The 140613-nt window shown below is 40.2% G+C and overlaps 11 protein-coding genes, 2 long non-coding RNA genes and 2 pseudogenes across 24 annotated transcripts; 6 read left to right on the forward strand and 9 right to left on the reverse strand.

The window, feature by feature from the left end:
• Window positions 1-15003: 15003 nt before the first annotated feature.
• Window positions 15004-37259, reverse strand: LOC115751602 (aspartyl protease family protein At5g10770-like). Of its 2 annotated transcripts, none has more exons than XM_048278802.1 (2): window positions 37118-37259; window positions 15004-16535 (listed from the first exon to the last, which is right to left on the reverse strand). In XM_048278802.1, exons 1-2 carry the CDS (start codon window positions 37206-37208, stop codon window positions 15334-15336), a joined length of 1293 nt encoding a protein of 430 aa, XP_048134759.1. In that variant the 5' UTR covers window positions 37209-37259; the 3' UTR covers window positions 15004-15333. The 2 variants fall into 2 exon arrangements, with proteins under 2 accessions (XP_048134759.1, XP_030545401.1); XM_030689541.2 differs by lacking the exon at window positions 37118-37259 and adding an exon at window positions 16670-16876 and having other exon boundaries at window positions 15005-16535.
• LOC115751619 (uncharacterized protein DDB_G0290587-like) lies at window positions 22182-22952 on the forward strand. 2 transcript variants are annotated; one of them, XM_030689569.2, is made up of 2 exons: window positions 22182-22348; window positions 22454-22952. In XM_030689569.2, the coding sequence occupies exons 1-2, from the start codon at window positions 22236-22238 to the stop codon at window positions 22809-22811; spliced, it is 471 nt and encodes a 156-aa protein (XP_030545429.2). In that variant the 5' UTR covers window positions 22182-22235; the 3' UTR covers window positions 22812-22952. The 2 variants fall into 2 exon arrangements, with proteins under 2 accessions (XP_030545429.2, XP_048134763.1); XM_048278806.1 differs by having other exon boundaries at window positions 22184-22350; window positions 22459-22950.
• LOC125312555 (putative protein TPRXL) lies at window positions 34337-41584 on the forward strand. Of its 3 annotated transcripts, none has more exons than XM_048278805.1 (2): window positions 34337-34449; window positions 41013-41584. In XM_048278805.1, exons 1-2 carry the CDS (start codon window positions 34362-34364, stop codon window positions 41363-41365), a joined length of 441 nt encoding a protein of 146 aa, XP_048134762.1. In that variant the 5' UTR covers window positions 34337-34361; the 3' UTR covers window positions 41366-41584. The 3 variants fall into 3 exon arrangements, with proteins under 3 accessions (XP_048134762.1, XP_048134761.1, XP_048134760.1); XM_048278804.1 differs by lacking the exon at window positions 34337-34449 and adding an exon at window positions 40774-40902 and having other exon boundaries at window positions 41010-41584; XM_048278803.1 differs by lacking the exon at window positions 34337-34449 and adding an exon at window positions 40776-40908.
• Window positions 41585-45747: 4163 nt separating this feature from the next.
• LOC125315018 lies at window positions 45748-54574 on the forward strand. Of its 2 annotated transcripts, XR_007198364.1 has the most exons (3): window positions 45748-45904; window positions 46078-46283; window positions 54544-54574. It is a non-coding gene; the product is annotated as an uncharacterized LOC125315018 (long non-coding RNA). The 2 variants fall into 2 exon arrangements; XR_007198363.1 differs by lacking the exon at window positions 54544-54574 and having other exon boundaries at window positions 46078-46496.
• LOC125315019 lies at window positions 46059-51525 on the reverse strand. The gene is made up of 2 exons (XR_007198365.1): window positions 51443-51525; window positions 46059-46183 (listed from the first exon to the last, which is right to left on the reverse strand). It is a non-coding gene; the product is annotated as an uncharacterized LOC125315019 (long non-coding RNA).
• Window positions 46723-48479, reverse strand: LOC115751588 (aspartyl protease family protein At5g10770-like). Its single transcript, XM_030689526.2, has 2 exons — window positions 48269-48479; window positions 46723-48177 (listed from the first exon to the last, which is right to left on the reverse strand). Exons 1-2 carry the CDS (start codon window positions 48435-48437, stop codon window positions 46976-46978), a joined length of 1371 nt encoding a protein of 456 aa, XP_030545386.1. The 5' UTR covers window positions 48438-48479; the 3' UTR covers window positions 46723-46975.
• A 566-nt stretch (window positions 54575-55140) lies between the features above and the next one.
• LOC125315076 lies at window positions 55141-56975 on the reverse strand (annotated as a pseudogene).
• Window positions 56976-61495: 4520 nt separating this feature from the next.
• LOC115751635 lies at window positions 61496-64629 on the reverse strand (annotated as a pseudogene).
• Window positions 64630-67695: 3066 nt separating this feature from the next.
• LOC115754511 (ABC transporter G family member 21) lies at window positions 67696-71710 on the reverse strand. Of its 2 annotated transcripts, XM_048279579.1 has the most exons (6): window positions 71617-71710; window positions 71343-71580; window positions 70428-71226; window positions 69291-69488; window positions 68987-69165; window positions 67696-68686 (listed from the first exon to the last, which is right to left on the reverse strand). In XM_048279579.1, the coding sequence occupies exons 2-6, from the start codon at window positions 71550-71552 to the stop codon at window positions 68036-68038; spliced, it is 2037 nt and encodes a 678-aa protein (XP_048135536.1). In that variant the 5' UTR covers window positions 71553-71580; window positions 71617-71710; the 3' UTR covers window positions 67696-68035. The 2 variants fall into 2 exon arrangements, with proteins under 2 accessions (XP_048135536.1, XP_030549406.1); XM_030693546.2 differs by lacking the exon at window positions 71617-71710 and having other exon boundaries at window positions 71343-71587.
• A 28431-nt stretch (window positions 71711-100141) lies between these two features.
• Window positions 100142-102731, reverse strand: LOC115754722 (piriformospora indica-insensitive protein 2-like). The gene is made up of 2 exons (XM_030693854.2): window positions 101926-102731; window positions 100142-101454 (listed from the first exon to the last, which is right to left on the reverse strand). The coding sequence occupies exons 1-2, from the start codon at window positions 102121-102123 to the stop codon at window positions 100222-100224; spliced, it is 1431 nt and encodes a 476-aa protein (XP_030549714.1). The 5' UTR covers window positions 102124-102731; the 3' UTR covers window positions 100142-100221.
• A 4980-nt stretch (window positions 102732-107711) lies between these two features.
• LOC115754686 (nuclear matrix constituent protein 1) lies at window positions 107712-116556 on the reverse strand. Of its 2 annotated transcripts, XM_030693799.2 has the most exons (8): window positions 115992-116556; window positions 114490-114699; window positions 112325-112578; window positions 111936-112206; window positions 111750-111833; window positions 108687-110791; window positions 108367-108571; window positions 107712-108257 (listed from the first exon to the last, which is right to left on the reverse strand). In XM_030693799.2, exons 1-8 carry the CDS (start codon window positions 116271-116273, stop codon window positions 108054-108056), a joined length of 3615 nt encoding a protein of 1204 aa, XP_030549659.1. In that variant the 5' UTR covers window positions 116274-116556; the 3' UTR covers window positions 107712-108053. The 2 variants fall into 2 exon arrangements, with proteins under 2 accessions (XP_030549659.1, XP_048134480.1); XM_048278523.1 differs by lacking the exons at window positions 114490-114699; window positions 115992-116556 and adding an exon at window positions 113641-113893.
• Window positions 116557-119576: 3020 nt separating this feature from the next.
• Window positions 119577-124885, forward strand: LOC115754710 (protein decapping 5). Of its 2 annotated transcripts, none has more exons than XM_030693836.2 (8): window positions 119577-119901; window positions 120941-121041; window positions 121692-121769; window positions 121846-122817; window positions 123332-123397; window positions 124017-124214; window positions 124315-124425; window positions 124499-124885. In XM_030693836.2, exons 1-8 carry the CDS (start codon window positions 119751-119753, stop codon window positions 124640-124642), a joined length of 1821 nt encoding a protein of 606 aa, XP_030549696.1. In that variant the 5' UTR covers window positions 119577-119750; the 3' UTR covers window positions 124643-124885. The 2 variants fall into 2 exon arrangements, with proteins under 2 accessions (XP_030549696.1, XP_030549703.1); XM_030693843.2 differs by having other exon boundaries at window positions 123335-123397.
• Window positions 124886-125447: 562 nt separating this feature from the next.
• Window positions 125448-127732, forward strand: LOC115754666 (probable transmembrane ascorbate ferrireductase 4). The gene is made up of 4 exons (XM_030693774.2): window positions 125448-125685; window positions 125786-125837; window positions 125988-126184; window positions 127292-127732. Exons 1-4 carry the CDS (start codon window positions 125530-125532, stop codon window positions 127619-127621), a joined length of 735 nt encoding a protein of 244 aa, XP_030549634.1. The 5' UTR covers window positions 125448-125529; the 3' UTR covers window positions 127622-127732.
• Window positions 127733-129951: 2219 nt separating this feature from the next.
• LOC115750615 lies at window positions 129952-134471 on the forward strand. Of its 4 annotated transcripts, none has more exons than XR_004016501.2 (11): window positions 129953-130393; window positions 130483-130569; window positions 130761-130937; window positions 131139-131236; window positions 131734-131822; window positions 131920-132023; window positions 132110-132206; window positions 132285-132360; window positions 132480-132594; window positions 132912-133546; window positions 134084-134471. XR_004016501.2 is itself a non-coding variant. In XM_030688102.2 (11 exons), the coding sequence occupies exons 1-11, from the start codon at window positions 130126-130128 to the stop codon at window positions 134175-134177; spliced, it is 1737 nt and encodes a 578-aa protein (XP_030543962.1). In that variant the 5' UTR covers window positions 129953-130125; the 3' UTR covers window positions 134178-134471. The 4 variants fall into 4 exon arrangements, 3 of the variants coding, with proteins under 3 accessions (XP_048134692.1, XP_030543962.1, XP_048134691.1); XM_030688102.2 differs by having other exon boundaries at window positions 132912-133443; XM_048278735.1 differs by lacking the exon at window positions 132480-132594 and having other exon boundaries at window positions 129952-130393; window positions 132917-133443.
• A 785-nt stretch (window positions 134472-135256) lies between these two features.
• Window positions 135257-138197, reverse strand: LOC115750627 (uncharacterized protein At1g26090, chloroplastic). The gene is made up of 7 exons (XM_030688126.2): window positions 137877-138197; window positions 137195-137338; window positions 137030-137104; window positions 136738-136928; window positions 136490-136661; window positions 135989-136402; window positions 135257-135539 (listed from the first exon to the last, which is right to left on the reverse strand). Exons 1-7 carry the CDS (start codon window positions 138102-138104, stop codon window positions 135408-135410), a joined length of 1356 nt encoding a protein of 451 aa, XP_030543986.1. The 5' UTR covers window positions 138105-138197; the 3' UTR covers window positions 135257-135407.
• Between the last annotated feature and the right edge of the window lie 2416 nt (window positions 138198-140613).

The following is a 140613-nucleotide window of genomic DNA, read 5'->3' on the forward strand; positions in this document are numbered from 1 at the left end:
CCATTGTTCTGTTGCTCGCAGACAAAATTAACACTAGGATTGCTGTGGTCGGGAGCGACCCGGTGAGGGACAAGGGCAAGAAAGCTAGCGGTTCGGACTTGGGGACAGTCCCAGTGCCTCCCCTGGCGACAGAGACAACACCGACGCAAACTGGCCAACCTAACACATCTGCATGCGCCGTCGTCATTGCCCCTAGCGATGCTATCGTCGATGTCTCCACCGCCGTTTCTCCTACCGGTGCCACCCTCGAAGAGCCGCGCCACTAGCACCACTACCAGAACCAGCTGCAGTAGGGCCACCTGGAAAACCAGCGTCAGAATTCCTAGCCATCCTTGATAGTTGTTAAAGGAAAAAACCTTGATGTATTGTCAATTTGTTTCTTCTGAGGAAGTTCACATTCTTGTTCGATTGAGGTAGTGATGTATTCTTTTGTGGAGTTGTGTTTTTAAGTTCAATAAGCATGTCCAATTCGCGAGTAAGGTTGAGTTTTGAAGTGAATGTCTTTTAGTCTGAAAAGTTGCAATTTCTTTTATACGTTATACAAAGAAAATGTAGAGAGATCGCACCAAAATTCAAATGGTTCGGTCCAAATCGACACCTAAGTTCATGAGGAGAGCTGTCGCAAAATTTCCATTGCAAGTATGGAGAATTTGCACACTCAATTTTTCAATCGCTCAATTGTGTTCCAACGCTAGAGAATACCCAAGCAATCTCACAACTTTTTTCTCACAATCTCTCACAGCTATCCCATCCAGAGATATCACGAAAGGAAAACCTTAAACTCCTCTTGGAAGCTTTAATTGTCTCGACCTCCTCCAGGTGAACCCCCAAGGGAAAGTTAATGGATTACCAGGTGAGTACAAACAGTTACTCATTAAAGAGATGGTACTCTCGTCTAACACGGGCTCTTCCAAACACATATCAATTGCAACTTGGAGTCTCAATCTAAATATGCCACTAAACTTACGAGGGCGGCCCTCGCCTGAGGCCGACAGAGGGAAAAACAAAAAAAAAAAAAAAAAAAAAACAAAGAAGGAAAAGAGAGGAAAAGAAAAAAGTAATAAAAATATTTAAAAAATATTAAAATATTATTTAAAATTATCCACGTCAGCCGGGCCTGTGCCATGTCGGACAAGCACGCACAGTGTCCATGTCAACGGTTTGCGGCCAAAATAGATTGGATGGACTCAATTGCAAATACGCAATATGATTCATAACTCAATTGGCAAAATAAAAAGATTTAAGATTGAATTGGCAAAAAAATAGTAAATTTAGGACTTTTTGGACAATCTTCCCTACAGTGACATTTTACGTCATATGGTCATAAAACTGTGTTTTGCACCCACCCGTTTAAAATCGCATACGCTCTACGCTCCCATTGCCCATAGTTTCTCATTCCCCAACGTGTGAAGTGTGGGCTCTTTGATACCTTTGGGTGCAAAGTGTATGTTTTAGTTTCGCTCGGTCAAATATGCAAAAATGGAGGGTAAGAGAAAATTGTGTGGCTCATGTTGTGTTATTTGCCTAGAAAACATTCGTGTCATGCCTAGAAATATAGCTTATCCAATGAAGAGAATTCAATTTACATTGGTTCTTGGTACACCTCAAGTTCCATAAATAGATATAGAGACACACACATACTTGACTCCTCTCCATTAATGATGTCTATTAATCAAAGAAAACTCAGAAAAAAAGGAAAAAAAAAGATATAATTTCCAGAATCCACTAAATTATATATAATTTAGGTGTTTATTTTACAGATACTTGAATCTAAAACATTGACTTCTCCATATTAATGAGGTAGAATTAATTACGAACTCTAATTTTTGTGCTAATCCCTTTTTGTGTAAAGGCTCTCGACATGCTCCGCCAGCCATCTTATATATACGGATAAAAGAGGGTCTTTTGAGGCAAAATGATGTCGGGGTGCCTATAAATGAGCTGATACCATATGTAAGTAAATGTACATGCACATGTACAAGAGGTGGTTTTTTTTTTTTTCGTATTTATGATGTGGTACGCGATTTTTTCATTCTCTACTCTTATTGTTTTTTTCCGGATGAAGGATACTAAAAGTGCCAAAAGTTATGTACGGAACTCACTTTAATGCCAAAAATTTCTTTCGAATCACTCAAGTGCCAAACTTTTCGAAAAATGATCTTTTTAGTGTCAATTCCAATTTGTTTGGCCGGAAATTCGACTTGGCCTTTTTCTATTAATATCATGAGCCGATGTGGCTTACTGGAGGTCCAATCAGCAACGTAAGTTTTAAAAAAAATTAAAAAATTAATTAGAGTAAAAAACAAAAACCTAAAAATAAAAAAAAAAATCTCGCAGCTGGCTATGGCCAACCCCTCGCCGGTGGCCATTGCTACAGGTGTCGGAAGGGCCGACAGAGGTCGCCTAGGCTCTCTCGAAGTCCAGCGACTCTCGCCGGCCCAGGGAGATTCCTTTGGGGCTGGCAACCCTCTCTCGGATCCGGGACAAGGGTCACGCCTAGCCCTAGATTCAGGCCATTAGGCCCTTGTCGAGGCCTTGCATGGGGCCGAAGAGGGTCGCCGGGCTTGGCGAAGTCCTAGGTGACCTTCCCCATCCCTTCTCGGTGGCTGTGTCGGCGGCCACCGACGTGTTTTGTTCAGCTGTGGAACGACAGTCATTTGGTATTGAGTGAAACGACATCGTTTCTTCTTGACCCCATGAAACAACGTCATTTTCAGTCTAAGGTGCCACGCTGGATGAAACGGGGCCATTTTACAAATCCGCTTGGACAATTTTTTGGTTTAAACTATTGCCAGCTCATATAAAAAATTTAATTAAAAATGACATGTATTAATTTTGGCCGGAATTTCTCTCCGGAGGCACTTAAGAGATCATTTTTCTCTAATTTGGTACTTAAGTGACCCGACAAAAGCTTTTGGCACTTCTGGTGACTTTTTCCCGATTTTTCCATATAGTTCGTCTGTAGATGATCATGTAATTACTGGGGCACAGGAAAAAAAAAATTGCACAATAGATTGTCTGCAGAGTCCTTTTCTTTCGTTTTATCTATTTGAGCTTTCATATTCGTCCATTTCATTTACCAATCTGTCCAGCCTATAGTAAAACATTTGGTCATGCTCCCATTTTAGCTAGACACAATGATATGGGCCGCAGTTATTTGACTAGAGAAAGCCCAATATTAACAATAGCAGCAACTCCACCTCTCTCCTTCTTCATTTTGGAGCGCACATATATGAAGACGCAAAATCAAATTTCTAAATATAAGAGCAGTCGCTCACGACCGGTGTGACAGATTGAGAGTATATCTGTAGCCAATTTTAGCATGCTTAATATGCGTAACTCTATATTAACAGTTACAAAGATTGTTAGTGATAATCAATGAGTACTCTTGACACTGTGAATTGTTTCGCTAATACAATTTGATTCATTAAATTAACTTATCATAAGCCATGCTAGCTCGTTTGATTCATGTCTGCTTGATCGTTCTGTTGCGTTTAGTCAATTTCGGCGTTGATGAGGAAGGAAGCGAATAGGTAAGGGCCCATACAGAGTCATGGGAGCCTCCACCTAACAGAGCTCCAAGCATGGTCGTCACTGCCCCTAGCAATGGTAAAGTCGATGTCTCCACTGCCGTCTCTCCTGCCGGTGCCACCCTAAAAAATCCAGCGTCACTGGCACCGCTACCAGAACCAGCCTAAGTACGGCCACCTCGAAGAGGGAAAATTATTCAAAAAGTCCTAAACCTATTGCATTAATGCCAATTTAGTTCTAGATCTTTTTTTGGCGCCAATTCAGTCATAAACTTTTTACATTGATACTAATTCAGTCCTAAAATTTTTGTTGGTGCCAATTGAGTCTTAAATCTTTGGGATCAATGCCAATTTAGTCATAAACATTTCGTGACCGATACCGATTCCTAACATGTTTCAAAAGTTTAGGAACCATATTAGTCAAATTAAAAATTCGGGGGCCACATTACACGTCGGGTTTCAAATTAACAATTCAGAGTTTACATTACATATTAAGTCAAAATTCAGCGACTATTTGCGTCATTGTCCCTGATCTTTATACAAGCCGCAAATAAAGCTCCGTCCTTTTTAACGGAAACACTCTCCCAAAAGTTTCTTTTGTGTCTCTGGCCCGGGAAAAGAACAAAAAGAAGAAGCAGCTATTAAGGTAAGCGGTTCCACTTCCTTGGTTGTATCTATTCAAAGTAATTGGTGAGATAAAATGAGTACTCTAGGCACGGTCAGTTATTCCACTATGATGCAATTCGATCAAATCAACTGGTTATAAGCAATGCTAACTCGTCGATTCAGCTCTGCTGCGATGGGGAGCACCCCGAAACCGGACAATTCATGGTTGCAGATGCCTCCCCGGGTTGGGGCATGGGCCACAATGTCGCAAACGGGCCAACCAAGCGTGGTCGTCACCGCCCCTAGCAATGCTAGAGTCAATGTCTCCACCGCCGTTTCTCCTGCCGGTGCCACCCTTGAAGAGCAGCGTCACTGGCACCACTACCTGAACCAACCTCAGTAGGGCCGCCTCGAAGATCAGCGTTGGAATTCCTAAACATTCTTGATGGTTGTTGCAGGAAAAAACCTCGATCATTGTTGTTTAGCTTCTTCCTTCTGGTGTTGTTCTCGTTCCTGGTCGACTGAAGTGATGATGTATTCGTTTGTAAGGTTGTGCCTCTGAAGTGAATGTCTTTCATAGTCTGAGAAGTAGCAATTTGTTTTATACGTTATCAAGAGCTGTGTGGATCAAGGTTTGTGATAAACAAAGGGGTATCGGAGAAGTCATCTCACGATTTACAGATCACGCGGATGAAGTTTATCTGCAAACTAATCATGTGAGTTTTACTATGGAGACACGTATTGATCAACGGTTGTTACAAAACTTACACTTTTAGCATATTGTGCAATAAATCCAAACAACAATATTTGAGACATTTCCCAAGAAATATAAAAAGAAATTGTAGAGAAATCACAACAAGATTACGCGGTTCGGTTTGAATCGGTACCTATGTTTACAAGGAAAACAGTCGCAAAAGCTCCACTATGGCTCCGTTTGTTTCCTGAAAAATGAATCGTTTCTAGAAAATGCTTTTCAGAAAAAAAGAAAAATGACTATATTTTTCAGTGTTTGCTTGAGACCTGAAAATGAATTGAAAAATATTTTTCTTCATTTGATAAGAAAACTCTAATTTCATTTTCTGCATGGCCTTTTGATAAAAAAAATTGTTGATGTAGACCTAGTCATCCTATGTGGCAATTGGCAAGTTAACTCACTCACTCAGGAAAAGGGGCACGACCGCGCTAATGTGGATCATTTTTCTATTTTTTTTAAAAGAAAATTGAATTTTTATATGTTTTTATTTATTTTTTTTATTAATCTTATTTTTTTTTATTTTTTCTCTTTTATTTTGTTTTTTATTCTTTAATTTATTCATCAGTTGGTCGCTGGCCACGGACCAGTGGAGGAAGTTCAAAAAGAGAGAAAAAATAAAATAAAAATAAAAAATTAAGAAATTCAAAATAATAAAAATAAAAGAAAATTAAAAAAAGGAATGTAAAGGAGTTTTCTCCATGGGTGAAAAATGATTTCCTTAACTAGCTTATTTTCCGCTAAACAAATGTCGGAAAATCCGAAAAATCTTTTCTTGAGAGTTGTTTTCCGCAAAACTCGTCTTTGACCCATTCTCGACTAGTGTTTACGTGTTTAATTATTCAATCGATCTAGTGTTTCCTAGACACCTAAACATATACTTGTGGACTGGGAATGCCTTGCAAAACTCGTCTTTGACCCATTCTCGACTCGATGTTTCAACCCAAACTCCAATTTGGCACAAATTTGAGATATTATAGTTCAACATTTTCTCTGCTTGACGCATCGAGATTTGATTCACATCTTATCTTAATTTGCTAGATTTGGAATGTGATATTTTAGTTCTTTATCTAATTGATTTCGGGGATCATATTGGACTCAGATAATATTGTTTGATGTTTAGTTGTAGTTGACATTAGATTATAGATAAGCTGTTAGAATTTCCTAGTTATGAAACCAAGGACATCTTTCAAGCAAGAGATTTGAAGGGTACTTACGCGATAGGATTTGTGAAGGAAACGAATTTCATATCTAAAACAACGAACGTGTAGAAAAACTTAATAAATATGCCCAATAGAATCACAAACTTATATCACCGATCGGGATATGATTATACTATTGCGGTTATTCCACATCGGTTGTGGAAAAGGTTGGTGGTCGGTTTATAACTGTGAGGGAAAGTCTCATCCTTTGAGCTAACTTTTGGGATGATAGAGGTCCAAAACCACCCAACATTGGTATCAGAGCCCGATGTGTGAGGGGGAGATTGTTAGGGTTGTCCCACATCGGTTGTAGAAGGGGTTGGTGGTCGGTTTATAATTGTGATGAAAAGCCTCACCCTTTGAGTTAGTTTTTGGGATGAAAGAGTCCAAGACCACCCAACACCGGTACTAGAGCCTATGTTACCCACAAGTCTGAATCCAACAGTTACATGGGAGAGCCCGATGTGTGAGGAGGGATTGTTGGGGTTATCCCACATAGGTTGTGGAAGGTGTTGATGGTCGGTTTATAAGTGTGAGAGAAAGCCTCATTCTTTGAACTAACTTTTGGGAGGAGAGAAGCCCGAGATAACTCAACATGCACAAGGGAACATACCCACTATCCACGGATCAAATGCCTCCGAAATGCGGCCTTGCGAGTCCATTCAAGTGCGAGGGATTCTTGGGAGCGTTACTCTTATCAAGAGCGTTTTTGGAGAGAGTATTTTCGGAAGAGAGAAAAACCAACGTAGTTTCTGCTCTTCACTTCTCTTTATTTATCAATAAGCAGTTATCACTAAAAAGAAAACTACCGGTAAGCGCCCTCCGGTAACCACATTGATAACCTTCGATAAGCGCCCTCCAATAACCGTCATAGGTTATCAGCCCATCATGGACATACATTACTTGATCATGGGTAGAATTGATTAAACTCAATTAATCAATTAATTTCAACATCTCCCACTGGCACATTATGGGCTATACACAATACCCTTTTCTCTGCAAGGTTCATACTAGCAAATAATCTGTGTGACCAGCATACACTAAGAGTTCATTGCTATACATATGTTAAGAGTATATAACAACTCAAAAATGGACATAATCAAAAGTAGATTTTCATATGTAGTACTATGATCGGGAAAACAAGTTAAAAAACGAGCTCTGATATCAATGAACGAAACAAATTCCATATCTAAAACAACGAATGCGTGGAAAAACATACGAAACATGCCTAGTAGAATAAAAAAACTTTTGTCACTAAGTGGGGTATGATCACACAAGGGAACGTATCTGGAGTTCATAGATTAAATGCCTCCGAAATGCAGCTTTGGAGAATCGTTATTCGTTCAAGTGCAAGGGAGTCTCGGAGGCATTATTGTTCTTGACAGCGTTTTTGGAGAAAGTGCTCTCGGAAGAGGGAAAAAACCAATGTACATTTATTCTCTTCACTTCTCTCTATTTATCCATGATCGGTTATCACTAAAAAGAAACTTGCCGGTGCCACCCTCCGGTAGCCACCTCATTGGTAACCTCCGGTAACCGCCTTCCAATAACCGCCATAGGTTATCAGCTCGGCTTTTGTGGGCGTACATCACAAGATCATGGGATCATGGGCAAAATTAATTAAACCCAATTAGTCAATTAATCCCAACATCTCCTACTCGCACATTATGGGCTATACATAATACCCTCTTCTTTGCAAGATTAACATAAGCAAATAATTCCTGTGACCAGCATACACCGAGAGTTCATTGCCATACATCCGTTAGGAGTATATAGCAGCTCAAAATTTAACATAATCAAGAGTAATTTTCATATGCAGTACTACAATCATGAAAACAAGCAAAAAACTGACTCTGATACCAATGAAGGAAACGAATTCCATATCTAACACGATGAACATGCGAAAAAACATACTAAACATGCCCAAAGAATCACAAACTTGTATCATTGATTGGGGTATGATCACACAAGGAAATGTATATACTGTCCACGGATTAAATGCCTTTGAAATGCGGCCTTACGAAAATCATTGTCGGTTCAAGTGCGAGGGAGTCTCAAGAGCTGTTCTTGAGAGCGGTTTTGGAGAAGGTGTTCTCGAAAGAGAGAAAAAACCAACGTACATTTATTCTCTTCACTTCTCTCTATTTATCCATAAACAGTTATCACTAAAAAGAAAAGCGTTGGTAACCGCCCTCTGGTAACCACCTCATTGGTAACCTCGGGTAGCCGCCCTCCGATTACCGCCATAGGTTATCAGCCCATCATGGGCGTACATCCATACATAGGAAAGAGTATACAATAATGATGTATTTGACGAATATCATGAGATTATATGCAGAATTAGTTAAACCCAATTAATCGATAAATTCCAACAAGTAGTATTAAAAAAGACTGAGAATTTGACTTGAGAACTCGTGTGGGAAAAATTCAATTAATAATATCAAAGGATAGAATTCGACTTGCAACTTCTGCAAATCTGTGCAACAAGAAATTCCAGGCGTAAAACGTGGAATTCAATTCCAGCGGAAATTTCCATTACATCTCTCCTTTATTTTCTTGATTCTTTTTCTTTCGGGAGAATTCTCATATTCATTCGGACCATAAGAGCTCACTTTATCTTAATAATTAAATATTATGGGTCTCTAGTGATGTCCACATACCCTAACGAAGTAATGACCGAATTAAAATGGAGTCACACGAGTATACAACGGGTGCATGTACAACTTGGTCTTTTTTTAACCTCGACTTGCATGAGTATTGGTCCATCCCATTCGTCTCCATTGACCATATTGACCTTCCATGGTTTGCGAATTGAGGTTTTTTTTTTTTTTTGGTCGAACCTACATGAAGATAATTGAAACTCTTGTATAAATTTCTTTCACATTTCACTATTATCACACTTACATTCTTGAAATAAGTGCATTGGAAGTCCTAACACTTGTCACAAATGTGCAATTGAGTCCTAAAACTTACAAAAAAGTGCAATCAAGTCCTAAAACTTATCAAATTTGGTGCAATCAATTCCTTGTGTTAACTTCATCCAATTTGGCTAAAAGAAAAATACTAATGTGGCTTATTTTATTATTATGTTTGTCTCTTATGTGGCGTAGACGTAACTAAAACCAAGAAGGAATTTTATTCACGTACAATTTTTTTATTTAAATATTTTTCGAATTAGATTAAAAAATAATTAAATTAAAAAAGGGGAAGGAAGTCAAAACGGCAAGGGCCTTCCCACTATTATCCGCAAGGGTCGGTGATGGTGTGACGGAGACGGTGGCAGCCCTCGGCTGGTTTCCTTTTTTCTGCTTTTTGGAAATTTAACTTATTTTCTTATAATTTAATAAAAAAATTGTTAAAAATTAAATTTCGACCGAAACGACGTTGTTTTAGCCACGTCAGTACCATGTAGGAGAGAGGAAATAATAATAATAATTCACGGCAAGGACCGCTAACAAAGGCAAACATAAGAAAAATTGGTAACTTAGTAGAAAATCTGGTAAGCTTAAAGAAAAGAAATTGGTCAGTGATTCAAGGTTAGTTAATACGAAGCGTTTGTGAATTACGCAAGTGGAACTTGGTATGTTAGTTCAAAGATCGTTCATTTCCAAACTATAGAAATAGCTGGTAATTTTATAAAAATGTCGGCAATTATCAACCTAAAAGTCACAAGTCATTTTTCTACCAATATTTTTGCTAAAGCTAATAAACGTTTCTTGAAATTTATCAGCATTGGAAAAGACATTCATACTTTTTGTGCACGGACAATGAAATGTTGCTTTCAACAGCCTATAGCTTACGTGGATTAAACTGGATTGTCATTAAACTTTTGAGAAAGATGACTATGGTAAAAGTTAGATGTGAATGAAACTTATAAAAGAGTTTCAATTTGTCTTCACATAGGTTCGGCCAAAAAAGCTCACCTCGTGAACCATGGGAGGTTAAAATGGTCAATGAAGACGCAATGGCACCGACCGATAATCACGCAAGTCGAGGATAAAAAAAAGATCAAGTTTTACATGCATTTGATGTATGCTCATGTGAATCCATTTCAATTCAGTCATTATGGTATGTTGATAACACAGAAAATCCATAATATTTAATGACCAGAATAAAGTGAGCTCCTATGTTTCGAGAAATTTTTTAGAAGGGAAACAACCAAGCAAATAAAGGAGAGATGTAATGGAAGTTTTCGCTTGAATTGAGTCCCAAGTTTTATGACAAGAATTTGTCTTTGCTTAGATTTCTAGAAGTTGCAAGTCGTATTCTGTCCTTTCATATTAATTATAATTTTCTCACCCAAGACTTTGAGTCAAATTCTCAGTATTTTAATACTAATCATACCACGTAAGTTCCCTTCACGTCTCTTGCAGGGAAGATAGCCTTGCTTTCTGAAAAGAAAAGTTATCCTCCCTTGAAAAGAAAGGCCAATTTCGCGTCGGTTTCGCTAAAAAGTATCGACGAATTACCTTTCGAAATGGACAAAGTATGTGAAGTAGTCAATTTTTTTCTTTTTGGACAGCAAAATTTGACCTCTATCGCTTCTCACCCGATTTATTAAATTATATCTCGAATTTGAACCCATTAGGAAAGTCGATATTTATTGGAGTCTTGCTGTTGCTTTATTATTTCTTTTTGGGTCCACGTTCTTATGCCAATGTTCTGTCAAGAGAGGAAAGAAATTAAAATAAAAACACAGAAATATAGGGTTTTTCTCTTTCTTGTGTCAGGCGGTCCAAGTCCAAGAAGCTGCAAGAGGGTTTTCTTTTTCGCGTGGTAAGAGAGCCGCGTACAGTAGACTTCGAGAAGGACGACCTGCGGAGACAGAAAATGGTCAACGCACCGTGACGTTCACTTGCTAGCGCGAAGGAGCGTCGAGCACGGTAGATTTGTGCGTGAAACACGAACATACAGAGCAATTATAACTCAAATCCTTCTATTATAGTAGATTCAGTTAAATATTTTATTTGTAAATACCATGAATTTGGGTACAATATAATATAAGAAATGTGAGCATATTGAGCGATTGTAACTTAGATTCTCCGACTATAGTTGATTGTTCTGGCTGGCTTTCTCCGTGAATCTATGTATCGACATTCAAATCGAATCACGTAAATCTTCTATGTTATTTGTCGTTTCTTGTTATTTCTCTGCGCTTTCGCATTTACCTAATTTGCAAGATCCTAATTAATTTTTGCGTTATATCACAACACGGCGTTTGTCGATCGAGTCGTTGATCGAGGGCCTTGACATTTTCTTATGTCAACAGTGTCACTTAGTAGTAAAATTATATTTTAATATGAATGTCATTGGTTGTTAAAAAGAAAAAAACAAAAACAAAAACAGAAACAGAGGTACTACTCGGTAGCCACGACCTACGAGATGTTGTGGGGTCGATTATATATCCGCGGCTTCTCTTGGTTCCCTATTAAAGAGAGAGTTTGCATGGCAAAAAATTCGTCCAAGTCATAATTGAGCGACTCAGAAAATGGAGAGCATGAAAACCTTTCGTCTTCTTACACTCGTTTTCTCTCTTCTCGTGATTGCAAAATCATTGGCATATCAAATTCCTGGTACTCTCTCTCCTGTTATTGCAATACGTTTTTTTTTTAGGCTTAAATTTTTTGGTTTTCGGATTTTGGTGGGCACTTTCTTTTGTTGAATTGATTCAAGGTAGTCGGGAAAATTCATATGAGTACTACGTACTCTAGGCAAGATGGATCGTCTCGCTGACGCGATACTATAAAATCGCTGCTTAATTTAAATGAAGCTAACTCGTTAATTCATACATGGGCGATCGATCCTCCGCCCATGCAGACAATGGCCACAGCAAGATGAACGCGAGCGGTGAGACGATGAACCAAGACAATGGTTGGAACGGCAACAGCTCGGACCGAGGGACGCTCCTGGTGCCTCCGCCCACGACAAAGACCACGATGAGCGTCACAACCGCGGTTTCTCCTACAAGCTCCACTACGCAGACCAGCGTCAGCAGCAGCAGCAACACCGCGACCACCAGCGTCACGAGCGGAGGCACCACTTCAAAATCCAGCTCCAGTAGAGCCAGTAAAAGCAGCAGGGTCACTCGTACTAAATATCCTTGATGAGATTGCCAAAGTAAAAAGCCGAAAAATCTCGAGGATTGCTGTTTACTTTTCATTCCTCTAGGGTTGTTCTCACGCTTGTTCGATTGAAGTGATGCATTGTGTCGTAGGGCTGTGTCTCTTAGTATAATTCCTCAGTTCACTTGTAAGGTCGTTCTTAATCTTGAAGCGAGTATGTCCTTTTGTTGGAGAAAGTTGCAGATTTTCTTTATATTTGTCTAGTTATGCATGTTCTACGACACCTTTTCGAATCAGTGTGACAAATCTCACGGCTAAAGGACATACGCGGAAAATGTGTGTTAAATCTAAGATGTGACTTTTGTGAGAGGATTTGATGCACAGCGAAATTGCATCCTTTCTTTCTCTTTCCAAAAATTTCAAAGAACAGTCTCGTTCTCGTATCAAATGCTGTCGCGAAATTTCAAAAGTTACAATTTGCATTTTCGCAAACTAAGAAGACCAGTTTCAACCTCGACTTGAGGCGGCGATCATCACTCGCCTTAACTCTGAGGTCGGCAGCATTTTTCCATGGAGGGGAGAGAGAGCAGATGCAGTGGCTCGATGGCCGTCCCTGGAAAAAGAAAAATCCATGGCACAAAAAAAAAAAAAAAAAAACCAGAACACTCGTTAATCATACATATGGTGCAATTATTTCATGGAAAATACCATGAAAAGGAAAATGATTGCTCAAAAATCATTTTTCAGGAAAAGGTTTGTTTTCCTTGTTTTGTGATAGGTGATTGAAAATGTTTATTGGTATTTAGTTCTCATTTCAAAAATGATTCAATCTCATGAATTCATCTCAAGCAAAAAAAAAAAAAAAAAAAAGGATCGTATTTTTAAATATTTTACTTATTTATTTATTCTTTATTTATTATTATTTTTTTCTTTCTTCTTTCTCTACTAGGCTTGCCTGTGGCTACCGGCGGACGGCAAAGGAGGAAGAAGAAATGAAAGAAAGAAAGAAAACATAAAAGAAAAAATAAAGTAAAATAAAAAATCGTATTAAAATGTTAAAAAATGTCTATAGGAACAGATTCGAAAAGTGTTTTTACCTTTTTAGATTTAAGAATTCGTTTTTCTATTTTTATGCTTGAATTTTACGTTGACCCAAAAAGGATGTTCATTGACTAAGTTATTTTCGGCAAATCAAATGGGTGAAAGTTCAAAAAGCTAATTCCGGAAAAAGACTTTCCCTAAAACAAATGCATACTTGGACTCTGTTGGTTCGTGAAAAATGTGACATTTTTGAAAAAAAAAAATTCGAAAAGTCATTTTCCTAGAAAATGTCAATACTTTTAGGTGTTCGATTAAGACCTAAAAATGAACGTTTGGTAAGGACAATTTGATTTTTCATGCCATCGATTGGTCGGAAATTGCCAACGTGGACGTTGACCGTCCTATGTGGTATTGCCAGCATTAACGTGGACAATTTCTATAATCTTTTTTTTATAAAGAAAACTACTTCTTAATTTTTTCTATTTTACTTTATTTTTCCTTCTTTCTCGGCTACGACCAACCACAGTTGGTGATGGCTAAAACAAGCTCAACCCTCATTGGCCACGAGCAAGCCTCGAGTGCCGGCTTCTCTGTGGTTTGTCACCGTGCTCAGCAACCGACAGAGGAAGAGAAAAAATTAAAAGAAAGAAAAGAGAAAAGAATGGAAGAAAGAAAAATAATAAACAAGAATGAATTAAAATAAATAAAAAATAAATATTTTTTAAAAAATTTGGCCTCGATGGATCCGAGCACAAGCTTTGAGGACACAAGGCTCAGCCTAGATATTACTAGGCCTTGGGTCCTTGGCACCGGAACTAGTGTGCTAGGACCGGCTCAATCAGCCCCAGTGTGGCAGCCAGGGTTTTGGGTGAGGTTTAGATGGATCCGAGCCCGGGCACCAGGAACTTGGCACCATTGCCAAAGGTTTGAAAATGAGTGTTAGGGTTTCCATTCCCAAGAGCAGATTTTCTGGTTCAAACCCAAAAATAATTTTTGGAGTTTTTAAATAGGTAATCATTTTTTTTCTAATTTAAACTTTGGTAGGAAAACATTTTTCGTTAACTCATTTTCCTGAAACGATCTAAAATGCCGAAAAATGAGGAAAATGTTTTCTCTGAAAATATCCTCCACGAAGCAAACGGGACCTTGATAAGGAAGAAAATTTCGATTTTTGACATAGTATGAGAGAGACATTATATTGGAAATAACAAACTTTCTTTATTGAATTATTTAATGAGCATTCGGGGAGGCAGTCCTTAACAAAATCCTTAATAACTAAGAATGGATGTAAAGATGCAGCTTCAAATTTAATAATAGAGTTTAGGATGCAAAATGTAGGATGGTATCATATATGATAGTAAAAAGTAGGATGATATTTGTACTCTTCAATTGAGCTTTTGAATACACTTTCGAAGACAAGCTTTAGAATTCGTCTTTTTCTTTCTCTAGGTATGCTCTCTCGAAAATATTGATGATCTTCCGCGTTCGTATAAAATAAACTCAATAGCAAAATTTAAAAGATTTCAAAATTTTCCTATCCAAGTTGCAAATTAAGACTTCTCGAGATCTTATTGCATCTTAAGAGTGGAGCATGTTATCAATTTTGTTACACATGAAACTGGAAGAGAAAATAGAAAATATATATTCATGAACCTTGCTGGTACTTATCCTTCTTAATTCAAAGTTTTGTGATCTTTTGAAAAATCATATTAATACTGCGAGGAGACTTTATAAGTAAACCCATATCGTTTCATCTCATATGATTTTCCTCTGCCGATTTTATCTCTGTACTCATTTGGTTTTACATCACCAAATTACGTTTGCAATGCAAATGGTCCTGGAGGTTAGGTCCACGTCTGCATCTATGTAGGTACATGATAGGCACAAAATCCTCGTACAACGAGAAAGTTACTTGAATTTGCGCGGAAGTACGAACCGAATCGACCAGTTGACCAAACATAAGGACAGCCACTCCAGCCATCACGATCTTATTAAAAGTACATGGATTACTGTTAAGTAAAAGTAACAACACACATCATATAAGTGGACGCCATGCGCAGTTAAATAATGCTCAAAATAGAAACAGACACTCGTTTAGATATCCACGTCACTTATGTAGTTCTCTTCATCAACTGTAGCTCTCAAGCGTCGCATCCACCATTCCCAAACTCAACCTTGTTATCTTGAATGTTATAAAGTATCTTCAGGTTTCGCTGCTGCACGTTGCCGATTATGACCAGATTACTCGATCTCCGGCTTGGCGCAACGGCCAAGCAAACTTGCGCGTCGCTCTCTCGCCAAACTACGGCGGACGGGTCCAAGCTAACATCGGTATTCTCAAATTGCAGGACCATCTTCGGCAAGATCACATTCTCTTGACCCCGAAGATCATAGCAGGTGTTCACCAGTGTCGATGCAGGCTTTGTCGCGGGATAGCTGGACATGTACCTGACAAACTCCGAGCGAATGGCCGAGTAAATCGGGGGCGGCAACCGGGTGATGGTAGTCCCGGAGTCTATGATGGTCCTAGGAGGTGGAGACTGCGAAGAGAGGCTAAATTTCTGATTCCCAAAGGCAATACCAACCAGGTTGACAAAATAAAAAGATGGGTTGTTTTGGTCAATTATGAGAGGTGTGATGTTGTTTGTTTGGCAATTACTAAGGGCTTCCATCCCAAAAAGTAAGTACCCATTGGAGCTCTCACTGCCAGGGATGCAGTAGCAGAAGATATTGGAAAATTTTGACGCTACGTGCGAGATGAAGGTCGCGCCTCCTTGTCCGAGGCCTAGCATACCGGCCGTGCGACCAAAGTCGCCGCTATTATTTTGGCTGCAACCGAAGATGAAGTCCGGGAACTGGTACTCCGGAGTGAGGGTGAGCAGATCTTGGACGTAGTAACCGTTGGATTGCGATCCGTCGGCGTAGACGATCGAGTAGGGGCAATCCGATTCCTTGCATGGTGGGTTTGAGTATGTGGAGGACTTGGATGGATCAAACATTGGGTCTTGCTGACGATAGCAACTAAGACAAGGTTCACATTGGGTCCATGTGATGTCGCTGCTCGTGTCAAAGATTAGGGTCAGGTCGACTTTTGGGGTCCCAAGGCCGATGGTGACCACGTACTCGCCCGCTCCGGGAGTGGCGCCACGAATCGGCAGCTGGGCGTTCTCACCATAATCCCCAGAGGTCGGCATGCTAGGTTGTCCCAGGATGTTCATGGAACGGACCCGCGATTGGTCTCGGCGAAAGATGACCTTAGAATTGCGGGATTGACGGTTCGCGGCAAGCGGCGAGCAGGGTCCCTGCCTGTGTGCCAATGTCAATCCACGTCCGTTTACTTGACCTGCAAACAATATGAATCATGGTGTAAGTTACAACGATCCAATCTTGAGACCATATCAATCATTAGTATTCAATAATTTGCATTGAGCAATGTCGAAACATCACCCAGAGTGTTAAAACATAGAAATTGGTGACCTTTGCAAATAGTTGCCGGCATCATCGAATTCATTTCGACAACATACTTGTCATCCTCTTCACGATACACCATTTCCCTTCCCCATGCACATCTCTTCTCAACTTCGTGACCAGAGAAAAGCAGGACGAGGAGAAGATGAAGAAGAAGATGGAGAGAAGTGTAGCTGGCCATGGATGGACCGTGATTTGCTCAAGCACTCGGACGGAACTCGAGTCTTTATAAACTGACGATGGCGATTGTTGGATGATCCAACCGCGTAGGTATGAAATGGAAAGACAGAAAAGAATGGTCAAAACAAGACAAAGCGAAAGGCTGGTCTGTTGACTCGGAAGCTTGGCAAGTCGAACACGTTCGACCGTCGACTGTTCCTAGCCTTTCGCCATGACAAGCCAACTGTCGCCATTGCGTCAAGCCGACGTTAGACTCGGACAGTAAAGTCACTGGTGCATTGATTGCTGGTCCTCGTTTTACATGTAGTGATCTTTCTACCCGCAGAGAAAACTATTGGAGAATTAGTACATCAGGTCTTTTGTCATCTGCCTTAACAACATTTCTTCTCCACGGAGATTATGACATAATTCTTAAATTACTTCATCAAAATTTGAGACGTAGAATTAAAGGGTATTTTCAGAAAAAAAAAATATTTTCTCTCAACTTAGGGGATAGCGCTGGAGAAGGTAGACTCTACGTCAACTTCGGTTGGCAACTACTGAGTCGGCGGGTATAATAGCCTTCCGCACCTGGGATGCGTCATCGAAGTTTCGATTTTTATGTAACTAGCCCGTACTATGCACAGTGCTTGTTAGTTAACAGAAAAATTGCCCAAATTCTTTTAAATCTATTTAGTCCTAAACTTTTTAATTTTATCAATTGGGTCTAAAAAAATTCATATTTTGTCAATTGAGTCCATTTGGCTTGAAATTACCGACATCGACGCTGGCCGTCCTACATGGCTCGGCTAACGCCTACGTGGACAAAATTTAATAACATTTGATTTTTTTGGTATTATTTAGTTATACATTTATTCTTTTTATCCTTTTTTTCTTATATTTTCTTATACTTTTTTTTTCTTCCCTTCTTCCCTCCACCGGCCATCGACGAGCTCGGCGAGGGACGCTCGGGCTTGGGCTAGCGAGGGTAACCCTCACCCGATCTAGTCAAGGGCTGCTCTCACCAACCTTGGCAAGGGCAACCCTCACACGACGGCTGCCCTCTTTTTGGGCCATTGAAAAGAACATAAGGGAGGGTCAACATGAGCAAGTTTACTGTTGTATGGACACATTACGTGATTGATACGGCTAACACAGAACTAATTACATAACAGAAATCGCGGGTGGACGTAATTATTTCTTTATATTTCATAGATTAAATCTAATTAATTGGGAGTATTATGCAGGAGTCTTCAAGTGAAAAAGGAAAATGGCGCAGAGCCTCTGCCTCCTCTTTCCCCCAAGAATGGTTCAAGTGGACCTCGTCCATCATGATATCTCGTATAGTGGAGTTAGGCTGGGATTGAATCCGTCAGCTCCAAGTACCTTCTTCACCAGTCTTGACGTTGAGTCCAGACTCAGGAGTGCGTGGTCCGTTGGAGTTGACTAGGGTTTGATGGATCAATATTCTGGTTTATGACTTGAAATGGACTTGGTGACAAATGCTTTTCTGGTTTTTTTTTATGCTTCTTCATGAGGATTTGCACAAATCTCACGTAGCCCATCTGGTAATGAAACGACCAAACCGAGTGTGTTAATTACTTCATGTTCCCACTTCGATTTGTCTCCACTTCCAATTCCTGCAAGGCAATGGGCAACATTCATGCTTATTCAAGGTTTGATAAAGAGTTTAGGTTCATTGAAACTCATCGGAGGAATTGGGAATGCCGACCGATGAGATGAATTGCAATCGGTTCTTTAACTAAGTGGGTCATATTCAATGGGTAATCATGAATAGACAAATTATTTGATAAACCGTTGACATAAGCTGGTGCTAGTAAGTTTAGCATTTGTCTTTATCGAGTAACTATATATTTAGCGTGACATAGAAGCCAACCATATAGTGTAGAGCTCTTATTGTGAATTACTATGCGAAGTTAAAGATAAGCCCTTTTACAACAAAACATATGGCAAAATAGATATAGTGATATTAGCGAAAATTCTCCTTACTTTATGCGCTTACTTCGGTCGGTCTCATCAAATTTCTTATTTTGCATTTTAGGAAAAATTTGCATGGGCGATAGGACTAACAATTTGTCTGTTGCGACTTACTGTGAAATGTCAAAAGTAGCTTCTTTGCTTCCCACCAAAATCTAACGTATTATTTAAGTCTATTAAAACATGATTATATTAAGATTTACGTGTCGGCAGCTATCCATTGCGAAAATTTCCGCTCTTAGGATTAAAAGACTAAGAAAAGTCAAAGTGCGTGTGGTTGCAAGATTTGAAAGTTCAGAAATAGAAATGTCAAAGTCATCCTATTCGTGAAAAAAGGCACCCAAAAAACCTTAAGCCTGAAAGTCACCCTAAAGTCCTACCCAACACCCTAATCTCCTCCCCCGTGCCGGCGCGGTCGGGCGGCCATTTTCCCCATGGCCGCCACAGTTGTCGACCCACCAAAAACATAGCATCACGGTGCCCTTACAAGATGGAGTCCTTTTATGATGACAAAAGTTAAGTCAGGGGCCTCCTTCAGCCATCGCCAAGATCATCGATGGTCAGCCGAGGAAAGAATGGAAGAAGAAAGAGAGGAAAAAAAAAAAAAGAACAACAAAAAAGTAAAGGGAAAGAGAAGAAAAGAAGAAAAAGAAAATAAAATGAAAATAAAAACAAAAATTCAAAAAAAATCATAAATTTTTGTCCATGTTAGCGCAGATCATGCCACCTAAGACGCCAAACATCCACATCAGCATTATTCGGCTAAAATTGACAAAATAGACTTAATGAGCAATTGCTCGTCTATGGCCGGATGGGCTTAATTAGCAAATGCTCATCTTTAGGGTCGACCCAGTCAACGAGTCAACGGGTCGGGTCAATGGTCAATCGGGTCGAGTTAGACCCGGCTATGTGTCACCGACATAGGTGAACCGGGTCGAGTCAGACCCTGCCATGTGTCGCTAATGTCATATGATGACAGTTGATCGAAGTCAACAGTCATGTTGTTTCGTGCCTAAGGCGCATGGCGCCCATGCGCAGCCACCCCTTAAGCGCATGTCAGAAGGGAAGAGAGTAGCCTGGGGCAAGATATCTTATTTACGCAATGCCAAGCCGACCTTCCATTGCTGTCCGGTGGCCTTCGGCGATTGGCAACCATTCAAAATGCTCATCTTGACGAGCCCTATCCAAATATGTATTCAAAGCTAAATTTCACCGAGCGAAAACACATAAAATTGACATGAATAGTAACGTTCATTGGTGATCGTTGCGCACTGCCATCGCCTTGGCTTATGCGGTGGTTTCCAGCATCCCCTAGATGCGTGCGACCACTCATTTTTCTCGTATCGACAAGATGGATATGAATATGAATATGCAATCAAAGATAATTTTCATAGGATGAAACTAACAAAAACACGCCGTAACAAAATGCGTTTTAGCTTTCGATTAGGCGGCTCTGATACCAAATGTAAGGCCACGAAAATGTGACATGCCATGGAACGTCTAACTAGAATTAGAAACACTGCATGTATAAATGAGTAGAATGGCATGCATCTTTATTAGAATCTGTCATGACTTGATGCGGAACGATGACGAATTGAGACTCGATCGCTTCCCCTCTATTCCCTCTCATTAACGCTGACCGATGAGACAACCACCCTTCTAAATGAAGAGGTACATTTTGAAATTCTAAGATTAAGGGCTAGAGGGGAGACTTGAGCCTTTATATAGAGTTTCTGGCACGGACCCTCTCATCACGGTCGGGTCTAACTCTGCCCATACTAAACTAGCTCATTTTAAACCGATTAAGAATCTTTATATCTTATCTTATTAGATGTTAGTTCAAAGATTGTTCATTTGCAAACTATAGAAATCGCTGGTAATTTTGTAAAAGTGTTGGCAAGTCAACCTAAAAGTCACAAGTCATTTTTCTACCAATATTTTTGCTAAAGCTAATAAATGCTTACTGAAATTTATCAGCATTGGAAAAGAAATTCATATTTTTGGACACGGATAATGAAATTTTGCTTTTAAGAGCCTGCAGCTTACATGGATTAAATTGCATTGTCACAAAACTTATAAAAAAGGTAAGTATGATAGAAGTTAGACCTGGATGAAATTTACACGAGAGTTTCAATTATCTTCACGCAGGTTTCGGCCGAAGAAGCTCACTTCGTGAACCATGGGAGGTCAAAATGGTCAACGGAGATGAAATGGGACGGACCGATAATCACGCAGGTCGAGGATTAAAAAAATCAAGTTTTACATGCACTCATATGTATGTTCATGTGAATCTATTTTAATTCAGTCATTAGGGTATGTGGGTAAAACAGAAGACCCGCAATATTTAATGACCGGAAGAAAGTGGGCTCTTATGTTTCGGATGGATATGAGAATTTTTCCAAAATGAAAACAACCAAGCAGATAAATGGGAGATGTAATGGAAGTTTCCGCTTGAATTGAGTCCCAAGTTCTACGCCAAGAATTTGTTCGTCGCTCCGATTTCTAGAAGTTGCAAGTCAAATTCTGTCCTTTGGTATTAATTAAAATTTTCTCACCCGAGACTTCGGGTGAAATTCTCAGTATTTTAAAGCTACTCCTATTGCGTAAGTTCCCTTCAAGTAGCCTTGCTTTCTTAAACGAAAACTTATCTGGGACTTAGAAAAAAAAAAGGCCAATTGCGCGTCAGTTTCGCCAAAAAGTATGGACGAATTACCTTTTGAAATCGACAAAGAATGTTCGATTGAAGTGATTCATTTTGTCGTACGGTTGTGTCTCTTAGTATAACTTCCCAGTTCCACTTGTAAGGTTGTTCTTAATCTTGAAGTGAGTATGTCCTTTTGTTGGAGAAAGTTGCAGGTTTTCTTTATATTTGTCTTGTTATGCATGTTCTGCAACACCTTCTTGAATCAGTGAGACAAATCTCATAGCGAAGGAACAGTCCATCCCTAATTGGCACGTATATAATAACTTCATTAAAAAGAAAAAGAAAGAAACAACCAAGCAAACGTAGGAGAGATATAATGGAAGTTTCCGCTTGCCTTGAGTCCCCACGCGAGTCTTTTCGAGTCAAATCCTCTAGTCTTTTTTTAATATCGATCCAATCAGAAAAGGGCCCGTTCAAGTCTCTTGCTCGGATCCGACCAAAAAAAAAAAAAAAGTCTCTTGCTCGGAAGATAGATAGCCGTTGCTTTGATAACGAAAAGGTCCGTCGCCCTCGGAGTTGAAGAAAAGTCAACGACGTGTCAACCAACAGTGAAACTTAAACAAATAAATAAAAAAACATGTGGTCGGCAGAAGAAGAAGAAACCGGAAAGAAAGAGAGGTCGGCAGCTAACGAGACGCAGGTGTGGCTTGACATCGCTATTAAAGAGAGTTTGCATGGTGAATTCGTCGAAGTCATCATTGAGCGACTAGAGAAATGGAGAGCAACAAGGCCCTTCTTCTTCTTCTTCCACTCATTTTCTCTCTTTTCATCATTGAAAAATCCATGGCATCCCGAATTCTGCCCGAGAATAATTCTCCTCCTCCTCCAGGTGCACACACTCTCTCTCTCTCTCTCTCTCTCCTTTGTGTCCGAGCTTAATGTAAGCCATGCTGAATCATTGGTTTGTGTATGCACGGTCGATCCAATGCACGTACAGACAAGGACGGCAGTAGGATCCGCGTGAACGGGAGCGTGCCAGACAAGGATGGCTCATGGAACGGCGACGGTTCGGACCAGAGGATGGTCCTGGTGCCTCCGCCCGCAACAAAGACCACAATGTCGCAGGCAGGCCAACCGAACATGTCTGCGAGCGCCGTTGTGGTCGCCCCGACCAATGCCAAAGTCGATGTGGCGACTGCCGTTTCTCCCACGAGTGCCACCTCGAAAGCGAGCGTCACTAGCAGTAGCAGAACTTCAAGCACCAGCGCCACTAGCGGAGGCACCGTCTCGAAATCCAGCTTCACTTCCGTCGGTCAAAGCAGCAGCGCCACTCTTACTAAACATCCTTGATGATGATTGTTGTTTTCTTTTCTCTCTTCTGGGGTTGTTCTCTCTCTTGTTTGATTGAAGTAATGCATTCTTTCGTAGAGTCGTGTCAAAATGAGTTCTCATGTAAGGTTGTTCTCAATATTAATGTGAATGTATATGTTTGAGAAAGTTGCAAATTTTCGTTATATGTTCAGATTTGACCTTCTGTTATAAGTCTATAAAAGCAGTGATTTTTTTTTTTGGCTGAAATAAAGATGCATTCAATAATTAAAAAAACTCGGGAGATACACAAAAGACTTTCAAGCCTAGCAAATCTCAAACAACTTCAGGAAAAAAGAAAAAACAAAGCATAATGTGCAGCTAAAAGCATGCTCTCATCCCTCAAGAACAGATCTGCCACAGTAAGGGGTGCATGATACTTTGACTTTCCTTCTAATTCATTCACTCGCCGATCATTCTATTCCCTGAAGCTATTTTTGGCAAGAAATAGATTTTTCTATCTCTATTCCCTATATGAGTTTTTAAGTAGAGAAACACATTTGATAATGATACAAAATTTCTATTCTGAAACAAAAATTCGTCTCATAGTAGCATAAATTTTGTACAAGACCCAGACGCCACCAGCAAGCAACTAGCGACCAGCTTCCGGAGACCGATGGATCGAAGATCAATGGCCAGCCGACAATAACTTGCGGCCGATGGAGAGAGAGAGAGAGAGAGAGAGAGAGAGAGAGAGAAAAGTTCTTTTTTTTTTTTTTTTTTTAGAATAGAAAAGTAGAAAATTTATACTTCTCATTTCTTATTCCAAACCTATTTCTTGGCTAAAAATTTGTCCAAAAATAGAAAAGTGAAATTGTTTCACCAAATGGATTTCTACTTCTAACCTGTTTATGAGAATAGAAGAATAGAAAAATGGGGAAACATAATGGTTATCATTTGCGCCCTAAATAATCGATGGCCGATCAACATATTTAGTGATGAGCACACGCCGAGATCTCTCACTCTATTTGCAACGGCTTGCGGTGGACATCTCGGTTCAACGTCCTCATTACCATGGCCGTGTAGAAATGCCAATATCAATATGTTGAAAAAGCACAAATCAAATACATGTAAGGAGCTCTCAAATCTATATCTAGATCTAATTCGAGAGAGTAAAGCTCCCAGATCTTGACCTAAATTTAGAACAGGAGAGGAGAGTGGCTCCCGCCGTGTAGACGTTAAACCATGAAAAGTTATGCCTGTTATGCAACACTTTATGGAAACGGTGAGACAAAGCTCGCAGCGGAAGGGACGGACTTGGGTAATCTAGTTGTCCAAAACCTTGCCTGAAATTGTGTGTTAACTCTGCAAATTTGACTATCGTGTAAGGATTTGACGCACTTTATGCACCATCTATAGTTTACTCCCCTTCCAAAATGGGATTGCTTGAACACTTGTTAGTTTATGCTAAATGAGAAAGAAATTTCATTTCTGTTGCACTCATCACACACTCTACGAGGAAGGCGTTGTATTGGAAAGGATAAAGATTCCTAAATAAAGTATAAACGAGGGTTTTGCAAAATCCATAATAAATAAGCATGATAGGAAGATGCAGCTTGAAATCTAATAGCAGAGTTTAAGATGCAAAAATGTAGGTTTTAAAAAAATCACGATACGAGACTAAAAAGTGGGATGGTAGTTATAGTTGAGTAAAATGTGGGATGGTATTAGTGCTTTAAAATTCATCTTTTTCTTTCTCTACCCATACTCTCGAAACTATTGGAGATGTTTGTGCTCGCATTAAAACTTAAATGGATTTCCAATTTTCTCTATTTAATTTGCAAATTAAGATAAACTTCTAGAGGTTCCTAGTGCATCTTAAGAGTGGGTAATTTATCAATTATACTACACATGGATGGGATGAAAGTCAACCTTAGAATGAGCGCCGACGACAGTGGCAATCGAGCAGTTATTTGGCTTGTAAATCACCTAATTAATATGTGTAAATTGTAGTACATATGCTCAAGTGTTAGTGCACCAAACTACACCAATCCTCCTACAGAGGGAAAGGTACTTGAATTTGTGTGACGAAAAGAACCGGATCAACCAATGCACAAAACATTAGGACAGTGAATGCAGCTATCTTAATCTTGTAAAATACACGGTTCACTCGAATCTTTCCGCGCATAGTAAAACGATGTATGGGAGAAGTTATCTCACGATTTATAGATCATGCGGATGAAGTTTACCAGCAAACTAATCATGTGAGTTTTACTATGGAGGCGCGTATTTGTCAATGGTTATTACAAAACTTACACTTTTAGCATATTCTGCAATAAATGCAAACAACAACATTCGAGACATTTCCCAAGAAATATAACAAGAAAATGTAGAGAGATCACAACAAGATTATGAGGTTCAATTTGAATCGGTACCTACGTTTACGAGGAAAACTATCGCAAAAGCTCCATTATGGCTCCGTTTGTTTCATGGAAAATGACTCGTTTTTGGAAAATATTTTTCAGGAAAAATAACTTTAGTTTCTGGTGTTTGGTTGAGACGTGAAAATGAATTAGAATATATTTTCCGTCGTTTGATAAGAAAACTCTAATTTCATTTTTTGCGTGGTCTTTTGGTCGAAAATTGCAGACGTGGACCCGATCATCCTATATGACAGTTGGCATGACCACGCTAATGTGGATAGTTTTTCTAACTTTCAAAAATAAAATTAAATTTTTATATATTTTTTATTTATGTTTTTTTATTAATCTTATTTTTTTTCTCTTCTTTTTTTTCTTCCTTAATTTCTTGATCAATCGGCTGCTGGGCACATGTCGCGATCTAAAAATTCAGAAAATTTCCAGGCTAATGGATTATCGGGTTCATTATTTAACCAACCTAACTCGGACTCTCCCAAGTCCATACCAAATCGCAACTTGAGGTTCAATTGATTAACATGCAATGTATTTTAATTTTGGAGCCGCCACTAATCATTTATGGTAGGTTGATTATAAACCTAAATAAAATAGCGGGAGAACTATTTTATTCATACGAACCGGAGATTAAGAGTTTGGGGACTTGATTACGTCGGATTACTCTAACGCCCTTTCGGTACCATTTTATTTCATGAAAAATCGTTAGAGATGGCAACATTAATTGATTTTAACCTAAGTCACTAACAAAGGTTATCATGCGGGTGCACAATCAATTAATGAACATCCAGAAGTCAATATGATCAAGGGAGCGTGCACCACACAACATTGTTCTTTTTTTAAATTTTCGATTTTTATATGAATGCATGAGAGACTACACTATATGCAAGGGCATGAATTAAATGCAAGACTAAACTAGATTACATGCAAACTAAATGAATGCAAAAGTATGACCATGATTAAATTAACTACTTGACACGTGTATTAATTAAAACGAAGACATGCAATTCTAATATGCAATTTAAGCTAAAATGCAACCTAGTATGACATGGCGAGAAATAATGACATGGCAAAGATGAATGATTTTTTTTTATATTTTCGGATGAATTAATTTCCTAAAATAGAATTATGTCAAAACAATTTTTATCTTGTATATTTTAGAGTTTACATTGACCTAAACCCTAATATATTGAAGATATATTATTTTAAACATAAGATTCTATTTAAACATGCAATTTCTATTCTAGTATGCAATATAACCTAAATAAAAATTTAGTTATGCAATATCTACATGATGTTATTTTTTTAAAAGATGCAATTTTCAGATATGCAAAGTGAATGAATGCAAATCTTTTAGAATTTTCGAGATTACATCATACGACGGATATATTCTAAAAGATATGACAATCAAACAATTCAAATCAAATGAGGAAAGTGAATATACCGATCAATGTCAATCAAGAAAGTGGATATATCAATCAAGTTTTGAAATATTTCGCAAATATTTGAGTCAATCTTTAATTCGTAATCCTACGATTAACGATTGAACTCAAGTCCTTGCCTAATCGAGTATTCCATCAATAATCTTAAAGATGGACGTTCTCGATTGTGTGACAAGTTGCGGACTAGGAAAGAAAATTTTCCTAATCAACTGTAGCTCAAAAGATTTTGTCAAATGAAGATATAGCTCAAATAGGTAATGAAATATTTCAAATCAATAAAGATAAGAATATTACCTGATTTGCAGATTAACTTTCCAAAATTCAGATTGTAACAAATTGGCATGAGATTGCAGATCGAATCGACTCGTGGATTGTGGATCAGCTAGGGACTCTCATGCGATGATATTAGACGAGGTGGCCAGTGATGGCCACTTCGGTGGTAACCTGCAAGAACAAAGTCAAAAGTATATCGGCTTTGATTGAGAGCTCGCTGGATCCATTGTTGCATTGCCCATGGGCTGATCAAGAACTAAGACTCATCAAAATTGCAGCCGGTTAGTCAAAGGAGGGTCTGGCGCAACATCAAGAACCCACCCTAAAGTTGACTTTGCTTGTCTACCAACGTACTCAAAAAATTTGATCAGAACCTGCAATTTAGACTCCACCACTTGGGTTTCCTTCAATCTCGTGTTAATTTGTCTAGTGAATCACCAGAACAACTGGTTCATGTTTGACGTTAGTCTCAGCTCCTCCACAATCACGAACATGACCAAATGATGGTACTAGGGGAGTGTGATGTGCTAGAACTAGTCAGTCCATGGCGAGAATTGCGAGCATCACTGGGGAACCTGCCAAAAAATAGCAAGTGATGGAAACACAGCCTGTTACAGTAGATGAGTACCTCGATTGGGTTGGAGCAAATCAGCGAAGGGATCCCCCGTTGAAGCTTACTGCTGGCTTCTTGATCGTCTGAGGGAGAAAACCTAGAAAAAATCAAAAGAGAGTATGGCCGTGTATTACAATGAATTGGCCTCAATGTCGCCTATTGAATTGAGTCGCCCCCTATGGCCGTGTATTACAATGAAGTGGCCTCCCAGATTTGTGAGCATGAAATGTATTTATAGAGCAAAGTTAGGGTTCGCTACTTCCTAAAGAGATTTTTCATTATCAATATAAAATCTTTTGATATCTCTTATATTCTGTGATAATATCTAGCTTAATTTCTCACAAAGTTTCAAGATAAATCAATATTCCACCTTGGCATGCAATTTTCGACCCTATTAATATTCATGGATTTTGGCCAAATTTCCATTCACCGCGAGCTTAGTCCAATCGACTAAATTGAGCTCAAAACCATCACTTTAATTTCATTCACCGCCGGTCCGACAAAATTGCAAGTGTAATGCACTGGACACTAAAAATAAACATGAAAAATGATTGAAAAGGTTGGTCAAAATTTAGGTGTCAACACCACGGACTGGTGGAGGAAGTTAAAAAAGAGAGAAAAATAAAAAATTATAAAAAATAAATTCACAAATAATAAAATTTAAATAAAATTTAAAAAAAAAAAAAGGAATGTAAAGGAGTTTTCTCTGTGGGTGTAAACTGATTTCCATAGCTTATTTTCCGCTAAACAAATGTTGGAAAATCCGAAAAATATTTTCTTGAAAGTTATTTTTCGCGAAACAAATGGGACCTATGAATCTAAAGAATTTACATGCTTAATTATTCAATTGATCAAGTTTTTCCTAGACACCTAAATATGTACTTGTGGACTGGGAATGCCTTGCAAAACTCATCTTCAACTCATGTTCGACTTGATGCTTTGAACCAAACTCCAATTTGGCACAAATTCTAGACATTATAATTCAACATTTTCTATGCCTGACGCATCGAGATTTGATTCACATCTTCTCTTAATTTGATAGATTGGGAATGTGATATTTTAGTTCTTTATTTGATTGATTTTAGGGATCATATTGGACTCAGATAATATTGTTTGATGTTTAGTAGAAGTTGACATTGGATTATAGATTAGTTTTTAGAATTTCCTAGTTATGAAACCAAGGCCATCTTCCGAGCAAGAGATTTGAAGGGGACTTATGCAACAAGATTAGTGAAGGAAACGAATTCCATATCTATAACCACGAAAGTGCAGAAAAACATAATAAACATGCCCAATAGAATCACAAACTTGTATCACTAATCGGGGTATGATCACACAAGTGAACGTATCCACTTTCTATAGATTAAATGCATACAAAGTGCGGTCTTGCGAGAATCGTTGTCCATTCAAGGGCGAGGGAGTCTCGAGAGCGTTATCGTTCTTGAGAGCACTTTTGGAGAAAGTGTTTATGGAAGAGAGAAAAAGCCGACGTACGTTTATTCTCTGCACTTCTCTCTATTTATCCATAAGCAGTTATCACCAAAAAGAAAACTACTGGAAATCGTCCTTTGATAACCACCTCATTGATAACCTTCGATAACTGCCCTCCACTAACAGTCATAGGTTATTAGCCCATCATTTGTTTACATCACTTGATCATGGGATCATGGGCAAAATTCATTAATGTCAACTAATCAATTAATTCCAACATTTTCCATTCGCACATTATGGGCTATACACAATACCCTCTTCTCTGCAAGGTTCATATCAGTAAATAATCCTTGCGACCATCATACACTAAGAGCTTGTTGCCATAATCTGTTAGGAGTATACAGCAGCTCAAAATTGGACATAATCAAAAGTAGATTTTCGTATGCAGTACTACGATCATGACACCAAGTTAAAACGAGCTCTGATACCAATGAACGAAACGAATTCCATAGCTAAAATGACGAATGTGTGGAAAAACATATGAAACATGCCCAATAGAATCACAAACGTATATCACTGAGCGGGGTATGTTCACACAAGGGAACATATTTGCTGTCCACAAATTAAATGCCTCCGAAATGTTGCCTTGCGAGAATCGTTGTCCATTCAAGTGCGAGGGAGTCTCAGCAGCATTATTGGTCTTGAGAGCGTTTTGGAGTAAGTGTTCTAGGAAGAGGGAAAAAACCAATGTACATTTGTTCTCTTCACTTCTCTCTATTTATCGATAAGCAGTTATCACTAAAAAGAAAATTGCAGGCAACCGCCCTCCAATAATCGCCATAGGTTATCAGCCCATCATGAGCATACATCACATGATCATGGGATCACGGGCAGAATTAATTAAGCCCAATTAGTCAATTAATTCCAACATCTCGTACTAATACATTATGGGTTATACACAACACCCTCTTCTTTGCAAGATTAATATAAGCAAATAATTCATACGACCAACATACATTGAGAGCTCATTGTCATCCATCCGTTATGAGTATATAGCAGCTCAAAATCGAACATAATCAGAAGTAGATTTTCATGTGCAGTACAACGATCACGAAAAACAAGTAAAAAGGGCTCTCACACCAATGTAGCAAATGAATTCCATATCTAACACGACGAACATACGAAACATGCCCAATAGAATCACAAACTTGTATCACTGATCGGTGTATGATCACACAAGGGAACGTATCTGCTGTCCATAGATTAAATGCCTCTGAAATACGACCTTACGAAAATCGTTGTCCATTCAAATGCGGGGGAGTCTGAGGAGTGTTACTATGAGAAAGTGTTCTCGGAAGAGAGAAAAAACCAACATAGGTTTGTTCTCTTCACTTCTCTCTATTTATCCATAAGCAGTTATCACTAAAAAGAAAACTGTTGGTGATCGTCCTCCGGTGACCACCTCATTGACAACCTACGGTAATCGTCCTCCAATAACCGCCATAGGTTATCAGCCCATCATAGGCGTATATCACATGATCATGGGATTATGGGCAGAATTAATTAAATCCAATTAATCGATAAATTCCAGCAAGTAGTATTAAAAAAGACTGAGAATTTGACTCGAGATCTCATGTGGGAAAAATTTAATTAATACCAAAGATATAATCGTCACATTTAATGGTAACCATTTACTACTATAATCTACTGACCACAACTCATAATTAGACTCCCTTTTAAATATGAAATATTAACGAAATAAAAGTCTCAATTATAAATATCATTGAAAATAGAAATTCAAATTAGTGATTTCAGATTACACACTCATCACTTGAGGTCATGGAATACCGTAAGAACGCGTGAAAAAATATATCAAGAAAAACACAAAAAACTTATTACATGTCACATTATGGGTTTCAAGTTCCTCAATTTTTGGAACTTAATCTACCTTTCATACTATAGAACCTAAAACCGGACAGATTCCTCACCGATTTGGTTTTAGGTTCTATCTAGAAACCACATTCACTCCTAGCTTTCATCACGATTAATGTGATTTTTTGTTTGTCGAAAGGTTAATGTGGTTCTATGTGCAAACATCGATGTAGTGAGCCACGTCGGAATCTCGCGTGATGATTTTGATGGTGAGAGCGGACGTCACCGGTGACGTTTTTGCACTGGGTGCAAAGATTAATTTGGGCCGAGAAATTCCAGGTGTAAAACTTAGGACTCAGTTCCAGCGGAAACTTCCATTACATCTCTCCATTATTTTCTTGATTCTTTTTCTTTCGGGAGAATTATCATATTCATTCGGAGCATAAGAGCCCACTTTATCTTAGTAATTAAATATTACGGGTCTCCAATGATGTCCACATACCCTAATGAAGTAATGACCGAATTAAAATGGAGTCACAAGAGTATACAACGGGTGCATGTACAACTTGGTCTTTTTTTAACCTCGACTTGCATGAGTATTGGTCCATCCCATTTCGTCTCCATTGACCATATTGACCTTCCATGGTTTGCGAATTGAGTTTTTATTTTATTTTTTTTGGTCGAAACCTACATGAAGATAATTGAAACTCTTGGATAAATTTCTTTCACATTTCACTATTATCGCACTTACTTTCTTCAGATAAGTGCATTGCAAGTTCTAAAACTTGTCACAAATATGCAATTGAGTCATAAAACTTACAAAAAAAGTACAATCAAGTCCTAAAACTTATCAAATTGATGCAATCAATTCCTTCCGTTAACTCCATCCAATTTGGCTAAAAGAAAATACTGATGTAGCTTATTTTATTATTATTTTTGTCTCTTATGTGGCGTAGATGTAGCTCAAACGAAGAATTTTTATTCACATACAATTTTTTTAGGAAAAATTTCAAATAAGGACCCGAAGTCCTCTCGTTTTATCAAATAAGGGCCCCAAGTGAACCTTATTTCAAATAAAGGCTCGAAGTATCATAATATGTTTCAAATAAGGGTTTGAAGTAGCCATAATTTTTCAAAAAAGGGTCTGGCCTAAAGGGCATTTTTGTCATTTTCCATTTTGTTTTTTTGTTCATTTTTTTTCTATTTTTTCCTTTTTTCTATTTTTTAAAAGTAAAAAAATAAAAAATAAGTAAAAGCCACACAAGCGGGAGGGTTGCCCCTCCCGCTTTGTGGCCGCAGCCCACCATTGGTGGGGGGTTGACAAGGGCAGCGAAGGCCAACGGGGTTGCCGGTGCCTCGGTGAAGGCTAGCGACCCCACCAACCAAAGGCAAGGGCCTTTGGCTCTTGTGAAAATAAGGAAAGGGTCAGGCCCTCTCTCGAATGTAGGTGTGGGTTAGCAACCCCTGCCCAAATCGGGGAGAGGGCCCGACCCTCTTCCCATTTTGGCGAGGGCTTACTAGCCCTTGCCTCTAGTTGGCGGGGTCGATGGCCCTCGTCAAGGCGCTGGCGACCCCGCCGGAGTTCTCCACCCCCCTTCCCCAAGCGGTGGGGCGGCGGCTAGCCTCCCGATCGTGTATGTTGTCTTTTTATTTTAAAAAAAATTGTTAATTTTTTAGAAAACAAATATAAAAAGGCCTAATAAAAAAATCAAATAAGTAAAAAGACGAAAATGCCCTTGAAATCGGGCCCTTTCTTGAGATTTTATGGTCATTTCGGACTCTTATTTGAAATAATAGTCATTTCAAACCTTTGTTTGAGAAAATGAGAGCACTTCAGGCCCTTATTTAAAATAGGATTCACTTGGGGCCCTTATTTGAGAAAATGAGAGAACTTCGGGCCTTTTTTTTTTTAAATTTCCCATTTTTTATTTAAATACTATTTGAATTAGATGAAAAATAATTAAATTAAAAAAGGGGAAGGAAGTCAAAATGGCAAGGGCCTCCCCACTATTATTGGGAAGGGTCGGTGATGGTGGGATGGAGACGGCAGCAACCCTGAGCTAGTTTCATTTTTTCTGCTTTTTAGAAATTTAATTTAATTTTATTATAATTTAATAAAAAATTTTGTTAAAAATTAAATTTCGACCAAAACGACCTCGTTTTAACCACATCAATACCACATAATATAAAGAAAATAATAAAAAAATGTCGCGGCAAGGACTGCTAACAAAGGCAAAAATAAGAAAAATTGGTAACTTAGTAGAAAAGCTGGTAAACTTAAAGAAAAAAAAAACTTGGTCAGTGATTCAAGGTTAGTTAATACGAAGCGTTTGTAAATTATGCAAATGGAAGTTGGTATGTTAGTTCAAAAATTGTTCATTGCAACTATAGAAGTAGCTGATAATTTTATAAAAGTGTTGGTAAGCATCAACCCAAAAGTCACAAGTCATTTTTCTACCAATATTTTTGCTAAAGCTAAGAAACTCTTATTGAAATTTATCAGCCTTGGAAAAGAAATTCATATTTTTGGACACAGACAATGAAATTTTGCTTTTAACAGCCTATGGCTTAGGTGGATTAAATTGGATTGTGATAAAACTTTTAAAAAAGATGAGTATGATAGAAGTTAGACGTGAATGAAATTTACACAAGAGTTTCAATTATCTTCACGCAGGTTTCGGCCAAAAAAAACTCACTTCGTGAACCATGGGAGGTCAAAATGGTCAATAGAGACAAAATGGGACGGACCGATAATCCCGCGAGTCAAAGATAAAAAAAAAAAAATTCAAGTTCTACTTGCACTCGATATATGGTCATGTGAACCCATTTCAATTCAGCCATTATGGTATGTGGGTAACACAGAAAACCCATAATATTTAATGACTAGAAGAAAGTGGGCTCTTATGTTTCGAGAAATTTTCTAGAAGAACAACCAAGCAAATGAAGGAGAGAAGTAATGGAAGTTTTCATTTGAATTGAGTCCCAAGTTTTACGCCAAGAATTTCTCGCTCCTCAAATTTCTAGAAGTTGCAAGTCGAATTTTCTCACCTGAGACTTCGAGTGAAATTCCCAGTATTTTAATACTAATCCTATTGCGTATGTTCCCTTCAAGCAGCCTTGCTTTCTCAAACGAAAACTTATCTGGGACTTAAAAAAAAAAGACCAATTTCGCGTCGGTTTCGCCAAAAAGTGTGGACGAATGACCTTTTGAAATCGACAAAGAATGTGAAGCAGTCAATTTTTTTTAATTTTTTTTTTGGGATAGCACGATTTGGTCTTTGTCGACCGAGTCGTCGATCGAGGGCCGTGACATTTTCTGATGCCAGCAGTGTTTATATTTTAATATGAATGTCACTGGTTGTTAAAAAATGGAAAACAAAAACGAGTGGTCGGTACTCGGTAGCTACGACCTACGAGACGTTGCTGTTGAGGGGTCGATCACATATCCGCGGCTTTTCTTGGTTCCCTACTAAAGAGAGAGTTTGCATGGCAAAAAATTCGTCCAAGTCATAATTGAGCGACTCAGAAAATGGAGAGCAAGAAAACCTTCCGTCTTCTTACACTCGTTTTCTCTCTTCTCGTGATTGCAAAATCATTGGCATATCAAATTCCTCCTGGTACTCTCTCTCCTGTTGTTGCGATACGATTTTTTTTAGGCGTAAATTTTTTGGTTTTCAGATTTTGGTAGGCACTTTCTTTTGTTGAATTAATTCAAGGTAGCCAGGAAAATTCATACGAGTACTACGTACTCTAGGCAGGATGGATCGTCTCGCTAACGCAATACGATAAAATTGCTGCTTAATTTAAACCAAGCTAACTCGTTAATTCATGTGTGGGCAATCGATCCTCTGTCCATGCAGACAATGGCCACAGCAAGATCGACGCGCGCAATGACACGATGAGCCAAGACAACGGTTGGAACGGCAACAGCTCGGACCAAGGGACGCTCCTGGTGCCTCCGCCCACGACAACGACCACGATGAGCGTCACAACCGCGGTTTCTCCTACAAGCTCCACTACGCAGACCAGCGTCAGCAGCAGCAGCAACACCGCGACCACCAGCGTCACGAGCGGAGGCACCACTTCAAAATCCAGCTCCACTAGAGTCAGTCAAAGCAGCAGGGTCACTCGTACTAAATATCCTTGATGAGATTGCCAAAGTAAAAAGCCGAAAAATCTCGAGGATTGCTGTTTACTTTTCATTCCTCTAGGGTTGTTCTCACGCTTGTTCGATTGAAGTGATGCATTGTGTCGTAGGGCTGTGTCTCTTAGTATAATTTCTCAGTTCACTTGTAAGGTTGTTCTTAATCTTGAAGCGAGTATGTCCTTTTGTTGGAGAAAGTTGCATATTTTCTTTATATTTGTCTAGTTATGCATGTTCTACAACACCTTTTCGAATCAGTGAGACAAATCTCACAGCGAAGGAACAGATGGCTGCATTACACACCAAAAAAAATAAAATAAGGGGCCGTTCCCTCGACGCATATCAATAAGAATTTGAACAAAAGAGATTCCCGTAGTAGGGGCATGCAAAATAGGAGTGAAATATATTTATCCTAAATCGTGCCTGAAAATGTGACTTATTTGGTGATAGAATTTGATGCACTTTAAAAATTCATATATATACTATTCCATCTCTCATTCATTCTCTTTCGAAAAATCTCAAATAGTATTCTCGTTCTTGTATCAAATACTGTCACGAAATTTCAAAAGTTAGAATTTGCATTTTCGCAATCTAAGAAGACCAGTTTCAACGTCGACTTATGACGGCATTCGTCATGGAGGGGAGCAGAATATTAGGGCCATGGATTTTTCCTTTTCCATGCGCGGCCAATTTAGGAAGGAAAATGAGAACTTAGTAAATGGATCTTGTTGGGGACAGGGGGCAATTTCAAAAGGGAAAAGCCAATTTAACAAATGGGTCTTGTTAATGATGGCTTCCAGAACTCTCGTTAATCATACTTAGTAAGGAAAATTATTGATTTCCGACATGGTACGAGAGAGGAGTCACATTGGAAATAACAATCGTTCTTTGTTGAGGTATTTAACGAGCATGGGAGGCCAACCTTAACAGAATCCTTAATAACTAAGCATGGATGCAAAGATGGAAGCAAAGGTGCAGCTTCAAATCTAATAACAGAGTTTAGGATGCAAATGTATGCTTTAAAAACTCATTGACGGTATTATATATGATATTAAAAAGTAGGATGTCATTTGTAATTTTCACTTGAGCTTTTCAATACCCATTTGAAGGCAAGCTTTAAAATTCATCTTTTTCTTTCTGTACGTATGCTCTCGAAAATATTGATGATTTTATGTGCTCGCGTAAAAGAAAATTAATTTCAAAATTTAAGTGATTTCGAAATTTTCCTATTCAAGTTGCAAATTAAGATAAGCTTCTAGAGCTTCATGTTGCATCTTAAGAGTGGAGCACGTTGTCAATTTTGCTACACATGGAACTGGAGGAGAATATATACATATATACTGGTACTTTTCCTTCTTGATTAAAAGTTTTGTAATCTTTTAAAAACCTCATTGACGCTGCGAGGTGCCTCTTTTAAAAGTAAACTTACTTGAATTTGCGTGAAAGAACCGAATCGACCAATTGACCAAACATAAGGGCAGTCAACATATCATGATCTTGTAAAAATACACGGATTAATGTGAAGTAAAATTAAGAACACATATCAAGCAAGTGTATGCCACGCGTAGTACAACAATGTTCCATTTGGAAAAACACACTCGTCACTTATGTAAGTATTCTTCACCAATTGTAGCTCTCAATCGCGGCAACCACCATTCCCAAATTCAACCTTGTTATCTTGAATGTTGTAAAGTATCTTTAGGTTCCGCTGCTACACGCTATCGATTATGACCAGATTACTCGATCTTCGGTTCGGCGCGATCGCCAAGCAAACTTGTGCATCGCTCTCTCACCAAACTACGGCGGATGGGTCCAAGTTGACATCAGTATTCTCAAATTGCAGGACCATCTTCGGCAAGATCAAATTGTCTTGACCCCAAAGATCATAGTAGGTGTCCAACAGTGTCGATGCGGGCTTCGCGGCGAGATAGCTAGACATGTACTTGACGATTAGAGTCAAGTCAATTTTCGGGGTCCCGAGATTGATGATGAGCACGAACTCGCCCGCTTCGGGAGAGGCGCCATCATAATGTAAGTTATAGCAATCCAATCTCGAGACCATGCCAATTATTAGTATTCAATAATTAGCATTTAGCAATGTCGAAATATGACCCAGAGTGTTAAACATAGAAAATGGAGACCTTTGCAAGTAGTTGGCGGCGTCAGCGACTTTAGTTCGACAACATACTTATCGTCCCCTTCACGATTAACCATTTTCCTTCCCATGCACATGTCTTGTCAACTTCGTGACTGAAGAAAAGCAAGACGACAAGAAGAAGAAGAAGAAGATGGAGGGAAGTGTAGCTGGCCATGGATGGACTATGATTTGCTCAAGGATTCGGACGGAACTCTGGGTCTTTTATAAACTGGCGATGGTGACTGTTGGATGATCCAACCGCGTGGGTATGAAATGGAAGGACAGAAAAGAATGGTCAAAACAAGACAAAGCGAAAGGCTGGTCTGTTGACTTGGAAGCTTGGCAAGTCAAACACGTTCGACCGTCGACTATTCCTAGTCTTTCGCCATGAGAAGCCAACTGTCGCCATGTCGTCAAGCCGACGTTAGACTCAGACGGTTAACTCGCTGGTGCAATGATTGCTGCTCCTCGTTTTTCATGTACTGATCTTTGTATTTGCACAGAAAACTATTGGAGAATTAATTCATCAAGCTTTTCGTCATCTGCCTCAACGACACTTCTTCTCCACGAGATTATTACATGTTCCCCAGATAGAAAGGAGAGCGGGGACAGAAAAATTGTCTATATCTTTTAAATTTATTGTAATTTTGTCAATTTAATCCTAAATTTTTTTACTTCCAAAAAAAGTCACATTTTGTCAATTGAATTTATTTGACATGAAACCGCTGATGTAAACGTCGGTCATCCTACGTGGTTTGGCTGGCGCCTACGTTGACAAAATTTAATAATATTCGATTTTTTTGGTATTATTTAGCTATCTAGTTATTCTTTTTATCCTCTATTTTTTTTCTTTCTTATGTTTTCCTATATTTTTTCTCTCTTTTTTTTATTCTTCCCTCCACTAGTCATCGACGAACCCAACGAGGGACACTCCTATTGGGTGTGGTTCACATTCTCCTGTGACAGGAAAGTACGTGAGTCCTTTGCTTTTATGATTTAAGCTCATAATTTTTCATTAGTAATTTGAACTTAAGCTCATGAATAGCTATTGTTATACATACTCTTTTTCGCTTCTAATTCTAACGAGAGATGTGATATGCTAATTATAGTGAAATCTTCCGCTAGACGTAACTCCAATTTAAAGGTGAACCAGTATAAAATCTCGTATTTGAATTTTTTCTTTCTCACTAGTTTTACTTCGTTGTAATTGTGTGCCAATCCTTACAGCCCCGGCCCGAGCTGCCGAGGGCAACCCTTGCGCCGATCCGGTGAAGGGCTGCCCTTACCAACCCATGCAAGGGCAACCCTCACTCAATGGCTTCCCTCTCCTAAGGCTAGGGACCTCCTCCGGCCATCGCCAGGCTCATCGATGGTCGACAAAGGGAAGAAGAAAAAGAAAAAAAGAACTACAAAAAAGTAAAGGAAAAAAGAAGAAAAGAAGCAAAAAAGAAATAAAATAAAAATAAAACAAAAAATCTGAAAAAAAAAATCATAAAATTTTATCTATGTCGGCGCAAGCCGTGCCACCTAGGACGCCGGACATCGACGTTAGCTTTTTCTTTTGTCAAAATTGGCCGGATGGGCTTAATTAGCAAATGTGAAACGGTTGAGGACTCAATTAACAAAATTAAAAACGTTTAGGACTAAATTGGTAAAGCTGCAATGGATTTAGGCCTTTTTGAATAATTTTCCCTTTGAATGAAAAAAAATGATTTTGGATTATGTCACTTTTGAATTTGCGTAGGATCAGACAATATATTCCGTAGGAATAAAAATTTTATTCATATCTAGATTTTATGTACTTTTTTGCATTAACACTTTAAATTTACCACTTATGGCGTGAATCACCAATTTTTTCCAATTAATTTATCAACTACTTTTAAGTTACCAACTAGTATTTGACTATATTAACAGTGTTTTTAATTCACTATTTTGAGTTGCCAATTTTATTTGCACCACTTGCCAATGCTTCTATTATTCAATTGCTAATTCAGACCAAAAAACATACTAACTAATTTTAGGTTTCTGAAATCTTATCAGAGTTAGTCCAAGTTTATTTATCAGTTTCTCTTATTTCTATAATAAGAACTTCTCCGATTATGGATTAGCTTTTATTAACTTTCTTACCAACACTTTACCTCTACTAACTATTATATGAAATTACGGACCACTATTTGGTGACATACCAACTTTATCCCAATTAAGTAACCCAACAGAAATGGTAATAAACAAAAACAACAAATAAATGTTGGCAACTAACTAAAATAAGAGTTGGTAATCCATAACTAATTGATAACTTAATCGTAAAAAATTGATAAATCACGTAGATTAAAGTTAGTGATTTCATATTAGAGTTTTTAATTTAAGGGGTACTAACAATGGTAAATAAAAGTTGGTATTAAAAAGAATAAACTTGGTGAGTAGTTCAAATGAGAGTTGGTAACACAAAACTAGTTGGTAATTTAATATGATAAAAGTTGGTAAATCACTCTCATTTAGATTGGTAATTTCATATGAGTATTAGTAAACACAAAGTGTTAGTTAGTAAGTTATTCCATTTTAGCCATTATATTATGGGCTCTCATGGTTTAGATTAAGAGTGAGTAGTTTCGGATACCTTCTAGATTCCACATGGAACCTCGAACCTATCCGGTAAAAATAATTTTTTATTTTTTGTAACTTAAAACCTACATTATATACCTTAAAATCTGAAACATATTCTGTCACAAGGTTTCGGTGTCTACCCGATTCCACATGTATTTTTATTGAACAATTGCAATGAACTATCACCACTAATAACCATCATTTACTGCTACAATCCGTTGATCATAACTTATATTTAGACATGTGAAAAATATGAAAAATTAATAAAGTAAAAGCATCAAATATGGATATTGGAGAAAATGAAAGCTCAAACTAACAGTTCTAATTACATATTCATCATTGGACGATGTGAAATATTGCAGGATATCACGAAAATATAGAATATGAAACACATGAAGACTTGTTTCAAATCAAGGTTCTACCTCCTCAAACCTATCTATCAGAATCGGTTTCTCAATTTTTGAAATTAGGAACGTACCTTTTATATCCGGAATTTACTATGTTTCCAACTATTCTCGATTTTACACCGAAATTATGATCATCCCTAGTTCGGACGTATATAATTAACTTCATTAAAAAGAAAAAGAAAGAAACAACCAAGCAAACGTAGGAGAGATGTAATGGAAGTTTCCGCTTGCCTTGAGTCCAAGTTTCACACGTGGAATTTCTGGATCCCACTACCGGCTTCTAGAATTAGCAAGTCGACTTCTGGTCCTTCAATACTGGCTTAAATTATCCCCACACGAGTCTTTTCGAGTCAAATCCTCAAGTCTTTTTTTAATATCGATCCTATCAGAAAAGGGTCCCGTTCAAGTCTCATGCTCGGAATATAGACAGCCTTTGCTTTGATAACGAAAAGGTCCGTCGCCCTCGGAGTTGAAGAAAGTCAACGACTTGTCAACCAACAGTGAAACTTCAACAAATAAAAAAAAAAACATGTGGTCGGCAGAAGAAGAAGAAACCGGAAAGACAGAGAGGTCGGTAGCTAACGAGACGAAGGAGTCGCTTTACATCGCTATTAAGGAGAGTTGCATGGTGAATTCGTCGAAGTCATCATTGAGAGACTCAAAGACATGGAGAGCAACAGGACCTTTCTACTTCCACTCATTTTCTCTCTTCTCATCGTCGAAAAATCCATGGCATCCCGAATTCTGGCCGAGCATAACTCTCATCATCCTCCTCCTCCTCCGGGTACTCTCTCTCTCTCTCTCTCTCTCTCCTTTGAGTTCTTGTTTAATGTAAGCCATGCTGACTCGTTGGTTTGTGTATGCGCGGTCGATCCGACACACATGCAGACAAGGACGGCAGTAGGATCGGCGTGAGCGGGAGCGTGCCGGACAAGGATGGCTCTTGGAACGGCGATGGTTCGGACCAGCGGATGGTCCTGGTGCCTCCGCCCACCACAAAGACCACAATGTCGCAGTCAGGCCAACCGAACATGTCCGCAAGTGCCGTCGTGGTCGCCCCGACCAATGCCAAAGTTGATGTGGCGACCGCTGTTTCTCCCACAAGTGCCACCTCGAAAGCGAGCGTCACTAGCAATAGCAGCACTTCAAGCGCCAGCGCCACTAGCGGAGGCACCGTCCCGAAATCCAGCTTCATTACCGTCAGTCAAAGCAGCAGCGCCACTCTTACTAAATATCCTTGATGATGATTGTTGTTTTCTTTTCTTTCTTCTGGGGTTGTCCTCTCTATTGTTCGATTGGAGTGATGCATTCTTTCGTAGGGTTGTGTCAAACTGAGTTCACGTGCAAGGTTGTTCTTAATATTGATGTGAACATGTATGTTTGTTTGAGAAATTTGCAAATTTCGTTATATATGCAGATGGAACCTTCAATTATAAATCTATAAAAGCAGTGATTTTTTTTTTTTGTCGAAATAAAGATTTCATTTGATAATTAGAATAAAATTCGAGAAGTACATAAAAAGATTTCTAGCCTAGTAAATATCAAACAATTTCAGAAAAAGCAAACAACAAAGCAAAGTGTGAGCTAAAACTCATCCTTCAAAATAGATTTGTCACAGTAAACGATCGATGGCCGATCATCGGATTCAATGAGAAGTGCACGTCGAGATCTCTCACTCCATTTACGACGACTTGTGGTAGGCGTCATTGTTCAATATCCTCATTACCATCTTTGAGCAGAAATACCAATATTACTGTATTGAAAGGACACATCAAATACATGTAAGGCGCTTCCAAATCTAAATCTAGATCTAGTTCGAGAGAGTAGAACTCATAGATCTTTACCTAAATCTAGATCGGAAGAAAAGAGCGGCCTAATCTCGAAGAGATTGTGGAGCCAACTTCACGAACATCCTCCTCGACGGCTGGCGACTTGATGAATGGCCGAACTGGTCTCTATGTTCACCCAAGATCAACTATACTATTCACACACAAACTCCCATAACAAATCGGGAGAGAAAGAAAAAGAAAATCATAGTCTAAATAGGCTTTCGGCTTCAGTTTCCGAAGCCCGGGGGGAGGGGGAACAGACTTGGGTAATATAGAGTTATCCAAAACCTTGCCTGAAATTCTCCCATAACTCTGAAATGCGACTATCGTGTAATGATTTGACGCACTTTAAAAATCAGTGTACGCACCATCTATAGTTTATTCTCTTTCCGAAAATTTTAGATATCATTCTCGCTCTTGTATCACATACCAATCACAAAATTTCAAAAGCTACGATTTGCATTTTAGCAAACAAAAACTCTAATCCGACCTCGATTTGAAACGGGTGACCATAGCTGGCCTCAGCTCTGAGGTCGGCAGCAATTGGCACAAATGGGATTGCTTTCGGAACACTTGCTAATTTATAGTAAATGAGGAAAAATTTCATTTCTGATGCACTCATCACATACTCTACGAGCTTGGAATAAAAATGACAATTTAGCAAATGGATCTTGTAAGCAAGTGTCCCCAGAAAGTTACTGTTGTTTTGCTGCTTCTTCTTCTTCTTCTTTTGGCGGGGGCAATTGCAAAAAGGGGCCGTGTTAATGATGATTTTACGTGCACTTGTTAATTTATACCTAATGAGGAAAATTTTTCATTTCTGATGCACTCATCACACTCTCCACGAGGAAGGCATTGTATTGGAAGGATAAGTATTCTTAAATGAGTATGGTTTTGCAGCTCGAAATATAAAATGCAGGTTTTAAAAGGGGTTAATGCCATGAAAAACTTCAAACTGGTATCCCTATAATAAATTTACTCAAATTAACTTTTTTTTACCACCAAAAACCTCAAATGGTATTCTTGTGAAAAATTTACCACGAAAAACCTCAAACCGACACATCCGTGACTGATTTACCCTCTGTTAATTTCTGTTAAATTGAGTTAATACCATGAAAAATTCAATACCGAAACACTTGTGACAAATGAAAGGTAAAAATACAAATTAGTACACCCGTCAACTGCCAAGTGTTATTTAATTCAGCAATTTGACTATAAATTTAACAGAAACTAACGAAAGGTAAATTTATCCCGTGTGTACCAGTTTAGGATTTTTGACGATCAAAAAATTAATTTTGGGTAAATTTATCATAAATATACTAATTTGAAATTTTTCGTGATCTTAATCCTTTAAAAAAACTCACAATACAAGACTAAAAAGTGGGATGGTACCGATGTTTCCTTTAGCTTTTCAATACCCATTTGAAAACAAAATCTTTAAAATTTATCTTTTTCTTTCTCTACCAATACTCTCGAAAATATTGGAGATGTTTGCGCTCGCATAAAATAAAGTTGATTGAAAACTTACTGAATTTCCAATTTTCTCTATCCAGTTTGCAAATTAAGATAAACTGATAGAGCTTCCTAGTGCATCTTAAAGTGGGTAATTTATCGACTATACTACACATGGACAGGATGTAAGTCAACCTTAGAATGAGCGCCAACAATAATGGCAATCGGGCAGTTATTTGGCTTATAGATTACATAATTACTGTTCGAAATGCACAAATCCTCCTACAGAGAGAAAGGTACTTGAATTTGTGTGACGATGAGAACCGGATCGACCAATGGACAATACATAAGGACAGTCATCGAAGCCATCTTAGTCTTGTAAAAAACACAGAACATACAAATCCGTGCCTCACGTAGTGAAGCAATGTACGAAAACCAATCATAATGGGTTGAGTTGTGACATGAATTAGTTATATTCAATAAAAATATTATGAATATGTCTAAACATAATATGGGTGTTAAATGAAACAAAAATAAAATTTACAGTTTATTTAGACCCAACCCATCTATATATTCTCTCTTACTTTAATTTGATCTCGCGCTTATATACTCTACACTCTCACTTCAGTTTAAGTATGAGTTTTCCTAGATTACATATATGAAAGTCTTTTAAGAATATGGATTGGATCGGGTATGAGTTGGCTATGGGTTGATCGTGTATGAGTAACTAGATTCACATTGCATGAAAATGAGTCAAAACATGTTACGTTAGTCTATTTGGGTTGGACTATTTTTTATCCGACCCGACACACCCGTTTGATAGATCTAATACATAATAGAAAGAGGGAGACTCGTTTAGATATCCACGTCACTAATGTTGTATATCATGATATATGAGAAAATTGTCCAAAAAGTCCTAAATCTATTGCACTTTTACCAATTTAGTCATAAACATTTTCACGTTTTGCCAATTCAATCCATCCGACAAATATTGATAATAAAAAATAGCTAATCTAGACTCCGGGCTTTCTATGTGGCATTGCCGGTGCCGACGTGGACGATTTTTAATAATAATTTGATATTTTCCTAAATTTTTCATTAATTTGTTTTATTTTTTATTTTATTTTATTTTATTTTCTTCTCTTACTTTTTCTTTACTGTCCGGCGAGGGGTTCCTTGCCTAGGTGAGGCGAGCCTCGCCGGCTAGTAAAGAAAAAGTAAGAAAAAATAGAGATGAAAAAAAAAGAACCACCCACCTGGGTGGCGACGCCGACTTGCGCACTCTTCCTCTCGCAAAAGGTCGAGTGTTCGAATCCCGCAGACGTCGCAAGATGATTTACCCGGTGGCACATGTGTGGTGGCTAGCACGTGTTACCCCCAAGGTTTACCCTCCGGCCGCCGGCCGTGCGGGGGTTCCCTAGGTCATAAAAAAAAACAAAAAAAAGATAAAAATTTATAGAAAAATCCATAAAAAAATCTAAGATATTACTAAAAATTATCTCATCAGTATCGGCGGTGTCACATAAGATGAGCTGAGTCCACATCAGCGATCTCGGCCGGATGGACTCAACTAGCGAGATGTGAAAAGGTTTAGGATTGAATTTGTAAATTTTTAAAAAATAGGACTAAATTGATATAAATGTTAAACGGTCATGAACACCCGCAATCCGCGCGGTCGAGAAAGGCGGGCTGGATCTGGTTTCTCTCGGAGTCAGGGGAGACCGGCAGTCCGAAAATGATTGATGCAGGTAGACTTTGACTGGAACTCCAGTTCAACAATTATAGAAACATGACGGACAGTTTCCGCGGAATGCTCCTTTTTTCTTGGCGAGTCTTATTTATTTTGTTCATATTTTTGAAGGGCGAAAAAAGGCGATAAACGCATAGACTAACAACCCGACCGATCGATTCTACGTGGCCCGAGTAGTACCATGAATACTCTAAAGCTTCATTTATTTCGCAAAAAACGAACGATCTGGAAATATTTTCATAGGTGTAAACGTTTGGATCGCTCGAAATAATTTGGTAATGAAAATTGTTTTTATCACCGTCGACGATTTATGTTCAAACAATGGGGTGAACGATGAAAATAGTTAATTTTTCATTCATTTTTTTTAAGCCATACAATCGATCTTTTTTATAAATATATCTTTAAATTTATTTATTTTTTGCGAAATAAGGATAAGAATTGAGGCCAGTAATCGCATGGTGTTAACTCATCCATCCAAAAGACCCTAAAAGTCAGCAAGTTTGAAATTTCTGGAGCTGGGCATTGCCGTGTGAGGGTCTTCTTGTCCACGGCTGGGGACCCAACCCCGAATACCGACTTCGATACTATATAGCGCTCTGGCTCGGGGTCTAGACATCTCTGCAGTCACCAAAGATTTAAGGAAGGACCAGAAATGGCTACCAAGTCCGTTGTTCTTGTGATCATTTTCTGCATCCTCCTTGGCTCGCACCATCTTCCCTCGATGTCATCGGCTGCTTGAATCCTCGCAGGTGATTCTCCGACCGGCACATTTGTATCTCTCTCAATTACTTCATATCGTGTTCTTCATTCTTAATCCGCTTAGAGAACCGGATCAAACTCGCGTCATGTGTTCATTCGCTAAATAGTACATGTTGAATCCCCACCCCGACCCCCGACCCCCCCTTTTCTTTTCTTTTTGCAGATGATGGTCACGGCAAAATCGGGGTGGGAGGGAGCACGCCGAAGCAAGACGGCTCGTGGAACGGCAATGGCTCACCTTCGGGCACCATCATGCTGTCTCCGCCAACCTCGGCCATGCATATTGCCTATGCGCACGCTGTCGTGAATGTTACCAGTAGCGAAAAAAAACCTGGAAAGAGCCCCTGATGGTTGATTCTTGGCCTTCTGGTAATTTTGTCCCTTCACAAAGCAGCAAGCCCGAACGAGGAAGGGAAGACTGTTTTTCCTCTTCATTTGATCGCTTTACTCAGTATCGATCGGTCGTCGATGTATTCATTCGAATAATGGAATAATCTCAGCTATTGCATAAAAGTGTGTTTGTTGTAATGTTGATACACCACGGATAATCTCATTTATTGTAATAAATCACATCGTTGAACCGTTCTTTTCCCTTTCCATCTGGGATCCATGTTGCCTTCAGTCCTACTTTGTCCGAGAAAATCAAACCTTTATAGCCTCGTCTTCGCCCCGTGCCGCCGTTACCGGTTATCACCACGTTGCAAGCCTTGTGGCTCTGATTAAGAGCTTTCCGTGTCCGCAGATCCGGTGATGAAGCATTTTTCACATCAAGTGTGTCCAGCGACACGGAAGACAATCTCGACACTTGAGAAGCCAACTCAATAAATCCAAACTCAATTATCTTCACGATGAGGCCAAAGTTTACATTGGCATTGAACAAGAAGGTCACTGTGTTCAAGACTAGTAAGCCATTGTGCGGTCTAGGCCAATTCACTAAATTGCATTGAGACATGCTACAGAAATTTCACACCTCATGACACAAGGCACAATCTATATATGAAAGTAAAAAAAAAGGCTAAAGGAAAACGATTGCAATGGTTTCCTTCATCAATTGTAGCCTCTCAGTTGCCACAACTACCTTTTCCAAATTCAACCTTGTTTTCTTTAACATTATAAAGAATGTTCAGGTTCTGCTGCTGCACGCTGCCAATAATGACCAGGTCTGGCCCTTTTCGGTTCGGTGCGAAGGCCAAGCAAACTTGCGCATCACTCTCTCGCCAGACTACTGCGGACGGGTCCAAGCTAACGTTGGTATTCTGAAATTGTAGAACCACCTTCGGCATGGTCACATTCTTCTGGCCATGAAGATCATAACAGGTATTCAACAGTTCCGGTAGAGGCCGTGCGACGGGATATTTAGACATGTACTTGACGAATTCCGCGCGAATGGCTGAATAAATCCGGGGCGGCAACCGAGTGATGGTAGTCCCGGAGTCTATGATGGTTCGAGGACGTGGAGACTCTGAAGATAGGCTAAATTTCTGATTCCCAAAGGCAATACCAACCAAGTTGACAAAATAAAACGACGTGTTTTTCTTGTCACTTATGATTGGTGTGTAACTGTCTGTCTGGCAATAACGCAGGGCTTCAAGCCCAAAAAGTAAGTACCCATTTGAGCTCTCGCTGCCAGGGATGCAATAGCAGAAGATTTGCGAAAGTTCTGACGGTATCTGCGAGATTAAGGTGTTGTCTCCTTGTCCTAGGCCTAGCACACCAGCCGTGGTGCTGAAATTGGGGCTATTATTTTCCCCGCAACCGAATATGAAGTCCGGGAACTTGCAGTCCGGAGTGAGGGTGAGCAGATCTCGGACGTAGTAACCATCAGAATGCGATCCGTCTGCATAGTCAATCGAGTAGTTGCATTTCGATGCGGAGCATGGTGGGTTTGAGGATGTAGTAGACTTGAGTGGCTCAAACAATGGGTCTTGCTGAGGATAGCAACGAGGACAAGGTTGACATTGGGTCCATGTAATGTCGCTGCCCGTGTCAAAGATTAGGGTCAGGTCGACTTTCGGCGTCCCGAGGCCAATCGTGACCACGAACTCACCGGCTCCGGGAGAGCCGCCATGAATGGGCAGCCAGGCGTTCTCGCCGTAAATCCCAGCGGTTAGCGGGCGAGATTCTCCTAGGTTGTTCATGGAACAGACCCGCACTTGGTCTCGGAGAAAAGTGATCTTGGAATCGCGGGATCGACGGTTTGCGGCAAGCGGCGAACAGGGTCCCTGCCTGTGTGCAAGTGTCAATCCACGTCCCTTTGCTTGATCTGCAATCAATCCGAACGATTACCTCAGTTATATACACAGCGTGTTGAATCTCGAAACCCGACCCAGAGTAACAGACATAGAAAAGGAGACCTTTGCAAGTACTTGCCGGCGTCAGCGACCTCATTTCGACGACATAATTGTCAGGCTCTTCATGATTCACCGTTTGGCTTCCCCGTGCACATCCCTTCTGAACTTCGTGACAAGAAAAGAGGAGGACGAGGAGAAGAAGACGAAGACGGAAAGAAGTGTAGTTGGCCATGGATGGACTGTGATTCGATCGAGAAACTCAGGGGATTTTAGTATTCATGAATTGACGATGATGATCGCTAGATGATCCGACCCGCTTAGATAGGAAATGGAAGGCCAGAAAAGAATGGTCAAAATAAGCCAGCTCAAAAGGTTGGTGCGTTGACTTGGAACCTTAACAAGTCTCGCAGTTTCGACTGTTACTGTTCCTAGTCATTCGCCATGTCATCAACCCGTTCTCACGGCAGACTCAGACGGTCAACCCACTGAGAAAATACACGCAAACCCACCGGTGCAATTATTGCCGGTCCTAATTTTACATGTAATAATCTTATGCATTTGCATAGAAGGATCTTGGAGAATTAGCTCATCAGGTTTTTATTTCATTTGCCTGAATAACATATGTTGCGCGGAAGCAAGTGATCGAACAAAAAAAGATAAAATAATAATATAAATCGGATACCAGATATACGTGATTCAACCGTAGAGACCAACGTCCACGGGAAGAGCAGCAATGAATTTCACTGTAGATCAAGCCATACACAGAGATTACAAACCAGATTCGATTCATTCAAACACTCTCGATATTTCTCAGCCCCAATGGCATCCAATAATCTATAATTTTTTGCCCTCACAATTTCTCGCTAATAATCTCTTAATCTCACAAAAGATTATGACAAGATTTGATTTGCTTTGACACTTGCATACTTAATGTAATTTCACGAAGAAAACCCACGCCAAGCACTTGCTTAACAAACAGCGATTCAAGATTGCTCTGATCAACAACTGCTAGAAGACCCATGCTCCCACGATTGAATATATTATAACAAATCACATTGAGAAGCCGACCTTAAGAAGAATTAGGAAATCGTGATATTCGGTCATCAAGTCCAAGTTTCGACTTTTTCTTTTATTTTTTCTTCTTATCTTTTTCTTGGCCGCTCACTGTTGCACGCTGATTTGATATCCAAATAAGTCCAACAAACCACCAAATCAAGAAATCTATATTTCCACGGACGTCCACATGTATCCAATTTCAGATTTTCGCTTAGGGCTCAAATTCAAGACATATCTTCAAGAATCTCCATCTTAATTCAACATTTGAGTCAAATCACAATCGCTTTGCTAATAATTCGAACTTCGCTATTACTCTTCCAACAACACCAACAGGCTCAACCTCCACATACGTCTTCCAAGTGCAAGCCGCACTTGAACTTCATTATAACTATGGACCTTATTAGAAGACCAACTTCACATGCACCTTTAACTGCTCCAAAAAGACTTTCTGACACAAGCTCCTCTATTGTAGATAAAGCAAATTGTCGGGAGACCGAATATGTACCTTATCAATATCAACAATTACAGCAATTGTTGGCTCTACTGGCTTCACCTCGCTATAAGCACCATTCGTGTCGATTGTTTCGTTAGTACCCGCTACCTCGGGAGTTTCTGATTGCAACTCCACCTCAAGTTGAACATCGTCTAGATCCGTATAAACACTGCTACAATCACTTCCACTCAGAAGTACTAGAAATTCATCAAATGTAACTTTTTGGCTGATAACAGGTAAATTTAACTTCAAGTACTACAACCGATAACTAGGATCATCTTGTGCATAGCCTAGAAACATGCACTTTCTTGCCCTTCCATCGAACGTATCATCCATAACCCGAACATAACATGGGCAGCCAAATATTCTAGTAATAAAATAATTAACAACTTTACTTAACTACACTTCTTCGGGAGTCCGACATCCTATAGTAGTCTATGGTAGGGATGAGCGGTTCCCGATCCGGTCCGGTTCTCATAAAAAATTGGGAACCGGACCGGTGGTCCCGGTTCCCACTTTTCAAAAGCGTGGACCGGACCAGCCACCCTCGGAATCAAGAACCGAATTGGACCATCGGTCCAGTCCCGTTCCCAGGCGGTTCCAAGGGTTTTCGGTTCGCGGTTCCGAAAAGTGGATCCACACTTCGTAATTCTTTAATCAATCATACACAAGTAAACATACAGTCTCCAAGTAAACTCTATTACAAATTTACAACCTACACGTTCACTATTCAATGAACTCTGTATGCAAACATCCACTGGATGCAAACCAGTCATCAGTAAACACACTTAATTTCCAGATTCATTGAGAAAAATGGTCATTGCATAGTTCTTATTAGATTTGTTTTTTTAAAAAATTAAAAAAGAAAAGACCGGTCCGGTCCGGGGGATTCGGTCCGGTCCTGGACCCTAGAATAGGGAACTGGACGGCCCAGTTAGCGGTTCCAATTTTAGGAATTGGGAACCGGACCGGATCCCCCTAAAACCGGAAACCGGACCATCGGTCCCCGTCCGATCTGAGTGGTCCCGATTCGGGCAGTCTTTTTTACTCATCCCTAGTCTATGGGGATCTATTCAACAGGTAGCTTGCCATACTAAGCGCATCTGCCAAGAATCTCCTAGCCATACCAGCACTAGAGAGCATTTTTTGGGTCATCTCTAGTAAGATCATGCTCATCAAGTCTGCAACATATTGTGGTTCATTGGCACTAGTGCGGTGTATCACTTTGCCTTCATTCATGCAGAATTCATTTAACAGCTCCAAGCAAAACTTCATGTTTTTGTCAATTTGCACATGCTTGATCTTTTTACCAGTTCCCTTGTCGATCAAAGCTATCAATTGTCCGATCCCGACAACAGTATCAAACTTGTGCCTAAGTACAAACGCCCAAGTCTTCCTCGAGTAGTCAGCAACAATTGTTAGCATAAATCTAGCACTCTTTTGTCGGTCCGCGCATGCTTGATCTTTTTACCAATCTCCTTTTCAGTCAAAGCTATCAACTGCCTCATAGAACTCACGTCATGTATTCATACGCTAAATATTACATGTCGAATCTTCCTTCCCTTTTTTGCAGATGATGGTCACGGCAAAATCGGGGTGGGTGGGAGCACGGCGAACACGCCGAAGCGAGATAGCTCGTGGAACGGCAGTAGCCCGCCTACAGGGGACGTCCTTTTGCCTTCGCCAACCACGGTCGTCTATATTAGTACATCTCCGCCTGTGGCACGCTACGTGACTTCGCAAGGGGGCCAACCAAACACGTCTGCGAACAGTGGAATAATCTCAACTATCCCATACTAGTATTTTTGTTGTAACATTGATACACAAAGAATAATCTCATTTATTGTAATAAGCCATATCGTTGAGTTGTTCTTTGCCCGTTCTTTTTGGGATCCAAGTTTGCCCTGAGTCCTACATTGTCGAAAAATTCAAACTTATAGCCTTGTCTTTGCCCCGCGCCGCCGTTACTAGTTATCAGCAGGTTGCGCGATGGCTCTGATTAAAAGCTTGCCTTGTTCGCAAATGCGGTGATGAACCATTTTTCTTATAAAGCGTATCCGGTGACGCAGAAGACAATCTCGAGACTTGAAAGCCCAACTCAATAAATCCAAACTCAATCTTCTTCAGGAGGAGGCCACAAAAACCATTTGAGTTGAACAAGATCTGTGTGTTTCAAAAATCATAAGCCTTATTTTTTTTTTTTAAGAAATCATTTTGCTGAATTTAAGCATAAATTTCCGTTGACTCATTTTCTTAATCAATCCAAACACTGGAAAATGAGGTAAATGTTATTTGCAAAAGAAACAGAGCCTTAGTATTTTTTTTCTTTTAAACTTTTTTGGGTGGGGGCAATTTAGGAAAAAATAGTGAATGGGTCTTGTTTACAACTTGCCTCACACATGGTAGGAGGGAGGCATTGCATTGAAACAAGAAACTTTCTTTGTTTAGGTGTTTAGCAAGTGTTAACAAAATCCTTAATAAATGAAAATGGGTGGAGAGATGCGGTTTCAAATCTAATCATAGAGTTTAGGATGCAAAAAGAAGGTCTTTAAAAACTCACGATGGTATTTCATATGGGAATAATAAGTGAGATGCAATATTTCCATAAAAATAAGGAACTAGAGACCTTTTTACATGCTTATCTTTTAATATATATGCGCAATATATGGTCCAGAAAATCCACGTCTGAAATCCTATGTTGAAAACAGATTTTAAATCTACACATATGATTCACGAAATTAACATGCCCAGGATCTCTTGAATCACCGATCGAAAAGAATATGTCACGCCACGAACTTATCTCAATTTCAACATATTAAATGCTACGATGCAACCTTGAAAGAGAACGTTCGTCTACCGATTTCTCATTCAAGAGAGGAGCATAATGTCATCTCGTTCTTCACTGTTCTTTTTATCTATAGAAAGAACGTCGTTCTAGTATCTAAAGAACAGACTTGAGAACGTTCTTTTTGGTAACTGGTAATCGCATAAAATTTCTATTTCCGGAATCCAAACGCATTTGGTAACTGCGCATACTTTATATTACCGAGAACAATTGCTCTTCCCAATTTTTATCATTTAAGTCAAATAATTACGTAGTTATTCTGTGAAATTCCATCCTACATTTCGAATTAAGCGAAGATTAATTGATATTGATTCTCTTATATAACATAATGCATATTGAAATGTAAAAATAAATATCAAGAATCATCACGAGTCGTTTTCGCCATTTATCGTGGGGTTTCATCCAACTCTTTTGAGCGAGTGGACAACCGACATGAGTGACACACTCATTTATGCAAGAAAAATGTATTGCACTACCCCGCATTGGTGTGCGTTTTTTGTTCCAGGAAATCAAATCTAAAGTCTTAATTCGTCCAAAACTTAAGAATGAAACCTTGCTAAGTGTTCACGCCGGTTATTTTTGCCTTTTTGCAAAATTTTCTAAAATTAGACTACGTCTAAAGTACATAAACCTAGGAAAATCACAACCAATAAAATTAAGTACACAATCTAGGAATCATGGCACCGATAAATCGCATCATAAAATCCTAACGAAGCCCTAAGGGCTTAGAGAAATATAATTCGTATTTAATTTCAAAGGTGGATTTTCCTAAAAAAAGAACAAAATCTATAAAATCTAGAAAATCTAGGCCCAAATTTATGAAAATGAGGTCAATCAAGCATAATCTAAGCTTCTTCTATTTCTAGGGATTTTTCGAAATTTTTCTGATATTTTAGAATTTTTCCAATTTTTTTTTAATTTTTTTATTTTTATTTTTATTTTATTATCTTGTATATTTTTTTTTGAAAATGAGACCTTATTCTGTTTTAGGTTGAGGAAAAAGTGGCGAGAGAATTGAAAGGGAAAAGTGAGAGATGTGGAACTTCATTCTGTTTTGTGATTCTCAAAAGTGATTCTTTTTTTCAAAACCATTTTTTTTTTGTTCTTTTTTTTTTCCTCCCATAATCATTTACTTTACCAAACAGTATTCTCATCTTTTTTTTGTTTTGACAAACAGAATAAGAGAATTAGAATGATTACATACATGTCCTAAAGTGAGCATTGTTCGAAAGTTATGACCCTTCTAATCTCATTTTCTCTTATTTATCTAACAATAACTCTAGATCATAAAAGTCAGCAAATTTGAAATTTCTTGAATAGGGCACTGCCGTGCGAATCCTTTCTTGTCAATTAACGAGGTTCCAACCACCAATACACCACGCACAACTTGATAACTTGGCAGACAATGCTGTGGCTCTGGGTCTAGACTTTCTCTAACAAGTAACAGTTCCAAAGATTATGGACGGAACAAAAGTGGCTAACAAGTTCGTTTCTCATGTGATGAATATCTGCATTCTTCTTGGCTCGCACCGTCTTCCCTCAAGGTCATCGGCAGCTCGAATTCTTGTAGGTGACACCGCCACATTTGTATCTCTCTCAATTACTTGATATCGTCTGTTCTATATTTAACCCGGGTAAAGAACTGATCAAACTGCATCTTGTATTCACATGCCTAAATAGCACATGCTTTTTCCAGATAATCACAACAAAATTGTTGTGAACCGCCACACCGTGATGGCTCTTGGAACAGCAATAGCTAGCCTTCGGACAACATCCTTCTTCTCCGCCAGCAGGCTGCTCAGATTAGCACAGCTTCCCCTACAACCATTGCGGTGGCCTCTAATGGTACTAATAGTGACCACCAATACCCTAGACCACGTCCGTGACGGTTTACCCTTGGCCTTTTGGTTATTCTGTGCCCTTCACAAAGCAGTGAGCACGGAGGAGGAAGAGAAGACTTGTTTTCCTCTTCATTCGATCCTTTCGCTCAGTATTAATCGGTCTCTCAGGTAACTCTTCAAATAATGGAATAATCTCAGCTATTGCATACAAGTATGTATATTTGTTGTAACTCTGATGCATGATGTACAGTCTCATATCTTGTAATAACACCTAGTTAAATTGTTCTTTGCCCTTCTCCGTTTGGGATCCATGTTACCCTCAGTCCTACATTGTTAATAGATGTTTTAAGCTCTGGCCTCGTCTTCGCCCCGCGCTGCGGTTGCCAGTTACCACCAGGTTTCTGCCCAGTGGCTTTGATTATGAGCTTGCGGTATTTGCAGATGCAGTGGTGAGGCATTTTTCTTATTAACCGCATCTGGCGAAGCGGTAGACAATTTCGATGCTTGAAAAGCTAACGCAATAGATCCAAACTGAATTATCTTCATGATGAGGACACAGAAATCATTTGAATTGAGGATTTTCCTTATGTGAGAGACTAGTGAGCTGTGTGCTTTTATTCAGTCGATAAGACCGACTTCTGTAATCTGTACTCTCTTTGATTATAGTGGAATCTTGTTTTTCCTCGCCCGTGGACGTAAATCACCTTGATCGAACTATATAAATTCTTGTATTCTGTGTTTGCTTTGCGCATTTGTTACAACAAAGTAAGTACCCGTTTGAGCTCTCACTGCTAGGAATGCAATAGCAGAAGATTCAGGCAAATTCTGATGCTGTTTGTGCAATGAAGGTTGTGGATCCTTGTCCTAGGCCTAATATACCAGCAGTGGTGCCGAAGCCTTGGCTATTGTTTTGGCCGCAACCGAAGATGAAGCTAAACTTGTACGCCGGAGTGAGGGTGAGCAGATCTCGAATGTAGTGACCGTCAAAGTGCGATCCGTTAGCATCATCGATCAAGTATGTTAAAATATATGTCTCGAGTTTGAGTTCGAACGAAATCCGACGATGTATTGTGTGGATGCTCCAGCACGTGAAAGAACGAAAAAAAGATTGGCACATATATTTGCCGGTGGATATGTGTTCACGTGAAAGGATGAGAAAAGGGAAAAGTGCAATCTTTGACTTTGGCCAAATAATGAGGATATTTGGTTCAAAGTGGACTCCTTGAAGACAACGACAAAGAAGAAAAGAATTTGCTTTCTTGGTTGTTGAAAAAGTTGCATGCAGGAGTAAGAAAGTCCAAGTTTGAGACTTTGTTGTCCCTATCTTCACGGTGGAAATCTGCACACTCTTTGGTGGTGGGTTTAATATAAAATGCTTCTCAAGTTTGCTTTACAAATTACTCTTGAAAAAGAGTCCTAAAGAGAGCCATTCATTGAGTGCTCTGCAAGGGTTTCATTCGTGAGTTTTGTTCGTGGAATTACATCAAGAATTCAAGTGTCGAAGCCGATTAAATCTTGAGGTTAGATTTGTGTTAATTCCTTTGCGAGAATATCGCTAGGAATTGAGGGCTAAACACTGTGTGCGTTATTGGATGTAATTGGGGTTTGGGAAACACCGAGAGTGTTTGAGTTACTCGAGTGTGGTTCTGTAATCTCCGTGTATCGCTCGTTCTATAGTGGAATTCGTTGCTACTCTTCCCGTGGACGTAGGTCTCTACGACCGAACCACGTACATCCGGTGTCCGATTTATTTTTCTTGTTCTGTCTATTTATTGTTCGATTGCTTGTTCCGCGCAACAATATGTGCATTTCGATGCATAGCATGGTGGGATTGGTATGTGGTGGACTTGGATGGCTCAAACAAGGGGTCTTGTTGAGGATAGCAACTAGTACAACTGTACAAGGTTCACATTGGGTCCATGTGACGTCCTGCCCATGTCGAAGATTAGGGTAAAGTTAACTTTCGGGTCAAGTCAACTTTTGGGGTCCCAAGTCCAAGGGTAACCATGAACTCGCCCGCTCTGGAAGAGGCACCGTGGACTGGCAGCCGGGCTTTCTCATCGTTATCCCCAGTGGGCAGAACTTGAGAATGCCCTAGGATGTTCATGGAACAGACCCACGATCGGTCTTGGAGGAAAATGAGCCTGGAATCGCGGGACCGACGGTTAGCGGCAATCGGGGAATGGGGTCCATGCCTGCGTGCCAATGTCAATCCACGTCTCTTTTCTTGACCTACAATCAATTCAAATCATGAGGTCACTTATACTTGTCGCTATCGAATCTCGACACCATGTCGACCATTACCATCCAGTAATATCCATTAGCAATGTCGGAACACGTCAGGAACAAGGTCCATACATTTGCAAGTAGTTGCCGGTGTCAACAACGTCACTTCGACGACATAAGTGTCATGCTCTTCATGATCCACCAGTTCCCTTCCCCCATATACATCTTTTCTCAACTTCGTGACTAGAAAAAGGCAGGATGAGAAGAAGAAGAAGATGGAAAAGGGTGTCATTGGCCATGGATGGACTGTGGTTTTTGCTCAAGGAGGACTTAAGAGAGGAGTTGGGTATTTATGAATTGTCAATGACGATTGTTGGTTGAGCCGACCGCATGGATATGAAATGGAAGGCCAGAAAAGAATGGTTAAAAAAGAAAAGAAAAGAAAAAGCAAAAGGTTGGTCCGTTTGACTTGGAACCTTCTCAAGTCATACGCTTCTGAGTGTTGACTGCTCCTAGCCTTTCGCCGTGAGAAGCCACCGTCGCCATGTCCTCAAGCCGTTTTTCTCGGGGCATACTCGGAAAGTTAATTCATTGGTGCAATAATTGTAGGATAATTTCCAAAAAAATTTTAAATCTATTACATTTATACCAATTTCGTCTTAAACCTTTCAATTTGTTCAATTTAATACTAGACCTTTGGACAATTTATTAATGTAATCCACCCAGCCAATTTGGTTAGAAATTTCCGACGTGGACGCCAGCCATTCTACGTGATACGGCCGATGCTAAAATGAACAATTTTTTCAATTTTTTTAATTTCTTTTTCCCTTTTTTTTTTCTCTTCTCTTACTTCTTTTCTTTTCTTTTTTCACTGTAGCTGGTGAGGCTCACCAACCACTAGGGGAGGGCCGCGAAGCCCTCATCGGTCATTGGCGATGCTAGCCTCGCCCAAGTTTGGGCAAGGCAGCCACACCCCGATCTAAACGAAAGCCACGACCCTTGCCAGCACGAAGCCCTTGCCAAATAAAACAAAAAAGAAAGGAAATAAAAGAGAGGAAAAGAAAAAAGAAAAGAATAAATATGTGAGTAACTAAAAAATTAAAAATTATTAAAGGATTATCCACGTTAGCGCCGACCATGCCACATAGGACGGCCTGAGTCCACGTCAATGATTTCTAGCCAAAATTGGCTAGATAGACTACATTGACAAATTGTCCAAAAGCTCAGGGCAAAATTGATCAAATTGAAAAGTTTAGAACTGAATTAGCACAATTGCAATAGATTTGAAGTTTCTTTTTTTTATAATTACGCAATAATTGCTTCTCCTCATTGTACATGTATTCATCATATGTATCTACACAAAAATATCTTGGAGACTTACTGCATCAGGTTTTTTGTCATCAGCGTGATTAACATTCACTGGCAACTAAGATTATGACAAGTTTGGCAGATAGAAAGGAGTGTGGCCTGAATGACACCATGATTTCGGTTTACAGCTCTTTCGAATTGAACCTTGGTAAGAGGGCAGTATCCTCGTATTCAATTAATGATGGTGCAATTGCGACCACTTACTGGTTTCAAAAACTATCTAAGTTGTTTATAAGATTCATATGGTCCGGGAGATGCACGTCGTTATTAGTGTTAGTGGACATAAATCCCTCGTACAGAGAGAGGGAGGCATTTTGAATTTGTGTGACTTTGAGAACCGAATCGATGGATGGACAAAAACATAAGGACCCTCACTGCAGCTACCCTAATCTTTCTTAAATACTAAGATTATGAAAAAGAGAACTCATTACGCGAAGTCATGTAATTTTGTGCCACATCATCGTAAAACTAGGTTCGAAATAAAAAGAGGGACGCTCTAGGGGTGTCAACAGTTCGATTTGGTTTTTCGGGAAACCCGAAACCGAACCGAACTGTTTGGACATGCATTAGCTTTGAACCGAACAGCGATCCGAACGGTTCGGATCGATTCTGTCAATTTTTTTATTTTCTTTTATTTTGAATTTTTGCCATGCTCAATTCAATTCACCATTCCGACCGATTGGATTGCTTTTCAGACAAACGGTTGTTTTTTTTTTTTTTTTCATTATCCGAATCGAACCAAAAATGCACAAAATTTTGGGTCGAATTTCTGTTCAGGTTTTTGGCACCCCTAGCTTATTCAGTTTGTCAGCATAAATGGCTATAAGGCCATGGACTCTTAAGCGGTGAAGTAGAACGGCGAGTTCCATCAGGCTTCCATTGAGCGAGACGGGCTGCGAGAAAATGATTGATGCAGTGGACTTTGACTGACAACTCCAGGTGATTGCCGTATTGCACTTATAGGAAGACGACCAGAGAGTCTCCTCTGGATGGTCCTCTTTTGCTGTGGCCCGGCGCACAAGTTTCATACATCTTTTAATCTTCTTCGAGAGCGAAAAGGGGGGATCGACACGGCAACCGATGACCCGAAAGATCGATAATGCGTGGCTCAAACGGTAAAATTGAGTAATCTGAATGCCCGGGCCAATAATTGTAAGAGCTTATGATGTGGGCTGCATTAATTGAGATTATAATTTATCGTTTTGCGATATTGATCTAATAAGGTAAGATATAAGTATTCTTAACCAGTTTAATAATAACATGGGCCTAGCTTGTGTGAGTCAAGTTGAGCTTGGACCGTGATGAAAGAGTCTGGTTGAACACTCTACAAATGGCGCTCAAGTCTCTCTTCTAACTCTATGAACTCATAAACGACCTCACATAAGGAGCGCATAAGGATCGGCATCGCAAGGTGAGACGCACTTGAGCTTTGCATCATCTCTGTTCCGCGTCAAGAACGATGGATTCTAAATCACGTACACAAATCTCTTTAAACCAGTGATGTGTTTCTAGATTCTAGCTATAGTGAACAGCTAACTCGGAATTTACTTAGTAAGGCTTCTTCCATCCGATTTGAGATTTGGAAATTCCATGCGATTTGTCCTGACAATAACTCTTGGCATGAGAGTCAAGAAATTTTGGAATTTCTTGAGTAGGGCATTGCCGTGGGAATCTTTTCTCGTAGACTACTGTGGAGATGAGGACCCAAACCCAAAGGCGCGACCCGCTAAGTTGATCCATTGAGACGTCATATAACGTTGTGGCTCTGGGTCTAGACATCCCCACATTTGCAAAGACGAAGAAGGAAGGACCAAAAATGGCTAACCAGCTCGTTTCTCTTGTGATCATTTTCTGCCTTCTCCTCAGCTCGCGCTCTCTCCCCTCGCGGTCATCGGCCACTCGAATTCTCCGAGGTGATTCTCCAACCGGCACATTCGTATCTCTCTCTCTCTCTCTCTCTCTCTCTCTCTCTCTCTCTCTCTCGCGCGCGCGCGCGCGCTCTTCATGTCGTCTTGTTTACATTTATTCCGATTAGAGATCGGATCAACTTGCATCATATGTTCATACGTCTGGATAGCGCATGTCGAACCGCGTGTTTTTTGCAGATGATGATCACAGCAAAATCGGGGTGCAGGGGAGTACGCCGCACTCCGACAGCTCGTGGAATGGCCATAGCTCGCATTCTGGCAATATCCAGCAGTCTCCGCCATCGTCGGCCAACGAGGCTGGTGCGATCGTTTCCCGTTCAGGCAACGCTAGCGAGGCAGCCATGCCCGCGGCTTGTGGGCGCTATAACGCTTGTAATAGCACCAGGGTTAACCCATACAATAGAACCAGTCCCTGATGGTTAACTTCTTGGACTTTTGGCAATTATGTGTGCCCTTCACAGAGCAGTAAGCACGAAGAAAGAAGAGAAGATTTGTTTTACCTCTTCATTTTAATCTTTTTTACTCGGTACGAATTGGTCATCGATGTAATTCCCCAAATAATGGCATAATCTCAGCCCCTGCATCCAAGTATGCGTGTTGTAACGTTGATACAAGATGAGTAATCTCGTTTAATGGAAAAGTCACGTACTTGTATTTGTTCTTTGCCTTTTTCTATTTGGGATTCATGTTACCCTCAGTCCTACTATCGAAGTATGTCTCGAGTTTGAGCTCGTGAAAGAAATCCGATCCAAATAGAAATTCCAAATTCAAGCAGGATACGTGGTTTGACGACCAAGCAAGCAAGAAATCATTGCAATATTTTCAACGATGGGAGTTGGGTTCTTGATTTGAGTAGGTTTTCTATTAGGGAGGTTAAAAGGATTCTCCTATTTTGAATCCAAAAACTATAAATATAACAAAAAGATTTTGGTTTTCGCGTTAGAAGAAGCTTTTGGCTGTAACAATCAATTGTGCAATGTGCTCGCGAATCACATCGTGAAGATTGAACCCAATAAATACAGTAACAAGATCCGTGAATTCCTTTGTCCAAGTGAGAGATTCTTTCATGAGAGATTATGAGAGCTAAAGTAAATGAGGCAAGGAAACACTGAAAATATTCAAGTAACTCGATTGTAATCGTAAATTTCATTGTATCACATAATTTACAGTGGAATCCCGAATTGCTCCCTGTAGAAGTAAGTCAGCCCAACCGAACTTCGTAAATCCAATACTCGATTTGTTCCTTATTCTGTTTATTATCGTGCTTGTTTTTCGCAACAAATACATTATTGAGAGATTTCAAACCGCTCATCACCAAGTTGCGCCCCTAGTGGCTCTGATTAAACACTAGTCGCATTTCTTACTAAGCGCATCCTGTGAAGCGGAAGATAATCTCGAGACTTGAGAAGCCAACTCAATGAATCCAAACTTAATTATCTTCATGATGAGGCCATAGTTATCATCGGAATTGAACAAGAAGATCCCCGTGTTCAACACTGACTAGCCATTGTGTGGTCTTAAGTCCAATTCACTAATTGTAGCCTCTCAATTGCCGCAACCGCCTTTCCCAAATTCAACCTTGTTATCCTTAATGTTATGAAGTATGTTCAGATTCCGTTGATGTACGCTGCCAATAATGACAAGGTCCAACGATGGCACGAAGGCCAAGCAAACTAGCGCATCGCTCTCTCGCCAAACTATGGTGGACGGGTCCAAGCTAACGTCTGTATTCTCAAATTGTAGGATCATCTTCGGCATGTTCACTTTCTTTTGACCCTGAAGATCATAGCAAGTGTTCAACAGTTTCATCAGGGGCCGTGCGATGGGATAGTTCGACATGTGCTTGACGAATTCCTCAGGAATGGCCGAATAAATCAAGGGCGGCAACCGAGTGATGGTGGTTCCGGAGTCGATGATGGTCCTAGGAGGCTGAGATTGCAGTAACTGTGAAGAGAAGCTAAAGTTCTGTTTCCCAAAGGCAATACCTACTAGGTCGACAAGATAAAAAGATGAGATACGTCGGTCACTTATCAGAGGTGTGTAATTGTCTGTTTGGCAATAACTGAGGGCTTCAAACCCAAAGAGTAAGTACCCATTTGAGCTCTCACTGCCAGGGATGCAGTAGCAGAAGATTTCTGAAAATTATGAAGCTGTCTGCGAGATTAAGGTGTTGTCCCCTTGTCCTAGGGCTAACATACCGGCCGTGTCACCAAAGTCGCCGATATTATGTTGGCTACATCCGAAGTTGAAGTTCGGGAACTTGTACTCTGGAGTGACGGTGAGCAGATGTCGGATGTTGTAACCATCAGAGTGTGAACCATCTGCATAGGGGATCGAGTAGTTGCATTTTGATCCAGAGCATGGTGAGTATGTTGTCGACTTGGATGGCTTGAACAATGGGTCTTGCTGAGGATAGCAACTAGGACAAGGTTCACATTGGATCCATGTGATGTCGCTGCCCGTGTCGAAGATTAGGGTGAGGCTGACTTTCGGGGTCCCAAGGCCAACTGTGACCAGGAGCTCCCCCCCACGTGGAGAGCCGAAACGGATCGGCAGCCGGGCTTTCTCGCCGTTATTCCCAGAGAGCTGCACGCGAGATTGTCCTAGGATGTTCATGGGACGGACGCGCAATTGGTCTCGGAGAAAAATGATCCTGGAATTGCGGGATGACGGTTTGCGGGAAGCGGTGAACAAGGTCCCTGCCTGTGTGCCAGTGTTAATCCACGTCCCTTTGCTTGATCTGCAATCACTCCCAATCATTGTATCAATTTATACTTGTATTGTGTTGAATCTCGAGACCATGTCAAACACCATTGTTCAATAATATGAAGTTAGCATTGTCGAAACATGAACCAGAGTAACAAACATAGAAACGGAGACCTATGGAAGTAGTTGCCGGAGTCATTTCGACGACATAATTGTCAGGCTCTTCATGATTCACCGTTTGGCTTCCCCACACACATCTCTTCTGAACTTCGTGACAAGGAAAAAGCAGGACGAGGAGAAGAAGAAGAAGAAGAAGACGAAGACGAAGACGGACAAAAGTGTAATTGGCCATGGATGGGATGTGATTTGCTCGAGAAACTCAGAGGGGATTTGAGTATTTATGACCGGTTAGATAGGAAATGGAAGGCCAGAAAAGAATGGTCGAAGCCAACGCATAAGGTTGGTCTGTTGACTTGGAATCTTCCCAAGTCAACACACTTTCGTGTGTGTCTGTTCCTAGTCATTCGCCGCGAGAAGCAGCCGTCGCCATGTCCTCAAGCCGTTCTCACGGCAGACTCGGACAGTTAAACCCGCCGGTGCAATAATTGCCGCTCCTCATTTTTACACGTCTTGCATTCGCACAGAGGAATATATATATTTTCCCAACGAAGATTAGGACATGTTTGGTAGATAGAAACGGGCTTGGCTTGAATGACAGCACAATTTCGGTTTGTGGCCCCTGCGAATTTGGGAAGGATCGGGTCTATTCTGTGGGAAGAACGCGTATTGCACGAAGAATCTTTTATCTGTGGCCTTTCCTTTTGCATCGGCTTGCGAACGAGATTGCAAATTTGGACTCGGCCCGCTATATGGTCATCAATGAGCTTGATGGATTGTCTTCAACCCCATGCCTTGTAAGATTCTTCCTCTACGTATTCCCAGTTGCCAGGAGAACAATGCCATAGTCAAATAGCTTCCGTCTCTTCCAACAACAGAGGCGGAAACTCGTTGAGTAGTTTCCTTATTTGCATTACTGAGATCGGTTTTTTCTCTACTTTCTTTTCTCGTGAAGCAAATCCACAGAAAAATTTCAGATCATGGGTTACTCTGCTTCTGCCTCCCAAGTGAAACTTGCACGGAACTTTTCTTTGTGCACGGTTGAGGCGGTTTTCGGTTCAATTATATGTTGAGTGAGCCATCATAGTTGCTGTTTGTTACAATCCTTTGATATTGCTCAGTGAACACCTCATGTTGGAACCCTGGATCCAGCTCAATTCCATTAAGGTTTTGGATTGATGGTTTAGTCCCTTGTAGAGGAACCTGCCGAGTTGCTACTGAAAGGGTCCGCTAGCTACTGCAGAAGGATAATGGCTCGATGCATACTAATAAAGCTGTCGGGTTCAGTTGTTATTTCCAACAAGCCATATCACAAGATGAAACACAGAATACCACCGACCACGCGGTCGCAACATGTGGTTCACACAGCATAAAAAGCGAGAACATCAACTAAATTCTTCATAGTGTTGTTGCAAAAGGATCAGTGCTTGGCTGCTGCTTTTCCTCCTTTCCCCTGTATAGCACAATCCAAACAATCTATTGTTATTTGTCTGAGGAACTCTTGTACTTAAAAAGTGGCCTACCAAAAGAATTATCACACTCCATTACCTTCTTCTTAGGTTCTTGAGCCTTTGGCGAAGCCTTCTTCGAACCCGACGACTTGGAAGAGCTCTTGGATGCCCCATCACTAGCCTTGGCAGGCTCCTTCTTTGCCTGCCCGAACAGTTGAGTGCCCACTGTTTTCTCAGCCTTCAGTGATGCCATCGTCTTCACAACTACCGGCACTGAAATACGCAGTTTTCTTCTGCTAATGCTTCTCTCGACTTGCCAAGAGGAGGCGCATAACCTCCTTTATATACACTTACCTTGACAGCAGCAGACTAGGCAACCATCAAGAAGTGGAATTAGAATCACAGCAAATCACCAACTGAATGCCGAACTTTTAAGAGAATAGGAATAACCAATCTTGACAGCATAATTAGGCTATAGCATCGGATGCTTTGCTACAATCACTCCCCGATGATTTTACGCAACCAATGCATATTTTGATGCCGAATGGATATACTTCAATATCTAATTCTATTATGCATCAATGCTGTATAGATTTTTTTCCCCTCAAAACTAGTTTCTGTGAGTATCTGCTGGTATAATGCAAAGAGAAGATAGAGCATAGCAAAACAATTGGCAAAGTGAGCATACTTGTGAAATGAACGCGGTGTCCTGCCCATTCTGAAATCAGAAGTATTATGCTATTGCTCCCCTTTTGGAGCAACAGGTTTGTACATGGTGACAAGTCTTGACTGAAAAATCATCAGTAGGTGTTACCGCAGTGGATTAATGATACTCGGCATATAGATGTTGCCAGCTCTCAAGATTCAGAACCAACATCCTTCCGTGAAGCTGCTAGTGACCCTAACTAAGTGGGTTGATCCTTGGCATATAAATGTGACACAAAAGGATGTATATGCATATCCGAAATTTTGAATTTCAAATCTTATGATTTGTACTCAAATGGAGCGGAATGAAACCGAAAAGCTACTATATACTACTTGGAGGCGACTACATCATGGAAATCAATATGAACATCGCCCTTGGAGAAAATACAACAGCATTCAACGTCCTCTTTCATTAGCAAACTAGACAAATAAGGTGGGATAGGATGGAAAGAGAATTGAAGAAAAAACCAGATGATGAACATCCCAATGCGAAGAAAGAAATACTTGCCCAAATACCATGTTCATTGTAAAGAGAATCCCAACCAAATCTTAACTATTAGGTACAGGTTTCACAGATGACAATTTCGACGTAAAGATTAGATGGACGATCTGCAACCGTGATTTTCGCTGGAACCATTGGCTTCTCAGTGAAAGAGCACTTGTTATCTGAAGGCACTTTTGAGGGTTGCATCAGATGCTTTGCTTAAGCATCATTGGGAAATGATGCTTATTCCAGCAAGAATGGATATCTTCAAATGATTTTATTATGTTGTTGCAAAACTAATCTAGCTCTCTCACCACGCGCTGTCGATGTGGGACTAGGATTGAAACGGTCACGAATCAATCGTCACGGTTGTAAAATGGCGAACACAGAGAACTCAAAACGTTCAGAGAATGATATATACTTTAAACCCTTATAATCACATTTACAATAATTATATTCAACCCATGGTGACTTCAATCATAATCCGGTCAATATCGGTCTGTCGCCTTCGATCGTCAGATCCAATATGATGTTGATGTTCATCAATAATCCTGTAGCTTACTTAGCAAATACTCCTGTAAAACAGAAACTCTTGAGTAGTTTCCTTATTCACATTACAGAGATGGATTTTTCCTCTACTTTCTTTTCTCGTGAAGCAAATTCACAGAAAAAATACAGATCATGGGTTACCCTGCTTCTGCCACCAAGTGAAACTTGCACGAGACTTTTCTTCGTGTACGGTTGACGCGGTTTTCAGTTCAATTATATGTCAAGTGAGCCATCATAGTTTCTGTTTATTACAATACTTTGACATTCCTCAGTGAACACCTCATGTCGGAACCCAGAATCGTGCTCATGCTATTAAAGTTAATGGATTGATTGATGCTTTAGTTCCTCTTTGATGTACCTGCCGAATTTCTACTGAAAGGGTCGGCTAGCTACTGCAGAAAGATAATGGCTCGTTGCGTACTAATAAAGCTGTCGAGTTCAATTGTTATTTCCAACAAGCCATATCACAAGATGATACACGGAAAACCACCGATCACGCCATCGCAACATGTGGTTCACACAACATAAAAAGCAAAAAACATCAACTTAATTCTTCATAGCCTTCTTGCAGAAGGATAAGTGCTTCGCTGCTGATTTTCCTCGTTTCCCCTGTATACCACAATCGGAGCTCCATATCGTCAGGTATCGTCATCATTGAATTTTCACATTCATGGGCTTCTTCTTCTTAGGTTCTTGAGGCTTTGGCTTCTTCTTCTTAGGTTCTTGAGGCTTTGGCGAAGCCTTCTTCGGACGCGACGACTTGGAAGTGCTCTTGGCTGCCCCTTCACTAACCTTGGCGGGCTCCTTCTTTACCTGCCCGGACAGTTGAGTGCCCACTGTTTTCTGAGCCTTCAATGATGCCATCGTCTTCAAAACTACTGTCACCGATCCAGGCAGCTTTCTTCTATTGATGCTTCTCTCAACTTGCGAAGTGGAGGCGCCAAAACGTCCTTTATATACACTTACTGTGACAAGAGTAGACTAGGCAACCATCAAGAAGTGGGAATTAGAATCACAGCAAATCACCAACGGAATGTCGAACTTTTAAGGGAATAGGAATAACCAATCTCGACAGCATAATTAGGCTGTAGCATCAGATGCTTTGACACCATCTCTCCACGATGGGTTTATGCAGCAAATGCATATTTTAGCGCCGAATGGATATGCTTCAATATCTAAATCTATTACGCTTCGGTACTGTAATGATTTTTTTCCCTGGAAACTAGTTTCTGTGAGCATCTGCTGGTATAATGCAAAGAGAATATAGAGCATATAACAAAACAATTGGCAAAGTGAGCGTCCTTGCGAAATGAACTCGGTGTCCTGCTCATTCTGAAATTAGAAATGTTATGGTACTACTCCCCTTTCGGAGCAACAGGTTTGCACATGGTGACAAGTCTCAAGCTAAAATTACCGGTCGGTGATACCATGGTGGAGGCGACTACATTGTGGAAATTAATATGAACATTACCCTTGGAGAATTACAACAGCATTCAACGTCCTCTTTCTCGTGCAAGCTAGAAGAATAAGGTGAGATAGGATGGAAAGAGAAGTCGAGAAAAAACCAGATGGTGAACATCTTGATTCGAAGAAAGAAATACTTGCCCCAATACCATGTTCATTGTTAAGAGAATCGGAAACCAAATCTTAACTATTAGGTAAAGGTTTTCACAGATAACAATTTCGACGTAAAAACGTAGATGGACGATCCGCAACAAGGACCGTGATTTTCGCCAGAACCATTGGTTGCTCACTGAAGGAGCACTTGCTATCTGTTGGCTCTTTTGAGGGTTGCATCAGATGCTTTGATTTAAGCATCCTTGGGATGTTTATTCCAGCAAAAACAGAGGACTCAAAACATTAAGAGAATGATTATATACTTTGAAACCTTATAATCAAATTTACAATTATCATATTCAACCTATGGTGACTTCAATCGTAATCCAGTCAATATCGGTCTATCGCCTTCGATCGTCAGATCTACTATGATCTTCATCAATAGTCCTGTTGCTTAATTAGCCATATCCACCTGTATAACAATAATCATCTGTTACCGCCCAGTCAGTGTGGTTGACCCACCCTCAGTGCTATATAGGCCAACAGCCGGTACCCGACCAACATGACGGCCAAAGCTGCCATGTCCCAGCACATATGATCGAGCCCCAAGGAACTGATCGCCGGAAAATCCACGACTCTGCATAGCCTCCCAGCTCCACAGTCATGCACTTCGTTCACAGAGTACTGCACTCCCACAAGCAGCTTATAGCAGTAACGACTGAAAGAAATATACTTCAACCAGGCGATGAAGCTCGGCATGTGCTGTATGTAGTACCCGCTCGCCAGTAAAAACACGAGCATCGTGACCGAAGCCAGCGTCGTCCCTTTCTTCGCGTCCATTAGGATCGCCCCGAGAGCCAACCCCAGCCCCTGCGACACGAGCACATTGAAGAGGATTATCAAGAGCGTCAGCACGAAGGTGCCTAGCGAAGGCTTGAGGCCGCCCATCCAGTAGGTGACCGTCACGAAGATGGTGGGGAGCACGAGTTCCATCGGGAGATCTCCAGCAATCCGAGCAAAGTAATAGGACGAGAGACGGTACATGCCCGATGACCGCTCCTTTATGAGCATGGGCCGTTCTAGCGGGAATGCGAAGATCGCGCTGAATAGAGGAAAGAATCCCCAAAAGATGGAGAAAAAGAAGAGTAGCCCAACCTGTTCATTAACAAGCCAGGATTAAGGATCAATAACAAGGCCTTCAAAGTTTACAAAGAAGATCACACCCTACATGTTCACTTTATGGGAGAGATTTCACTCTGATCAACTCCACAATATCGAAATTTTCATACTGCAAGATTGGAAATCTAATGATCAATTTTGCTCATTACAAATCAGACAGTACACAATCTGTCATAAAATCCGGTCATGATGACACAGGAAGAGCATCCTTGTAGCAACAAGAAGTTACTCCATGAAATTCCTAAAAGAGAATGATCTTGCAAGACGGAGAACTACCTGATCTTGCAGATGTGAAGTGTCAGTTTTCCACCAAAGCAGACCTGAGAGAACGGAGACCGACATGACCTGGAAGATCCTTAAACCCGAATACGACTCGTGCTTCCTTTCCCGCAAACCTCGACTGAGCAGCACCATGAATTGCTCCCACCAGGATGTGGCCCAGAAGCCCTCATCCCCTGCGTTGCAAAGCAGAACAATTGAGTTCTACTAGTTTCCTTAGGCTGCTTCACATTTTCTCGGTCTAGGAACTAATTTTTTTCCAGAAGAACGGATTATCTATTATACTGGTGATGTCACTTACTTCTAAGAGATGACGGTTTCCTTGACGGATGTGTATCTCGGTCTCCAGAATGTTGGTGAATTTCTGCCTTCAATGCAGGGTACAAGTTCTTTTTGTATGATGATATGAGAGACTGTTTGATGGAGTTCTGCTCGTCGTGATACTCCAATTTGTTGTGAAATTCCTGCTGATCGTCATGCCTCAAATCCGGCTTAATACCTACATTTACGAAACAAATTCATTGCTTGAAAGGCTTGAACAACATCTAAGAAGGAGCCGAAAAACCTTTCACAGTGCCAAAAAGATAGTAGAACATACTGTTGACCATCTAGATGACCATCATCAGATGGTGAAAGCACAACGAAAACCACATACCTTTTTCCATCACATATCAATGTGAACAAAGTCAACTGGGTATGATTAGCAGTAATATCAGAAACTCAGACTGTCTCGCTCGAGACAAGTCGAACATTTACGGTTCTCTTCCAGGGAAAAAATTACGTGCAACAATCAGATGCCCTCCACTGCAGAGGCATTTAGATAGGTTCGCTACTGCTTGTTCAGTCCGACTTGATCGCGGCCTTTCTAGGATGGAGGCAAATGCTTGATCAGTAAGGACTAAAAGTCGATCATCTCAAGCAATTCGACTGGCCGGCTTTACTGTCTAGACTAATCCTCAACATGCTTGAAATAATAATAACCGGTGCATGGCACCATTGGACCGAACGATTCCACTTCGTAAGGCTCCTCATGCTTTCGCTCGTTTTGATTTCTTGATATTTGCTGTGTGACCTTGACAAATAGTCATCCTCAATTTTTTATTTTTCTCTTCTTATTTGAAGGCATCCTCCAGGTTTATAGTCAAAAAAGTCTAATCATGTGACAGAAGAAGAAAAGAAAGTACTAACACACGACTAACATAGAAAGAGAAAACAAGAAAGAGACATTAACTAATCATAAAACATCAATGAAGTATGAAAGAAGCTAGCAAGAATAATATTACGCACGTTCATCCCCGAATCATACCTCTTTAAGTTTTCTAAAAGCTTGTATTTTTAGATAGGAGAAAAACGTGACATGCGCGATTATTCCCTCAGGACAGACAACACAATGCAACAGCACATGAAATCTTCAACAGGAATGGACACAAACACATACCGTTAGCAAGATCAAGCACGAAATCGGCGGGATTGACGAAATCGAACCCAGGCGAGTATCCGAGCGACCCGAAGTACTCCATGACCCGGCCCGTGCTGCCGCTGTAGATCGGGCACCCTTCCGTCAGCACGACCACCTTGTCAAACATCCGGTACAACCTGCTCGAAGGCTGGTGGATGGTGGTCACCACGGTCCGCCCGCCCCGGGCCAACGCCCGCAACTGGGCCACAATCCGCTGGGCTGTGGTCGAGTCAAGGCCCGAGGTGGGCTCGTCCAGCAACAGGAGGCTGGGGTTCACCAGCAGCTCGAGCCCTATGCTGACCCGCTTGCGCTCGCCACCCGACACGCCGCGGACCAGCGGTCCACCCACGACATTGGTCTGGCACCTCGCAAGGCCCAACTCCGCTATGATCATCTCAGCCTGCTCGGCCTTCTCTTGGCGGGTGAGCTCTTTGGGCAGCCTCAGCAGGGCGGCATAGGTCAGCGTCTCCAGGACGGTCAAGTGGGGGTACAAAACGTCATCCTGCGAGACATAGCCGATCTTGCGCTTGACCAAGCTCGAGAACGGGTGGCCGTTGTAGGTTATGGTGCCAGTGACCTTCCCGGGCAGCCGGCCTGCAAGGGCTGTCAGAAGGGTGGTCTTGCCGCTCCCAGAGGGCCCAAGCATCGCTAGCAGCTCCCCTGGCCGTGCCACGCCGGTGACACCATTCAGGACGTTCCGGGTCAGTTTGGGCTCCTTCGGGGCGCAACAGCTGCTCCCGTTGGTCTGAAGCTTGATGTTGTAGCCAACGTCTTCGAACTGCGAAGAAGTTTACAAGGCTAAATATATTTTCTATTTCGTTTCTCTCGATTTTTGTAGTAGAACTTTTTGAGACTCCATGGTCATTGAGTGCAAACATTCATAGAGAGAGCTACCTTGAGAGTGACGGGATATAGTGACCGGCGGAGGAACGAGAATTTGACCGGTGCGGGAGGATCGCGGGCATCCAGAGGCGAGCCACAGGGGGACAGGCTCACATTGCTCGAGGGAAATGCGAGCTCGGCTTGGACCGAGACGTCGTTTTCACTGCAGCTCGAGACGACAACCACCGCGAGGGTGGTTTCTTGCTGAGGAGGCATTGGCATCAGTTCAGGCAAATGAAGAAGAAGAAGAAGAAGAAGAAGAAGAGGAGGAGGAGGAGGAGAAAGAGAATGGTGGAGTCGAAGAAGCTCAAAGGAGAGGGAGAGAGAGAGAGAGAGAGAGTCACATGCAAGAAGTGGGTGATGTGAGATTGTAAAGTGAAGGAAGGCACGAGAAGGCGAAATATGGGGTTGGGGTTCGTGCTTCTATATAAAGCCTTTGAGCTACTACCACTGTGACAATACTCAACTCCACCCCCAACCAAAAAAAAAAAATGTCGATTATAATGACTTTATTGTCTCTTTTCTATAGAATTACACAAGGAGACAAATTTGTAGTAAAAAAGGTTGTCCAACCCATTGTGTTCCAAATTTTGTCCATTACAAATATTTTTTCATGCGTCTTGACAAATCATGTACAATAGATTGGGAGCATGTAGAAAGAATCTTTACTTTCATCTGAGGAGATTGTTAAGAGGGAGCTTGAGTCCAAGCTCACCAACATTCCAGTTGAACCCATTTTCATACTAAAACTTAAGTCAAGAAGTCATGACCCAACTAAGATATATTAACTATTTTAAATTATACAAATTCTCAAGATCATTATCAAAGTTGGAATTCTGAGGTCAAATCTTTCTAAGCTCCTTATTTACCTCCCCAAAGTCAAGTTTACACGTAAGTGGGAGTGTTAGAGTTTTCAAATACTAAAGTATGTGATCATTTATCAACTTAAGTTTTTAAAATTATTGCAAGGAAAAATTATTAAAAAATCCTAAACCTATTGCAATTATGTCAATTTATTCTTAAATATTTTGCATTTGTATCAATTTAGTCCATTTGACATGCCGAGATTATTTATTGTTTCTTTTCTTTCCCCTTTTTTTCCCTTCTTCCTCTGTTGTCGCCGAGGGTCGCAAAGCCCTCGCCAAGGACGTGGTGAAGGCCGGCATGGCCTCGTCTGCCATGGCATGCTAGCGTTCGTTGCGATCGATGAGCTCCAACGACCATCGCCAATCACAGGGGGAAGGGGAAAAAAATGATAAAGAAAAGAAAATTAGAAATATTAAAATACTATTAAAATTTTGTCACGTCGGCGTCAACCAGCCAAATGGACTGAATTGACACAATTGTAAAAGGTTTAGGACTGAATTAGTGCGAAGAAAAAGATTTACAACTAAATTAGCACCACTGCAATATGTTTAGGACTTTTTTGATAATTTTTCCATTGTTGCAGCTATGATATAAAATCACACACTATATTTATTTTAAGGGATAATTGCATTGAAAGCTCTAAAACTTATCGAGAAAGTGCAATTAAGCTAGAAAATTTTCAAAAAATACAATCAAATCCTAAAACTTTCAAAAAGTGCAATCAAATCCTAAAACTTGTCAAATTGATGAAATCAAGTCGTTTTGTTGATTGCATTTTTAAAACTTTTAAGACTCGATTACACTTTCGTGACAAATTGTAAGACTTCATTGCATCTTTTAAAAGTTTTAGGAGTCGATTACACTTTTATGACAAGTTTTAGGACTTAATTACATTTTTTTTATAAGTTTTAGGACTCAATTGTACTTTCTAAATCGTCTTAGAACTTAATTACACTTTTTAAAAATTTAATGACTCAATTACACTTTCTTGACAAGTTTTAGGACTTACATCGCACTTATCCTACTATTTATTCAATGATGTGATACATTGTCATGGATGATTAAATATCCATCAACTCTTGACAAACAATAATATTTAAATATATACACACACCCATCAAATGGTTACCGAAAGATTCCACAAAAATTAGAGTATAAAATTGATAGGTAATCTTGAAGAAGTCACATAACTTTCTTTAAGTAGACAAGAGAAGTGCATACGGATAAAAGAGAAGAAATCATTCAACTCTCGAGAAGATTCCGACACCTAATGACTCGCTAGCATTTTCCACACCAAATCGATTTCGCAAAGGTGAGGATTCAGAGAAATTTAGGAAATCTCAAGAGGGGAAATTCATCATTCTTGCTTTAGGCTTTCATGTTCTAATCGACGCATATTATCTTACGTGTTCGAAATATCATATCTATATGTTGCAGTTTTATGTCTTATTTTTTTTCTTTTAATTGGAGGAGATACCTACAATGTGGAAGTCATGTCCATTTCCATTTAAATTCCAGGTAAAACTCAAACAGAAAATTTAATTGAGGTGAATATTTCTATTTATTATTGCTCTCACAAAAATTCCTGTCGACACTGAGATTTAGAATAATATGAACAATGCATTTTTAGACCCATGTAATGCACGGGCAATTGTGCAAATTTAGTCCTAAACTTTCTTCTTCTTTTTTGCATTCAATCCAAAATCTTTTGCAATTGTGTCAATTCAGTCCATCCGGCCTATTTTGGCTAGTCGATGCTCACATCGAATGTTGGTCCGACGACATAATATTTTAATATTTTATAAATATATTTTTTCTTTTTCCTTTTTCTTTTTTTTTCTTTTTCTTCCCTCTTGTTCTTCTTGCCGGTCGTTGGCGGCAACCAGCTAGAGTCAACAACAGGCTAGGAGAGGCTCTACCTCACCAGATCCGGGATGGCGATGTGACGCCTCACGCAGCCGACTAGAGGAAGAAGAGGGAAGAAAAAAAAAGAAGAAAGAAAAGGAAAAAAAAAGGAGAAAGAAAATAAAAAATTAAAAACATATTAAAACATTGTGTCTCTAGACGGAAAATTGACTGGATGGATTGAATTAACACAATTGCAAAAGGTTTAGGACTGAATCAAAGAAAAAAATGTTAAAAATTAAATTGACATAATTACAGTAGGTTGAGAACTTTTTTGGTAATGCTCCCCTCGCTAATACGATTATTTTAAGAAGCTTTTTCTTTGACTTTTTTGCATTAATTTATTGAAATTGCATTATCTATACCATCACAAAGAATCAATCAGTGACTTGATTATTGAGTCCAACCGTCCAAGCTTCAGCCCCTGCAATGATAATCAGGGATCGGGCATTTAGGTCGACTGTTATTCTAATTCCAAAGGGGGAAAAGAAGCTCAATAGAGTCTTAAACACGAACCGATAAAAAAAAAAATGGCTTGTCTGACTTTCATTTAACCTCCATTTGTATGGCGAAAAAATGAGTCTATTCATGTAAAATGAAACTAAAGTTAACACATTTATTTTGACAAGAAAGTGAGGACATACATTTATGATTTTTATTTCGACAAGAAAGTGAAACATATAGTTTTTTGGCTTATAAAACCTGTTTGGAATGGAAACAAATTACTCATTGCTTCTACCTATGACTTTTCTTTTAATAGTCATATCAGTTTTCAGAATATAACAAAGAATTATATATGATTCTACTTGTTGAATATTTGCATACCTCCAAGTGATTCTCGTTAATGACAGTCCGATTTTGAGAGCAAAACTAAAATTTGTAAAAGCAGTAAGAGTTATTGGAAGTAGAATTGGTGCTTGAAACGATAAATCTTATAACTTATAAGCGTTCGGACAATTTGAGAAGTGGCAAGTAAAAGACGACCAAAATCAGAGCCACAACATAAAATGGATGTCACCGAAAGTGCAATCGAGGTGGATGCGATAACTTAAGTTCCACTTCAATTTAAAAAAGAAGAAGAAGAAGAAGAAGTGGATTTCCCAAAAAGCAGATCCTAATCATAACCTCCATCAGTCTGCTGGTTAGATTACGTTTTCAACTACTCTAGTGCTCTCAATCTAATAATCCGATTGTACAACGGGTCATACTAACGTGTTCATAACCATACCTAATAGGAAAACATTTCATTTGTCGATAAATTGATTGCCCAAAACGGAAAAATGATACTTTGCCGAAACGGCCTCCGGATAAATTGCGCTGTTTTTGAACTTATGACGACGATGACGATGCGAGAAATCTACTTGATAGATACCGCACGGGAGTCATATCTTCTTGTAAAATCTTGGCCAAAAGAAGATAGCACGGAAAAAACGAAAAGGAGGGCACAAAAGAGTCACGTACACAAGATCCAACTTTAGCTATATATTGCAGAGGTTGTACATGAGCATAAAAGCTTAAATGTTGGGGCACATGGAGAATACATATACACACACACTCAAGTGATGCTGGAATATCGAAGATCGGTGAACTCAACTTGCGTGCAAAGTGGCGTTACGAACTCCGATTAGATATTAATGTGGACCCACACGTCGCGTTATAAACCATCTCAGTGTATCGCTCTTAGTTACTCTTACATATGTATGGTACATAGATCTGCGATTTGTCTAGGATAGACCAAAATTAACGAAATTAAAAAGCAATGATCGTTGTGAAGGCAGCCATATTCAAATTGTTGGGTATAATTGTTCAAAAAGTGTACGACAACCAATTCAGTCTTAAACTTTTAAATTTTGCTAATCTAATTCTAAACCTTTTATCGATTTGTTAATATAGTCCTACATGTTTTTTCGTGTTAATTTAGTCCTAAACCGTTTGAAGATTTGGCAATTTAGTCCTGAACCTATTATTAGATACTTGGCTTGAATTACTACATTGGATAATCATCAAAAGATTCAAAACTAAATTGACAAATCATCAAATTGTTTACGACTAAATTGGCAATTCTCCAAATTGTTTTGTCTGAAACAAAGCTCTAAGCTACCCACCCACGCATGGCTGAGTTGGTTGAGGGGCGTGCTATCCCTCATCGGGTCACTGGTTCGAAACTCTCCCTACTCGGTTTCGTGACGTAAGTGGGGGGTCATGGCTGGTGGGCCGTCATGCTAGCTCCCCCCAATGTACTAACACAACCGGACGCTAGCGTTGGTGCTGGCGCTGGCGAAGTCGGCAAGTCGGCAGGTCCCTGTGGATCCTCGGTTACCAAAAAACAAAGCTCTAAGCTGGCCCCTCTCTCTCTCTCTCTCTCTCTCAATGTTCGACAGAAGGCAAGGGTATCTTCTTTCATTGGGGGTGGAGGAGAAAAGAGGTGAAGTGCTTGGTTCTTCATTCTTTTCTCTTCTTTTTGCTTCTTTTCTTTTGATAATTATTCATTCCTCTTTAGGTGTCAAGTTCCGATTCCATGGAAGAGATAATGGGGGGGAAGAAGAGAGACTGTGTCGCCGTTTCCAATCGAAGGTGGTGGTGTCGCCATCGATCCAAAGCCACTCAAACTTTTGACTTTTCTTTCGGTTTTTCGGGTGGATACTCACATTCTCTCCTATTGCATGGAGTTACGTCCGTTCACGAATTGCTTGTTTTCCAAGGAGAGATTAGAAAACAGTAATATTGTGTGCAAGGTGGTTTGGATTAGTGCTTTTGTTTCACCTTATTGATGGCTTATTCTAGTCAGCAAAGGCTGCATTGGTCGCGTGGAGAGACGTAGGAATGGGAGGTATATGGTGAGGCGCACCAAGGTCAAATCCATGCCATTATTCTATCGTTTTTGCAACTCCGTTAAGTGCACCTCCGCATGACTTTCCATTTTTATGCTCCCCTTTCTTTCCACGCTTTGTCGGACGAGGCATCTCAAATGTTTAGGCAAGAGGAAGTTTGATGGGGAAGACCCATTAGAGTACCCGACGCAAAGATCGTCCCGAAAGAATCTGTGCCGTATGAAGGAGAGAATTATAATAGAACTCGATGAATTGTTGTAGTTTAATTTTAGACAAGACTAACTCAAACATCCATCTTGAAATTTTTCATTTTATGGGATTAGTCTAATAAAATAAGATATAAAGATTTTTAATTAATCTAATATGGGGCTAGCTAGTGTGAGTCGAATAGAACTCAACCCGTAATGAGACGACATGTGGCTGAAAACTCTATAAATAGTGATCAAGCCTATCATCTAATCCCGATGCACAAATAACCTCACATAAAGAGTAGTTACGTAACGCTATTCGTGAGCGGCAGTCTCATTGAGCCAGTGACACAATAGAGGAAAAACACTTAACTCTTGGATTGTCGTTATTCCGCATCAGAAATGATGGATTTCATATCAAGTACATAAATCCCTTTCCCTCCATTATTGTGCCCTAGATTCTAGATATGATGATTTGAGGATGCCGTTTTCACGGTTTTCACTTTTGGGACTTTATCATACGATTGTGACGAGCATGAAAGTCGAGAATGAAAGTAAAAATCCAATATATATATATATATATATATATATATATATATGTATATATCTCGAACTTCGAAGGGTAATCAAAATCATAGTATAGGTAATCTTGTTAAGTCCAAATTGCTTAACAATATGGTGATTGTCTCCAAGACTCCAATAGGACACCCCCTTCGGATTCTAGATGGGAATATTTAATAGCCCTTCTCTTTTTGGTGGGTCTATCTGCTTTTTTCTCTGTCCCTCTTGTTCTAAGTCTACAAATAGAAATTGGGTTCTTAATGCGCAATCGCCAAGTGTCCAGCTTTTCCGCCGAGGGCACCTAGTTAAAGCTCTCCTTTAAAACCCTCTTTTTCTTTCTTCCTAGCCATGAGAATTCAAAAGAATGATGTGAATCGATACACGTGGCAACTCGCAAGTGATCGTGCTTACTTTCCATCTTCTTCCTCATCCGGACTCCTTTTACCTTCCCCCACATAGCATGTTTTCCTACAGTCTCATGCTATTGGGTCATCTAGATTCCTCTTGTAACCCAATTTTCAGAATGACATTGCGCACTATGTATTTAGAGACAACTTCGTTATCATGAAAGTACAATTAAAAGTTCTAAAATTTTCAAAAATGTATAATTAAGTCGTAAAATTTATCAGAAAGAGTAATTAAGTCCCAAAACTTTCAAAAAATACAATCAAATCCTAAAACTTGTCAAATTAACGAAATCAAGCCCTTCCATTGATTACACTTTTTGAAAATTTTAAGCTTCGGTTGTACTTTCGTGACAAATTTTAGGCCCATCTTGCACCTTTTGAAGGTTTTAGGATTCGATTGTACTTTTTGAAAGTTTTAGGATTCGATTGTACTATCGTGACAAGTTTCAAGTGTTCTAGTGCATTTATCCCATTTAATTAGTTCAAGCCTACATAAGTTTGACGAAGAAATTATTTACATCTCGAATTTGTTTTTTCAAATGGTTAGAATATTGCAATCCAGTTAGGAGATCATCAAATGAACTCACATCATAAGAAATACCGTAACTTTGATATGGAATATCCCACACATATGCGGAACAAATGCTGATGAAACCTGAATACAAGAGAGAAAAAAAAATTGATATGCATGTGCTAATAGGCAACTAGGTTTTCAGGAGCATCCCTTTCCCTCTTGTCAGAGAAGACGATTTCATAGAAAGCTTGCTCTTGGCACACGGTTTGCAACTTTATGATCAGTTCGAAAACCACAAAAAGGAGAATGTAATCTCTTCAGAAAGCAACGACGTTACGTCGATGCCGAATATCATATTCTCAACCAGATGTTCGAATTCATTGAAGGTCTGTATCCTCAGTACAACTTTTCAAGACGCTCTACCTTGGAAATTTTCCACTTTCCGTGTCAAAACGAGTGTGCCCACCTTCGAATGAATTCTCGCCTCATACTCGAGAATACGTCGGCTCTCAAAAAGGAACTTCCAATAGTGAGATTATTGCTTATCCTCAATATAACTCCCGATATCGCAGTGACCCGCCATATCCAAAATGAATTTCTAGTCTTACGTAATTCTTCGAGGGATGAAAGAAAGAGAGGTGTGTGGATCTCTTGATGTTGGTTAAAGTTGTGGGAGGAAAGCTTAAACCAATGCTTTTTATCTCCCATCTTTTCCTTCCTCTCTCTTTTTTCCTCTTGAGGCGCCCGACATAACAGAGACATAAGCGACCATTAGAACTCGGACAAGCGACAGTGGATTGTTTTGGCATGGCAGTCAACAATGACAAGGCAGTTGTCTTACCCCAAAAATCAATGTATGTCATTTTCCCGATTATAAGGACTCCCTGATTTGTCTCGTAATGCGTCGTAGCTTTTTCTCGCTGAAACAGTCGCCACGACTTGGAGCGTGTCAAAAGGGACAAAAATCATCAGTCGAAAGCTTTACTGTGTTAGCATATGGTTCGCAACTTTATGATCAGATCGAAAAACCACAAAAGGGAAAACGTGAATCTCTTTATAAAGCTATCGATATTACGTCGAACCAGAATCTCAAATTTCAACCACATCTTTGAATACAGTGAAGGTCGATATGGATCGTTGTCATCAGTATGACTTTTCATGAGGCTTTTTACCTTGGAAATTTTCTCACTCTCCTTTACAAAATAAATGAGAGTATGAGACCGCCTTCAAATGAATTGTCGCCAAGGCTGCCTCGTCCATGACTAGCGGGGGCCCGGTGACCCTTGCCAGCTATGTTAAGAAAAAAGAATAAAGAAAAGAAAAAGAACAAAAAAATAAAATATATATATTAAAATAAAAATTCTCCACGTTAGCGCCAACCTTGCCACATAAGACGGCCGACGTCCAAGTCAGCAATTTCTGGCCAAAATTGGCCAGATTGACACAATTGGTAAAATTTGAAAAGATTTAGGAACAAATTGCCAAAATTAAAATGATTAGGACCGAATTGGCAAAAGTGCAATATATTTAAAACTTTTTGGACAACTTTCCCTGTAAAAAGGAACTTCTAATAGTGAGACTAATGTTTATCCCATCAACATACTGCTTGGCCAACATTGTCAACATCTTCTGCTGTTTTATGAATTTTTGCAAAGATATTTGTTAAAGTATCCTACATCATCACTTTTTTATTGGGTTTATGTACTATTACATTGTCTCTCTTCATCTATCAGGTAAGACTTCTGAATCAGACATTATAACATGATATCACAGCCAAGTTTTGGCCCCGGTTTATTTCCCATGTGCAGCTCTCCGTTTGTGAAATTTCACGTGTCTGTTCCTAACTCGGCTTGCACGTGAAAAATGGTGTTTCAACTTACAGGTAAGAGGGGTTCTATTTATTAGGGTTGAACATTCTAACAATATTGTAATAACTTTACCAAATTGTGAATGAAATTAATCCCCTTATGATGAGCATCCATGATATCAATTATGACGACAATACTTGATGCAAAATGAAGGGTTTAGGATCGACAAGAAAAAAAAATGGAAAGGATGATGGATTGTGGAGAGACCAAAAATAGAGAGGGAGTATCAGAAGAATATGGACAGGAAAGAAGTTTTTGAAGGGAAAGAATAATACCACAATACTCAATGTTAATCATGCCAGAAATTGATAGGAAAAACTTCAAAGTGCGTATTAGAAGTGTTCCTTTGCAAGATTTTATGAGACTACTCTATTCTAAACAATTAAGTTATCAAAGGGCTACGTGGTTTAATTTCAAAATGTTGTAACACTCTGCTTCACGCACAAAGTAACTTGATACCATGTACAATTTTGTAAGCCCACTGCTAACGATTTTCGAAATTTAAGTTAGTTGATGATGAGTAAGGGGTTGGATGTTAAATCCAGCGATATTTTGGACAATTCTAGGCTATCAAGTGGATCGGATAGAGTCATCCCTCCTAACCAAATGCAAAAAGTTTAGCACTGAATTGACAACAACAAAAAATGAATTATGACTGAATTGGCATAATTACAATAGATTTAAAACTTTTTTGATAATTTTACATTGTCCTAAAACTTAAATCCATTTCTGGTCTTAGGTCAATCTTCAAGGGATGTAAAAGTATTAACCAATACCTTATCTTTTTCCTTTCCCTTTCTTCTTTTATTTTTTCAAGGACCCGACATAATGGAGACATAAACAACCATTAGAGTTTGGACAAGGGTTTGGACAAGGGGCAGTGGATACATTTTTTTGGCATGAGCAGTCGACATTAGCAAGGCAGTGTCTTACCCAGAATTGTATTTTTCTCACTGTCCTTGATCATAAAGACTCCATGATTTGTCGCGTTATGCCTCATGGCCTCCACTGAAAACAATCACCACGAATTGGAGCGCGTCGAAAGCGGCAAAAAATCATGAGTGGCGCTGTTCGACCCAAATGAACCCAAGGCATCCTGTGATAAATGATAAAGACAATGTGGAGTGCGAGATCAACCCATCTTCCCTCTCTCACTCGCAGGCAAGGGCCAGCGATCCTCGTCTGCCACAAATAAAAGTGTCAAATAGGTGGATTAGTTCGAATATGATCCGACTCATATTGACTCATATTGGCTCATATTTAACGATCCATACCCGACCCGACCCGCAACCGACTCATGCCCAATCAATTTTGACCCATATTACCGAAACACACAATTCATTGGGAAAACTTCTACAACTCATTTAACCTATTTTAAACTCTTCACATGTCTATGTTACCTGGATAAAAATTTCACATCAAATAAAAAAATAAATTAAAAAATTATATTACTAAGATATTTCCATGCAATAAAAATCTAGTGAAATTTTTTTCACTTTTTTACTTTTAAAAATTTTTAATTTTATAAAAATTTCATTTTATAAAAAATATTTTTTATTCAAAATTTTTTATTATTAAAAAAATTTAAAAGTATTTTTGTTTTATTTTGCTTTTCTTTTTCCTGCGGAGATAGGAGGCAGATGGTGGCGACCAAGATGCGACCACGATGGTCGGTGGCAGCAATCAACAGCAGATGGTGAGTGCGACGGGTCGGCTGTCGGCGGCAACGGGAGGTGGTCGTCGACGGAGCGACGGCGGCAGTGGAAGTTTCCCGAATAGCTTTATTTTTTTTATTTTTTTCTTTCTTTGTTTTACTTATAAAAAAGTAAATTGAAAACATAAAATAAAGAGTAATATACTTGAGTTGAGACCCACTTATAAGTGGGTGCTTGGAAGCTACAGGCCACGGGCCAAAAATGGGTCGAAAATGGATTCAATTGTGTGGCCCATTTTTTACCCGTCTTATTTAACTTTAATTTTTTGGACACATTTTTACTTGGTCCTTTAAAAACATACAACCCACATACAAAATATTTATATAAAATATGGGTCAAAATGGGTCATGGATGCATATTGACACCTCTTCAAGGCAAGGGTTGCAAAGCCTTCACCGACAGCTGGCAAGGGTTGCGGTCCTTGCTTGTGGTTGGTGAGGGTCGGGCGGCCCTTGCCGGACTTAGAAGAAAAAAATAAAAATAAAAAATAAAATAATTCGATCGGCAAGGGTTAGGCAGTCCATAGTGTTTTAGCAAAATCATTTTAAATTTATAAGAAACATGTTTTCTTATATTGGATTAAATATAGATGTGTTTTAGCAATATGAATTGGTCAGGTATGCATCAAAAAATTTGCATTGCAATAAATAAGTCATAAACAAGTTATTTGAGTCGGACCATTTATGACTCTATATAAACTCGACTCGACCCACCCATTTGACAAGTCTACCTCCCAGTGCTTCTTACAATGCTGCACAATAATGGTGTTCTTGCTCGTGCCCAGAAAGAAGAAGATTCATAAGATGCCATCGTTTTCAATGGATTTCCTAATCTGTATCTCTCGTATTCGGCTTGCCAGAAGGATTGGTGAATTTGAAACGTTAGTGAAGAGCCCCCCCAACAAAAACAGCACTAGATTTGTTTCTGTTTTATTCAATGTTTTGTCGTTCGCGCCACCCTTAGACGACGACAAAGCAAACGTGCGACTTCGACAGTAGGAAACTCCCCCACCCACTCATGTGCTCATCTGCTCAATAGCACATCTCGTTTTCCACGAGAAAAGCGATTTCGGATGCCTAGGTCTTTGCTATAATCGGGAGAGATATGTGCCATGGATCGGAGCTTACGCAATTGTGGCGTTTGGCGAAAGCTAGCTTTCTTTTCTTCTTTTTTCTTTTCTTTTCTTTTCATCTTCCGCTAGAGAGCACGACAGAGAAATAAAAGAAACGAAAACTCGAAGCACTCCAGTTTCCGCAATGACCGAACGAACAAGCAAACCGTAATCATATGAAAATTGGGAACAAAAGAGATATCACTTCATGCATTGAGTGCATGACACCAAACCCTAGCGTTACCACGTAAGTTCAGCTTTTACGCAATGGCCAGACAAGACAATATTCCTGCATATTTTTTGTTTCCCAAACGTTGCCCGACAGGTAGTAGAGTCTAACGTGGACATGAAAAAAGGCAAGCAAAGACTGAAGTTTCTGCAAAATTTGATCCCAATTCACGACATGAAGGTACATCATGCGACGACATCAATTCTTTCATGCGCCGGGCAGTTTTTTATCGGTTGGTCCACTGCCACGTCCATTTGGACATGTGTTGGTTCTCTGTTCTTGACTAAGTTTGGATACTTCTTTATTTATTTCTTTCGTTGATCTTTTCCTTCCCCTTTCTTTCACCTCATAACATCTGCGGGATGGAGAGTTTGTCGGGTATTTGTTGCCATTGCGTGTTAAAGAGGTATCGTTTGTCAAGTTAGTGTTGTTGGGAGAAAGGACCATGCACTCGGACTACATTCCTGAAGATAAACGCAAAATAATACATCAAAATTTACATGGTTCGGTAGGAATGTTGATACTTACTCCATGAGAAAAAGGGCAATGATGAATCCACTGTGAACATCTCCTACCAAAACTCTGATCCAATTGCAATTATGTCAATTCAGTCCTAAATTTTTTTTTGTCAATTCATTCTTAAACAATTTATATTTGTGCCAATTCAGTCCATTTGGCCGACCGATGCAGACGTGGCGTGCTGCGGTCGGCGCTGACATAACACTTTTTCAATTAATATTTTAATAATTTTAATGATTTTTTTTTTTAGTTTTGTTTTTCCCCAATCCCTGGAATAGCGAGGGCTGGCATGCCCTCATCGGCATTGGGCGACGGCCACAACTCCATCACCTGGCCAAATTTGGGGGAGGGGACACGCACCCTCACCCGGTGCCAACGAGGGTAGGCCTGCGACCCTTGCCGACCCAATAGTTTGGGATAAAGAAAAGAAAAGAAAAAAGAAGAAAAATCATAAAAATTCAAAATATTATTAAAATATTATTTAAAAAAGTGTCACATCGGTACTAACCGGCCAAATGGACTGAAGTGACACAAATGCAAAAATTTTAAGACTGAATTAGTACAATTGCAATAGGTTTAAGACTATTTTGATAATTTTCCCCACTTTTCAATTGTGCCCGGTTGCTAAGAAATAAAGTTGGATAAGATACGTCCTGATAAAAGAGCTTTTAAACTTATCATGCCCCATCTTTTGGTTAGCAGGACAACGGAATAAGATCAAACAAGTAGAATCCTATCCTATTGTTTGTGTACCTTTTTTCGGACCAAATACAGAAAAGATGATAATTAAGAAATCAAAGAAATAACTCGAAAAAGGATAAACAAACATTGGCAACCTCTACTGGCGATCACATCGATCGCCTAAGCAAGGCAACCACTACGTAGCGATTGCCATCCATCAACCATTATATTGATGGTGTATGTTATAAGTTGGAAAAATATTAAATAATACGAAAAATAATAATTATTGGAAATCTGTTGAAAAAGAAAAAAATAAAATAATATTATTTGAGGCGTGCAACCACCGTCCTTAAGCATAATTTCACCTCTGGGAGTACAAAACTCGGTGTAATAAGCTCTAGCGGTTATACTCCCGTGATGCAACAAACATTCTTTTATACTCTGCACTGAATATTAGAATGAACATAAATAACATTATGTGTATAACCCAGTAAGGAAAGAAAAGCTTTTAGAAGAAAAAGAATATCCCTTTCCCATTTTAATGTATCAAAACAATATTTTCTTCTGAAGTTATATTTTATATTAAAAAAAAAAAAAGGTAACGGTGAGAAACTGTTATAATGCCATTGTAAAATAATGGAGAGTTTATGAAAAAATAAATCAAACATTACAAAACCATTAGAAAGCTATAACACGGCCGTTGCAAAACTGTTTCAATATGATGACTTCCATGGCGGTCATAACTACTGTCAAATATCCCAAAACCACTTAAATATCCAACGATAATAACTCTAATTTTTTTAGATATAGTTATTACGCTCCTAACATTTCGCTAAGTTATTCGTGGATCCATCCAAATTATCCAAACCACCGCTACTGCTCGAAAATAAATAGCCATCCAAGGCTGCCTTACAACTATACCAACCCATCACTTAACACTCCGTCCGTTTCTTGAAAAATATGATGCGTCTAAAAACTATTTTTCAGGTTGTTATTTTTATAAAAAAAAAAAATGACAATATTTTCTAGTATTTGGCTAAAACTTGAAAAAAAAAATTAAAAATATATTCTGCCGTTTGGTGTGAAAATCGGGTTTGATTTTTCTCTATGCACTCCTTTTAATAATTTTTCATTTTGTTAATTTTTCTTTTCTTTATTTCTTTTTTTGTTTTCTTTTTTTCTACTTTTCGTTTTCATTTTTTCTTTTCCCTTCTTCTTTAGCCGGTGAGGCTCGAGCTCGCCCGATTCCGGCATGCCGAGCCGAGCCAGATTTGGCTAGGTCGAGCTCGCCAAAAGTCATCGAGGCCCGAGGCCTCACTCGATCGGCGAACTCAAGCTCACCGGAGACCGGCCGGAAGGAAAATGAAAAGGAAAGAAAAGAAAAAATAAAAATAAAATAATTAAAGGCATCTTCAAAAAAGGATGTACCAATTTAGGATTTTTTGTGGTCAAAGAAATAGTTTAGGGTAAATTTGTCACGGGTGTACCAGTTTGGGGTTTTTCATAGAATTAATCCTAAAAGACGATTAAAAATGAGTGCACAAAGGAGTACATGCTTGGTCTGGGTGAAAGAAATGAGAGGAAAAATGATTTGCTCTTTTTACCCTTTTTTGAAGATGCTGTTTTTGTTGACGGAAAATTGAAAAGAGGAAATTATTTTTCCCACTTTTGAACGTGCTTGTTATGGGTGAAAGAAAGGAGAGGAAAAATGATTTGCTCATTTCCTCCTTTTTTTTTTTTTTTTGAGATACTTCTTTTATTAGCAGAAAATTGAAAAAAGGAAATTATTTTTTTCACTTTTGAATGTGCTTTATTTATTGACGGAAAATGTATTTCTTGACTCGTTTATTTTCTATTAACCGAATACCGAAAAATCCATTAATTTTTTTAAAAAAAATAATTTTCGCGAAATAAACCGAGCCCAGGACTAAAGGAGCAATACTCGTCGGAAATTAAGCACCGACTCTTTCAACGACGCATGTTATTGCAGTGTCGGACCTTCAATTATTAAGTCCACTCTGTCCTTCCACGTATGGTGTCCGTACGGACAAAACCCAAATTCGCCACGTGTTATTAACAGTTAATTAATCAACAGAACTATTCTCTCGTAGAGGTAGATATAAACAGCAACCTCCACACCGATGCTTTTGGCCCATGAAATAAATTATTCTTTTGGACAAATTATCATAAAATATATGCTAATATTAAAAAGTTCAACTCAAAAATTTGAACTGAAGGTGAAATGTGATTACATAAATATAAAGAGCATATAAGACTCGTTATCAAGCGATGTGCCATAATAGTTCAACACCCTCTCTCAGTCAAAGTCGGATTACAAGGGACACGTGGAATTTGATTGATGAGGGTGGACGTACGTGTTTGAAAAGAAACAGTATCGGCTTCGATATCATGTTAGAAAATCCAAACCCAACAACTTAAACTTTCGGAATAATTAACGGGGTCTCACAAAATCTTAGATGGTGTCAGAGTAACGGGGTTCTAAGTTCAAATCTAATCCGGACCCCTTATCGCTTCCCATTTTATATTCCCACGCTTTGTTCCACGCCAAATTCGAGCCAACGTGCTAGGGGGTTATAATATTCAAGTTTTAAACCATACTTCCATCTATTTGATAGTGATTTTTCGGAATCTCATCGCTAATTTGCACATTACCATATCAGATTGCGGGTTTTCGCCCACAACTTTAGCCTCACGAATCTAAAAGTGAAGCATTTACTAAAAGCACCCACATTAGCATTTGAGCACAAAAAATTTTCCCCCCCTTTCGCTTTCGTCCCCCTCATAACCTCACAACTTGCCACGTCGTTTTGGCTAAAGTTTTCTTGCTTTGTCATATACTCTCCACGATGCAATAAATCTCGAAAGCAGCTTTAAGTAGCGAATCGCACTCGAGGTGACGTGTGGGGTGATGCTGGCAAACTGCCTATGTGGCGGGTCGAGGATCTCGGAATCAAAGTGGGTGGGTGGCTGGGTGGCTGGGACCACCTTTGACGCTCGTGGTCCCGATCGATGATCATGGATCACACGTGATCATCGGTTCACCCTTCGTTTTAATGTCGAAAGACCATCGTTGATTGTGGCTGTGTTCCATTTCATCTCATTATCCGAAGTCTCTTCATTTGCCACCTATGTACGATAATACCCAATTTAAAAAAAAAAATTATTCCTGCCTTTTGGCCCATTCTTTGGTTGGGGGGGACTTAATCGCAATCTAATGATGATAATTTTATGATATGGCTGACCTTCGTGCACTAATGGTGGTTTTAAGTATGATTCAAGTGGAGGCAGGTGATGATGCATATTGAGTTCCAAGAACCATGTTAAAAAGAGTGGCTTTCTCGTTGACTGTCCAAGTTAAGAACTGTTACAATTTTTTTATGCACTAACATTTCGGGACATGCGTGTGGTCGATGTCTTGAAAATCGAACATTTTCACATTAAGCATAAATTCGTGACAAGTGCCTTTAAGTATACTAGGCCCGATTCATGTGAGCGGTTGAAACGCTCGATTTTCATACGGAAGATTACTAATTATATTAAAGCATCTTCTTCCACATAGATTGACATTGGGGGTATTCCTTCACTTTATCAATGGAGCATTACCGACGGTTCGTCTATGCCAATGGAGAACAAATCAAAGATCCGAATACTCTGTATTAATATTAAAAGAAAAGACTATACAACATACTAATTAAGACCAACTTGAATGAAAAGGGTAGTTAATCATAGTAGGTCTCACGCAGTTCGAAAAGGATTTGATCGGACGATCTCCATTTTCTAAGCTCAAAATCTCCGATATCCCAACGAACTCTGTCCATCCTAAACCATTAAGAATCACTTCAAAGTCCTTGAAGGTGCAGAAGAAAATGGAGCGGGCGACTCCGAGAGCGTCCGAGTTGAGGTCGACGTCCGTGCGTGCACAGATTCGCTCCTATCAAAGGGTACACCACCGTCTCTTCCGCAAAATGCTGAGGCTCTCGTTGACTTGTTGAGCTCCAAGATGCCAGTGGCCTCCCCCTGGCGATCTCCGAAGAATTCTCACGAAAAGATCGCCTAACTTCTCACGTCAGTCTCTGTCTCCCATTCTATGCAGTGGGAAAAAAATTGGCCAGCGTATGTAGTCCCAAAACTGTTCGTTTCCTTTCGTATCGACAGCTTTCAATCATGCACGATTCATTCCAGAACCATTGGGTTCTTTCGACTTGTGCGCTGGAAACTGTGGAATGAAAGCTCCTTGTTTGGTCGAGAAATGCTCTACTTCTGCCTTTGCAACTGCAGAAATCTTGCCTTTTCGTGCATGAATGCACATCCAAACGTTTTCTTAGTTCGTACGAAGAATGCACATCTATTCCCTGTCTCCGAGGATTGTCGAATTGTCGAAAGGACGATAAACACGCGAATACGCGGAATTCTTTTGTTTCGCGACTAAAAGTAAAAAATACAAATTCTTTCGTAAGTATTAGCAAGTTTCGCAAAACAGTTCGTAAAAAAAAAGAAAATGGTCAATTCTCTTCTTCTTCTTTTGAAGGTAATTTGTAGATAACTTACACATTTTTTTATAAATTCTTTCGATAGGTTGCAACCCACTTTTAATAGTGGCACTTCTCACTCTAGTCGTCAAATAGATCGTCTTATCTTTGCACGATTAACTGCCCATGAAAAAGAACATTCTTCCAATTTTGGTGATGAATCTAGGAAAAAGGAATATCAAACTTTATTTGTACAATGAAGTAGGTTAGGCAGGGCTGCACTCCTCTATGCACCCCAAAAAATGCCACATTTCAACCAATGCAATAAGCCCTAAAATCAATTTGTGAGGTCAAGAATCCGAAGACAAGATTGGAGAAGTGACTTCCCACTCAAATAATACATGCAAGATCATGAGAATGGAACACCAAGAAGTTGAAATTCTCTCATGAATTCAGACAAAGCTGGACACCACTGAAGTAAAAAAGAAAAAGCTCTTTGGGTCATCTCACATGGCTTCAATAATGGTATGCATAAGTCGTTCGGAGACGCATAGGATTGATTGATTTGAACCTTATCCCTCCGCATTTGTAGCGACCGCTACGTTCTCCTCGAGGGCCAACCGGCATCTTTATCGAGCTCAAAGTTTTGGAATAACTTGGTCATCACGCGACAATGCCAAGATACTAAAATCGGTATATAGAGTTGATCTACCCGCCCGCATGATAAAAATTTCAAATGCATTCAGATGCTCCGTGAGAATCTTCCTTTCTACTCTTTACGAGCCAAAAATGATCTCATAAATCAGCTTTTTAACATCTATATCACCATTCGTAGGTCAGTTTTGCGTCATTTTTTGAGTAAAATTATGTTCATTCTACAAAACCCATGGCCACACATCACTCAGGAATGCAAGTCCCCTGTAAAGTTGGTGCCCCGAAATGGGCTACGGGCCTCATAGACCCATCGGCTGTTCCCGATGCATGTGAGCCCAACTCACATCCACCGCCGTTGCCCGTCAGATCAGGACGTAAGGGCCCGTCTTATCTGAACCGTGCACAGGACAAGATTTTTGCGAACCTATCCACATGAACTGTTTGATGTAATTTTTTTTTTTTAAGGAGGAAGGCCACGTTCAGGAAGATCTCGGGCATGTGAATTGCCCGAACTAACCTTACGAATCGTGTAGATACGCGAGTTGAAACCCGAGTGATTAACCCAAGTGGCAGAATTATTTATATTTTTATGCTATGCGGAATCCAATATGTACCGAGTGAGATGACTACATCAACATGGGTCCGCTTCCTCGCAAAGAAGCCGAATAAATTAACCTGGTTGGATTAGGATCTAATAACCACTAATTTGTAGCAGGAAAGCTAAGTAATTATTCATTGTAATTTGCATTTGATCTGACTAGGCATATTGGAGGGAAAAACCCAAAATACCTTCAACTTATTGCACTTGTGTTAATTCAATCATAAAATCTTTCGATTGTATCAATTGAATCTTAAACCTTTTGACGATTTGTCAGTATAATCCATCCGACCAATTTTATCCAAAAATTACTAACATGATTGTCGGTCATTCTACACAGCATGGACGCCACTAACGTAGGAATTTTTAAAAAAATTTTAAAAAAATTTAATGATTTTTTTACTTTTTTCCCTATTTTTTCTTTTTTTTTTTCCTCAATTGTGGGCCAATGAGAGCTCAAGTAGTTCGCTTGTGGCCAACGAGGGCCTCACCTAGTATGGGCAAGGGCCACGAGCCCCTCACCTAGATCTTTGCGAGAGCGCGGAGGCCCTCACCCGTGGTCGACGAGGGCAGCAATACCCTTGCTCGGACTAGGCAAGGGCTCGATGGCCCTCACCTAGACATGGCCATATGGAACCGTGGGCCCGGAACCGGCCCTTTGACCGACCATCAAGGGCCGGTTCCGGTTTCTAAATTTTCGGAACCGGCTTAAAAAAAAAAAAAAAAAGGAGGAGGCTTGGGGGAAAAGAGCCATTGGGCTTAGGAACCGACGGTTCCGAACCGAAACCGGAATTGGCCCGGAACCGGCGATTCCACCTTTTTTAGGAACCGGCCACGTCTACCCTCACCTGTGGCCAACGATGATCGATGAGCTACCTCAACGGCCCGTAGTTATAAAAGAAATAAAGGAAGAAAAGAAAAGGGAGAAAAATATCAGAACAATTTCAACAAGAATATTTTAAAAATCACAAAAAAAAAGTTACAAAATTATATTGTTTGTCCATGTCGGCGTCGATCGCGCCATGTAAGACAATCGGCATCCATCTCAGCATATCCGATCAAAATTAATCGAATGGACTACATTGACAAATCATTAAATTTTTCAAGATTTAATTGATACAATTGAAAAGTTTAGGACTGAATTGGCATAAGCACATTAAATTTAAGACTTTTTTTTTTTTATATATTTTTCCTCACATTGGGAAGGCCATCAGAATGTGAAGAGAATCATAGAAGTTAAAACTTAGAAAGTTACTCGGTCTATACAACACAACGGGGTCACAAAAGTCTTGGGATTGCGCTTATCCCTTGACAACAGCTGTAACGGGGAACGATGTTGATGGTCGATTCATTTTTCTTTATTTATCGGACAATTATGCTATTACTGTTTCATTTTTTTATGGCCGCACGGCGATTGTTCCATCTCGCTTTTTGGTATTACAAAAAGGCACGTGCGATGCATGTGGTGATCAAGTCGCTAAATGTATCGATTTAGGCTTAGAAAAAAGGCGCATGCGATGCATACGATGATCGAGTTTTCTCTTTTCTTTTTTGCCGACGTATGGTTCGGATGTCCAACCTCGAGGAATTTGACGCCCCAAGAGCCCGCCCATCCATGCTTGTGCCGGACATCCAACTCACAACAATTTCGGCATCGCCCTATTTCCCAACATCCAACTTCGCCGGGACCGTAGAGAAATTTAGCGATTTCCCTTCTTGAAAAAAGTCTTTGCGAACAAAAACGTGGCGAACTCTTCTTAATCTCGTGGCCAATCAATCCTTTGCGTCTCTCGTTTTTTCGGAGAAACGAAGTCTCAAATCGGGCATCGCCGGTCACTTGCGATTCGTTCAGCCCTCCCTTTGCTTGCGGATATGAAATTGCTCGAGTTATTTTGACAACATAACCAAACATTTAAAATTGTAGAGATGCAAAGGTTACTTGTTGTCTGAGGCAAGTGAAACTCCACGTGGTCACACATCCCTAATTTTTCTATTGGACTACAGACAAAAATAGAGTTACCAACCTAAATGCCTTTTTGACCAATAATAGCACACAAACAAAGAACGGTCCGCCAGAAAAATTTTACGAGTCATTTTATAGTCTGTCTCCTTTTTGTACACCTCTCCGACAGCTAAGTCTAGTACTCACACTTCTGGCAACACGAACGACCAAGTCACCGACGTGGTTTCCCACCTCCTCTACGAACAATTTGGTCCCAGTTCGAATTATGGACCGACGTAGTCCCAGCATTTACATGTCCAACGCTATCTGTCATGAAAAAAATTATCAAATCAGTCATAAATTTATTGTATGGATATTAATTCAATTCCAACTTTTTCAATTTTCGCCAATGTAAGTGATGCACTTTTTTGGGAAATTCCAATGTGATTCTTCCGGCCAATTACAACCCAAAGCCTCCGGCTTAACTTGTGGAGCACCACGTCAGCAATTTCCTATGGTAATTGATCAAAAAGACTATAGTGAAATTTCACGCAAAGATTTTAAAATATCCCTACTTACCATGTACAAACGAAGTGGTTGGATTGAAGTTAGCTACACTAAGTAATGAGAAATGGTCCAGGGGGAGACAAGTATGCCTCGTGTGAGGGTGTTGGGTTGGGACGATGTTGGACAATCAAAGTCAGCAAATAATGGTCTACTTAGTGTGGTGAAGATATATATATATATATATATATATATATATATATATATATATATATATTGGTCCAAGAAGATATTAAATCAACTAGTGTGCAGTAATTAGACGCGCATGAATGTCGTGGCATGCTTAAATTCTCGCTTATGGCCTTGCTTTCCACGTAACTTGTGCCCTTTTCTTTTCGTAAGGAAATGTTGGGTTGACTCTAATGTACATGCTTTATTTAATTTATGAATAATGCAGTGGACAAAATCAATCGCAAACGTAAAAACTATGCGGGAACTTGTGTTTTTTTAGCTAGACTCGATATGGGTTTCGAAAACCTTAAATCGTGGTTGGCTTGATCTAATAGATTTGGCTCATGCAATACTTGCTTGTTGAATATATGACCATGATCATCAACAATAGGTGCGACCAAATACACTTAGAAGTGAAATTCTCGATATGTAGCTAAAAACATATGTTTTCGGGACGAGTTTTGATTGAAATCTTGATATATATTAAGAGATCGTATATGGTTCGCTAGGGATCTGATAAGAAATCAAGGCATAGTATTATCACGAAAGACACATTTCATATACGATGTTATCGCACGATGTTACGCGACGAAAATTATCATATTCCATGAGCTGGAATTGCTAGCTTTTTTGATACGTCATTTGTAATATTTGACAATGATGGTAGTTTTTTCAAATGTATTGGGTATTTTATTATTGTTACTATAATAACAAGAAAATTACGGATTCATAAGTGATGACTACTTGCCTAGACCAAGTTATGTGGTGCCGCAATTTCCACATATGGGCACGTCGAGCTTATCTTGAAAGAAGCCAGGTCAAATTTCTCCTTGGCAACATACGGTCTACTTCAGTTTCATTACTTCCCAGAGTATATAATACCCTCGCATACGTAAACATATATAGACAAAAACAAGTCACGTGCAACAACAAAATTGCTTGTATTTACCTAACTGAGGTTAGCGGACCAATGGCAAATGGATATTACAATGACTTCACCGCAGAGATCTTGAACTTTTGGAGTTACTTACCAATGAAGAAACATGAGTTGGACTAACAACTTTAGAAGAACAACTGGTCAAAATCGACCAGCTCAAGATTTTCCTGCGGAATTCTCAGCGGATGTCTGAGCTTTTTACTCGGTCCATTGTCGGTGAATTAGCCGTGTACACCAGCGCACCTATTCAGGGGCACGTGACGTCTAAGTTGACCCGGCAAGATTTGAAATTTTTTTGTCGTTCGAGTTGCGCGACGCGGGATGGAGTAACGAGACGCGCACCGCATCAGTCAAAACGCTGGAGGCTCGAACACAGATCTTCACCCGCATCGGTGTCGGCGGGCGGGGGTGGGGAGCAAACGGCACGCGGACTGTCTTGTCTAGCTAATGAGATCAAGCACGGAACGTCACAGTCTCGATAAGATGGGACTAATCGCATGTTTGCCGAGGGTTAATTAACCCATGTCGGATGGTAATTAAGGTTAAGCAGAGAGTGGACCAAAGCCAAGTCTGGTCTAAGCATTGAGGGCTGGCCATACGGCACGTTGAACGACTTCATGGGTTCCCACTCTAAAAGTCGCCTGCCCTTTAGCCATTGTCAAAGTCAAGAGTCGGAGAGACGTAGTAGATCGAGAGTGCACACCATGACAATACTCAGTCAAAGCTTTATACAAACAATCAAATACTTGTAAGAAGTTTTGTATAACAAGCTTCACCCTAAAATCTCATGAAAGAATGCCTAACACATTCTAATCAACGACAAGTCGTCAAGCTGACGGACATTATACATAGACTAGACTCCTGGCACCAAAAAAAAAAAATAATAATACTCTGACACAAAAAATATATATAATCAATGAATGTTTTTGTCTATACACCTTGTAATCAGAGACCGCTAAGCACAATGGAAAGAACCGGGCTTTCGGCGAGGATTCGAAGAAGGCTTTGCGATCCTTCAAAACCAATGAACGAATGAATGAAACGAGTCAACACATGGGCACGTAGACGTGGTCAACCAGCCAGGCAGTGGAAACGCGCATATAGGGTTCCGAAAGGATTGATCCATTTCAGTTCCCCGGCGCGGAGGTGACGACGGAGTTGTGCCGTTTCGATGGACCAGAGGGCGGCACCACCGAGCCTTTGGGCAGGTAGCTGTACACGTGGCCCCGGTAGCGGAAGCCGGTCTTGTGAGGACGATGATGATGCGCCGGGGAAGCCGTGAGGGACAGCGTCGTTGTGGTCGTGGTCGGGCCGAGCCGAGCGGCGGTGCAAGGACCGGCGAGGAGGAGGAAGAGAAGGAGAAAGGTGCAGGAGGGGTTACGCCCGAGATCCATGATGGGGGGTTGATCTGGAGAGGATGAAGAGATGAGGAAGAGAGATCGGTAGGGTTTTTGAGGGGTGTTTTTTGGTCTGTGTTTTCGATTGAGAGGGGAGGCGAGGCGGTTTAAATACAGGGGCGAGGGAAAAATGGAGGAAGCGTCTGGACGAAGCGTCTGGGGGAAAAACGAGTGAATGGTACGCAACCCCTCTGAAATTTCAATAGTCAACGGCTAAGGAGGGAAAAAAAAATAGAAAAATTATCCAAAAAAAGCCCCCGACCTATTGTACGACGAGCCATCCAATCTTAAACTTTTTAATTATGTCAATAGTCCTAAACCTTTAGACGATCTGTCAATTTAGTTTTAAACTTTTCAATCGTGCAAATTTAGTCGTAAAACTTTTTATTTGCCGATTTAGTCTTAAAATTATTTATGATTTGTCAATATAATCCTTCCGATCAATTATCCAAATGATATGTTTAGTACCAAATTGACATATTTGAAAAGTCTAGGGCTAAATTGACAAATTATTCAAAGGTTTATAATTAGATTGGCACGATTAAAATGTTTAAGATTGAATTGGCCGCCGTACTACGGGTTTATGACTTTTTGGATAATTATCTCGAGAAAAAAATTAGAGGAAAAAATGGAGAAAAAAAAAGGGAGAGAAAATCGGAGCTAGCTATTGACATAATAAACGCATATACAGAGATACATACTATATATGCGTGTTGTTATCATTATAATTATTAGTTGCACGGCTCAAAACCTCCCCTCCACCGCCTTTCCCACCCACCCATTTTTTTCAATTTTGACCTTTTCCTTTGCCATTTGAAGAAACAATACATGCGATGCTACATAGAACTATTAATACTAATGTTTGCAAAAATCAAAAGATTAAGCGATAACGTCGATTCTGATCGATCGAGTCTCGAATATATGGCGATCCGATTGCTTCAAATTTTTTAGCCGATTTTGAGGTCTACTAACTATACCACTCGATATATTTAGTTTTCGTATGCCGGGGTATATTTATATAACTGCCCTTTGCGGTGCTAAAGATTAGGGAGTATTCCATTCTCTGGGAAATTGCCATTCATTTGGGATAACGCGCATTTAACTCGGGGCGTGGGGCGCAAGTTTGTCTAGCAAGAACCGGGATGAAACCGCCCAGGCTTAATACACCTACCGCGTTTTGGTGGTTGACTTGGCTTGTCGTGAAGGATCCGGCTGACCGCTTGACAAAGTCAACGCGAAAAAGAACGGTTGCACTTGTGTTTAATTAGCTAGGCCAAGAGAACATAGATGGACGCCAATTTGCAGGTCAGTACCACTTCTTTTCAAAGCAAGATCGCTCGATCGAATTCCCCGGAATGACGGAGAGAAGCGGCAATAGATTCTGAAATCCAAAGCATGATCTTTTCTCGTATCGAGCCGGAGTTGGAGCGGGAGAATTTGTCGGCGCGACTCGACTCGACAAGACTCTAACGAGAGATGGCACATTTCGACGGTTGATTTGATCACCGGCATAGCTGAAACCGTCACCCGATAATGGTCGAGACTATATGCTCGACTTTGTTGACATCCACGGTTCGATTAAGGGCTCTCGGCGTGTAAAATCGCATGACCGAGCTTTTCAATTTATGGGTTCCCCTCAATCTCGAATTCTCAATGCATTCGGTTCATGAAATTTTTCTTTCGCTTCTCATTTTCCGACATAACGTGGAAGAGTCGAGATAAACAAAGATCGGTCCAAGCGTACCGTGGCGTTTGTCATTTTTCAATTTCGACTTCAAAACTATATCGGTCACATCGGCTGCGAGGATTTGCGGTGCGTTCCTTAAGGAAAATCAAATTGACGTAAAATCGACCATTGTAAACAAGTCGCTAAAAATTGGATCTTTTGCGTGAGAAGCTCTCGTAAGAAACCGCACCTCTCCTCTGTTTTTTGAAAATTTTTATTGGTACCCCCTAAATATAATTGGCGATGATATTTGACTCTAGGGTTTTAAAAAAACGGAAGAATCTCAGTAGACGTCCGCCTTCCTCCAATCTCTAAAATTGACATCTTGGGTAGCTCGAGGGACCCTTATCCCCGTTTGTAAATTGGCGGATGCATCTCGCCGGCCGGAAACGTCGAGTTCCAAATCTCTAATTTCATGTACTTTCACAGGCGTTTCGATTTCGAGGTCGGAACGGAATACAAAGTATTTTACCGCGGGCGCCCTAGTCCGAGCATAGACGGTGGTGTTGATGCACGCTTTCGATCAGTGAGAGGGGACTAACTATGTGGCCGTGTTTCGCCAGAAAAGGATTATTCGAAGCACTCTATTATCGCTAGAGTTTACTTTCAAGAATTATCGTCTTGAAATATAATAGTACGAATTTTATCGGGATCCGATTTTCTGTGTCATATTTCTACTCATCTAGTATTATTCTATGTTTGGGCCATTTCAAGGACGACTTGTCTACATGATCATCGAATTTTATTTTATTTTTTAAAGAAGACGTGGGAAGAAATATATTAGTAAAATTACGAAGGCGTGGAATTTATTTTTTTCAGAAAAAAAAAAAGGAGGGTGTCTGACGTCACGAGAATGAAGGAGAGAGGTGGGCGTTGAATTGGAAGATTTGGCGCATTGACTCTGCTGAAACCGTTCTGCCGATCCTTTAAACAACAAAGCGTCATCCAAAATCTTCCGTCGGTGAAGCCGAATTGACGGATTCACATTGTGCCAATTCGATCCATAACAACACATTGTTTTCCTCCCCGTTTGATGATTTATTTCGTACTTCTTTACCATTTCGAGCCAATCCCGGGCTCGAGAACCGGTCCAGGCTCAAAAAAAAAAAAAAAAAACAACTGAGTTGGCCCTTCGGAAAGCCAGGGACAGGTTTAGGCCAAGACCCGGAAAAAAAAAGAGTCGGGTTCGGACGCGGTTCGGGCTTTCGAGCCTCGAGCTATCTTTTTAACTCTCGTTCGTTGTATCCAATTCTGAGTTCATTATAAATCGAACGATTTGAATGGTCAAGTACGTGAGATCCGCATGATATCCATCCAATAAAGAAACCGCAGCTCAGGTTAGCGACAGCATTGTGGCAAGAAGGAAGAACAAAGACATTTTTCATGTTTTCTGGGTCCGGCGTTTCTTTTTCCCTTCTTCATGTGTCGGACCAATCAGCTCTGTTGGGCTTGGGACGATTACCCAGTCTTCCATTTTTGTTGGGCCACGTAGCAAACCGCCTGCGAACGACGGCGGCGGATGTTGGTTTCCTACACTGGATAAGAATTTCTTATCAAAGCTATGAAGAATTGAAAAATTGTCCACCTTGGAAGTTACTTCAAAAACGTTCCTGATTGTCGCTTCCGGTTTTTCGATGCAAGAACTCAAATTGCAAGTGCGATTTTCGACTTTGCGCCCGCGGGCCGGCCAGCCAGCTTTCTTTTAAAAGCTCGGAGGTAATTATCGAAATAAAGCGCGTCAGGGTTCAAATGATTCGATTCGAAAGCGTATCGCCGTGCCCAGAACAACTTGAAAAAAGATTGCTGAAAGCATGGCCCATCATTAGCATCGTTTGAGGAACTCAAGCTCCGATCAAAGACTTGATCAGACGTTATCAGATCACAGCTTCTGTATCGGTCGCTGTTCTATAGACGGTGGTACGCAGCGCAGGAACGGCTGAGACCCAACGTGACACACTTGTCATCATCTTTGAAAATTTAAAGAAGAGAGGTCTACAACAGTACACTGCACAAGCCTCTGTGTACAAACCTTCACAGGCTGTGTAGGAACCAAGGACAGAGAGAGAGAGAGAGAGAGAGAGAGATGTAGGTTGGGCTCTGTTTCATGCTGCAAAGTCCATAATCCCTCCCTATACTTCACTTTCATTGCATTTAAGAGATGCCCATTAACTGCTAGGCCGCCCTCTCTCTCTCCTTGGAGGTACCATAATTCTGAGAACCGCCCAAGAAAATTTTCAAGGCCCCTTTCACTTACTCTCACTAGGCAAATATTCCCCCCAAGCATTGAACCTTTTGCCTTTTTCATAGGCATGTACCAGAGAGAGAGAAAAAAAAAGTCAAAGTTGGCTGGTTGGGTATTCCTCGGAGGAGCAAAAATGAATGGTGAACGTTTCCCCGTCGTAGCTACCATTCCATCATCAACAGATTTCGTAGATTTGAGGAAAAAGGAAATGTGGTCTAGGTACATAATCACTAGAAAAGCCATTGTCGTGTTCAAGCTCAACGATACCGCTGAAATTTCTGCATTTTAACTCGGTAGAAACTCATGTTGCCCTCGTAAAAGTTGCTCATTTTCTTCATCTGATGATCTCTCTCCCGCCTCCAGGATATTGAGGGGTCTTCATGATTACGCATACGAGTATGAGCCCTTAGAACAGGTACATCCAGCAGAACAGAAGTACTATGTTGACTTCTATTAAACCTAAAAAAAAGCCAAAATCTTGAACAAATCTGCAGAATCATGGATACCCTCAATCAGGAAATCAAACTTGAATGCGTGCCAACAAAAAAAAAAAATGCGACGACGATCACATTTCAAATACGAGCTTATGATAAATTAATGATCAGTGTGTTAGAAAGATTTGACTTTTGTTTTTCTCTGCCTCCAAGGCTTCTTCTTCATCTATCCCTTGGTTGCTACAAGTAGTGGTAGATAGAGGCCTACTCTATAGTATATACTCAAAAACTATGCCTCCTACTGAGGAAATGAAGATCATAAATTCAAACCCATCATCATCTAATAACTCTTGAGAACAATAAGCAGCAGCATTGCTAACTCCACCAGAAAAGGACACCACAACCCATGATAACCACCAACATGTCTTGAATATCCCGAAGATGCCATGAAATGGAAACTTTGCCCCATTCGGCCACCACCCAACTTGGCCTCTGAGCTCGGCTCATCAACCACATTGCCCTGTTCCTGACAGGGCTTGACCCCAAATGGCTCGCGGCTTGTTGATTGCGACTCGGTCCGGTAACACAAGCCAGGGTTGTCCCAGGCCCCGAAGCGCCTCTCCATCTTTCCATAAAACCATCTAGAGAAGTTGAGCTCCCCGGTGAAATTGTTGCCGTTTAGGTACAGAGCATTGATGCTGGGCAATGTTGCCATTTCTGGTGAGATGTGACCACCGAGGTGGTTGTTGCTGAGACCCAGAAACCTGAGTTTTTTCAGCTTAGAGATCGACTCAGGAATGTCCCCTGTCAAACCCATCTGTGAAAGGTCCAAAGTCACCAGGCCCTGCAATTTTTCCCACCCTAGGATTCTGAGGTCTCCTGCTATTGGGTTGTTGGCCAAGATCAGCTCTTGCAGTGAGGACATTGCTTCGAGTGACCGAGTCAACCCACCAGAGAGCTTGTTGCTCCTCAGGTCCAAAAGGGTCAAATTCTTGAGCTTGCCCAGCTCCAATGGCAGCTTCCCTTCTAACAGATTGTTGCTCAAGTCCAGCTTCAGGAGTGAAGTCAAACCCCCAAGAGCCTGAGTCAAAGGCCCGGACAGAGAATTACTGCTCAAATCAAGGATTAATAGCTTGGACAATCCGCCGAAACTGTCCGGGATTGGCCCCACGAGTGAGTTCCCCCTGAGGACTAGCCGCTTCAAGTTTGGTAAGCTACCGATGTTCGGAGGCACACTGCCACTCAAGCCATTCTCTAGGATCACCAGCGATTGGAGGTTAATAAGCTGGCCAAAGCAAGACGGTATTTGCCCGACGAGACCCGGGTTTGACCGGAACTCCAACGACTCCAAGCTGTCCGCCAGATTTCCCCAGCCTTCGGGAGGTACCAGGACGGGATTTTGGCGGGGCGAGACAAAGCAACCGAAGAAGGAGAGGGATTTCAGGTGAGCGAGCTTGAAGACGTGTGGTGTGAAGACAGGATTGGCCGAGCAAACAAGGGAATTCTCATGAACTGGTCCGACGTTCAAGGTGGTGACATACCAAAGCCCATCAAATAGATCACAGGACACTCCCTGTCCAAAAAAAAAAAAAAACAAGCAAAGCAGAGGTCATGTCTCATGACAAAACGGAAGCTTTCGCAACAATGAACTCGACATGCATAATAATCACCTAACAAACGGCTAAGAGCTTGTAGTACGCGTTAACATCATCATATTGATGGAGAGTTACCTGTGAGACCTGTGTGTAAGCGACTAAAGCTAAACACAGTAACTGAGGGCAACAACATCAACTCAACCTGAACTAAACAGCGCTTCAATTTAAAACATGTATTGAAGATTGGTAATTGCAATTGCAAGTTTCTGTTTTTTTCTTTTTTTTTCACCCGTTGGGTGAAAAGTCAGTTAAAGGTTTTCTTTGGTGGTCCAAAACTCGTGCTCTGTATCTTGCCCCACTCCAATAGCACAGTGCAGTACAGTACAGATTTGCCAATGTCACGGTGAAGATTTGCATCCACAACAAAAATGTGATGGCACTGCAGATACCTGTATGGGAGTCCATCCACAAGGGTCTGGATAAAGATCCGACCCGTTCCACCAGTTGCCCACTAACCCTTGTATTGCAGAGTACAGAGCCTGCCTCTCTGTTTCCTCCATTGGAGCTTCGTCTGCGTCTCCTGCTTCTCCATGCCAAGCAGCGACCAAGCACACCCCCAAAATGATGAGCCGACTAAAGTTCCTCATAGTTTCCGTGTGTGTACGTGTATCTACACACACACACAGAGGAGAAGAAAGGAAATGAGAACTGAAAAGTTGATGGACAAGAAAAAGATCGAGATGGGTTCTCAAGAGAATTAACTGATGTTTTTTCTAGAATGGAAGTTGCAGTGAAAAGAAGTATTTCTGAACCTTGAGAGAGAGAGAGAGAGAGAGAGGTGGGGGAGGGCGAGTTCAAACCTTGAGCTCGGGGTTCAATGATTATATAGAAATGGCAAGGAAAGGGGTGGCATTAGGAATAAGAAGAACCCAAAAAGCGTCTCTGGCCAGAAAGTGTAAATTGTCAACAGTTAATATTGAAGAAGAGAAGAGGAGAGAGAAGAGGTAGGGAGGGATGGAAGAAGGGAGGGAAGATAGGGAAATAAATGAGGGGGAGAGGGTGGGAGAAGTACGTAGGAGCAGCTTCTGCCTTTTTTTTTCTGCATTGTGAATGTCTCTCGTCAGACACTATTATCGCTGTTCGCTGTTATTTTAACACAGGCACCTAGTAATAGGCTAATAATTATGTCTACAAGGATTTTCTAGAAAGACACAACAGGAGAGAGGGGAAAAGGCCAAAGCTTTGAATGGATTGGTTGATGATTTTCTTGGGAGGAGGGAAGGGTATGTGGGTCTTGGTTAGTTATATTATACCAGCTGGGTCAGGACCAGTTTGTTAGGGTTTCGAGATGAGAGGAGGAGAGGGGGGACCAGAGAGAGAGAGAGAGAGAGAGAGAGATGCATGTCAAACAAGAGAAAAGACAGTGGTTTGTATTGAAAGCTTCATCTGCTAAACTTCCAAAGTGATGCAGTGAACTGTTCCTGAGCGTTGAGTTTAATCTCATTTGACTTAAATCTCATTACATAAACCACTTAGCTTGATTTTATTCAACCTTAACGTTATGTTTTTCAGTAGGTGTCCAACAAAATGGTCGAGAAGTGCAGAGAGATAGAGAGAGAGGCAGAGACAAAAGTTGGGCTTTTGAGTGTCTGTGACAAGACTGAGAGCTATCCTGGTTCTTTTCACTCTTGCTTTTGGGGCTGCAGTTTTTATCCGAGCAGTGAAATCCGATCACACTCAGCAAAAGGGCCACTAGGGTGAGGAGTGGGGGCGCACTGGCTGGCTTGAAGTAGGCCATGTTGTGGCTTTGTCTCCTTCTGGCTTTTTGCAATTTCAACCTTCCATTTCGAGGGGTAGCTGTATTTTGGGGAAAAGTGTCAAAAAAAAGTCCTAAACATATTTCATTAATATCAATTCAGTCTTAAATTTTTTTTTACATCAATTCAGTCATAAACCTTTTGTATTAATTTCAATTAAGTCCTAAACCTTTTTATTAGTGCCAATTCAGTCTTAATCCTTTTACAATAGTGCCAATTCGGTCTTAAAAATTTTGCATTTATGCCAATTAAGTTAATTCGGCTAATTTTGATTTGGAATTACTAGCATGGACGTCAATTATCTATCCTACATGGCACGGTTGGAGCTAACGTGGATATTTTTTAATATTTTTTAATATTTTAAATAATTTTGTAAAAAACCAAAAAAATGCTTAAAAGATTATTTAAAATATTAAAAAATGTCCAAGTTAGCGCTAGTCATGCCATGTAGGATAATTGACGTCCACATCAACAATTTCCAATCAAAATTGGCTGGATTAACTCAATTGGTATAAATGCAAAATTTTTTAAGACCGAATTGGCACTATTGTAAAAGGTTTGGGATTAAATTAGCACCAATAAAAAGTTTAGGACTTAATTGGCACCACTGTAAAAGGTTTAGGAATTAATTGATACAAAAAAAAAGTTTAGAACCGAATTGGCACTAATACAATAGGTTTATGACTTTTTTGACACTTCTCCCCTGTATTTTGTGTGTGTGCCAAGCCAATTGCCAAGTCATCTTCTTGTTCACCTTCAAAACCTTCAAAAAAAAAAATTGTGGCATTAGTTCAAAAATTGATGATAACGTGTCATGTTGTGTCAACTGTTATGTCGTTTATTCAAAATTATCGACACTGTTGTTATTATTGTTTTTTGCTTGCATCTTAAAGGCGGACGTATACCGGAGCTTGACATAAATTTGATATCGAGATGATCTGCTATGGTCCAACTTTTAACACCGGGAACAACATTGGTAAAAATCACAACAAGTTCTATATATCGAATAACAACATATGTGTGTGTTTGTGCATTGTACCACATGTAGGGGGGGGGCACGCGCACCACAGGTTACCATATGAGCCTTTTGTGCAACCTCAGGACAGGAGATACAACAGGATTGCAGCCTTCGTTCTAAGCTAACCAACAAAACAGGATGTGAAGGGAAGCCAAGTTCACGAGCAGATGAACAATTGAACAGTGGGCCATTTTCGTTGCCCTGGTTATATTTTGGGAAGCCAAGTACATTGATTTTCTTGAAGGCCAAGGTGCAATCATGCAAAGCGTATGGGTATCTGTACTTGCTTGTTGTCTTCCCTTTTCCATCCTTCCTTCCATATGTGTAATGTAATTAGAAGTTTGAGTTGGCTAAACCCGAAACGACACGACACCGTTCGACGTCTAGGGTTTGATTTGCCTGACCAAACACGGGAGTCGAGTAGTCGAGAATGAAGGATCACAATCGTTGTCTAATGAAGTGTAATGGGTTCGGTTACTGTTGTTTTTGTATCGATTTTTTTCGTAGTCACACTTTAGTTGATTCGATTCGATATCTCGCTGCTAAAGAAAAAAGTTGGGTAGTTGAAACGAGTAATGTTGGATATATTAACATCGGTTTACGAGATGAGGATATATTATAAAGCACGATGAGATCTAGTGCTTTGATTTACCTGAACAAACGCGGAAGAGGAATTGTCGAAATGGAAGGATCATTATCATTGTCTAATGGCGTGTAGCAAGTTCGGGTACTATCGATATTTCCAATATAAAAACTCTGGCAAATACAAAACAACTGAAACATCACATGCTTGCATGCATCGCACCGCCCACATAAAGCAATCAGAGGAGCTTTGCTTATGCGTGCCACTCATCGGGACAGCTTAAGATGAAGAGAGCTTTCTCAACAACCATTGAACCTATGGAGCTCTCCCTCTGTTTTCCGAAACACATCACCAAAAGCGAGATTACTCCGGTCCAGGAAACATCAGTAATAAGACGCCGGCGGATGGGTAGACCGGAAATATGATTCTTCTGAACTTGAGCCTGGTCAACAGCTCTGCCGTATCTTAGTCCCAGTGTGGCTGATCATCCTCTCGGACCAGCTATTGATAATCGCCTTGGTAAGCTATTGTGCATACAATATGCATGGGATTAGCCGCTTCAATAGGATCTTTTATCCTGGTCAGCAGAGAGATTACCAAACGTCTAGCATTCCCTCATGCTTGGCGCCAAATGGGTCATTATCAATATGATTTATCTCCGATTAGATGGTGTTGATTAGTACCACACAAGTGACGAAATAGATTCAATCAAACACGTATAGTGCAAAATAAAGAAAGCACTTGATTGTAATGAACTTTGTAAGTTTACTTGGGTCTTGAGCCTTTACTTGTGAGAACTAAATTCGGGGAAGTCGTGGTGCTGCATCCAACATAGGCTCGAAGCGGAGAGGGCGATCTCTTTTGAGGCCTTCCTCGGGCCAAAGATCCAAGAGAACAAGCGCACGTTCAGATTACATAAGGAAAATTACTCTAAAAAGTCCTAAACATATTGCATTTGAGTCAAGTCATAAACCTTTCGGTTTGGCCAATTTAGTTATAAACTTTTGGATAATTTGCCAATGTGATCCACCCGGCTAAATTTGACCAGAAATTGCTAACGTTGATGTTGTCTTACGCGGCACCGTTGGCGCTAACGTAAACATTTTTTGCAATTTTTAGTATTTTTTCTTGAATTTTTATCTTTTTTTCAAAAAAAATATTTTCTTATTTTTTTATTAGAATATAAAATATCAGAAAAATTATTTAGATATTATAAAAATTGCCCACATCAGTGGCAATTGCAACATGAACGATTGGCCAGATGGACTAATAATAATTGGTCAAATTAAAAAGTTTAAGATTGAATTAGCACAAATATAATAGGCTTAAAACTTTTTTTTGTAATTTTGCCCAATATAAACGATGGAGGCAAAACAGAGTGGCCTCCAGGAAGGACGCTGGCCAGCTATGATTGCAAAGGGCTCTATCTAAATGCTCCTAAGTAAACGTATGAGAGTCATGTGAATCGGTCCAGCTGAATACAGCTCCAACAGAACCTATATCCATCAAACCACCGTGATCAACACACTCGTGAAACAATCCAGTCCGAGCGGAACTCACTAACATTGTTAGGGTGCTTGGTGCAGCCGTTGGGATCTTGCAGAATACTATCATCCTCATATTCCGGTTGTCATTGGAAACTCGCACGGACGGAGAACATGCCGACACGATGTGTGAACCTCTTTCCTTCCATCGACCATACCAAATCGGAACCGACTCGGGTTGGGTCCTCTGGGAAGAGCCGGATATCAGCGCGCAAAAACCTTGGCAAAACGGAATAGGAAGTGCATCTCAATTCAATGAGCTTAAAAAGAGTCTTTTCCCCATTATAGACGGGCTGAGACAATCAGAACCTTTTCTTTGGCCAACTAGGAAGTAAGAACCTTGGGAAATTGGACCGTGGACCGGTGGATATCGCTCAGGAAAAACCAGAGAAAACCAAAATCTTTTGGGAGAGAGAGGGCAGTAGTGCACAGGGAATAGCCCCCACTACTTATCTTTCTTCGTTTCTATGGAGCCACCAGGCGCCGGCTGTGGACTGACAAGTCACTTTCTGTCTTGCTTTTTCTCATCTCAGAGAGCCCAGCCGACATTTAATGGCTGCCTCGTTTGGTTCCAAAACAAAATCAATTTCTTGAATTGAAAATCATATGCTCTTTTTCGTCCCAGAAGGAAGACGGAATGCAATCCACTTTTTGTCCCTGGGACTGGCCTCCCTTTCTCTGCTCTCTTTTCTCTCGGTAACGGGGCAAAGACAGGTACAGACTATTTGATTGACACGGCCACCCTTCGATCGGGACGGCATAGAAGAGTGTAGTTTTTACCCTCAAGTGACAAGATCAGACCCAAGCAAAAGTCCGTTTGCCCCGTCTCCAAATTCATGTCCACTTCCAATCAATTCGTATTAGAACGGCACTGGCAAAGATCTCTCTTCACGGCACCTTTCGAATGCTCGCCTCTCCCATCCCTGCGAGTGCCTCCGGATAAAAGATGGAACAGAATGGTGCATCTGTCTTCATCTCTTCTTTCAAAGGTGAGATCTTAGGACCAAATTGGCCCCTAAAATCATGAGCCAAGTAATGGTTATCAAATGGAGAAATCAAGGGAAAAAACAAGAAAGAGTATAAAGAGGATAAGCAAAGAAACTCACAAGCATGTACAATGGCAAGTGGAAAAGGATGAGAAAAGGAATATGTAAAGAGATGTTGCGACATAGATCGAAATTACCTGAAACAATTATTTTCCATCCGACCTTTGTGACCTGCAAAATGAATTTCTAGAAGGCTTCAAAGAAAATATTTTTGGCTTACCAGGGCCGCAAACAAATCTTCAAATCATGCCACAACTTCGTCACTAACACAAATTTGAGCTAGTTCCCATCGTTCACTTCATAATATCATCCAGGTGTGCCCACCGGCAACGATTATGCACCTAAGAACTTGGGAGAAGAGGAACAGACAAAAACTACTCCAAAGCACCTACAATGGCTATTACACTCATGACAGATACAGGGTAGAACAAAAAACAAAAGACGCTGAGTCTCTATTGTGGTAAAGAATTTAATCTACGATTTTACATTTTTGACCAGCCATTTCCTGCTGCTCAAGCTGCACGTCAATAGAGGAAGCACTCAAGGCAAAGCTCCTGAAAATTCAGCAGTCATGTTGTGAAAAAGGTCCAAATCTTCTTTCCTATAGACGCTGCACCAGGATGCTCCAACTCATCGTCATAATCGCCTTCAGCCTCATTAAGTGCACTCCCATTCTCGTCTTCACCAGACAATTCCTCCCCATCAACCGTTTCTTCGTTTCCATCTGGCTTGGCTGAATTTACATCGTCATCAACAACATTTACTGTCGTGAACTGCAAGAGAACAAAAAGCAAAATCAAGAACTATCTTATGTATGCCTTAATAGTTGCTCAAAGAACTCTTCTCTGGAATAGTTGGAGCTGGGGATCACAGAAACTTTACCCTGACAACCTTCTGCTGTGACAACTCCACGGTCCTCAAACTTGTGGCCTCTGTCGAGTGCATTTGATTATGACGTTTATCACTGTTGTGTGATGGCACGTTATTATCTTCTCCATTAGTAGCTTCTTCCCCTCCGCCACTGGCAGGTTCTATTTTTCCATCTCGATTTAAGTCAACTGAGGCTTCCTCTGCTGCATTGCCTGCACTGATAGATGCCAGCATGAAAAATCAAAATGAGTCAGAAACAAATTCAACCAAACTTGCCTTATGGCAAGGCTAAGATAGTTGTCATGCACGAGAATTCTAGGGCATGCACTTACGTTTTCTGTCGTCTGAGATTGTATCGCTTTTGCCCAGGAGTCTGCACCACCGGCGGATGGACAGTTTGTCGTCTCTTCTTGCGCCCACCAACCGTAACACTATTGGAAGGTCCTTCACTATCACCCCCATTCCGCTCACTTTCTGTTATTTGAGAACTTTCTGCATGTTGCCGCTTCCTCGGAACATTACTTACTGCTTTCCCCTTATGAACCAAATCAGCCTGCTCTGTCTTGCTCGCTTCATTTAGCAGCATATCCTTTGACCCATTGCCTAGAAAAGCCTTGGCATCTTCAACCACTGCCTTCACTGATCTTGTTCTGTGAATTCCATTGTTTTTCTTCCCACCTTTTCTTCGACTCTTTTTCACCTCAGAATGCTGAGAACATTCTGACAGATCAGGCATCTGATCATGCAAATAGCTACTGTCATCAACAGATGGCGCGTGCCCATCATCAACTTCTTTAATTATGTCAACAGATTTAAATTCCTGGTTGAAAGTTGCCACCTCAACTTTTCCCGATGATGGTTCTGTTTCATCTTCAATAGTGCCTTGCCCTTTGTTTGTTTCCTCATTTCTAGCCGAACCCAACCTTCCATGGTTCTCTTCCAAGCTAAACTTTTTATGGGACTGCGGGGAAGCAGAATCAAACTTGATTTTTTCACTAGGAGATAGGTTGAAGATTTTGGATGTGCACTTACGCAGCCAAGACATGCGGCTTCCAGAATCTGAATGAACCAAACCAAGTTCATTGGGAGACTTTTCCACGAGTGATCTACCAAAAGGGCTCATCCTACTACAAGGCTTCTTTGACAATTCATCCACCAGCCTAGGCAGCGGGAGAATCTCTTTATCCCCCATTTGAGGTGACTGCAGATCAGAGAGTATAAATTCTCTAGCTTCATCTCCACATTTCTCGCAGCTCTTGAACTTCTCAACAAACGCAAGGAAACGGCTTCTTTCCTTAATTAACTCTTCCCTTTGATCCTTCAGCTTGTCGCTGAGAAGAAATAGCTGCTCAATGTCTTCACGCACTTTAATCTGATTTTCATCCAGCTGTTTCTTGTTGAGCAGAAGTGCCTGTTTGTCTGTCTCCATCCTGTCCTTCTCGGACATTATTTCATCCATTTCTCTTAGAGCAATTTCTTTCATCTCACTTATGCTTTTAAGCTCCTTCTCTTTCTCCAGTTCAAATTGTTTCTCCAAAAGAACCGCCTTTTTCTCTGTCTCGTCCTGCCGCTTTTGAAGACTGGTTTCAAGATCCACTTTCAACAACTCAAACTCCCGGAGCATTTGATTGCGCTCATTCTGCACTTTTTCAGATAAATCAGATTGCTCATGTTTCATCTTGGCAGCAAATGATTCTTTCTCCACTTTTATCGCTTCCAACTCCCTCCGCATATACTCCTCCATTTCATGTTTCTCCCTTTTCAATCTTTCTTGTTCAGAGGACTGCCATTTTCCTGACTTCTCTTTCTGTTCCAGAAACTTTCTTTGCTCTTCAATAACTGCAGCTCGTTTCTCATCCAAGGCTTCCCACTCTTTCTCAAATTTCTCTCTTTCTTCTTTCAGCTCTTTTCTTTCTCTTAGAAGCGACTCCTGTTGAGATCGGCATTTTTCTATCTCCATTTTCAATTCTGCTTGCAAACGGAGATGTTCGGACCTCTCCTCATCATGTAATCTAAGGTTTTCACTCTCCTCTTTTATCTCCAGCTTCTTTTCAGCAATATCTGCTTTAATCTTCTCAATTTCATCTTCGAGATTCTCTAAGGCCTCTTTCTCAGCAGATAACTGCTTCTTCTCCACCTCCAATTTCTTCTCCTCAGCTTTCATGGACTTGTCATTCTCTTTCAAGATTTTCAACATTGACTCAAGTTCCTTATCTTTCTCCTTAAATCTCTCTGTCTTTGCATCCAAAGCAGACTCTCGTTTCATCAACTTCTGTTCTTTGTGGTTTATTTGAACATCCTTCCGCTCAATTTCTTCTATCTTGATTTTGAATTCCTCTTCAAGAGATTTCCTCCTCTCTTCCAATTCAGTCTCAAAGCTGAGCATCTTACTGGTCAAGGTGGCCTTTTGCTCATCGACAAGTTTCTGGATCTCGACCTGCACAGCAAGCAGGAATCATTTCTACACTGCTATACACAAGCTATATAACATGCCATATCATCCCATCCCATCCCTTCCAATCCAATCCAATCCAATCATCTAAAGTGGAAACTATCATGACAAAACCTACCTAAATAAAATCAATCCAAACAAAGGAGAATAGAAAACAAAACATAGGGCACCCACAGTAAAGCTCACAAATTACCACAAAAGACAGAACAATCAACACACAATCATGGAAGGAAACCCCCATGCATATAAATGATAATCAACATGATCCACAAAATAAGCAATTCAATTAGAGCTGTTTCTACTTACCAGTACTAGTTCTGCTCTATCCTGTGCAGGACCTAATAACCAACATTCACGGCACCAACCAACATGGGATTGGTAGTCAATTAACTATTGAGTGATTTAGCACAAAAGATTAGTTCTTCTTAAGTATTAACAATATATATATAAACACACACAAGTAAAAATTGACCGCTACACACACATACATACTCATGTAAAAATTGACCGCTATATCAAATGAATACATAAAAGGAAAACAAGCATCATCATTCATCAGTGCACAAGAATATGAGTTTAGGTTTTTTAGCTATGGGCCTAGCAAAAGATTTGCCAACCTATCATTACCTCCCCTTTCCCATGAAGAAAATGCCTTTCAAGCTAATAATATTTGTGTTAAATCATAATCATTATTATTGACAAGGACAAGAAGCATGAGAGGCACGGCAATTTTTCCAATTAGTTGGACCATACTTGCCAAAATAGTATAGCTATTCTGTCTAAAAAGGACTTATCCAACACCAACAAGAAAATGAATGAAGCATGGTGCATACAAAATAATGATCCAAGAGTAGAAAAACCATCAAATCCAAGTCCATCTTCAAAAACTTTCTACATAAAGTAATACATCAGTAATTTCTAGAGAAAGATTATGCATCCTCACACTTTCTCTCAGATTCAGCTTGTTCTCCAATGCAAGTAGCCTTTCCTCTTCTGATCTTATAATGCTTTCTTTTGACTGTACTTCCTGCAACCATATTGAAGTGAACTAAGCGACTATGGAAAAATATGGTCTAGGTTGATTGCAAAGACTGACAGGAGAACCAGCAGCACTAAACAGTGAACTTACCTTTTCTTTTGCAGCCAATTCTGCTAAACTTTGATTTATATGTTTCTCTTTCTCAGACAACATTGATTTGGATGATTCCATGTTTCTGTAAGCTTCTTCAAGATCCCTCTCCTTCTGCCTAAGAAGTTGGTCAATTTCATTGGCCTTTTCCTCCTCCTCGTTAATAATTCTCCTATCCTCACACAGTTTCTTTTCCCTTTCCTGCAACTTTTTTTCCCACTCTCGTAAATCTTCTCTCTGTTTATAAAACGTGGCCTTGTGTGCTTCTTGCCTGCCAAAAAGGGTGGATTGGCAACATCACTTGTTAAATGTTTCTTATAACTACATAGCAATGTAAACAACATTATCATGCATGATGCATAAAGATGCACAGGTTGAAAAGAGCATACTCAGTTTTCAAGGACAAACGCTCCCTTTGAAGCACACTTTCGCGTGCCTCCATCTCTTCCATCTTCATGTCCAATTGTGAACTTTTTCTGCTGACCTCCGCAAGCTTGGCATCAACGTTGTGCAGCTTCTCTTTCATCTCCAATGACCTATCCTCAATTCCAGTAGTCAAAGCACTCGCTCGAGCCAACTTCTTCTCAGAATCAAGCTTTATTCGGTCCTGCTCATTATGTATTTCGTGCAAAGCCTTCTCAAGCTGCATAAATGAAGTTCATCAATGTAACAAAATTATGAAAGACTTCAAACGCAAATCACATTTACTTCCCATGCTCACATGAGAGTAGATATATTCAAACAATCAAGTTGAAGAATGGCTCTTGTTATATCTGCCCATTTGCAGTGCGACTCTGGCAAAGGCAGAAACAAAGACAACACTTGACCTTTCATACTAAAATAAGAAAATCTGGTCCCACAGCGCCAGATATTAAAACCAATGTCGCCCAAATTATTCACGTCAGACATAAATTTGTTTAAATCATGCCTATGCATGTCCTGCTACTCTATGTGTGCGCAAGTGCAATCAAATACCTTCGTATCTGGAAACAGAGGCTAGCAAAGAAGATCCATAATGGCACAAATCATTAATGCATGAAAGGAGCTTACAAAAGAAATGCTTTTTTTTTTCTTTTTTATGCTTGCCTTATACAGAGGAGCTAGAGAGACTACTTTAAAGAAGATGGTGATGTGTTGCCCTAAAACTGAAAACTTAACTAAAAGAATGGAGAAAGCTCTCACCAAATTATACCATAACCCCACAACAACCAATAAAAGCTAAAACAGCAATCACATTAACCTTTTCGGCACAAGAAGGTTCTCATCAATAATTCATGAAGATATTATAAAGCACCGACAGAGATCTTCAACTTTTTCTTGAGAATGGATTGCGCACTCTCAGATTCATCAACCACCAGATTAACACAATCAACCAGAGAAGATAATCCACCCTCCTATCAAGCAAGTATAAACTTTTGATTTATATGCTTGAGTTGGTCAGATATAAAATTGTCTGGAATAGAAAATTGAACATTTTCACATAAGTCCTACCATACTAGGACACGAGACCAATTGCAAGTAAAGAAACAAGGAAAAAAAGAAAGGAAGACACAAGTCCTACATATGAGAAGTGACTGATTAAGCAGAGCATCGATCATAGACTCCACAGGCGTTGAATATATTCATGATGAACACAAATATTCACATAGGCGATCTAGCACTAATACAATAATTCGGATTAACTAGTCTAGAGAAAATTCCTCACTTTGATCTGTCCCAAGGCCTACATTTAATTCCTTGTCCACGAGGATGAAATATTGTAATCTGGCCCTCGGCCACAATTTGGACTAACTAATCCAGAGAAAATTCCGTACTTGGAACTATCCCACTGCCTACTTTTGATTCATTGCAATGAGGAGCGAAAACTCTTAGGCGACATATTTACAACCATCAAACAGCACTGAGAAATACCCAAGATTTTATGTCTTCCGGCAACAGATAATTTGGCAATCAGAAGCAAACTAGTGCTCCAACAAGAGTGCTCCATGCTTAAGTCAGATCATAAAGAAACGTCTCGGAATTGAGCTTGTTTTGTCAAAACAAATTCAGCAAACAGTTTGTCACTAGTTGACTGCATTTCCAAAATAGAAGACAGTTAAAACACATAAAATGCAAAATCTGTTAAAATAACAGAAAGTTTTCAAATTGCAAGACTATCAGCAATAAGTAGCACACATCTGCCACACATTGCCTTTCAAAAGCAAAGGCTTTCTCAGATCTTACGTCTCCAGAATTATAACATGAATAGCAACATATAATTTGGCAATCGGAATCAAACTAGTGCTCCAGCAAGAGTTCTCCACCGGGAGTTCGGTTGTTATGTCAGATCACAGAAGAATCATCTCACAATTGAGCTTGTTTTACCTATTAAACTATGCGATATAGCAATTCCTAGTGCCAATGAAAGAAATTATGGCAAAATGAATTCAGTGGACAGTTGTCATTAGTTGACTGTATTTCCAAAATATAGGGCAGTTAAAATGCAATGCAAAATCTAGAGCATTCAAATAAGAGAGAATTCAAATTGCAAGACTATCAGCAAGAAGTAGCATACATCTGCTATGCACTGCCTCTCAAAAGCCAAGGCTTTCCTCAGATTTTCTTCTTTCTTCTCAGCTTCAGACATTGCAATCAGATGTGCTGATTGTTCTCGTTTGAGGAGCTGTTGTGCTTCTGATAATGCTTGACCTAACTCTTCAAACTTCAGATTCCACTCCTTTTTCTCAATCAGAAGTAACCCCATATTATACTGATAATCAAATAGCTGCCAAAAGATTTCAATTTAGGTTAAAAAATGCTAGATCTCAGTATATAATAACTTCAGGGAAACCAATTCCTAAATGCCAAATGCTTAACCTGTTTCAACACTAAATGTACAAATAAACATGAGATTTTGTGGCCATTACACATTGAAATGTTGACAAAAGTACACTTCCATTCCATCATCCAAATAACTGACACATTTCTTCCAACCATTAATGCAGAAAGCATGGTAAATCATCAAATGAGAAATATTTAAGTATTAAGCAACAGGCATGTTTATCTCAGCACGATCGACCCAGACTTTGGTTGCAATTTGAGCCGTATTTAAGAGGCTCATCTTGGCACGCACTTCAACAAATTCCAAAGAACCCCATAACTCTCGTAAATACTTTTGGGATTCCTACTAACCCTGCTTGTGGAAACAGTAATCTACATAAGAGGATTAGAGGGTAGTGTTCCCTGAAGTAGCTTGATAAGTCTCATGACTGCTAAACTGCCAAGTCCATTTACAGACTAATAACGTGCCAACAAGGCATCCATGTTATTCCATGTCCCATGCCATGCACTCGATAGGACAAGATGCTTATTAAATTGTAGCAAACAAAGAGGAGATCCAGCAGATCTCACATCTCACAGCATTTATTGACATCTGAAAGTCTCACTGCATGCAGAGGAGGATAACATCTCATCTAGGAGGGTTTCATTTGTCGATGAATCCAGTGTGATGGAAGTAATGAGCCCACCTATCCTAAACTGCACTTCATGCTCTGCTTACTCGGGATGGGTATTTATGCATAGCATAATCTCCATCCAGCTAATCAGTTTGATTTGTAAATGGTTCAGATGTTAGACAAGCAATGAGCCCACCTATCCCTACCCAAACTGCATCTCATACTCTGTTTACTCCGGTAGGTAATTACACACGACAAAATGTCCATCCAGCAAATAAGTGCACAAAACATTATAATAACATTGCAAGAACCAACTACCAACCCAGAACAGCTTAATACACTCGAAGGCACAAGCAGGGGACCCGTCAATAACCAAAAATAAAACACATGCCCAGTTTATATCGTTAAATTATCTATCCTATTCCTTAAACACTACTCCCCTTATATATGGCGAACCAAACTCAACTACCACACAAGGTTCTGTCAAATGCAACAAGAGCTAACTATTCTATCGCAGCGGATATATCCAAGAACCCATTCGGCTAAGCTAAATTAACTTCACCGAGCCATAGAAATATTTAAAAAGCAACAAGCCATGATCAACAATATCAATCGAATTCACCTCGGTTTCGAGCTTGGTGGCCTTCTCAGCCAGCGCCTGGCGGTCTTTCCTATCCATCTCCGCTTCATCCAACAAACCCGCCTCTCTAAACCGCCTCCAGTCCTCCATATCCTCCAACCCAACATTCCCCGCTACACTCCCGTCCAGCGAGGCCACTGGCGGAGGCGGCGGCGGCGGCCCGTCAAGGAAAGCCACCGCCTTTCCCTTGCCACCGCTCCTCGCGGCCTCGGTCCGAGGCGTCAGCGAGAGCGCCGGGTATGCCTTCCTCTGGGGGGTAAACATTCTGGTGCAAGAAACAATCGCAGCCCCACAAACCTCAACGACCCATCAGAAAGAAAGGGCGGAAAAACACGGAAAGAGGAGTTCTTGAGAACCCTAGAGGGTAGGGAGGGAGAAAGCTCTGGTCCAACTTGCGCACTCCCACAACGGTAAAGAATCAGAGAGAGAGAATGAGAGCGAGGCGATGGAGATGGAGGATGGGAAATGGATTGGGGGTGGTGAATTCCGCGTTCGGTGCTTTCTCAGAGGATTCGAGGAGTGAGCGGTGCCACTATTTCCGTCGGAGGGACGCGAAGCCGCAAACAGGGAAACAATATATATGCAGTGGCCAAAATTATCTCAAAACATGTAAAAGGGCGTTTTAGTCTTTTCCCCTCCTTTTATTAATATTAACGAAAGAACGAAGGAGACTCCAAAAAAATTTCATCAAAAAATTTTGTTTTTTTTGGTTGACCTTTTCAAAATTTTCTAACGGAAATTTGTAATAAATAAAACATATCCATGCATTTACCTTTCAATTTATTCCAATATCACTGCTAAATAAATTGAAGAAAGTGGTTATTTTCCTAAGTTACCCGTTTATTAAACAGTAAATTATTGTAAGTTTTACTTCACTCCATATCTACTGCTGGGACTATCCATTTTCTTCTTATCAACGATTTTGTAGGCTAGCTGTAATTAGCATTATCTTAATTCACTCAATAACCTCGGCTGAACTTCATTACAGTGTGATGAATGCAATTTCCTGCGCGAACTTTCTCATCAATAGCCCCTCGCAGTTTTTTTTCATAAAATGTAAAGATATACGGTAGTAAAAATATTAGCCATAGACAATCATTTTTTGTTTTTTTAAGTTTCGAGAATGAAGTTATCTTTTCAACCCAAAAAAAAAAAAAAAAACATGCGAATATATGTGGAATCCAGATATTAATCCACAATTAAGGCTTTGTTTGCTTTTCGTGAAAAATGAATCGCTTGACAAATATTTTTCGAAAAATCATCACTCGAATCGCTTGAATGAATTGGCCAATAACAAACATTTTCATTATGGATGGTGATTTTTTCTAAATATTTCCGCAGCGGTGAGAATATTTTTTTTATTAATTTCGATGGATGATGAAAATATATTATTTATTTCTCGCAAAATGGACGAATCCGAAGGTAAGCTCAAGTTCAAATCGGAGTGAAGGAATTAAATACGAGATTATTTGCACTCGAGGTAACATGTAGAGCGTGCAAAGTTTCTAATTCTTGCTCAATTTCTCCAGAAGTGCTATACGAATGCTATATCTTTTGAGTGCGCATGCTGCACAAATTATCGAGAATTATCTATGCATTATCCCAATTATTAGGAAAGAATTGTAAAAATTATTGTTTTGATTTATAGAAACAAATATATTTTTTTCTGCAAAAACATTCACTTAGCGTACTCAAGAGTGCCAAAATAATGTAAGGAAGATTCTCTATGCCATGATATGATGGATCACATTAAATTACTTATGGGTTATATGAAAATCATATCTAAAACTCAACCTCGAAATTAATTACTTGCCACTGCAAGCAAGATGTGTTGAGATTGCGAAACACTCCCATCTTGACCAAAGCTTGCCATCTTGAGAAAGATACATAAAGGAATTTAATTGATATTTAATAAATCTGAAAGTAATGTCAGCTAAATAAGCTTCTTATTGCAATAAAAAAAATCATGTTCATTGGAAGTCTCAAAATATATCCCGAAAATGCAATGTAGCCCTAAAACTTTCAAAAAGTACGATCAAATCTTAAAAATTATCACGATGGTGCAATTGAGTCATAAAACTTATCAAATTGATTTGATAAAGTCCTCAAATTGATTGCATTTTTTGAAAGTTTTATGACTCGATTGCACTGTCGTGACAAGTTTTAAGACTTGATTGCACTATTTGAAAGTTTTAGGATTCAATTACGCTTTTTTAGGATTTTTAGTGCACTTATCCCTATAATGAAAACGCTAAAATGGCAAGAAATCCAACATTTATTTGAAAAATGTCGAGGCGGGTCCCAAATGGAAAGATAACCAATAATATTATTGAGTAGGTTAGGTGGACCCCAAAATGGAAATAAATCCAATAATATTTACTGAAGAAAGTTTAGGTGGAGGTTTGGGATAAGCATTGGAATATTTCCCATATAGTTTTTGTTGCCATATATTTGATAGACTGCTTTTCTTGCAACTCATTAAATTAGGGGCAGGTTTTTCTTTTCCAATTTTTAAATAAAAAAATTTATTATTCTATTTTTCGGAAAAATAAAAATATATCAAATTTGAAAAGTTACGGGGGTTTACATGATTGTAAATACTATTAAAATTTAGGATATCTTGCATAAATAAAAGCGAGATCTCATATGCTGAAAAAGTAGAAAGTATCGACAAATATTACTCCGAACACCCTATTTGTGCGTGATCGTAATCTAATAAAAATTTTCGCGATAATGTGATGGAGAGACCGTGATATTATTGAAAAGTAACTAGTACTTTCGCACAAATAGGGATTAACAAATAGTGGTTGCCACCGCAAAAACAAAAAAAGCACGATTATAGTTGTAGCACACCATTTTGGGATAGTATTCTAACGTATCGGGCAAACCGACGGGTTAAATAGCAGCGTCTAGTGGCACGCGAGGAGGAGTCGTCTTCTTTGCTGCTAGGCGCAAGCGTGTGGGTTGCCGACGGTACATCACGGTATGAAGATGCAGACAAAGGAAGAGTACAGAATTGTCATCGTTCGACCTACTTTTCAACTCGAATGCGGCAATGCACCCGCAAATCGAGACGAGATGCGGTTCCTTTGCATACAGTGGAGCAAGTCGAGTACGTGAATAACAGAGGAAGCATGGAAATAGAGGTACCGAGCATTTTCCTACATCGAAATCATCCGAAAAAGCTCGAGCAAAATTTTGGGGGAAAAATTTATCTTCATGGTTTTCTATTTCATTTTCTCCGATTTGCGAATTTTCATTCAATTTTTCACGCGAATCTAAGCCTTTTTTTCATTCGAGAATTCCATTGAAATCGAAGGAGGCACAAATCGACAACTCCTCTTTTTTGTTTTTGTAATTGTCACTCTGGATCCTCGTAATTCACTTCATAGGAAGGAAAAAGACCAGAAAGTCCCTAATGATGTGGAGACCCCTGATTGGCGAATGATCTGGAAATGAAATTCAGAAGAAAATCTGGAGAAAATGGCAAAACAATAAATCTACAATTTTGAAGAGCCCTATATAAGATTTACGCAAGACAAGTCACACACACAAACGACGAGCGACCGAGCGAGAGACTTGAGTCTCTGCCCCCCGGTCCAAAATCCCCAAATTCTAAACCCTAATCGGCTTCCGAACCCTTGTATTTCTGTTCTCTCTGACTTTTGAGCGAGCGAGGATTCGGGAGCTTTCGACCGCGTCCCTCTCCGATTGTGCAGTCCAATTGGACCGTGAGACGGCATGACGACCGAGAGCTCTTCGTCGAGATCGAATTCGACGGCGGATTCGTACATAGGGAGCTTGATTAGCTTGACGTCGAAGAGCGAGATCAGATACGAGGGCATTCTCTACAACATTAACACCGAGGAGTCCAGTATTGGCCTCAGAAATGGTATTCGGCGTTTTCTTTTCCCTTGTTCTTTTTTTTCCGATTCCCGTCGTTCTCTTTCCTTTGGAGGGATGTGCGGGGTTTCGCGTTTGTTTTGGGCGATCTGGGTTTTGCGTCGTCCTCGCTTTTGCTGAGTCTGTTTTGGTCGAAGTTGATTTGTGATAATGAGATGTAGGATCCTTTTTGTCATTGTCATTGTTAAAAAAGGGGGAAAACGTTATCCTCGTTCTCGTTGCTTGTCTCAATCTTAAGCCGTCACGGTATTGAGACTTTTGTTCATCAAGATGTTTGCCGCTGATAGTCCACCGTTTGCGCGTTTTTGTCAGTTGATGATTCACGTCCTAGTATATTCTGGTTTTAAGAATCATTGCTAAGTGACTGATACACTAGAAGGAAGAAAAGAATTCACTACGTGAAGAACTGTGAAAATGACGTCTGCATAATTGTGCTGTTTGTCCAAGCTTGCTTTTAAATCTGCATAGTTGTGCAGTCTCTCCATGGATGCTTTCAAGTCAGCATTTTGGACTGGGAACGTTATCTAGTCTGAAAAAAACCTGATAGCACGGTGCAATGTCCATTTGGATTTTGCTATATCTTATTCGATGTGGCCCGATGCATTTAAGACGGGGTTATATTCTCGCCCAAATCACAGCAGTAGCTTGAGTTGATGATGCACTGTGCACGCCCTACGTGATCGCATTGAATTGTATTATTGAGATGTGTCCTATGAGTAGCTATATTTGTTTCCTTCCTGCTGGATGCCGTATATGATGCATGATATTTTCTTTTTGTACGTATATGTTTGTTTTCAATAGCTGAATTTACTGAAAGTGGTCGACACTCTGATATTGAGGATTTAAATATTGGGATATCCATATTATGTGTTCATCCATGTAAATACTTCGTCCAACGGCATGCTGCAAACCATTCGCGTCTGTTGCGTTGTTGTAATTACTGGTGTTTATTCTTGATAAATTCTGTTTGTCAAATTTGCATGGACAATTATCTATTGATGTCGAGTTGTCCCTTTACTTCTTGGCAGTACGGTCATTTGGAACAGAAGGACGGAAAAAAGATGGACCGCAAGTCCCACCAAGTGACAAAGTTTATGAGTACATATTGTTCCGAGGAAGTGACATCAAGGTATATTATACATGCATGAACGTATGTTCACAGTGATGAATAATAGAATGAGTGTTTCAATATCTTAAAGCAAATTCCAAAATAGAATCCCGAAAAGGTTAATAACTCGGGTCAAAATAGAATCCCGAAAAGGTTTGTAACTTGGGTCATTCAGCAGTTGTTCTCTTCATCTACATCAGCCAGGTTACAGTCGCAAACTCACAATGCGTGTTTTCTTCTCTCTGTAATATCTGATCGCATCAGCCTTTGGCTTTAAACAAATTCTATATTGTGTTTCGTCCTTCATTTTTTCTTTCAATTGGAAGCTAGAATTGGACGTAGATTATCATGCCATCTCATGTACTAAGAACAAAAAAATTGTTACAGAATTTTTTTTCATGTGGCTTGGCTTAAACTGATTCTGAATTGTGTTTGTCCTTTGTTTTTTCTCCATTTGGAAGCTGGGAGTTGGAAGTGGAATATGAAACCAGCTCACTTGTTTTACAATGATTGACATAGTTACAGAATCCTTTTCATGTAGTAGTGTAATCTGTTCGTTTTGTTCTTCATTGGGCCTTTCCTTCAGAAGTGGCATGTACTGGTAATGTAGATAAGTTTTCGTTTCTCATGTTCTCTCATCAGCTAAGTTCTCCATGCTTCTCTTTTTGCAGGATTTGCAGGTTAAATCTTCTCCACCTGTTCAGCCTGCCCCTGCACCCCCTATCAATAATGACCCAGCAATCATACAGGTACTTGGTTTGATAACAATTTTACTCTAAATTTAGGTAAATAGAATCTCATTGCTGTGTTTCAACATTTTGGCAGTCTCACTACCCTCGTCCGGTTTCAACATCTACAAGTTTGCCTCCCGCTGTTAGTGGACCCTTAAGCGATATTGGCTCCAACACGGCACAGATGGCACTACCTGCCTCGAACTTTCAAGGAGGCCTTCCTTTATATCAACCACCTGGAGGGAATATAGGATCATGGGGAGCTTCCCCAGCCCCAGGTGCAAATAATAGTGGGATTATGCCTATGTATTGGCAAGGATATTATCCTCCCAATGGGCTTCCTCATATTAGTCAGCAGACTCTGCTTCGGCCACCACCAGGGCTGCCTATGCCTCCTCCTCTGCAGCAGCCAATGCAGTATCCTGGCTTTAATACTTCTTTCCCTGCTGGAGCTTCTAACTTGCCAGGTCCTCACTTGCCAGAGGTCCCATCTCCTTTGCTTCCTGTGAGCAGCAGTTCACTAAACATGACTTCCATTTCCTCATCTGCTACTGTGCCATCAACTCTCTCTACTGTTCCATCAGCTACAGCATCTTCTGATTCCCTACCAAGTTTCATACTCAATAAGGCACCGATCTCTGCCTTTCCTGCTGTCAGTCTGAGTGCTAATTTGCCATCGCTCCTTCCTCTGATGACTACTGGTCCGGACATTAGCAACATAATTCCCCCTATATCTAACAAGCCCAGTGTATTTGCTGGTCCAACCTTGCAGTATCAAAGTACTTCTCAATCCACTGCCTCCATTTTGGGGCCATCCAATGCTGTCAATCCAGAAGCTTCTATGCAGATGCCAACACCTACACCAATACCTTCATTGATAACACCTGGTCAGCTTCTGCAGTCTGGACCCACTGCCACCCCTTCTTCTCAACCTTCACAAATTGCTCACAAGGATGTGGAGGTGGTTCAAGTCTCACCATCATCCCCAAAGCCATTGGCACCTGTTCCATCAGAAGCTCAGCCTCCTATATTGCCTTTGCCTCCACCTGCACGTGGTGGTTATAAGGTTCTATTCTCTATATGCACATTCTAAATTTGTACGCACATGGCACATGTCCAAAAGCATAATCTTCTTGCTTACAGATGTACTTGTACTTTTGTTCATCAGCGCATAGTTCAGTCTGATCTTAAGATTTTGCATCTACTTAGTGGTCTCTTGAAAATTATGCTGAGTATATAAGGCACATTGAGATAAATCTATTTATGTGAATTACTTGTGGCCTGAAGCCTGCCGTGTGCTTGTTGCACTCTGTGTTCTCATCATTGATCTTGGAAATAACATGAATAATGTACTTATGTGAATTACTACAGACCTGAAGCTTGTTATTAAAATGCTTTCGATTTTCATCCACCACTTTGAGAATATAAAAGTTTCTTCTCTCTGTGTGTGGATCAAAGTTTTGTCTGGTTCACTCTGTGGTAATTTGTAGGGCTGTGTACTTGTATGAGTTTCTGTCTCACCGAAACTGCTTGACAAATCTGAGCTTGGTGTTTTGACATGGAGTTTCTCTTTTCACCAGCAGAATGGAGTTCCATTTCATGCTCGTTATGGACATAGAGGTCGAGAAAGGGGGAGAGGAGCTCGGGTAATTTTTCTGTGTTTCATTTGTCAAATGGTTTCCTTGCTTCTTTGAGAACTCATAATGATTACATAATCGAACCATCTATGTACTGGTTTAGTGTCCCTCTATAGTTGCTTCTATTGGTGTCCATGTTATTCTTGCTTCACATGCATTGTCAGCAGTTTATGGAACTTGAGCCTCTTAAGATTACTTGAGTTCAGACAATTGGAAGTAGACGGAGCTCGCTAGCCTCACGTATTTTTTAAAACAGAAGTGTTTTATCTGCTACCTGTACCTCCATTCCCTTGGGGGTCACGCCTTGGTTTTCAATAGTGGATTTAACATTTTAAGATCATTCCTACATTTTCTTTCCGTTTTAATTTTGGAGTAGTTTTATGAGTGATTTTGTCTTTCTTGTGGAAGAACTGAAAGCCGAAATTGGTTTTCAACATGAACGATACTTAATGTGGTAAGATGCTCATAATTGTGCTTTAATTTCTGTCCATGATGGTCATATCTCTGTTCCTGGTTTAATAGAGTAGAGCTATTATTTGTGCAGCTGCTAACAGCTAGTCTGTAGGTTTTTCAAATCTATAGATAACCTGGAGTTTGACAATATAAACATTAACTGAATGTTGAGCAGGGTTCACATCCAGTCACTAGATTTACTGAGGATTTTGATTTCACGGCAATGAATGAAAAATTCAACAAGGATGAAGTATGGGGTCACCTTGGTAAGAGTAAAAGTCATTCCAAGGACAAAGATGTAGAGGGCGATGTAAGTGATGAGGATAATTATTATGATGAAGAGGATAGTGAGCTACCAAATATGGAGGTCAAGGTATGAGTGCTAGTTTCTGTGATGCTTTTATCTCCTGAATATTTGGTGGAAGAGGGCTACTACTTCTTCCTGTATTTCACTATGCATTTCTGCTGGGCAGGCTGTCTACAACAAGGATGATTTCTTTGATTCACTCTCCTGCAATGCGCTTGATCATGGATCAAACAGTGGAAGGCCCAAGTTTTCTGAGCAAATGAAGATAGACACAGAGGTATTGTTCCTGTTGATTTCATCATTTGGCCTCGTCAAGTAATTTACGTGTATGTTTTGTTTGTTGTCTACAGACTTTCGGTGAGTTCTCAAGGCATAGGGGTGGTCGAGGTGGCCGTGGTCCTGGTCGTGGCGGTCGTGGTCGGGGCTACTATGGGAGGGGTTATAACTATACTGGAAGAGGTCGGGGAAGAGCGGTTTATGGCCGAGCGTCATAGAGGTTATCAGGCCTATGTGCTTCTCAGGATTAGAGGCTTAATAACTTGCTGGAACTGGAAACTAGCGTAGCTCTATGCTCCTGATCTTTGTGGATTTGGTTTTTTTTTTCTTCTGGATTCTAATCAGTCTTTTATAACGTTGAGCCGATTGAGAGGCCGTGCGTTCTGCTCAGAATTGTTTGCACCAACATTTGAAGCAGGATTTTCAGTTTTGTGGAATATCAGATGGTGATCTTGTTGAAATCTGCTAGCTTTTACTCATTTGCCGAAGCGTGTTCTTTTATGCTTCACAGACATCTCTTAAGACTTATTTTTATGGATCCTGCATTTGGTATTTGTCCCAAGCAATTGTTGCACACTTCGTTGTACCAAGAATTGGCCTACAAATGGTACCAAGGTGCCGGCGCTCCTCGTCTTTTCCGACTTAAAAGCAATTCTTGCACTTCCTTTTCCTGAAAAGAAGAAGAAGAAGAAGTCGGGAGCGCATTATAGACAATTTGACATGCAAAACAAATATATTCGATTTTGTTGTTGAGGCTTGATAATAGGAAATTTCCAGCATTCGCTCGGTCGTGTCATCCTCTCAATGCAATGCAACGGCCCATGATGTTGAGAGCCAGTTGGCACTCATCCAGAATAGCCCCTCTGGAATGGTTTTCATTTTACAGTTTATTCAAGTGAATGGCATGTGCGTCCATTGCACTCATCCAGAATAGCACTCCTCCATTAACGGCCCTCTCTTTCCAATAAAAATTTCCAAAACTAGGAAAAAAGTAGAGGACTGCTTTGCTCGGATCTATCGTCCCAACTCCCTCAGGTGTCGGTGGCTGGCGACTGAGCGAGTCTCAGCTCCATTTCTGAGCTCTAACAAGGCCAAAGGAGAAGCCATGGGAACGTCTTCTTCTTCTTCTTCACCGTTCCTCGTCCTCCTGTTTGCAAGAATCTGTGGAGTGATAGTGGCAATGCTCGTGCTCTCTTGGGCTCTCGCCTTCAAATCTAGCTTCCTCCCTCACTCCTCCTCTCAAGAAGACCTCATTTATTCTGTATTCCATCTCTCTCTCTCTCTCTCTCTCTCTCTCTCTCAATGCAAGGTTTTGGTTGTGAATATGAGTAAGTGAAGAGGGTGTTTCTGTCTTCAAACAGGTTCTTCACCCCCTATTGATGGTCATCGGCTTCATTCTCATTAGTGGAGAAGGTACACAAGATACAGACCTTTCTGCTGGTGAATTTGAAACGAGAAAGAAACCTTCCCATTCACAAATCTGCTCTCTCTGAATTTCTCTCTCTTTTCTTTGTTGCTTCCCCCCACCCCACCCCCTCCAAATGTGGGTCTTCTCTGTTTCAGCGATCTTGGTCCACAGATGGTTGCCTGGTTCGAGGAACATGAAGAAATCGGTGCATCTGTGGCTTCAAGGAGTGGCTCTGGGAAGTGGGGTTTTCGGCATTTGGACGAAGTTCCACGGACAAGATGGGGTTGTGGGTAATTTCTACAGCTTGCATTCTTGGATGGGCTTGATCTGCGTCTCCTTGTTTGGACTTCAGGTTTCTCACTTTCCCTCTTCAATCTTATGTCATGTTTTTTCTCACCAAAAATTTCACCTTTTTTTTTATTATTATTTGCTACCGGCTTTCCCAGTTGATAAGTAGCCATAAAGGGTACTGAAAACGGCGTATTTCAGTCTAGAATCTGCCCTAAATCCTCTGCATTTTCTTGCTGGTTGTGTTTTGGCCACTTCAGTTTGATTTTCAGCTGATCAGTGAGTCGTGATATGTTAGCCAAGGACAAATGTGTTTTCCCAACAAGAAAAAGAAGGCTAACTAGTGATAACCAGCTTGCTTGTGGTGCCTGTTTTCATTTAGATTTTGTTTTCATTGATATAATATCTCGTAACTTTTCTAGGCATCCATGATACACGTAGCCCTCGACGCCATTTGTTTGTGAATTGTAGAAGGCTATTCCTGTCGCATAACCAGGCATCGCTCCTGGGCCTCGTTAGGAAGGATCAAGCTGGGTTTACCATTCACTATAATCAAGTACGACGGGCCTAACCATGACCAACACAATGCTTCTCTCTCCGCTTCATGCGCTACTTCTCTGAACTACTGAACCTAATCTTATCGGTTATCAAATAGAGAAAACACTATCTGTGTAATGGTCATCGAATCTCGTTTTCATTCGGCAGCGACCTCAGATTCTGTCATTAGCATGTAAAGCCATTATATTGCCATTTGAGGGTTTTGATTTCCTTAATTTTCAGTTTGATCCTAATCAATTCCCACGGATGCCTTGACGAGTGGTGGTGAAGCGCAAAAATCTGCTTCCCAGCACTCAGGCATTGCAGAAGCCTAAAATCCTGAACGACCTTTATAATGTCCAATTGTGCATTCATCTAGATCTGGGAAACTTCACGGTGAACTTCTTCATCGAGCGACACAACATGATCTTGTTGGTAAAATGAGCAAAACCATCTGTTTACCTTTAGGTTGACGTGTATATGCTTCCCACTCGCATGTGGCCACGTTGTGTTGTTGACAACTCTTAGTTTCTTTTCAGCATTCAAGGCATGGGTGATCTTCTTATGTATGTCGAAAGTTTACCCAGGTCATAACCGAGCGCTGACATTCTGTTTCTTCATGTTTACGTTTCAGTGGTTGATGGGTTTCCTGAGCTTCTGGCACAGAGGAGAGGCGCGGTCGATAAGAATGAAGGTGTTGCCTTGGCACATCTTCCTTGGACTCTACACCTACGGCTTGGCTGTGGCCACAGCAGAGACCGGACTCCTAGAGAAGTTGACGTTCCTACAGACGATGAGAAACGTAGAGAAACACGGTTCGGAGTCCATGGTCGTGAACAGTCTCGGTCTGGGATTGGCCCTGCTCAGCGGTATCGTCATATTGGCTGCAGTTTCTCCGAAGTACCATTCTCTTCAAACTAAGCTTATATACTCACACTCTGAACCCAAGAACTTGACTTCCTAGTTTGGTGCGATGTGGGTGGGAGGTCAATGTAAATAGTGTGACTGTTTCATTGCTATCTGATTTCTTCATACGTCAATTTCCACAGCTCTGGTTCTGCTTGTCTTTGACTCAGATTGCCTCTGGGAAAATTGACATTTGTGAGAGTCTCTTGGATGAAGTTTGACCATGAATGCCTTGTTCTCGTACCTGCACCTATATTTTAGGGAAATTTTTGAAAAAGGTTCTAAAGTACCTTCATTTTCTTAAAAAAAATAAAAAAAAGGATCTGAAATAAATCTTATTTTGAATAAAAACCCAAAGTGACCTCATTGTTTCCAAGAACAATCTGACCAAAGGTATTTTCGTCATTTATTATTATTTTTAAAATTTTCCCTTTTTTCTTTTCATTTCTCTTTTTTTCTTTGTTGTGGTCGGCAAGAGTCGCCTCGCCCATGCCCTTGCCGGCCTCGCCAATGGCTGTCTAGGGTGACCTCATCCTCGCTAGGTCGGGCAAGAGCTCACCTCGCCCGTGCAAGGCCGACCCTCAATGGCCGGGAGCGACCTTGCCGGTGGCCGGCCATCGCCCGAGATCTACCATTAGTGAAAAGGAAGGGAAAAAAAGGGAAAAAAGAAAGAAAAAAAGTTTGGGAAATATAAGTGACGAAAATACCCTTGATCAAACTTTTCTTTAGAAAAATGAGAGCACTTCAAACCCTTATTTAAAATAAGGTTCACTTCATGTCCTTTTTGCAATTTTCCCCTGTATTTTCAATGTGCAAAGCCAAAAAGCTGAGGGGCAAAGAAAGGAAGTTTAAATTTAACTCGCCGATACACATCCACTATTCTTACTTAAACCCTCGGAACTTCAACTCTCTAATTAGACCCTACTAAATGACGATAAGGCAATGATATTACAAGTGCTTTGACTTTCTTATGACGCTCACTTAAGTATTATAACATTTTCTTTTCGATTAATTGAATATAATGACTTCTAAAAAACGTTCATCTAAAAGCCGTAACTTTCAATCGATTATTTCAGTGTCCTAACTTTTAAACAATATTTACCCAAGTGTCAAAAATTTGATGTGGTATGGAACTTGTGGTGTACGTCTTTAAAAAGTCACAGTACTCAAGTGATCGATTGAAAAGTTAATGATTTAGAAAAGAATTTTAGCACTTGAGTGAACATTATATATTAAGTATGACACTCAAGTGATTGAAAAAAAAAAGTGATGATACTCAAGTGCACGCACGTATGAAGGTTATGATACATATGGTGTCCTTTTTCCCATGAGGATATTATTGGTAGAAAAAAAAAAGATTATATTATTGTTTTTAATTCACTGTGACATTAATAGTCTATTCTCGACCACAAAAAAAATAAATTATAGATAATTAAACATTGTTGTGGGGTCCACTCCTTCAGCGTATTGTTACTCTCACGTGTTTGATATGTCGGTTAGATCAAGTATAGTAGAGAAATAATTGAGCAGGAAATGAGCATTTTAAAAAACTTAAACCCAAATTGATTGGGAAACATATTGAAGGATGTGATTGGCATGTTGTGTTGTATCTGTCATGTAATCAATAGGTTAAATTTTTTCCGTTGGATAAGGACAATGAGTCTTTTTATCTTTATTGGAATACATTATTTTATTCCAATATGAAATCCAATCCTGAAAATACATCATCTCACCTTTTTTTTTTTTTTAACTATTGAAGGCTTCGAAACATCAAGAAATTTCTACCGAAGCGGGTGCTGTCAGAGAACAATTAGCTATTTACGAGTTATTATAGACTATTCATTGGTAAAATGGAAGGAATTAGGAAAAGAAAGACCCACGGTTAATGAATGGGAAGATTGCAAAATTGGAAGAAGAAAGGCTTTCTTGATTAGACACATTGAATTAGCTAAGCATTTTCTTCAAACAAATATAAAACCAGAATGAATGGTTTTATATCTACTACTGGGTCTTCCTCCGAACTATGACCCATTAATAAGATAGATGGAGGTAAGCTAATGAGCTCAGATATTAATGAACTCTGGAAAAGAGTTATCCATCGGAATAATACTCTTTGAATTTTAACTTTTATTTCATTCTATTCGAATGTTTCTATAATTATTATTTCACATATGCATTGGTCATTAAGATGTTTTTTTTTTGTATTCATTATAAAGGAAAACATATGATTATATTGCATTTGCCTTCATATTACCCGCCGTAAAAAAAAACTTTATTACCGGTCAAAGACCGTTTACCATTTTCCATTATTTGGTTCTTTTAGGGAGAAATTCTTTGTCCGAAAATGCGCGCACACAAAATGGGAAGAAAGAAGGAAAATAAAACAAAAATCTGGAAAATGTCCCATTTTGACGTCTCGTTGAGAATGTCACCGAATCACTGCGATCTTCGTCTTCTGCATCTCTACTTCTTCTCCGCTCCAATGTCCGATCATACTCATTCGCTCCATACCCAGTTCACATAAACCCTAAAAATCGCTTTTTTTTTTTTCCCTTCACGAAAATGACCTTCTCGGCTACATTGGTCACTCCTTCCGACCATTTGTTCTCGTTCTCCGACGCTCGCTCTCTCTCGCTGTGCCGTCGCTTCCCCATCTTCGTCAGACTTGGCAATCTCCGATGCTCGAGGCATAGGCCGCTTCGCCTCTCGGCTTCGCTCGCCGAGAGAAGAAGCCTCGACCTCTCGTGGGCCGACAGTGATTGCGCGAGCTCCGATTCCGATTTCAATGGCTGGGCCGCGGTCGAATCTCAGCCCCAGAGGAAGAGAAAGGGTATATTTCTTCGCGGGTGTCTCGTGCAAAGATTTTTTATTTTTTTTGGTTAGAACTTGCGTGATGGTTTTTTTTTTTTCGTTGTGCAGGAGTGCCAACGTATGCTATTGGGGCCGTTGGGACTTCACTCACTGTTTTGGTTGCTGTAATTGCTCATTACTCACTTTCTAGAAATGGTAATGTCGGTGTTTTGATCTTCAAGCTGCGTAGTTTTGTACTTCACTTGTGGCTACGTTAGTTTGGTAGAGAATTGATTGATGCTAGTGATTTGGGTTCTCTGTGTATAATGGGTTTTGGGATGATGCCAATGCATATATGGTGATGGCTTCAGCAATTTGTGAGGTTTTCATTTTATTTGTTATTGTAGGGTATAGTTTCCACTTCTTCGATCGGTTGCGTTCTTGGAGAAGTCTGTCGAATCAGACTGAAACTGAAGCTTATCTAAGTGAAGAATTGGATGCCGGTTTATCGGACGGAAAGAGCTTTCTCTCCCAGAATAGCCCAGCGGGTTTATCTGATTCAGTCAGCAACAATGTGGTTTCAGGTATTTTCATGTGTCAAAACAGTTTCTGATCAGTGCTGTCCCCTATCAGGGCCTTTCTAAAGTTTGCAGTTTGTTAGATGGAGAGGATCACCGCACATGTGTTGCGTTATCTTTAGTCTGCCAAGATCGTGTGGAGGATATTTGTTGGCACCCTATTGGTTCGTTTGGATACTTTTGACTGAGCAAGTTCCTTTCCTTCAGACAGCTCAGCCTCAAGGAATAAGCAGGAGCGAGTTATAGTTCCAGTTGCTGTAGATCCTACCCAGCAGGAAGCTGTGATGGTTCTGGAAAGACTGAAGGTTCGTTTCTAGAAGCAAAAGAAAATCACATGTCTAGAAACTTTTGCATTTTTCTTATAGAAAGGTCTCATCTTTACTTCAATGTTTCCTCTTGCATAACACTCTTCACCCCATATTCGTGTTAAGTATTGTCAAAATTTTGCTGCTTCTGTCTCGAATTACCTGATGTGACTTGCCCATGTAAGTTTGATGAGGCAAGCTCAGTCAATTTTTGGTTCTTGGGCTAGAATATTTATTGTCCCATAGAAACAGCAAATTGCTAAGAGAGTGTTGGAATGCATAACTGACAGAGCTTTTAGGGGACTCTCTCTTTCTTTTTGAGCTGCTTATTTTTGCTGGCCATGGTGATGAATACCTTCCAATTCTTTTACTTACCTGTAGTGTTAGGCATCAAGGGGGCCCATTTTTGGTTGGTAAATGCATTGAGGGTGTCTTTTGTCACCTATGAAGGTTCATTTTATTCTTAGCATGATCATGGATGCCATTAAGGCTTGCAGATCATGGAAGAAGACATCAAGGCCAATGAATTATGCACTAGAAGGGAATATGCTAGATGGCTTGTTCGATTAAGTTCTTCACTGGAAAGGTATTGATTGAAGCTATTTGCTGGGATATTCTTGACTTCTTGTACTTTATTTAGAATATTCGATGATCTAGCATGCTAAACCATCAATTTGCTATAGGAACCCAAAACATAGAATTTTTCCGTCTTTGTCACTTTCTGGGTCTAAAGTCGCTGCCTTTGATGATGTGAGTGTTGAAGACCCGGACTTCGGTGCCATCCAAGGTGAGTTTAAACTGTTTTTATTTTTTCGGTTGGCTATCTAGTTAATAGCACAAAAATCTGAGTCTTTGTTCGAATATGTACTCAAGCGCTAGCAGAGGCTGGTATCATCTCTAGCAAGCTCTCAGGGGAAAATTCCAGTTCTTTCTTCTCAGATAGGCACGGCATGTTATTCTTTCCCGAGAGGTATATCACGTACATGATTTGGTTTTTTCTTTTTTAAAACATTTCCTTCCAACTCTAAGACATTAATCTTTTGGGCAGGTTCATCTCACGGCAAGATCTGATAAACTGGAGAGTGCAATTAGAATATGATTTTGTCCCAGGACTAGAAGAAGAGGTACAGTAAATTATGCATTGTCTGCAGATTATTTCATTTCTGGTTTACATTCGTTTCCATGAGGTGGATGCTTCATTGGTGTTTTAAAGCACTTGAAGTGTAACTTGTTTACAGTCCAGATATCAAAGAAAAAAGTTGGCTTCATGGATACGAGGGAGATCAGTGCAAATATATCGGCAGAATTTTTCATGGACTTGTTGGCTGGTGACAGGAGCATAATGAGAAAAGTTTTTGGTCTGTTCTCTTAACCCTTCTCCCAAGTCTCTCACTGCCTATACTGACCCATGTATGGCTAGCAAATTCAAAAGTGTAGTTCTGCTTTGTAGTATCTGAACGGATACTGTTATGCTGCAGACATTTGTAACAGAAATAACACTGGCTCCTTATTTTTCCTTGGGTTAATTTTATTGGAGTTTGTGCGACATTTTATCCTAAACCTATTGAGCAGTTGTATATTATAGTTAGCACAATTCATGTATTAAGTGCAAGTAGTTTTTGAGAGTATCATATATGGATCTGATCATTCGATGTTAAAAATCCGCATTCTACAGGACAGAGCAGGCGATTTCAACCTAATAAACCTTCCACGAAAGCACAAGCTGCTATAGCATTGACCAGTGGCCGGATGACGTCAGCAATTCAGACGGAACTAGCAAGACTGGAGACTGAGAATTTTTCGAGGGTGGTTGAGATGGAAGAAATTAGGTTTGAGTTAATTGAAAGGGGTGACATAAAAAGGCTTTGGGATGAGAGGCTGAAAGAAGAAGAAACCCGCGGTTTGGAAGTTGAAAAGGACTATCTTGTGGTAATTGATGATTTAGAGCAAGAGAAGATAATTCAGGAGACGACCTTCCAAGAGCATACGAAAGAGAAAGCAGCTTTGGATTGTCAGAAGCAACTGATTTGCCACCTTAGAGAAGAAGTTGATGAGATGTCAGACAGACTGGCATCAGAGAGAGCTATCTATGTTCGTGAGCAATTTGAGATGCAGGATACTATCAGTGATTTAGAGACCAAGCATGAAAGGATGCTGGATACAAAATCTATTCTGGGAGCTGAGATAGAAGCTTTGCGGATACTTAGGTAATGTACCTTGGTGGATAATTTGAAAGCATGCATACTCAACACAGTTACTCCAGCTCCTATTAAAAGGCTCGCATACCAGTCATAAGGTTCCGGCTTGCGTGTAAGTATGGTTTCTTAGTTATGGGGCATTTCATCCCGAGATTGAGCATGTGATGTCGACCTTTGATGTTAAAATTGCATAATCCTAACCTTAATGATGGAACAAATTTCCATTAGTGACAATTTGTCCTTTAAGCATGTGCTCATTCACTATCCATCCTATCTCAATGTGTGGCAGTCTGACCATGGAATGTTTTGTTTAGCTGTGCTTTTAATTGTTCGACCAGTGTCCGTGTTTTGGACATTTATTCAACAGTTCACGTGTCTCATGTCTAGGTGCAAGAACTAGTTGTAAGACATTCGTGAAATTGACAGCAGTACCAGCATCCATGTCTATGTTGATTTTCTATACCTAATGTGGATATCAATTGGTCCATGCTTGTATTATGCTTATTTTCTCTCTTTGTAATTGGCGTTAGTATCTAGGAATGTTATCCTGATGATCATCGATGGTGATGGGAGAACTGAATCGTCTTCTACATTTCTACTTGTTGTCCATGTTCTATAGTCTTCTGCATGATGAAAGTGATTTGCACAGGTCTTGGGTAGAAGATGAAGCAAGGAAAAGCCAAGCTCGTGCCAAGGTGCTAGAGGAGCTTGGAAGAAGGTGGAGATGGGATGGCCAAGCATGATAAAGAAGTGTACAGTGGGTGGCTACTTGAAGTGCTTCTAGCTTAACAGCTACAACTGCAAACTTCCGATTGACCTTTCATGCATTACACATTCCGGCTAGCGCTAGATGCGGCTATAGGATATAATTTTTTTTTTCTGGCAGGACAAAGAAGGTTGATTTTGCTCTCTTTCTTCCCTCGGAATCCCCCCGGCACTGTGCGTCCCTCTATGTGTGTGTCTATAGACTGTCTGAAAAGAAATCCTTTGAACAGTTGACACCGAGACTCGAGATTCTTTGGTCATTTTTCTTATCATAAGCTTCAGCTTGGTGTACAATTTTCATCCTATCTATGAAAGCACTTCCTTCGAGATCTCAGTTGTTTACAATTATATACCGTTCATTAATCAGTCGCAAGACGAGAAAAGATGTCACTGTTGTCAAACGCTGTGGATGATGGGCTATAGAGATCTAGCTGAAGTAATATACTGACTTGCTTCTAGGAGCTAAACCTGAAAGGCATATATCATAAAGGAGCATGGAAAGCCGGTTACCTGATTTTGCCCCTTTTTTCTTAAGGTTGAAAACCCTGATTTTACTCTTTAGTTAGTAGTATTTTGGCCCTTCTCAAGCAAAGCTGATGATTCAATTGAATAATACATTATAAAAGATAAGAAGAACATGCTAAACTTTTGATTCAGTTTGTGCGGTTGGAGACCTTATTTGGTCCAGCAAATTGTGGTACAAGTTAGGACTTTTGAGTTTCACATCTTTAAAGTGCTTGAATAAGTTGTAGTTACCATTCTGATGATCCGGAGGGAGGGGCAGAACCATGATTCGGTATGTTTTTGAGGACCGAGTTCCATTATTGTCATTTGAAGGGTTTATTCAGAGGGTCCTATCAGCCTCTGAATGTCTGTGATGATTTCAGTAAATCCAATCAGTTTTTGGTCCCCATCGGCTGTAACTAAAGCATAACTGCCGTGCGGTATGTAGAGTTTATACATCTTTGACGATTATTCAAACAACAAAACAAATGTCATGGTAGAGAAGAAACTCAGTCTCCTGTTGATGAAAGTCCGGTTTAACAAATGGAACATAAAAACCTCACAGCAAGTGCTGTAAAAAATTTCAATAATCAAACGCATTTTCCAAGAATGATTGCCACTAGTGCTGTTAAAGTCTGACAAAAGAATGGTCAGTTTCAAACTACTCAAGAAGACACCAAAAGAGAGAAAAGTAGGTTGCATCCCTATCGCATAGTGATTATGAGGCTTCGATCCACAAATTTGGCACCTCCCACCTTCCCTTGAATATCTGGGGGCAGAAGAATGACACGTCTTTGATCCCCGGCCTCCACCAGCAACTCGGATCCTCCCCTATACTGCATTTGTCAAGTTATCGACATTGCATATTAGCTTACCAGTGAGGGACAAAAGTTTATGCTCATGACCTAACATCATCGACTGTCAACGGAATCTCATTAGCTTATGGGTCAAAACCAAGAATCTCTGCTGCTTATGCATGCTTCTATACTTAGAATCTTTCTATTACCGTGAGTCAAAATAATTCTCCACCTCGATTATTCTTAAATGCCGCCTCAGCTAAGAAGCATTTTTAAATATACATTTCACTCCCTCCCACCCAAAGGTAGAGACTTCCTATAGCATAAGCATCTTGACTTCTAGAAAGTCTCCTTCAACAGTTCTGTAAGTAGAATTGCCACTCTTCTAGAAAGGGGAAAAAAATTCTTCCAACACTGTAGATCTTAGCAAAACCAACTCCATGCAAATGAAACAAAGGTAAGTTGAGGGATACAGAAGCTGAGCATACTTGGTAAAGCTTGATCTCGGATTTATCGAACCCAGGCAAGAGTAAAGTCACCAAGTTCTTCACTGGATCAAACTTGACTGATGGCATCGAAATGCTGCTTGCCGGCAATGAAAGAAGCTCTCGTGCTGTTTTACTTGAAGAGTTAGACATTATTGCATCCCAATCTGCTGGGGAAGAAAATGAAAGGTGCGGAATGAAAGTAGATGGCATTGGTGCAAATGTCTCTTTAATTCTTTCCATCGACTCTCCAGCAGGATTTGGAGAAGCAATACCAAAAGCACCAGATACAAGAGCACCGGCTTGGATTGTGCTACCCCAGTATCGCAATGCAGAGTCCACAGAGGCTGGATTTTGAGGGTCCACCACAAGAAAGCATCGAAATTCATGCGGGTCAGAGAAGGCAGAAGTTCCTCTCTGCATTACATGTAATCACTATCTTGATCGTTGTAAAAAAATCATGGGGCATGTGGAGCACAAGAGAATATATTAGCAATTTAGTACCTCTAACATTTTCTCCAGTGCGTCCCATATTCTTGCACTTGTGTTACCGTTAAGAGTGGACTTGCTCCCAGTTAAACTCATAGCTTCATCTATCAGGCTTAAGACTGAAGGACCCGCCAATCTTCCCAGATCAGTCTTCTCAGTTATGCTTCGGAAGTATTTTAAGTACAACCTATGTAGCCAAATAACTGCATTTTTAGAGAGAGAGAGAGAGAGAGAGAGAGAGAGAGAGAGAGAGAGAGTCTGACCTCGTTTTGCTGGGTGCGCCAATCATCCTTAGGGTTTCCTCTGTGCTGATACCATCATATACTATCATGTCAAATGTTTCTCTTCGTTTTCCTTGAGGTTCATTCCACAAGAACCTGACATATCTTTCGAGTTCTAATGCTGAAAAAATGGAGTCCATCCCAGGAAGCACCCCAAGCTCTTCTCCCACCACCTACTACATTTAGGAGAAGGCGGCATAAAAATGGGTTCAAAAAGAGATATTCAAACTCCTTCTTTTCTGTGATACAACCAGAAGACGGATCACGTCCCTACCCCTTCAAGAACTCCATTTGTCATATTAAGACGAGAATCTGCTTCCTGAAGTCGCTTGAGAGGTTCGAGAAGCATCTGTCAACTCATCAAAGATATATCAGTCTTAGGAAGATACACAGTTAAGCCACCATCAATATAAAAGCATAAATAAGCCAAAAGACATACTTTCGTAGTCTCCAATCGAACAGCTGAGAGGTTGTCCTTGCATCTAATAGGAGAAGTTCCAATCTTACAATTCAAAAGATAGTCAGCAGTAGTGTCTCGTGAATGTATCACCAAGCATGTCTTAAGCCCCGCCATCGCAAAATGCTGATCGTAAGCATCAATATCAAGGCATGAGTATAATGACGAAGACCACAGTTAACCAAGCCTTGCGACAATCAAAACCAGAACCAGTCTCCCCCTGTAACAAGGTGGGTGAAGGAAGGAGAATGGTACACGAATAGGGATCAAGCAACAAACATTTTCACACTCTGCCATCATCATACGACTGTCCAGAGAGCTCAACAAGAGCTTAACAAACAAGGAAAGACATCCACCTGAATTAACCAGAACTGATTTTTCTAGCAAGTATGCAAAAATGAAATCATTCATTTGGTCCACTTCACTTTTGCTATCAGAGAAGTATCTTGCGACAAGGGAACAATCAGGAACATTACAACCTTGCATTGGGGCATTCATCTCTTTCAAGAGCACAACCTCAGATTAGGAAGCCCAAAAAAAAATTAACAACAGATCAAGTCCCTCTAAGCTCAACCGTCACCAATTACACTTTACCCCAAAACCAAAGACTATACTGGAACCAAGAACCGAACAGAGACCAGAAAAGGAGAGTGCCCATGTTTACCTGAGCAGCGAAAATAGCCGACGTAGTCTTTCCGGATCCACCTTTGCCCAAAAAGGTGACCAATTTAGTAGATCGCTCCTTGTCCTTGTCATCGGAAGGGGACACGGCCCTGATCAAACCTCGAACTCGTCTTCCACGAACTCTTCGTGTAGCGATCGGCGCCGAGTAAGTAATAGGACAGGCGGGTTCCGAAATCAGGAGGGAGGAGGATGAGAAAGACAACGCCATTGTTGAGCTTGGCTTTGCCGAAAAGCCTCGACCTTTCCGCCTCAACAGTGGCCGGGCATGTGGGATTACACAGACGATGAAATGCTAATTTGTCTTTGTCGGGGCGCAAATTTCTTCTAGTTAGAAAACCGTCATGCCCGCTTTTCAAGGCCAATATTGTAATTTCAAGAGTAAATTGTACAGAGGTGTTATAAAATCAAGATGGTTTTCGGCGTTGTCCAATTTAGTTTTGATTTTGTGTTTTTTTTAATCTGATTCTATCCTTCCCTTTTTTTTTTTTTTTTAAAGAATACTTGATTCTGTTCAATCACATTCTATTTTAAAATGTACTGCACACAGCAGGAGCGAGCATGATTTTAGAATAGAACACGAAACCTAAATTTTGTGGAACCTGGAACCTTGAGCCAGTTTTTTTTAATATATTTTTCTTGATATATGTCCTCGCTCCATCCTGCGTTATTTCCCGGTATCCGATAATAAGTGTGTAATTTGAAATCATTTTATCATTGAGACTTTTACTTTATTAATATCTCTTACTTTTCGTGTGTTTAAATATGAGTTATGACCGGTGAATTGGAGTAACAGATGGTGATAATTAAATGTGATAATTCATTATAATCATTCAATTAAGAATACATGTGTAACCTAGAATCTGTGACATGGTAGGTTTCAGAGTATACATGATAGGCTTCGGGTTCCAAAAATTGAGTTCCAACGGGTAGGTTTCGGGTAGAACATGTACGAAACCCGAAACCGCTCACTTCTAACATGTAGCTTGCGAAATCTTACTCCCTCACTCACGCATTCTCATCCCTAACTTAGGTGAGAAATCGAACTCCACACCTCCCCTTTCCAAGTGGGAAGGCGATTTTTTTTTTCGGCGCTTTAAAATTAACACTTAATATATGTTTGAATATATAATATATACACTAATAAGAAGCTAGTAATTAGGGGGGATTGCCTCCTAATAAGGAAATTAGAAAAAAAAAAAAACATGAACCTAAACTGATTAGCCGGAGGGTGCCTACTTCCTACCATTATGTCTGCATCAACCTCAACTGAATCACATCTTCCTGTTTCAATCCACAGAGCAACGGAACCAACCGTGAGTGCCCCTTGTTTTGCACCATAAAATGTCGGGCCTGGAAAGGGACAAGGCACATCAGGATGTGATTTGGATCGGCGCGACAATGACACGCGATGTAGTTACCCTTATCAGTTGCGACTTGCGAGCAGCTCCGCAATTCAAGCGCAGTGGAGGGTGAACGAGGATGTCGCTCCGAGTTACATACACGACTGTTCATCTTTGGCACTCTCCCTCACGCGAAGGCCGGCTCGATCACAAAGGCCTTGTGTATGCAAACCTTGCGGGGGCGGTCGGAAAAGGGAGATTCACGAAGAGGGGGGAAATGGAGACGTGAGGAATCGAACTCGACTCGTGCACGGCAACAATTGTTGATGAGTATCGAACACAACGTTAACGGCACCTGACCAACCTGAATAAACGTGATAATAATGTGTACTGAGAGCTGTGCGAGTCTATATTTACAGAAAGCGCGATGCGAAGATAAATGGTGGGTTTCATCATTCGCGCTGAAGATCGCTATTTCGACTTTTGATTATCTACGCATCGATGACTACGTCACCAACAACTCGCAAAGAGTCGGCAAATCCCACCTAGTAAATTAGCAATTGCAGCTTTCGATTATTCATGTGCAACGTCTCTTTCTTCTAGATGGTTTTTGCCATCCCCAGCCATCAATGTCCGGGCAGATCTTGAAGGCTGTTGCTCTGTATCTCTTTAGATTCTATGTGATGGAGAAAGAAAGGTACGTCGAAGCTTATTCCAAAGTAGTGGCACAATTTATATGCTGAGGACTTTATATTTTAACTAATGTAAAGCCCAAAATTCACGTATAAAGATATGAAATTGCAAAGTTTCCGTGAAAGAAATTACGATCGCCGACCTCGAATTTGTAAAGTTTGATCGAGCTAACGGCATTCATAATTGTAAAGTGCTAGACAACTATGGTCATCCTGTTATATCCCTCTAGCATATTTTAGCTTGATAAATAGGAGAATATTTCGGGAAGCAAATTACATTTTAAATTCAGTAATTCAAACGGTTTTTAGAAATTAAATAAATAAATAAATAAATAAAGGTAGTGATGATGATCCTAAACAGACAATTTCTAAATTGTCATGATTCAAGATGCACAGTGCAAAAATAAAGGTAGTGATGATGGCACTTATATGAATGAAGCAGGTTTGATGGTGGGACTCAAGGGCCCAGAAATGATAGTTATGATTCAGGGGTTAGGAGTAAACAAAATAAATAAGAAGATGCTTAATTAATCAAATTTAAAACTTGTCTATGCTATTTCGCTCACCTTTTCAATCTATCTTTACATTATTAGACACGCGACCCAGTGATAAGAGAATTGAGTGGGGGTGGTGACATTTAGTTTCGGGTATGGGGTTCGATTTGAAAGAAAGAAATGACTTGAAG

The sequence above is a fragment of the Rhodamnia argentea genome, chromosome 5 (genome assembly GCF_020921035.1).
Source record: "Rhodamnia argentea isolate NSW1041297 chromosome 5, ASM2092103v1, whole genome shotgun sequence".
In the NCBI taxonomy this organism is placed as follows: domain Eukaryota; kingdom Viridiplantae; phylum Streptophyta; class Magnoliopsida; order Myrtales; family Myrtaceae; genus Rhodamnia; species Rhodamnia argentea.

Excerpts from the sequence above, each read along its gene's own strand:
- LOC115754511 (XM_048279579.1), bottom strand. The coding sequence starts at position 71,552 with ATGCCAATGCCTCCTCAGCAAGAAACCACCCTCGCGGTGGTTGTCGTC. Across the intron at positions 71,227-71,342 it reads TATATCCCGTCACTCTCAAG|TTCGAAGACGTTGGCTACAA; the intron begins GTAGCTCTCTCT and ends ACTTCTTCGCAG. Across the intron at positions 68,687-68,986 it reads CTTCACATCTGCAAGATCAG|GTTGGGCTACTCTTCTTTTT; the intron begins GTAGTTCTCCGT and ends GTTAATGAACAG.
- LOC115751619 (XM_030689569.2), top strand. The coding sequence starts at position 22,236 with ATGGAGAGCAACAAGGCCCTTCTTCTTCTTCTTCCACTCATTTTCTCT. Across the intron at positions 22,349-22,453 it reads AATAATTCTCCTCCTCCTCC|TACAGACAAGGACGGCAGTA; the intron begins AGGTGCACACAC and ends ATCCAATGCACG.
- LOC115751588 (XM_030689526.2), bottom strand. The coding sequence starts at position 48,437 with ATGGCCAACTACACTTCTTTCCGTCTTCGTCTTCTTCTCCTCGTCCTC. Across the intron at positions 48,178-48,268 it reads GCCGGCAAGTACTTGCAAAG|ATCAAGCAAAGGGACGTGGA; the intron begins GTCTCCTTTTCT and ends GATTGATTGCAG.
- LOC115754666 (XM_030693774.2), top strand. The coding sequence starts at position 125,530 with ATGGGAACGTCTTCTTCTTCTTCTTCACCGTTCCTCGTCCTCCTGTTT. Across the intron at positions 125,686-125,785 it reads AAGAAGACCTCATTTATTCT|GTTCTTCACCCCCTATTGAT; the intron begins GTATTCCATCTC and ends GTCTTCAAACAG. Across the intron at positions 125,838-125,987 it reads CATTCTCATTAGTGGAGAAG|CGATCTTGGTCCACAGATGG; the intron begins GTACACAAGATA and ends TCTCTGTTTCAG.
- LOC115754710 (XM_030693836.2), top strand. The coding sequence starts at position 119,751 with ATGACGACCGAGAGCTCTTCGTCGAGATCGAATTCGACGGCGGATTCG. Across the intron at positions 121,042-121,691 it reads TCCGAGGAAGTGACATCAAG|GATTTGCAGGTTAAATCTTC; the intron begins GTATATTATACA and ends CTCTTTTTGCAG. Across the intron at positions 122,818-123,331 it reads CTGCACGTGGTGGTTATAAG|CAGAATGGAGTTCCATTTCA; the intron begins GTTCTATTCTCT and ends TCTTTTCACCAG.
- LOC125312555 (XM_048278803.1), top strand. The coding sequence starts at position 40,791 with ATGGAGAGCAACAGGACCTTTCTACTTCCACTCATTTTCTCTCTTCTC. Across the intron at positions 40,909-41,012 it reads TCATCCTCCTCCTCCTCCGG|ACAAGGACGGCAGTAGGATC; the intron begins GTACTCTCTCTC and ends ACACACATGCAG.
- LOC115751602 (XM_030689541.2), bottom strand. The coding sequence starts at position 16,841 with ATGGCCAGCTACACTTCTCTCCATCTTCTTCTTCATCTTCTCCTCGTC. Across the intron at positions 16,536-16,669 it reads GCCGGCAACTATTTGCAAAG|GTCAAGTAAACGGACGTGGA; the intron begins GTCACCAATTTC and ends TATTGTTTGCAG.
- LOC115754686 (XM_030693799.2), bottom strand. The coding sequence starts at position 116,273 with ATGTTTACCCCCCAGAGGAAGGCATACCCGGCGCTCTCGCTGACGCCT. Across the intron at positions 112,207-112,324 it reads CGTTTGTCCTTGAAAACTGA|GCAAGAAGCACACAAGGCCA; the intron begins GTATGCTCTTTT and ends CCTTTTTGGCAG. Across the intron at positions 108,258-108,366 it reads CACAGCAGAAGGTTGTCAGG|TTCACGACAGTAAATGTTGT; the intron begins GTAAAGTTTCTG and ends GTTCTCTTGCAG.
- LOC115750627 (XM_030688126.2), bottom strand. The coding sequence starts at position 138,104 with ATGGCGTTGTCTTTCTCATCCTCCTCCCTCCTGATTTCGGAACCCGCC. Across the intron at positions 136,929-137,029 it reads CAAATGGAGTTCTTGAAGGG|GTGGTGGGAGAAGAGCTTGG; the intron begins GTAGGGACGTGA and ends TAAATGTAGTAG. Across the intron at positions 136,403-136,489 it reads CACTGGAGAAAATGTTAGAG|AGAGGAACTTCTGCCTTCTC; the intron begins GTACTAAATTGC and ends CATGTAATGCAG.
- LOC115754722 (XM_030693854.2), bottom strand. The coding sequence starts at position 102,123 with ATGAGGAACTTTAGTCGGCTCATCATTTTGGGGGTGTGCTTGGTCGCT. Across the intron at positions 101,455-101,925 it reads GTGGATGGACTCCCATACAG|GGAGTGTCCTGTGATCTATT; the intron begins GTATCTGCAGTG and ends TTTTTTGGACAG.
- LOC115750615 (XM_030688102.2), top strand. The coding sequence starts at position 130,126 with ATGACCTTCTCGGCTACATTGGTCACTCCTTCCGACCATTTGTTCTCG. Across the intron at positions 130,938-131,138 it reads CAGCAACAATGTGGTTTCAG|ACAGCTCAGCCTCAAGGAAT; the intron begins GTATTTTCATGT and ends CCTTTCCTTCAG. Across the intron at positions 132,024-132,109 it reads GGACTTCGGTGCCATCCAAG|CGCTAGCAGAGGCTGGTATC; the intron begins GTGAGTTTAAAC and ends TATGTACTCAAG.